Source organism: Mobula hypostoma, chromosome 30 (genome assembly GCF_963921235.1).
Source record: "Mobula hypostoma chromosome 30, sMobHyp1.1, whole genome shotgun sequence".
Classification (NCBI taxonomy): Eukaryota; Metazoa; Chordata; class Chondrichthyes; order Myliobatiformes; family Myliobatidae; genus Mobula; species Mobula hypostoma.
In genome coordinates, this window is record NC_086126.1 from 21,582,324 (window position 1) to 21,726,502 (window position 144,179).

Sequence of the window (144,179 nt, forward strand, 5' to 3'; positions counted from 1 at the left end):
ACAATCGTCGCCAAACTTCTGCTGCCAACATAGCATGCCCACCACTCACAAACTCCAACCCATACGTCCTTGGACTGTGGGCAGATACAGGATCATCAGGAGGAAATCCACACGGTCACGGGGAGAACATGCAAACTCCTTACAGACAGCGGCGGTATTCGAACCCCGATCAATGATTGCTGTTGAGCGATATGCTAAACATTATGCTACTGCGTCACCTGTATGGGTTGGGAAGGGGTGCCTAGCTTGTGTGGGGGCACATGAGCTGTCACTTTTGCTCTTCTCAGTGGCAGGACTCATGGGAGGTACTGACGAAGCCTTGTGGGGTAAATCCTGTGGGCGAGATCATGGGCAGTGCACTGGTGTTGGAGGGAAAGAGAGCCTGGGCACGTGCATGGGCTGCTGGTCAAAGGAGACCACTCTGTCATAGAGTCAGAGAGAGATATGGCATGGAATCAGGCCCTACGGCCCATCACATCCGTGCTCACCATCGACACAAGGCTTGGTGTAGGAAAATACAAGCCACAGTGCATCAAGTCATCAGGGTGGCCCATGTGTGGATTTAACACCATTCTCTCCAGGGGAACACTTCTCAACACTGATGTTGATTCTCCTGGAGGCCACCTCTGGTTCAGGAGCCTGATGGTTGAGGGGTAATAACTGTTCCTGAACTTGGTGGTGTGGGACCTGAGGCTCCTGTACCTCCTTCCCGATGGAATCAGTTCAGAGTTGAGGTTATCCTCACTGGTTCAGGAGCCTGATGGTTGAGGGGTAATAACTATTCCTGAACCTGGTGGTGTGGGACCTGAGGCTCCTGTACCTTCTACCTGATGGCAGCAGTGAGAAGAGAGCATGTCCTGGCTGGTGGGGGTCCCTGATGATGGACGCTGCTGTCCTGTGATAATGTTTCATGTAGATGTCCTCAGTGACGGAGAGGGTTTTACCCGTGATGGACTGGGCCGTATCCACTGCCTTTTGTAGGATTTTTGGTTCAAGGGCATTGGTGTTTCCATACCAGGCAGTGATGCAGTCAGTCAATAAACTCTTCGCCACACATCCATAGAAGTTTATCAAACTCAGGCAGCATACTTCACTCTCGATGCCATGTTAACCTGTTTCAGCTAAACACCTTGGATAAAGGCACACTAACCCATCCACTTCAGCTGGTTACAAGCATACAGTAGAGATGTCTAAGGACTTGCAGGATTTTCCATACATTTTGTGTCCTGGGGTTGTCCTGAAGCACATCTCCAACTGACCAATTCTATTTTAACCCTGTCCTTTTTTAATCGTGGGAAAAGAAGCATCCAGTTTGTAGAAGATTAGAGAGATTAGTTTTATTTCTCATGATGAAGTATCTCATCCCAAAACATCGACTGTTTATTCCCCTCTATAGATGCTGCCTGACGCGCAATTTGTATGTGTTGCTCTGGATTTCCAGCCTCTGCAGAATCTTTCGTGTTTACTTGTCACACATCCATTGAAACAGGCAGTGAAATGTGACGCTTGTGACAAATCAAACCAGCCAGGATTGTGCTGAGCACGGTTCTCAAGTGTTGCCACACCTCCGGCACCAACACAGCATACCAACTCACTAACTCTAACTCATACGTCTTTGGGACGAGGGAGGAAACCCACACAGTCACAGCAAAAATGTTCAGACTCCTTACAGACAGTGACACGATCTAATCCCGATGGGTGATTCCTGTAAAGCATTGTGCTAACCACTATGCTTCTGTGTCACCTGTGTCGGTTGGGAAAGGGTGCCTAGCTTGTGTGGGGGCCCATGAGCTGTCTCCTGGTGGCAGGAGTTCCAGGAGTGAAAGGGTTAGCGTATGAGGAACGTCTGGCAGCTCTTGGGCTGTATTCCCTGGAGTTCAGGAGAATGAGGGGGGATGTCATAAAAACATTCTGAATGTTAAAAGGCCTGAACAGATTAGATATGGCAAAGTTATTTCCCATAGTAGGGGATTCTAGGACAAGAGGGCACGACTTCAGGATTGAAGGACGTCCATTTAGAGCAGAGATGCGGAGAATTTACTTTAGTCAGAGGGTGGTAAATCTGTGGAATTTGTTGCCACGAGCAGCTGTGGAGGCCAAGTCATTGGGTGTATTTAAGGCAGAGGTAGATAGGTTCTTGATTAGCCAGGGCATCAAAGGGTATGAGGAGAAGGCAGGGGAGTGGGGATGACTGGAAGAATTGGATCAGCCCATGACTGAATGGCGGAGCAGACTTGATGGGCCAAATGGCCTACTTCCTACTTCTTATGGTCTTATGGGTTTGGGAGGTAGTGCCAAAGCCTTGACTTACTAACCTTAACCTCAGAATGTGGGAGGAAAACTGGAGCACCTGGAGGAAACTCACATGGTCACGGGGAGAACATACAAATTCCTTACAGACAATGGTAGGAATTGAATCCAATCTGTAAAGTGACTATTCAATCTGCCAAGTTATCAAAGTCAATGAATTACAAACACCGACAAGGTGGTGGAGAGTTTCCGGAGAACACTTGGGAATCAGTGCCAGGATTGGGAGATGTGTCTCATGGACCAGTTAGGAAACAGCCTTACCATCAGGGTTACGGCCTGCCTTACATACCTTAGAGTCCACATCTGCGACACCTCCATCATCTGATACAGGTGCATACCAAATTTAGGGCAAGGTTCTTAGGAGTCCTCAAGATGTCATGACAAAGTGTATGAACATCCCGCCTGTCGATTACTTTACCCCAGCTGATGAACACTGGGAAGAACTATATGGTTATAACACTGAGAGCAGTAGGAGCTACTTGGGGCCATGTCCACCGCCAAGGCTGGGTAAGTAGTGACGTATAGAACCCGTAAGACATACAGTATTGTGCAAAACTATGAGAAACCAGGCAAGGTCATTTGATTCCAAACAATTGGTTTATTGATCATTTCAGAATGTATCTCTGCTGGTTCCCGCTCCCGCCCCTCTCCCTTCCCCTTTTCCCAACCATGATTCCCCTCTCCCTGCCCCCTTCCCACTCTCAGTCCACAATAGGGACCCATATCAGAATCAGGTTTATCATCACTCACACATGTCGTGGAATTTGTTTTGTTTTTTGTGGCAGCTGCCTTGTTCCCTCTAAGGTGGGCATGCGGGCACACACATCTTTAGCTACTAACGCACAAATGAATTTAAACTGTGAAGTCAGAACGGGTTCCAGCACTGGAAAGTCTTTGCTTTCTTAGGAGGTTAAGGACAAACCAGGGTAGGGAAATAAATGAGAGGAATCTGAGAATGCAGGTCCACAATTCATTGAAAGTGGTGTCACAGGCAGATAAGAGCTTTTGGCACCTTGGGCTTCATAAATCAAAGTATTGAGTACAGGAGATGGGGTGTTAAATTGAGGTTGCATAAGACATTGGTGAGTATTGTCACCTACCTACAGGAAAGGTATCAATAAGATTGAAAGTGGTTAGAAGGATATTGCTGGGATTTGAGGACCTGTGTTACAGGAAAAGGATGAATAGGTACTGAGAAGCCTTGTGCTAACCACTACACTACCTTGCTGCACCAATCTTCTACGATATTTATGCACAATTTATTCCAGTTCCATCCTTTAACTTCTAACTTTATTCTTATATAATTGTTTATTCTTTATAAATGTTGAATGCTTTTCCTTTCTTTTGCACGTCACACCAAGACACCTGAATCAGGTTTATTATCACTGGCATGTGATGTGAAATTTGTTAACTTAGCGGCAGCAGTTCAATGCAGTACATAATCTAGCAGAGAGCAAAAAATTAATAATAAATAAAATAAAACATAATAATAATACAAGCAAGTAAATCACTTACATATATTGAATAGATTAAAAAAATGTGCAAAAACAGGAATACTGTATATTAAAAAAGAGTGAGGTAGTGTCCAAGGTACAATATCCATTTAGGAATCGGATGGCAGAGGGGAAGAAGCTGTTCCTGAATCGCTGAGTGTGTGTCTTCAGGCTTCTGTACTGATAGTAACAGTGTGAAAAGGACATGCTCTGGGTGATGGAAGTCCTTAATAATGGATGCTGTCTTTCTGAGACACTGCTCCTTGAAGATGTCCTGGGTACTTTGTAGGCTAGTACCCAAGATGGAGCTGACTAGATTTACAACCTTCTGCAGCTTCTTTTGGTCCTGTGCTGTAGCCCCTCCATACCAGACAGTGATGCAGCCTGTCAGAATGCTCTCCACGGTACAACTATAGAAGTTTTTGAGTGTATTTGTTGACATGCCAAATCTCTTCAAACTCCTAATAAAGTGTAGCCGCTGTCTTGCCTTCTTTATGACTACATTGATATGTTGGGACCAGGTTAGATCCTCAGAGATCTTGACACCCAGGAACTTGAAACTGGAGATTTCTGATCCCTCTGTGAGGATTGGTATGTGTTCCTTCGTCTCACCCTTCCTGAAGTCCACAATCAGCTCTTTCGTCTTACTGCTGCTGAGTGCCAGGTTGTTGCTGCAGCACCATTCCACTAGGTGGCATATCTCACTCCTGTATGCCCTCTCATCACCACCTGAGATTCTATCAGCAATGGTTGTATCGTCAGCAAATTTGTAGATGGTATTTGAGCTATGCCTAGCCACACAGTCATGTGTATGCAGAGAGTAGAGCAGTAGGCTAAGCACACACCCCTGAGGTGCACCAGTGTTGATCGTCAATGAGGAGGATATGTTATCACCAATCTACACAGATTGTGGTCTTCCGGTAAGGAAGTCGAGGATCCAATTGCAGAGGGAGGTACAGAGACTCAGGTTCTGCGGCTTCTCAATCAGGATTGTGGGAATGATGGTATTAAATGCTGAGCTGTAGTCAATGAACAGTATCCTGACGTAGGTGCTTGTGTTGTCCAGGTGGTCTAAAGTCGTGTGGAGAGCCACTGAGATTGCGTCTGCCATTGACCTATTGTGGCGATAGGCAGATTGCAATGGGTCCAGGTCCTTGCTGAGGCAGGAGTTCAGGCTAGTCATGACCAACCTCTCAAAGCATTTCATCACTGTCGGTGTGAGAGCTACTGTGCGATAGAGCTACCACACCAAATTCCTAGTACATATACATCCTGTGGGTAGTGGGTAGTGGCTCCATATGTCACTACTACAGGGTGTGACGACCCTGCCTTACACGAGTCCCCGGCTCGGCTGGCTTCGGCTGACAGTACCCGGTATGGGCCCCTATCCAGGGTTACGGATCCCACTGCCTCGTGGGTATCTTCGGGAGAAGAGAAGGCTAAGGAGTAAATCCTACACAAATCCAGAGTGGAGCCCCTAAGGGCGTTGGATGACGTATCACGTCACCTCCCAGCAGCTCCTGCAGCCAAGCTGATGCCAAATGTACTGCTTTGCATTCCTATGGATCACATCCGTGAGGCCGAGAGGGGGATCTTGATGTCTGGGCAGCCCAGGATTTCCATATTCATATCCCAGGTCTGCGCCCCGGAAAACTGGGTGCATCCATTGTCTACTTAGACAGACAAAGCCATTAATTAAGTAATTAATACCTCCTGTACTCAAAAAAGTGGCTGCTGTGGTGGATGTTCATGGTCTTCTGCTGCTGTAGCCCGTCCACTTCAAGGTTCGATGTGTTGTGTGTTCTTCGGCACACCACTGTTGTAACGTGTGGTTATTTGAGTTACTGTCAGTTTGAACCAGTCTGTCCATTCTCCTCTGACCTCTCTCATTAACAAGGCATTTTCACCCACAGAACAGCCGCTCACTGGATTTTTTTTGTGTTTATAAACTCTTTTTTCTCTGTAAACTCGAGAGACTGCCGTGCATGAAAATCCCAGAATATCAGCAGTTTCTGAAATACTGAAACCACCCTGTCTGGCACCAACAATTATTGCACGGTCAGTCACTTAGATCACATTTCTTCCCCATTCTGATGTTTGGTCTGAACAACAACTGAACCTCATGACCACACCTACATGCTTTTATGCATTGAGTTGGCTGAGTTAATATTTTTATGAACAAACAGGTGTGATCAGGTGGATACTATAGCGAGAGTGCAGAGGAGATTTACAAGGTTGTTGCCTGGATTGGGGAGGATGCCTTATGAGAATAGGTTGAGTGAACTCGGCCTTTTCTCCTTGGAGCGACGGAGGATGAAAGATGAATGATGAGAGGCATTGATCATGTGGATAGCCAGAGGCTAACACAAGAGGGCACGGTTTTAAGGTGCTTGGAAGCAGATACCGAGGGGATGTCAGGGTAAGTTTTTCCACACAAAGTGGTGAGTGCGTGGAAGGCACTGCCGGCGACAGAGGTGAACGCGGATACAATAGGGTCTTTTAAGAGCCTTAGATAGGTTCACGTAGCATAGAAAAATATATATAGATGGGCTATACGTTAGGGAAATCCTAGGCAGTTTCTAGAGTGGGTTACACGGTCGGCACAACATTGTAGGCTGAAGGACCTGTGACGTGCTGTAGATTTCTATGTTCTATGTTAATCACACTCATACGAGGTACACCTAATAAAGTGGCTGTTGAGTGTAGATGGTGAACAAAGTTGTTCCTTGTTGGTTTTGTGCATATGACAATGAACGTGACTTTGACTCTGCAGCTCTGTGTCAAGTGCTTCCAGTGTGCTTTGGCAGTTGAGGAGGGAGGGCTGAGATACGAGTGTCCTCCAAACAGGTTTATTTATTATACAACAAACGACACAGAAGGCAACACCAACTTTATATCAGCCACATGCTTCACCGAAAGGACATTTTAACAAGATGGGAAACTCTCTCAATGTGAAATGAACAGTGAAACCACAGGTTCGATCAGGGCTAGGGCACTGACAGGACCTCTAGACCTAAGTACCCCTGGGTCAAAGAAAGGAGGGGGTCAACCATTCTCCTGCCACTGAAGGAGGTGGATCAGAATAGATTCCGGACCAGTACCATGGTTGCAAAGGGAAGATGGTGCAGGTAGAGAGCTGGGTTTAACTATACTCATCTGTTTGACAGTCACGGTAAAATTATTCCTCAAATACACTCACAAAAAACATAACAAAGACGGACAGAAATCACTTCTGCCCACAGTGACGTTCCAATTAAATAACCACGAATCATACTTACAATATTTCCAAATGCATTTTGAAAGAAACCTGGCCAAGGTAACAGTCCTGAAACAATGCAAACAGTCAGTGTTGAAGCAGACATCTGAAGCCGTCTATCCTCACAGCTTGGAGGCGGCAGCTGCTATTGTGGTCGCTTTGTGCCAAAAATCATGTGGAATGGGAGGAAGGCGCTGCAAATAGAAAAGCAGCAAACAGAACTGTCAACGTTCGTTGGTTCATTATGTTCGTGGGCGATCACGGTCTTTCCATGATCGTTCTTGGCGAATTTTTCTACAGAAGTGGTTTGCCATTGTCATCTTCTGGGCAGTGTCTTTACAAGACGGGTGACTCCAGCCATTATCAATACTCTTCAGAGATTGTCTGCCTGGTGTCAGTGGTCACATAACCAGGACTTGTGATCTGCACCGGCTGATCACACGACCATCCACCACCTGCTCCCACGGCTTCACGTCACCCTGATCGGGGGCTAAGCAGGTGCTACACCTTGCCCAAGGGTGACCTGCAGGCCAGCGGAGGGAAGGAGCACCTCACACCTCCTTTGGTAGAGATGTGTCTTCACCCTGCCAGACCAAACAGTTGCCCCTCTGTGTGTGTGGGAGGGGTAGAATCTGGGGAGTGTTCATGGGAAATACACAGAAAATGCCGGAGGAACTCAGAAGTTCAGGCAGCATCTATGGAAATGAATAAACAGTCGACGCTTCGAGGAACCTTGCAGGTGAGAAGAGGTAAGAGGCCAGACTGGGGAATGGAAGGAGGAGGGACAATTTACTGGAAGGAGAAATCGATATTCATGCCATCAGGTTGGAGGCTACCTGGACAGAATAAGAGGTGATGTCCGTCCACCCTGAGAGAGGCCTCATCATGGCAAAACAAGGGGCCACGGACCGACATGTCGGAATGAGAACGGAGAGAGGAATTAAAATGGTTGGCCACCGGGAAATTCAGCTTTTGCTGGATGGTGCTTGACAAAGCGGTCCCCCAATTTACAAATAAGGTCATAAAACATAGGAGCAGAACTAGGGCATTCAGCCCATCGAATCTGCTCTTCCATTTCATCATGGCTGATTCATTTCCCTCTCACTCCTATTCTCCCCGTAACCATCACACCCTGACTTATCACAAACATGATTGACATGGTTGTCAACCTCCACCATGGGAATGAGGGGAGAATAAAGTGGGATGAGTGCAAATGAGCAGTTGATGGTCAGCATAGATTTGATGGACCGAAGGGGACTGCTGTCTGATTCTACAACACAATAGGAAGCTCTGCAGCCACCCCACTTTCCTCATCCACCCTTCCTCTTCTGTGCGTGGCACCGCTGGTAGATCTCTGGTGCTGTCTGTGTGGAGTTTGCATGTCCTCCCTGTGACAGCGGGGCTGAGGGGTTAATCACCCACTATAAATTGCCCTCCCCAGTATGCAGGTGAGGTGGGTATAGAGGTTGGGGAGAAAGCCAATGGGGAAGAAGGGAAAAACACAAGAAAATGTGTAGATGCTGGAAATCAAAGCATCACACCCAAAATGCTGGAGGAACTCAGGGTAAACAATGGACGCTTTGGCCCGAGACTCTTCAAGGTCACTGCCCGGAACGTTGACTGTACTCTTTTCCATAGATGCTGCCTGGCCTGCTGAGTTGCTCCATCATTTTGTGTGTGTTGCTGAGGAAGAAGGAAATCGGATTATTGTGACACAAAATAGCTGGTTGATAGTCAATGTCAACTCGATGGGCTGCAGAGTCATAGTCATAGAGGACTACAGCACCCAAAACAGGCCATTCGAACCATCTAGTCTGTGCCCCACCTTTAACCTGCCTAGTCCCATCAACCTGCACCCGGACCATACCCTTCCTGTCCAAACTTCTCTTCAGTGTTGAAATCGATTCCACTGCCAGTTTGATCCACATTCTCACCAGTGAAGAAGATCCACTGCAGGTCCCCCTGAAATATTTCCTTTCACCCTTAACCCTTTAACCCATGACCTCTAGTTGTAGTCTCAGTAAGCCTGAGTGGAGAAAGCCTGGTTGCATTTACCCAGCCTATTCCCTCATTCTCCTACGCTCCAGGGAGTGAAGTCCAACCTATTCAATATTTCCCTGCAACTCAGGTCCTTAAGTCTGGGTAATATTGTCCCAAATTTCCTCTGTGTGAACTGAGAATGAATGAATGAATGAATAAACAAACAAACAAACAAGCGAGCAAGCAAGCAAAAAATATTGAGAAAATGAGATGAAGAGTCCTCGAAAGTGAGTCCCTAGGTTATGGGAGCAGTTCAGTGATGGGGCAAGTGAAGTTGAGTGAAGTTATCCTCTCTGATTCAGGAGCCTGATGGTTGAGGGGTAATAACTGTTCCTGAACCTGGTGGCGTGGGACCTGAGGTTCCTGTACCTCCTTCCTGATGGTTGAGGGGTAATAACTGTTCCTGAACCTGGTGGTGTGGGACCTGAGGCTCCTGTACCTCCTTCCTGATGGCAGCAGTGAGAAGAGAGCATGTCCTGGGTGGTGGGGGTCCCTGATGATAGATGCTGCTTTCTTGCAACAGTGTTTCATGCAGATGTGCTCAATAGTGGCGAGGGCTTTACCTGATTCTGATCTGGGTCTCTGTTGTGGACTGAGAGTGGGAAGGGGACAGGGAGAGGGGAATCATGGTTGGGAAAAGGGGAAGGGAAGCACCAGCCAGACACTGCGGGAGAGGTGTGGGACAGGTGGCAGAGAAGGAGTTCCGGGGTGGGTACAGACACACCCAGCCCTGAGATACCAGGCAAGGTGATTTGATTCCAAACAATTGGTTTATTGATCATTACAGAATGTCTCTCTGGTGCTTCCTGCTCCCTCCCCTCTCCCTTCCCCTTTTCCCAACCATGATTCCCCTCTCCCTGCCCCCTTCCCACTCTCAGTCCACAATAGAGACCCATATCAGAATCAGGTTTATCATCACTCACATCTGTCATAACATTTGAGATTTTTTTGTGGCAGCAGTACAGTGCAATACATAAAATTACTACAGTACTGTGCAAAAGTCTTAGGTGTACACACACACACACACACACACACACACACACACACATATATATATATATATATAAGCTCTAGCCTAATAGACTACATGATGGATGTGTGTGTATATATATAAAATGGGTGCCTCAGAATCTTGCACAGCACTGTAGCTCCCAATAAACAATTGAAGAGTTTAAAACATCAGGAATAACTAAACAGCAATGGCATTAGTTCGTCACCTGCTTAAAAACTTGAGGATTCCTCCCGCGATGGTCTTCAGTGAGCTGGGCTTTGGCTGTTGCTGGCAATTGGTTGGCTCCTTGCAGTCTTTGTCATTGGAAAGGACCACGGCATCAGGAGACTTGTCTGGGGAGAAAGGGAAAAGTCCTAGACTGAGGCCAATAACTGGTTTGCTAAAAGACAAGCCGCCCCACACAGATATGTTGGTGCATAATGCATGGCCCCACAGTAGCGTAGCAGTTAGCGGGACACTACTACAGCTTGGTGAAGTGGGGGGGGGGTCCCACTCCCTCCCTACAGCTTGGTAAAGGGTGTGGGGATTCGGTTGCAGTTCAGAGCTCAATTCTAATATCCTTTGTAAGAGGTCTCTGGACGTCCACCCTGTGGAATGCATAGGTTTTCTCCAGGTGCTCTGGTTTTCTCCCACAGTCCAAAGATGTCAGGAAGGAAGGAAATTGCCTTTTTAAACTCCTGGGGAGCATAGGCCGGCAACTTTTTTTGGTTGATTTTTTTACGAGGTCGAGTTGCTAGCTCGTCGCTCAACCCAGCACGGATGGAAAGCGTGCCTGGGGAGCCGGCTGGGTTCGAACTCGGGAGCCTTCACTCCGAAGTCCGGCGCTGAAGCCACTACGTCACCAGCCGGCAGCCAAAGATGTACTGGGTCCCTCATTTAGCCATGATGGAATGGCAGAGCAGGCATGATTGGCCGAATGGCCCAATTGTGCTCCTGTCTCTTCTGCTTTTATGGTCAGAAGGTTAATCGGTCATTGTACATTGTCCTGTCGTTCGGGCTAGGGTTAAATTGGGGATTGCTGACGGTGCAGTTGAAGGGCCAAAAGGGTCAATTCTGTGCTCTATCTCTAAATAAAATCATCTAATCGAGATATACTGCCTCACACCACAACAGCCCAGGTTCCTGTCCTGGGTCCTGGCCTCTCAATGTTCTGCCTCCAGCTGCCTGGGGGTGGGGTGCAAAGGGCTGATAAATTTCCTCTGAGAGCCAGCATAGTTGTGATGCCAGCTGGTCTCCATATGAATTGGTGCGGAATGTGAAGCAAGAATTCTCTGGATTCAGCAGGTGCCTCGTGGGAGTCCACCCAGTGCCTTAGAATCACTGACACACAGTACTATGCAGAAGTCTTAGGCATATACATATAGCCGGGTGGAGTGGAGAGCGAGTTTGTAAATCTGGCGGGAGCAAAGGATGTTGGGGATGGTGAGGGACAGGTGGCAGAGAAGGAGTGTCAGGGGAGGGTGCAAACACACCCAGTCCTGAGACACCAGGCAAGGCCAGTTGATCCCAAACAATTGGTTTATTGATCATTACAGAATGTCTCTCTGGTGCTTCCCGCTCCCTCCCCTCTCCCTTCCCCTTTTCCCAACCATGATTCCCCTCTCCCTGCCCCCTTCCCACTCTCAGTCCACAATAGAGACCCATATCAGAATCAGGTTTATCATCACTCACGTATGTCATGAAATTTGTTTTCTGTGACAGCAGTACAGTGCAATACATAAAATTACTACAGTCCTGTGCAAAAGTCTCAGGCACCTCTGATACATAAATGTGTCTGAGACTTTTGCATGGTACTGCATGTTGTGAAATTTGTTGATTAGTGACAGCAGTACAGTGCAAGGCATAAAGATCACTATAAGTTGTAATTAATAACCAAAAGACAAACTAATAGATGATAGATAGGTAGGGCAAAAGAGGAATAGTGAAGACCCCTCAACACTACCGAAGACTGAGTGCGCGGCAGATAGTTTGCAGATATTTCCACCAGGTCTGGTAGCGTGTGTGGCCGTTCCGAATGAATATCGATATGTGTAATTAGGGGTGCCGTGCACAATCCAGATTTGATGGGGACAGCCATGAGAAGCACGGAGGAACATCTGGAGTAACTTCTGAAATGTCCGCTTCGCTGCCGCTGCTACTGTGCGATCGAGAATCTCCGGAGACGAAGGCCCCAAATCCTCGCCTTTGCCTATTGCCTGTTGCCGGGGCCGGGGTCGAAGCGCTCGGCAGAAATGGTGCTCGGTGTCGGAGAGCTGGTCAGAGGCTCAGAGTTTTTGGCACAGACTCAGAGTCGGACTGCGGTCGGATGCTTCCGGGATGCTGCATCGGCAAGTTGGTGGCGCTGGAGGTTCACCGTCTGCGTGAGATGATGGGACTTTCCACAGACTCTGAGACTTTTACTGTGTCCATGGTCTGTTCCTATCAAATTACCGTATTGCTTTGCACTGTTGTAACTATATGTTATAATTATGTGGTTTTTGTTAGTTTTTAAGTCGGTTTGTCATGTGTTTTCATTATATCATTCTGGAAAAACATCTTTATCATTTCTTAATGCATGCGTTACTAAATGACAATAAAAGGGGACTGCGTGTCCTCATAATCATAGAGTCCCCAGCTGCCTTGAGAGCCTCCGAGGGAGCTGAATGTGCCATGGAAGGTCTGGTGGGACAATTGCCTGTCCAGCCGTCATTGGCTGCTCCCTGGTCATGGATGCAACAAGTTCATGGCCAATTTGACCCCAGTCAGAAATTCTGCCCTTTTTTTTTAACCTTCTGTACCCGACTGCCTCCCAGATGTCCCAGTCATACCAACACTGGCACTGTGGTGATCTTATTCTCCTTCAGGCGAAGATGAGAACTTGGTCAACGTCAGAGATGAAATGCTTCTTCATGCCCTGGTCACCATCAAGCCCTGAGCTCACTGGTTGCCGTTGAGGCAAAGGACAGTGAAAAATGGCAAAAGGGAATTGCTGTAAGCTGGTTCACGGATCAGTTCTAGACACACAGGGACAGCTTCCTTTTGCAAAGTGGGCCAACCATCCATCTTCTTCATGAATCAGTTCTAGACACACAGGGACAGGTTCCTTTTGCAAAGTGGGCCAACCATCCATCTTCTTCATGAATCAGTTCTAGACACACAGGGACAGCTTCCTTCTGCAAAGCGGGCCAACCATCCAACTTCTTTACGAATCCGTTCTAGACACACAGGGACAGCTTCCTTTTGCAAAGTTGGCCAACCATCCATCTTCTTCACGAATCCGTTCTAGACACACAGGGACAGTTTCCTTTTGCAAAGTGGGCCAACCATCCATCTTCTTCATGAATCAGTTCTAGACACACAGGGACGGGTTCCTTTTGCAAAGTGGGCCAACCATCCAACTTCTTCTCTCAATTGACTCTCATCTGTTGTGTTGTCTGTTAGGGCAGCAGAGTTGATGATGCATTTTCTATGCTCTCTGGCAATGGTGTGCTGACATACTTCTAACAGGATACTTATGCCATTACACCACTGGTGTTTAGGGCAGCAATGAAGATCCTCCATCTCTGCCCTTGGCCATCCAGATGAAGAAGGATTCTTCATTGCTGTTTCCGTAACAGTTTTGTTTGACCAGTCAAGGTTGTTAGACATGACCTGAAGCCCCAAACCTGGAGGACCAGTCTGGCCTCCACCCTTTGACCTGTTTGGCATGTGTGACCCTACCAAGATCCAAAGCAACGGGCCCTGACTCCAGCCAGCACAGCTCTCCGGGGCATTGAGACACGCAAGCCTCCAAACCACAACAAGGTTGTGGTCCTCTTGGAGATCATTCCCTGCCTCTTGCTTTGGCCAGAGGGACTGAGCTACTTAGCCAGGACAAAACCGAAGGCATCCATATTAGCGACATACACAAAATGCTGGAGGATCTCAGCAGGCCAGGCAGCATCTATGGAAAAAAGTACAGTCAACGTTTTGGGCCCAGACCCCTCAGCAGAATTGCATGGCCTGCTGAGTTCCTCCAGCATTTTGTGTGTGTTGCTTGGATTTCCAGCATCTGCAGATTTTCTCATCTTTGGCAGGTCCATCCCCATGTACGCTTAAAAAATAGGACCACTCATCAATCTCAGTGGCCTCTCATTCCTAACTGTACCTCTGTCCCAGTCCACATGGCACACAATCAAAATACTGGAGCAACTCAGCAGGTCGGGCAGCATCCATGCAGATGAAAAAACAGTCGACATTTCAAGCTGAGACCTTTCATCAGGACTAATGAGGAAGGGAAAGATGCCAGAATAAAAAGGTGGGGGGAAGGGAAGGAGAACAGGTGATAGGTGAAGTCAGGTGTGTGGGGAAGGTAAAGGGCTGGAGATGAAGGAATCTGATAGGAGAGGACAGTGGACCACACAACAAAAGGAAGGAAGAGGGGACCCAGGGGAGGTAATAGCCAGACAGAATATAAGGTGTTGTTCCTCCACCCTGAGGGTGGCCTCATTGTGGTACAAGAGGATGCCATAGATCAAAATGTAGGAATGAGAACAGAAATCAGAATTAAAATGCAGTATCTGCTTAGCCCCCGATCAGGGTCACGTGAAGCCGTGGGATCAGGTGGTGGATGGTCGTATGAGCAGCCGGTGCAGATCACAAGTCCTGGTTATGTGACCACTGACACAGTATTGATAATGGCTGGGGTCACCCGTCTTGTAAAGACACTGCCCAGAAGTAGGCAATGGCAAACCACTCCTGTAGAAAACTTTGCCCAGAACAATCACGGCCGTGGACCATTTTCACCCACTTTATACGACGTGGCACATTGTGATGATGGTGTACCCAGATGTAGAGAAGCCTGTCTTGCACACTGTTCACACAGATCAGATCATTACACAGTGCACTGAGTTAGTACAAAGGAAAACCGTAACACAATGCAGAATAAAGTGTAATAGCTACAGAGAGGGTGCACGCCCCTCCCACGGTGCTCTACCCTCACCATTCCCAACGTCCTTTGCTCCCCAGATTTACAAACTCACTCTCCGCTCCACGTTGACAAATACAGGACAGTGCAAGAGCTTTGGGCACAACAGCTATATACATATATGTCCCTATGACTTTTGTACCGTACTGTAGATTGAGAGGTTAAGGGTCTATTTTATCATACTGAGGTCCGTATCATACTGAGATCATAACAGTGGGAAAGGAGGTATTGCACTGTACAATTTAACACCGAGTGGTTTGGTCGCAAGGATACTTTAATACCTTTTGTGTATAATAAACTAGTAGCAGCCAACAGTTTGCAACAGAGATACTTCAAAAGAGACAGATAACTCTTTACCCTCTGCACTGTGGTGCCTTTTTAGACAGTGTTTGAAACTTTCTCGGAAGGGATTCAATCTTCTAGAAGTTAATTTTTGTAAGAATGCTTAAGGGACCTGTGAGGCTATCTAGTAATATAAGTGTTAACAAAATAGGTAGGAAAATTAGTGGGAAGACAGGGGATTGGGAAGCTTTTAAAACCCTACAGAGAGCAACTAAAAGAATCATTAGGAGGGAAAAAGTGAAATGTGAAAGCAAGCTAGCAAACAATATCAAAATGGAGTGTAAAAGCTTTTATAAAATTGTAAAAAATAGAGAGATGAGAGTGCATATAGAACCGCTAGAAAATGAGGCCAGAGAAATAATAATGGGGGACAAGGAGAAGGCTGATGAACTAAATGAGTATTTTGCATCAGTCTTCACTGTGTAAGACACTAGCAGTGTACCAGATGTTGAAGGGGGCGAGGGAAGAGAAGTGAGTGCAGTTACTATTACAAGGGAGAAGGTGCTCAAAAAGCTGAAAGACCTAAGTCACCCAGGCCAGATGAACTGCACCCTAGGGCTTTGAAAGAGGTAGCCGAAGAGATTGTGGAGGCATTAGTAATGATCTTTCAAAAAAATCATTGGACTCTGGAAGAGGACTGGAAAATTGCAAATATCACTCCACTCTTTAAGAAGGAAGGAAGGCAGCAGAAAGGAAATTATGGACCAGTTAGCCTGACCTCAGTGGTTGGGAAGATGTTGGAATCAATTGTTTAGGACGAGGTTATGGAATACTTGGTGACACCAGACAAGATAGTACAAAGTTTCCTTTAGGGAAAACCTTGCCCGATGAACTTTTTGGAATTCTTTGAGGAGAGTACATGTAGGATAGATAAAGGAGATGCATTGGCTGTGGATTGACACGTGGAATTATGATGTTGTAGCAATTAGTGAAACTTGGCTACAGGAGGGGCAGGACTGGCAGCTTAATATTCCAGGGTTCCGATGTTTCAGATGTGATCGAGGCAGAGGAATGAAAGGTGGGGGAGTAGCATTGTTTGTTAGGGAAAATATTACAGCAGTGCTCAGGCAGGACAGATTAGAGGGCTTGTCTGCTGAGTCCTTATGGGTGGAGCTGAGAAACAGGAAAGGTATGGCCACATTAGTGGGATTGTATTACAGACCACCCAATAGTCAACGAGACTTGGAAGAGCAAATCTGCAGAGAGATAGCAGGCAACTGCAGGAAACATAAAGTTGTGGTGGTAGGGGATTTTAATTTTCCATACATTGATTGGGACTCCCATACTGTTAGGGGTCTAGATGGTTTAGAGTTTGTAAAATGTGTTCAGGAAAGTTTTCTAAATCAGTATATAGAGGGACCAACTAGAGGGGATGCAAAATTGGATCTCCTGTTAGGAAACGAATTAGGGCAAGTGACAGAAGTCTGTGTAGGGGAGCACTTTGGTTCCAGTGATCATAACACCATTAGTTTCAATTTGATCATGGACAAGGATAGATCTGGTCCTAGGGCTGAGGTTCTGAAGAAGGCCAAATTTGAAGAAATGAGAAAGGATCTAAAAAGCGTGGATTGGGACAGGTTGTTCCCTGGCAAAGATGTGATTGGTAGGTGGGAAGCCTTCAAAGGGGAAATTTTGAGAGTGCAGAGTTTGTATGTTCCTGTCAGGATTAAAGGCAAATTGAATAGGAATAAGGAACCTTGGTTCTGAAGGGATATTGCAACTCTGATAAAGAAGAAGAGGGAGTTGTATGAAATGTATAGGAAACAGGGGGTAAATCAGGTGCTTGAGGAGTATAAGAAGTGCAAGAAAATACTTAAGAAAGAAATCAGGAGGGCTAAAAGAAGACATGAGGTTGCCTTGGCAGTCAAAGTGAAGGAGAATCCAAAGAGCTTTTACAAGTATATTAAGAGCAAAAGGATTGTAAGGGATAAAATTGGTCCTCTTGAAGATCAGAGTGGTCGGCTTTGTGCGGAACCAAAGGAAATGGGGGAGATCTTAAATAGGTTTTTTGCGTCTGTATTTATTAAGGAAGCTGGCATGAGATCTATGGAATTGAGGGAATCAAGTAGTGAGACCATGGAAACTGTACAGATTGAAAAGGAGGAGGTGCTTGCTGTCTTGAGGAAAATTAAAGTGGATAAATCCCTGGGACCCGACAGAGTGTTCCCTCGGACCTTGAAGGAGACTAGTGTTGAACTTGCGGGGGCCCTGGCAGAAATATTTAAAATGTCACTGTCTACGGGTGAAGTGCCGGAGGATTGGAGAGTGGCTCATGTTGTTCCGTTGTTTAAAAAAGGATCGAAAAGTAATCCGGGAAATTATAGGCCGGTGAGTTTAACGTCAGTAGTAGGTAAGTTATTGGAGGGAGTACTAAGAGACAGAATCTACAAGCATTTGGATAGATGGGGGCTTATTAGGGAGAGTCAACATGGCTTTGTGCATGGTAGGTCATGTTTGATCAATCTGTTGGAGTTTTTTGAGGAGGTTACCAGGAAAGTGGACGAAGGGAAGGCAGTGGATATTGTCTACATGGACTTCAGTAAGGCCTTTGACAAGGTCCCGCATGGGAGGTTAGTTAGGAAAATTCAGTCGCTAGGTATACATGGAGAGGTGGTAAACTGGATTAGACATTGGCTCGATGGAAGAAGCCAGAGAGTGGTGGTAGAGAATTGCTTCTCTGAGTGGAGGCCTGTGACTAGTGGTGTGCCACAGGGATCAGTGCTGGGTCCATTGTTATTTGTCATCTATATCAATGATCTGGATGATAATGTGGTAAATTGGATCAGCAAGTTTGCTGATGATACAAAGATTGGAGGTGTAGTAGACAGTGAGAAAGGTTTTCAGAGCCTGCAGAGGGACTTGGACCTGCTGGAAAAATGGGCTGAAAAATGGCAGATGGAGTTTAATACTGACAAGTGTGAGGTATTGCACGTTGGAAGGACAAACCAACGTAGAACATACAGGGTTAATGGTAAGGCACTGAGGAGTGCAGTGGAACAGAGGGATCTGGGAATACAGACACAAAATTCCCTAAAAGTGTCGTCTCAGGTAGATAGGGTCGTAAAGAGAGCTTTTGGTACATTGGCCTTTATTAATCAAAGTATTGAGTATAAGAGCTGGAATGTTATGATGAGGTTGTATAAGGCATTGGTGAGGCCTGCTGCGTTCACCAGCAACTTTTGTGTTGCTTGAATTTCCAGCATCTGCAGAATTCCTGTTGTCTGGAGTATTGTGTTCAGTTTTGGTCACCAAATTACAGGAAGGATATAAATAAGGTTGAAAGAGTACAGAGAAGGTTTACAAGGATGTTGCCGGGACTTGAGAAACTCAGTTACGGAGAAAGGGTGAATAGGTTAGGACTTTATTCCCTGGAGCGTAGAAGAATGAGGGGAGATTTGATAGAGGTATATAAAATTATGATGGGTATAGATAGAGTGAATGCAAGCAGGCTTTTTCCACTGAGGCAAGGGGAGAAAAAAACCAGAGGACATGGGTTAAGGGTGAGGGGGGAAAAGTTTAAAGGGAACATTAGGGGGGGCTTCTTCACACAGAGAGTGGTGGGAGTATGGAATGAGCTGCCAGATGAGGTGGTAAATGCAGGTTCTTTTTTAACATTTAAGAATAAATTGGACAGATACATGGATGGGAGGTGTATGGAGGGATATGGTCCGTGTGCAGGTCAATGGGACCAGGCAGAAAATGGTTTGGCACAGCCAAGAAGGGCCAAAGGGCCTGTTTCTACGGTTCTATGATATATTTGGACTCTCAGAAGGCCTTTGACATGGTGCCACACATGAAGCAGCTTACCAAGTTAAAAGCCCATGGTATTACAGGAAAGTTACTAACATGGTTAGAGTATTGGTGATTGGTAGGAGGCAGCGAGTGGGAATAAAAGGATCCTTTTCTAGTTGGCTGCCAGTGACTAGTAGCGTTCCGCAGGTTGGGATCACTTCTTTTCATGCTGTTTATCAATGATTTAGATGATGGAATAGATGGCTTTGTTGCCAAGTTTGCAGATTATATGAAGATTGGTGGAGGGACAGGTAGTATTGAGGAAACAGATAGGTACTTTGGTAGTAGAAATAAATGTGCAGACTAATGGGGAGAAAATCAAAAATGTGAGATGCAGAGGGATTGGGAGTCCTTGTGCAGAACAGCCTAAAGGTTAACTTGAGGGTTGAGTCTGTGGTGAGGAAGGCAAATGCAGTGTTAGCATTCATTTCAAGAGGTCTAGAATACAAGAGCAGGGATGTGATGCTGAGGCTTTGTAAGCCACTGGTGAGGCCTCACCTTGAATATTGTGAACAGTTTTGGGCTCCTCATCTAAGAAAAGATGTGCTGGCATTGGAGAAGGTCCAGAGGAGGTTCACAAGGATGATTCCGGGGATGAAAGGCTTATCATATGAGGAATGTTTGATGGCTCTGGGTCTGTACTCACTGGAATTTAGAAAGATGGGCTGGGGGGATCTCATTGAAACCTTTTGAATGTTGAAAGGACTAGATAGAGTAGATGTGGAAAGGATGTTTCCCATGGTGGGAGAGTCTAGGACAAGAGAGTACAGCCTCAGGATAGAGGGGTGTCCATTTAAAACAGAGATGTGGGAAATTTCTTTAACCAGAGGGTGGTGATTTGTGGAATTTGTTACCACAGGCAGCTGTGGAGGCCAGGTCGTCGGGTGCACTTAAGGCAGAGATTGATAGGTTCTTGATTGGATACGGCATCAAAGGTTATGGGGAGAAGGCCGGGGACTGGGGCTGAAGAGGGGAAAAAATAGATCAGCTATGATTAAATGGAGAAGCGGACTGATGGGCCAAATGGCCTAATTCTGCTCCTATGTCTTATGGTCTTATCTCAATAAATAAACAGGTAAATAAATAGATAGCTGGCTAAATGACTGGAACAATTTTGAGCACCGAACTCTGGCCTGGTGAGAATATACCAACCGGACACAGTAGAGCTGGTCTGCCTGCCACATGGGGTGTTGACTTGGGCCGGTCTCTTCACTTGTTTCTGGATATAAAATAAAATGTTTTCTTGTTAGAACATTATCTCAGTTTAAAGTTAAAAATACATTTATTATCAAAGTATGGATTGTATATGTCACCATTTTGCTGCAGGCATCTAAAGTAGAACAAAGAAATACAGTAGAATAATTACACTGAGAAATAACCAACATGCAAAGTCAAACTGTGGAAATAAATAATACTGAGAACTGAGTAAATAAATAATACTGAGAACATGGGTTATAGGGTACAGTACTTGAAAGTGATCCAGAGGATCACTTTGAATCAGTTCAAAGCTGAGGTGAGTGAAGATGTCCACTTTGGTTGAGGTGTAATAGCTGTTCCTGAACCGACTGGTGTGAGACCTAACTCTTCTGTAAGCTAACAATACCTGCTGCTGTTGACTGGCTCCCTTGGTTGCATTTAATCCCTGCCCCCCTCCCAATCACTCAATTCCCAAATGATTTAATGTGCTTACACACGTCGGGTGTTTCCACAGAACAGCTGAGCTGGCCTGCCTGCCACGTGCATTGTCGACTTGGCCAGGTCCAAGAAGCAGGATGAAAATGGAGGCGCTCAACAGGTCCGACAACGTCTGCGGCCGGAGAAATGATCAGGACAGGAACAGGTTAAAGGTCGAAAGGAAGGACTGGGAATAAAGATGGAAAGATGGAATAAAGGCTGGAAAGAATGAAGACAGTTCGTGATGCAGTTGGCACTGAAGGTAAGAAGACATTACATAAAAAATTTGGGAACTGAAGCAGGAACAGGCCATAAGAGCGTTCAGCATGATTTAGCATCATCAACATAATCTCTGATCTACAGTACTGGGCACAAGTCATAAGCACACATATATAGAGAGGGTGCCTGAGACTTTCACACAGTACTGTATTTGTCAACGTGGAGCGGAGAGCGAGTTTGTAAATCTGGCCGGGAGCAAAGGATGTTGGGAATGGTGAGGGTGGGGCACCTTGGGAGGGGTGAGGGACAGGCGACAGAGAAGGAGTGTCAGGGGTGGGTGCAGACACACCCAGCCCTGAGACACCAGGCAGGGTCATTTACTCTCTGCATTTTCTGTGTTTGATATTTTTCATTAGCTTGCTCCCCGCTCCCTCCCCTCTCCCTTCCCCTTTTCCCAACCATGATTCCCCATTCTCAGTCCACAAAAGAGACCCATATCAGAATCAGGTTTATCATCACTCACAAATTAATTGAATTGACTTTATTTCTTACATCTTTCACATATATGAGCAGTAAAAATCTATACGTTATGTCTCCGTCTAAATGTACAATGAATAGTAATTTGTAATAAATAGTATGTACAAGAGGACAGTCAATATAACATAGAAATACAATTGTATCAGCGTGTATTAATCAGTCTGATGGCCCAGTGGAAGAAGCTGTCCTGGAGCCTGTTGGTCCTGGCTTTTATGCTGCGGTACCGTTTCCCAGATGGTAACAGCTGGAACAGTTTGTGGTTGGGGTGACTCGAGCCCCCAATGATCCTTCGGGCTCTTTTCTCACACCTGTCTTTGTAAACGTCCTGAATAGTGGGAAGTTCACAACTACAGATGCGCTGGGCTGTCCACACCACTCTCTGCAGAGTCCTGCGATTAAGGGAGGTACAATTCCCATACCAGACCGTGATACAGCCAGTCAGCATGCTCACAATTGTGCCCCTGTAGAAAGTTGTTAGGATTTGGGGGCCCATACCAAATGTCTTCAACCGTCTGGCCCTTGTGGCTACGGGGGTCAGGGGGTATGAAGGGAAGGCTGGGGCGGGGTTCTGAGTTGGATGATCAGCCATGATCATAATAAATGGCGGTGCAGGCTCGAAGGGCCGAATGGCCTACTCCTGCACCTATTTTCTATGTTTCTATGTCTGAGGTGAAAGAGGCGCTGTTGTGAAGAACTTAAAGCTCTTCACCCTCTCAACCCCAGATCCATTTATGTCTATGGGGGTTAGCCTGTCTCCATTTCTCCTGTAATCCACAACCAGCTCCTTTGTTTTTGCAACATTGTTTTCTTGACACCACTGTGTCAGGGTGATGACTTCTTCTTTGTAGGCTGCCTCGTTATTAGTTGAGATAAGGTCAATCAATGTAGTATCGTCTGCAAATTTAATTAGCAGATTGGAGCTGTGCTTGGCGACATGGGTGTACAGAGAGTAAAGGAGGGGGCTTCGTATACAGCCCTAAGGGGCACCTGTGTTGAGGGTCAGAGGGTCAGAGATCAGGGAGCCCATTCTTACCACCGATTGGCGATCTGACAGGAAGTCCAGGATCCAGCTGCATATACGTCATGAAATTTGTTTTTGCGGCAGCAGTACAGTGCAATACATAAAATTACTACAGTACACGTGTGTGTGTGTGTGTGTGTGTCTAAGACTTTTGCACAGTGCTGTATGTCTCAGCATCTTATCCGAACTCCTCGATTCCTTTAGTGCCCCAAATCTACCAGTTCTCTGTTTTGAATGACTATCGGTCAGCTTTCAGAAGCAGTCAGGATTGGAAATGCCAGATTTGTTAATTATCAAACCACACCCTCTTGTCCTTGGTTCATCAGTCAGAAGTTGGGGGAGTAACACCTCATATTCTGGCTGGAAAGCCTCCAACCTGATGGCAGCAACATCGATTTCTCTTAACTTCCAATAACTTCCCCCACCCCTTTCACCCTTTCACCCTTGCCATTCCCCATTCCAGTTACCCCCCAGCCCTTCCCTTCTCCTCTCCGGCCTTCATGACCTGTCCATCATCTCCCTCTGGTTCTCCACCTTTTACACTGTATCCTTGGTCCACTACTATCACATTCGTTCTTCCTCAGATGTCTACCTCTTCCACAATCACCTCCCAGCTGCTCACTTCATTCCCCCACTTACCCACCTTACCCCTCACCTGGTCTCACCTATCACCTGGCCAGGTTGTATTCCACACAACTCCCCCATTCTGGTTCCTGCCCCCTTCCTTTCCAGTCCTGATGAAACATCAATTGTCTATTCCTCTCCATGGATGCTGCCTGACCTGCTGAGTTCCTCCAGAATTTTGTGAGTATTGCTCCAGGTTTATGTTGAAGCAACCTTCTTGCACATGGCCCGCCACACATTTCAAGAACTCAGAAAGTTTCGATGACATCTGATAAGGTCCCAGTCTGCTCACTCTCTCTTGCTGCAGCAAACCTGGATGGTTCTTTGTAAGGCTTCCCCTTTGGCAAGTACTTCCTTTCTTAATTAAGGAGACCAGAACACTATACCTTGTGGGCAACCAACACCTTGCAGGAGTTACTCAGCAGGACGAGCAGCAGTTGGGGTCGGGGGTGGGGGGAGGAATTGTCGACGTTTTGGGTGGAGATGAAACATTCCTCTCTCCCAACAGATGCTGCCCGACCCACTCAGTTCCTCCAGCAGATTGCTTGTTGTTCCAGACTCCAGCGTCTGCAGTCTCCTGTGTCCACTGCAATACTCCAGGTGTGGTTTCACCAAGGCCCTGTACAGTGAAAAAGGATTTCCTAGCCGCTGTACTCAAACCTCCCCATGGGTAACTTCCATTGGCTCTCCTAATCACCAGCCTGTTGGCCTTCCAAAGGTTCAAAATACATTTATTATCAAAGCATGTATACAGAATATAACTCTGAGATTCGTCCTGTCTCAGGCAGCCACAAGACAGTGGAACCCGTTCAAAGAAAAAAGAACAAATTGCGCAAATGGTAAACAAAAAAGCAAATACCGCACAGGACATGAAACATCGAACCACAGAGCCCTGGAAGCAATCGGGAAGTGTTCAGTTTAGCGCTGTGATTTCAGGCCACAAAGCCAGTCCACTCCGAAACGCCGCAATCAAATCACGCAAACTAGCAAAAAATAAGATTAACCAAAAATCAGAAACACATGAGCCAGAGTCCACAGCCACAGCCAGGAGCTGTACCAATCAAACCCTGCAGCATGGGATCCAAGACTCCTGCACCTTCCTCCGGCAGCAGTCAGTGAGAGGGAGACTGGTCAATGCAGGCAGGAGGCACACCCTTGCCGATTTCAACCTGACTTCTCTTGGTATTGCATTATTTGAATAGGGGCTATCTGATTCATTGACTTTTATCTACATACTTGAATGGAATGCTTTTTATATGGTATAAAAAGAACTGAACACGTTGCCCTGCCATTGTTAATCTTTAATCTTTATCCGTTCGTCTTTTCACATCACATGCCAGTGATAATAAACCTGATTCTGATTCCGCAAACAACAGGAATTCTGCAGATGCTGGAAATTCAAGCAACACACATAAAGTTGCTGGTGAACGCAGCATCTCTAGGAAGAGGTACAGTCGACGTTTCAGGCCGAGACCCTTTGTCAGGACTAACTGAAGGAAGAGTTAGTAAGAGATTTGAAAGTGGGAGGGGGAGGGGGAGATCCAAAATGATAGGAGAAGACAGGAGGGGGAGGGATGGAGCCAAGAGCTGGACAGGTGATTGGCAAAAGGGATATGAGAGGATCATGGGACAGGAGGTCCGGGAAGAAAGACAAGGGGGGGTGGTGACCCAGAGGATGGGCAAGAGGTATATTCAGAGGGACAGAGGGAGAAAAAGGAGAGTGAGAGAAAGAATGTGTGCATAAAAATGAGTAACAGATGGGGTACGAGGGGGAGGTGGGGCCTTAGCAGAAGTTAGAGAAGTCAATGTTCATGCCATCAGGTTGGAGGCTACCCAGACGGAATATAAGGTGTTGTTCCTCCAACCTGAGTGTGGCTTCATCTTTACAGTAGAGGAGGCTGTGGATAGACATATCACAATGGGAATGAGATGTGGAATTAAAATGTGTGGCCACTGGGAGATCCTGCTTTCTCTGGCGAACAGAGCGTAGGTGTTCAGTGAAACGGTCTCCCAGCCTGCGTCGGGTCTCGCCAATATATAGAAGACCACATCGGGAGCACCGGACGCAGTATATCACCCCAATCGACTCACAGGTGAAGTGTCGCCTCACCTGGAAGGACTGTCTGGGGCCCTGAATGGTGGTAAGGGAGGAAGTGTAAGGGCATGTGTAGCACTTAATCCGCTTACAAGGATAAGTGCCAGGAGGGAGATCAGTGGGGAGGGATGGGGGGGACGAATGGACAAGGGAGTCGTGTAGGGAGCGATCCCTGTGGAAAGCCGGGGGGGCGGCGAGGGAAAGATGTGCTTAGTGGTGCAGACTGGGAGACTGCTTTGCTGAACAAGTGCTACACATGCCCTTACACTTCCTCCCTTACCACTATTCAGGGCCCCAGACAGTCCTTCCAAGTGAGGCGACACTTCGCCTGTGAGTCGGCTGGGGTGATATATCGCGTCCGGTGCTCCCGATGTGGCCTTCTATATATTGGCGAGACCCGACGCAGACTGGGAGACCGCTTTGCTGAACACCTACGCTCTGTCCGCCAGAGAAAGCAGGATCTCCCAGTGGCCACACATTTTAATTCCACATCCCATTCCCATTCTGATATGTCTATCCACGGCCTCCTCTACTGTAAAGATGAAGCCACACTCAGGTTGGAGGAACAACACCTTATATTCTGTCTGGGTAGCCTCCAACCTGATGGGATGAACATTGACTACTCTAACTTCCGCTACTGCCCCACCTCCTCCTCGTACCCCATCCGTTATTTATTTTTATATACGCATTCTTTCTCTCACTCTCCTTTTTCTCCCTCTGTCCTTCTGACTATACCCCTTGCCCATCCTCTGGGTTCCCCCCCGCTTGTCTTTCTCCCCGGACCACTCATATCCCCTTTGCCAATCACCTGTCCAGCTCTTGGCTCCATCCCTCCCCCTCCTGTCTTCTCCTATCATTTCGGATCTCCCCCTCCCCCTCCCACTTTCAAATCTCTTACTAACTCTTCCTTCAGTTAGTCCTGAAGAAGGGTCTCGGCCTGAAACGTCGACTGTACCTCATCCCAGAGATGCTGCCTGGCCTGCTGCGTTCACCAGCAACTTTGATGTGTGTTGCCTGATTCTGATTCCGTTTGAAATGAAAGAGAAGATTGCTAGCTTGGGTTGGCTGCTTGGTTGTTGGATTGTTTGCTGAACCTGGAGGTTAGGTCGCAAACACTTTGTCACCGGGAGAGCTGACCTCATCAGTGCACAGTTGAGTGTTGTTTCTGCCAAGTGCTCACGTTTATATTGGTCGAAGTCGGTCTGATTGGTTCAGGGCTGAGGGGTGAGCTGTGGACACCCGAGGAACCAATGGTCACAATGACCTATAACCAGGGATGTGGGCCAGTGGATATTACTCATCTCTCCGATTGGCTGGGACCAAGCGGAGACTAGCGGCCGGTACGACAGCCAACCAATCAGAACAATGAATCAGACTAATATAAACTTGGCAGAAATAATACTCAATTGCGCACTGATGATGTCATCACCTTCGCTGGTGACGGAAGGTTTGTGAGCTAAACTCTGGGCTGGGCAAACAACCGACAAACAAGCCTTTCCTGTTGTTTGTATTAACTACTAGACTTTTGCATCTCTACGTACGTTTCCAATTCTCTTTGCTCTATTATCGGTTGTAAAGCAAAAAATTTTGTGCCTCTTTCCTGAGTTCCAAAAGAACCTTGGATTAAAAACATCAGAATCCAGCCTCGAGCCTTGTCCGCATGGAGTTCCCACGTTCTCTCTATGATTCCCCCAAGTGCTCCCCTCTCCTCCCACATCCCCATGATGTGCAGGGTTGGTGGGTTAATTGGTCACTGTAAACGGCTCCCCTTAGTGTGCGGGTGGTGATGTGAGGGAGAATTCCCCTCCATAGACGCTGTCTGACCTGTTGAGTTCCTCCAGCATCTTGCGTGTGTTGCCCCACTTGTGGTTTGTTTATTGGGCAACACTAGCAAGTCAGTATGATGGGCTGAATGAAGGGAATGGACCTTAACCCTGGGAAGTGTGGTGTGAGCACAGCCAGGACGGGACATGCAGGATGAATGTTGGGCTTGAACGAGCACAGGGGAATAGTGGGATCTCGGTGTACAGTTTCCAGGTACACCTGAAGGTGGCAGTACAGGCTAAAAAAAATGTAATGAAGAATGCACATCAGATACTCCAGAGCCTAGACGCAAGGACTGAAGGCGCTAGAAATCACACAAAAGGTACCTACCAGAGGACTTCAGCGGGTTGGGCAGCAATTATGGAGGGGACTGGATAGTCAAGACCCTTCATCAGGAATGGGTACCTAATTTCATTGGCTGGGAAACAGAATATGAATCTTCATCACTATTCTGTGCCATGTCGTATGAAGTGGACGAACATGGTCCATGACCATGATTGTTCTTGGCAAATTCTTCCACAGAGGTGGTTTGCCATTGCTGTCTTCTGGGCAATGTCTTCACCAGACGGGTGACCCCAGCCATGATCAATACTCTTCAGGGATTGTCTGCCTGGTATCAGTGGTCACATAACCAGGACTGGCTGCTCATACGACCATCCACCACCTGCTCCCACGGTTTCACGTGACCCTGATCGGGGGCTAAGCAGGTGCTACACCTGCCCAAGGGTGACCTGCAGGCTAGCGGAGGGAAGGAGCACCTTACACCTCCTTTGGTAGAGACGTGTCTTCACCTCGACACATCAAAGAATATGAGTAACACACACAAAATGTTGGAGGAACTCAACAGGTCAGGCAGTATCCATGCAGAGGAATAAACAGTCAATGGGCTGAGCCCGTTCATCAAGGTCTTGGTCCGAAACTTTGACAGCTTATTCCCCTCCTTAGATACTGCCTAACCTGATGAGCTCCTCCAGTATTTTGTGTGCGTTGCTCTGGATTGCCAGCATCTACAAAATCTCTTGTTAACAGAATATTAGAGCTGGAGGTATGTGGTATCAATTTTTACAACACTGGCTGGATGACTGCGTACGTCTGCCTGAGAGACTGGAAAAGCTGGACTTGTTTTCCTTGGAGTGGTAGAGGTTTAGTGGTGTAAAATATAATGAGACAGTAGCAAACTTCCCCCCACAGTGGAGGCATCTACAAGCAGGTTTAAGGTAAGGGGTAAGAGGATTTGAGGAGTGGATGGGTACCGTAGTAGTTTACAGTGCCAGTGCCAGGTTCAATTCCCATTACTGCCTGTAAGGAGTTTGTACATTCTTCCCGTGACTGTGTCTGATTCCTCTGGCGCTCCAGCTTCCTCCCACGTCTCAGAGACTTACCAGTCAGAAGGTTAACCGGTCACACAGGTGTAACTGGGCAGCGCTGGCTTGTTGGGCCGGAAAGGCCTGTTACCGTGCTAAACAGAACGATGCAAAAGTCTCAGACGCATTCATATAGCCAGAGTGCCTGAGACCTTTACACAGAACAGTATTTGTCAACATGGAGTGGACAGCCAGTTTGTAAATCTGGCAGGAGCACAGGATGTTGGGGATGGAGAGGGTGGGGCGCTGTGGGAGGGGTGAGGGACAGGTGGCAGGGAAGGAGTGTCAGGGGTGGGTACAGACACACCCAGCTCTGAGACACCCGGCAAGGCTATTTGATTCCAAACAATTGGTTTATTCTGACCCATATCAGAATCAGGTTTATCATCACTCACATATGTCACGAAATTTGTTTTTTTGCAGCAGCAGTACAGTGCAAAATATATAATTACTGCAGTACTGTGCAAAAGTCTTAGGCATCCTAGCAATATATACTTCAGACTTCTGCACCTCTGAAAACCCCCCTATACTTTCCTCCAATCACCTTATAATTACAGCTGTTTCCACACTGGGAAAAAGTTTCTGGCTGCCCACTCAATCAATACCTCTTGCCATCTTGTACACCTCTATCAAATTGCCTCTCATCGTGCTTTGCTGCGGGGATGAGTGAAAATACATGCTCACCTGTCTCTTCTTCCTGCCTGCCTTGCTTGAGTCGTTCATGTACTCTTTATCATTGATGTCAGTGGCACTCCTCGCCCTTTCAGAATAAACAAGAATCAGAGATTTATTGATCCCTTCCCCTTCCCCTTCCCCTTCCTTCTGCTTGGGGTGTGTATGCAAGCATGCAGCAACCCCCTGCTGATGGGGAAAGTAACTGCGTCAGGACTCGAGGCTACAGGGACCCTACTGCACGGTCACCAACAAAACAACATTAGACTAGAATGTCACACTGCAGGAACAATGGGATGTGGCAGCACTGTAGTAGGGCACCGACTGGATGGGCCGAAAGGCCTGTATACGTACTGTGACCAGACAAGACTCAGAGAGATGTTAACCCGAGACATACGGTACTGTGTAAAAGTCATAAGCACATATATATAGCTAGGGTTCTTAAGACTTTTGCACAGTACTGTCATAATTTTATGCATTGCATTGTACTGCAGTCGCAACAAAAAACAAATTTCTTGACATATGTGAGTGATGATAAACCTGATTCTGATATGGGTCATAGCCTGTGCCCCCAAGCTGTGTGGAGTACTTCACCAAGTCTTCAGCCTGAGCCTGAGTCTCCAGAGGGTTCCTGTGCTGTGGAAGACGTCCTGCCTCGTCCCTGTGCCGAAGATGCCGCGCCCCAGCGGCTTCAATGACTACAGACCGGTGACATTGACCTCCCACATCATGAAGACCCTGGAGAGACTTGTTCTGGAGCTGCTCCGGCCTATGGTCAGGCCACACTTAGATCCCCTCCAGTTTGCCTACCAGCCCCGACTAGGAGTTGAGGATGCCATCGTCTACCTGCTGAACCGTGTCTATGCCCACCTGGACAAGCCAGCGAGCACTGTGAAACTCATGTTTTTTGACTTCTCCAGTGCGTTCAACACCATCCGCCCTGCTCTGCTGGGGCAGAAGCTGACAGCGATGCAGGTGGATGCTTCCCTGGTATCATGGATTCTTGATTACCTGACTGGCAGACCACAGTACATGTGCTTGCAACACTGTGTGTCCGACAGAGTGATCAGCAGCACTGGGGCTCCACAGGGGACTGTCTTGTCTCCCTTTCTCTTCACCATTTACACCTCGGACTTCAACTACTGCACAGAGTCTTGTCATCTTCAGAAGTTTTCGGATGACTCTGCCATAGCTGGATGCATCAGCAAGGGAGATGAGGCTGAATACAGGACTACGGTAGGAAACTTTGTCACATGGTGTGAGCAGAATTATCTGCAGCTTAATGTGAAAAAGACGAAGGAGCTGGTGGTAGACCTGAGGAGAGCTAAACAGGTGACCCCTGTTTCCATCCAGGGGGTCAATGTGGACATGGTGGAGGATTACCAATAGTTTGTACCTGGGGATACGAATTGACAATAAACTGGACTGGTCAAAGAACACTGAGGCTGTCTACGAGAAGGGTCAGAGTTGTCTCTATTTCCTGAGGAGACTGAGGTCCTTTAGCATCTGTCGGACGATGCTGAGGATGTTCTACGAGTCTGTGGTGGCCAGTGCTATCATGTTTGCTGTTGTGTGCTGGGGCAGCAGGCTGAGGGTAGCAGACACCAACAGAATCAACAAACTCATTCGTAAGGCCAGTGATGTTGTGGGGATGGAACCGGACTCCCTGACGGTGGTGTCTGAAAAGAGGATGCTGTCCAAGTTGCATGCCATCTTGGACAATGTCTCCCATCTACTACATAATGTATTGGTTGGGCACAGGAGTACATTCAGCCAGAGGCTCATTCCACCGAGATGCAACACTGAGCGTCATAGAAAGTCATTCCTGCCTGTGGCTATCAAACTTTACAACTCCTCCCTTGGAGGGTCAGACACTCTGAGCCATTAGGCTGGTCCTGAACTTATTTCCATCTGGCATAATAATAATTTACATATTATTATTTAATTATTTATGGTTTTATATTGCTATATTTATACTCTGTTCTTGGTTGGTGCAACTGTAATGAAACCCAATTTCCCTCGGGATCAATAAAGTATGTCTATCTATCTATCTCTATTGTGGACTGAGAGTGGGAAGGGGGCAGGGAGAGGGGATTCATGGTTGGGAAAAGGGGAAGGGAGAGGGGAGGGAGCGGGAAGCACCAGAGAGACATTCTGTAATGATCAATAAACCAGACATCCTCAACGTCTCAATCAGAGAGAAGCAATGGTGTCGATCATGGGCTCTCACTCTGGACACCTCAGCCGAAGAGAAGCAATGGAGTCGATCATGGGCTTGTGGCCTGTCTCCAGGTTTCCAGGCGTTGGAACCGTACACTTCTCTCCAAACCTCACCGAATTCCCTCAGAGACAGCAAGGCACCAGATCGCTTAATTGGTGTGGGTGGCCCCAAACTCACCATCAAAATGTAGATCACAGTAAAAGAAGTAGTTTTGTGTACTGTCAGCAGGACATCGCTGTTGGTCTTGTTGTTTGCTGGTGCCATCTTGCAGTACCTCTGCTACATCTTACATCTTGTCTCTGCTATATGTACTAATAGACTGCCCACCCGCATTGCACACTCCCCAATTTTGATGGTTGCTGAGAGCAACCATTCGAGGTAGTGAAAAACCACAAACTTCCTTCCTAATCGATGTTTGGGACTCTGCCCAAAGAACATCTGATGTGGTGTTCAGAGCTTAGCTGTGCCTGGCCAGATTAAACGCATTCTATAAATTTGCCAATAGAACAACTGTCGTTGGCAGAATTACGTGAGAGACAGATCAGGCTGGTTGAGTGGTGTCACAACAACAACCCTGTACTCAACATCAGTAAAAATGAGGAATTGATTGTGGACTTCAGGAAGGGGAAGTCGAGGGAACGCACACCAGTCCTCTTCGAGGTGTCAGCAGTGGAAAGGCTGGGCAGTTTCAAGTTCCTGGTGTTAACATCTCTGAGAATATATCCTGGGCCCAACATATCCATGCAGTCAGGAAGAGGGCACATTGTGGCAACACTTCATCAGGAGCTTGAGGAGATTTGGTATGTCAACAAAGACTCTTGCAAATTTCTACAGCTGTACCGTGGAGAGCATTCTGCAACGGAGGCTCCAAAGCACAGGACCGACAAAAGCTGCCGAGAGTTGTAGACAGGGCCAGCTCCATCATGGGCAGAACCCCCTTCACCATCGACAACATCTTCAAGAACGACCCTCACTGTCTGGTACATGCCCTCTTCTTGTTACTACCATTGGGGAGGAGGTACAGGAGCCAGAAGACACACACTCAGTGCTTTTGAATAGCTTCTTCCCCTCCACCATCAGATTTGACTTTTGTACAGTCCTGTATTTGTCAACGTGGGGCGGAGAGTGAGTTTGTAAATCTTACGGGAGCAAAGGACATTGGGGATGGTGAGAGTGGGGCACAGTGGGAGGGGTGTGGGACAGGTGGCAGAGAAGGAGTGTCAGGGTGGGTGCAGACACACCCAGCCCTAAGACACCAGGCAAGGTCATTTGATTCCAAACAATTGGCTCATTGATCATTACAGAAGGTCATTACAGAATTTTTCACCCAGAGAGTGGTGGATATGTGGAATGCTCTGCCCCAGAAGGCTGTGGAGGCCAAGTCTCTGGATGCTTTCAAGAAAGAGATGGATAGAGCTCTTAAAGATAGTGGAATCAAAGGTTATGGGGATAAGGCAGGAACTGGATACTGATTGTGGATGATCAGCCATGATCACAGTGAATGGCGGTGCTGGCTCGAAGGGCTGAATGGCCTACTCCTGCACCTATTGTCTGTTGTAATTGATCATTACATATGTCATGAAACTTGTTTTTTATGTGGCAGTGGTACAGTGCAATACATAAAATTACTACAGTACTGTGCAAGAGTTTTAGTCGCCCTGGCGATGTACAATATATAGACTGTTGCACGGTTCTGTACCTCACCAGTTTGCTCTCTCTTTGCACTATTTACTTTTTCTATAGTTCTTACTGTAACTGTTATTTGCGTTGCACTGTCCTGCTGCCAAAGAGCAACAGATTTCACTTCAGTGAAGATAAACACAGCTCTGATTCTGATTCTAAAATGGCCATCTCTCAACATCTGGACAAAGTCGCCATCTTTTATCCCTGCCAGTGGCTGCTTATCTCCACTGAGGTGATAGGAAGCCTGTCGCAGCCCTTCAGTGAAATCAAGACAGAACTAAAACCATACTCCCATCTTGCTGCTGCCTTCAGGAGGCAGGCACAGGAGCTCGAGGTCCCACACCTCCAGGTTCAGAACCATCAGGCTCCTGAACCAGCGTGGGTGACTTGACTCAATTCAACACTGAACCAATTCCACAACCTACAGACTCACTTTCACTCACAGCTCATGAGCTCAGTATTATTTATTTATTGATTATTTAGGGTGCTGTTTTTTCATATGTGCACAGATTATCTTCCTTTGCACACTGGTTGTTTGTCACTCTTCGTTTGTGTGTGCCTTTTCATTGATTCCACTCAGTCTACTCTGACTGCCGATAAGACAGACAGGTCACTGTAGTGTAGTAGTTAGCACCACGCTTTACAGCAGGCAACCCAGTTTCAATTCCTGTCAGGAGTTTGTCCACTCTCCCCGTTCCCTGGGTGATCTAGTTCCCTCCCACAGTCCAAAGATGTATCGGTTGGTAGGTTAACTGGTCATTGTAAATTCTCCCACGATTAGGCTAAGGGTAAATCAGGGGATTGCTCATAGCCACAGCTCAAAGGGCCAGAAGGACTGTCCCACACTGCATCTCAATAAATAAATAAATAAATAAATCTCAAGGTGGTATATGTTAACATACACGCACTTTGATAATAAATTTACCTCAAACTTTGAACTTTATGATTTGAAATGTTCACTGCCTCACGTTATTCTCTCTAAGCTGGGGGGGCGGTGCTTTGGGGTTCTAACATTTAACTGTCATTCATTCTTCTGGGCACTCCTCTGTTTTCGTGGATGTTTGCAAAGAAAAAGAATTTCAGGATGTATATTGTATAATTTCTCTGACGTTAAATGTACCTGTTGAACAAGGAGGTGAAGTGCCTTCAGACATTTTACTAAAAGAGTTACACAAATGCAAGTTCTTGATGTTTTACCAGTTGTAACGAAAGTTCTTTCACAATGGGATTAGAAATGGGGACAGAGTTCTGGAAGGGATTGCACGTCCTGTTTGCAGATCGTATGCAAAGTGGGTTCATGCACCAGAGATTGGACTTGAATGGTCAGGATGGGCTGAAGGGCCTGTTTCTCGGCGCTGATTTCAGGGTCACTGACCTTTTCCTACTCTGCTGCAACTGTGACCTCTCTACTTCCTTCTTCTTCGCTCCGTTCGCCACTGTGGCCACTGCCTCTCGGGTCAGATTCTCGGCAAGGCTCTGCAAAATGAAAGCAAGAGGTTGAAACACGGAGCCACCTCTGCACTTTGAGCTATTTAAACAAGATGTACCCACAGCAGAAGTTGTTGGGGGGGGGGTGCTTTGCAAAGCACAGAAAGATATTCCAAGAGCCAGGAGTTAATGAGAAAAAAACCAGGCCATTATCCTGCAGAGTCAGTCATAGAACACCACAAAACTCAAACAGGTCTTTCGTTTGTGCGAACTATTATTCTGCCTACTCCCATGAACCTGATCCTGGATCATAAACCTCCACACCCCTCCCATCCATTACCTGTCCAAAATGCTGCAATCGCAGCCACACCCACCGCTTCCCCTGGCAGCTCGCTCCATACAGGAGTGAAGAAGATCCCCCTCAGGTTCCCGTTATACATTTCACTTTTCACCCGTAACCTATGACCTCTAGTCCCACTCTCACCCAACCTGAGTGGAAAAAGCCTGCTACCCTCCCTATACCCCTCATAATTTTGCATACCTCTATCAACTCTCCCCTCATTCTCCTACGCTCCCAGGAATAAAGTCCAAACCTATTCGACCTTTCCCTACAACTAGATCCTCAAGTTCTGGCAACATCCTTGTAATTTTCCTCTGTACTCTTTCAATCTTTCCTATAGGTAGGTGATCGGAACTGCACACAGTACTCCAAATTAGGCCTCACTAACATCTTATACAACTTCAACATAACATCCCAACTTCTGTACTCGAACCTGTATTCACGAAGGCCAACGTGCCAAAAGCTCTCTTTTCAACCCTATCTACCCGTGATGCCATTTTCAAGGAATTATGGATCTGTACTCTCAGATCCCCCTGTTCTATGTTCTTACTGTTAAGTTTCAAAATCGCAAGGCATTCAGAGCAAATTTATTATCAAATTACATATATGTCACCATATACAATCCTGTAACCGGTGACGTGAGTCCTGAGGATGGTTGCCTGGTGGAAACCAAGATGAGAAAGCATTGGAGAGGGTCCAGAGGAGGTTCAGGAGAATAATCCCTTAGTCAAGATGGCACTAAACGGCGACTCCTTTGCGTGCATCTTTGGAAACAGCTCCATTTCCATCTTTAATACCTCTATTTTTCCCTTCTGAAGATCCTGACCTGGAGTTACACGCTGACCAGTTCTTTGCGGGAATGGGACCCACTCTCGGGGTGTCACGCCTGGCCGTTAACCGTCATGCTAAGGGCGGGCCTAAGAGTTCAGCTCGCCTTTGGAGGCCTAGGATCTCGGGGCTCTGGAGACGGGTGGATCGAAGGTCGGTGTCCTGGACCGGTGTGTTGTGGGAGCTGGAACATCGTTGGCTGTGTAGCCAGAGACCTGAGATCTTTGGGCATAGAGCTCAGAAAAAGCGATGCAACGGACTTCTAACATCGTAAACCAGCGAGTTGTTTGTTATGTCTCCCCTCTCGCTGTGAAACGGAGACACCTCGTTCTCCCTTATTAGGGAGAGAGAGAGAGAGCCTGTGGTAAGTCGAATACCAGGTGAATGTGTAGTCTTTGGAGTACTGCAAGTCTGTGTCTTTGCTGTTGTTTTTGCTGCACGCTTGGTGGCGGGTGCTGATGCATTTCTTTGCTGGTGGGGGGGGCATTGTTGCTCGCTGCCACTTACGTGCGGGAGACAGAGGAGCTGGGGGGGGCAAGGACTTTGGGGTTCAAACACTTAACTGTCATTTATTCTTTGGGGTACTCCTCTGTTTTCGTGGATGGTTGTGAAGAAAAAACATTTCAGGATGTATATTGCATACATTTCTTGACATTAAATGTACATTTGAAACCTTTGAAATGAAAGGGTTAACATATGAGGAGCATTTGATGGCGCTGTGTCTGTATCTGCTGAAGTTTAGAAGAATGGGGGAGGATCTCATTGAAATCTATCGAATATTGAAAGGGCTAGATAGAGTGGACCTGGCAGCGCAGACTCGATGGGGCAAATGGCCCAGGTCTGCTCCCATGCCTTATGGTCTTTTGCAGGCAGACCAGCAGTGGCTGGTGTTTGGTTTGTTAGATCTGATTTCGTATCATGGCGGTTAAGCTGAAAACTGTCAGGTACAACCTGAATTCTGCGAGGTGCCAGTAAAACAAAATCAAGTTATAAATGAAAGTATTTCATTTTTCTTATCTATTCTGCAACTCAGTTAGTTCCACTATTTCTTGCCCGCAACTCTGCCCCATGATTGGAATTCCCACCCTTTTAGGAAAGACTCTGGGGGGAAGCCCGCATGCCTCGGATAGAAGAGAAACTGCTTCTCTGTTTTGAAGGGGAACTGAAAAAATAAATTCATCTTGTATCTATCAGGCCTCCCCTTCACATTTTAGAAACAACTTCATGTCACAATGTATTGGAGGTGCTATTACTTCTCTCGCCGGCACGAGCGAACTTCACTGCTTTTTTGTGGAACTTGTGAGAAAATATCAGTACTTACACAATCAGTCAGAGGACTCTCATCCTTAGCTGAAAGAGAGAAAATACCAATCAGTCAATGGTCCATCCACACTTCCTAAAAAGGAAAATGTTTCTCAGTTAACGTTTGAAATGTTGATTTGGACGACTTTGGAGTGCAGTAGAAGAGGCATCTGGGAATACAACTCCATAATTCCTTGAAAGTGGTGTCGCAGGTAGATAGTGTTGCAATGAGAGCTTTTGACACATTGACCTTCATAAATCTAAGTATTGAGTACAGGAACACACACAAAAATGCTGGGGGAGCTCAGCAGGCCAGGCAGCATCTACAGAAAAGAGTAAGCTGTCAGCATTTCAGACTGAGACCCTTTAGCAGGACTGGAGAAGAAAGATGAGAAGTCAGAGGGGAGGAAGGAGTACAAGGTAGGAGGTGATGGGTGAAACCAGGAAAGGGAGAGGGCGATGGGCAGGTAAGGAAACAAGGTCAGAAAGGGAAATGTAAATGGTGGAATGGTGAAGGGCTGGTGGGGCGATTACCAGAAGTTAGAGAAGTCAATGTTCATGCCATCAGGTTGGAGGCTACCCAGACGGAATACAAAGTGTTGCAACTCCAACCTGAGTGTGCCCTCATCACGGCTGTAGAGAAGGCCAAGGACTGACAGATTGGAATGGGAATGAGATGTGGAATTAAAATGGGTGGCCACAGGGACCTCCTGCTTTTTCTGGTGGACAGAGTGTTGGTGTTCAGAGAAGCGGTCCAATCTACGTCAGGTCTCACCGATATACAGGAGGCCACACCGGGAGCACTGGGTACAGTAGATGACCCCTACAGACTCACAAGTGAAGTGTTGCCTCACCTGGAAGGACTGTTTGGGGTCCTGAATGGTGAGGGAGGAGGTGGCACTTGTTCTGCTTACAACGGTAAGTGCCAGGAGGGAGATTATGGGGGAGGGACGAATGGACAAGGGAGTTGTGTAGAACATCGGTTTCTCAAATTTCTGGTAATAGCTCCCCTCTCCTTCACTATTGCCCATTTTCCTCTCTCACCTGCCCATCACCTCCCTCTGGTGCTCCTCCCCTTTCCCTTCTTCCCCATGGCCTTCTGTCCTCTCCTATCAGATTCCCCCTCCTCCAGCCCTGTATCTCTTTTACCAATCGACCCCAGTTCTTTATTTCATCTCTCCCCTCCCCCACTCCCGGTTTCACCTACCTTTTACTTCTTCCTTCCTTCCTCCCCACCTGCCTTCTTACTCGGATTTGTCATCCTTTTCTCCAGTCCTGATAAAGGGTCTGGGCCGAACAGCCGACAGTTTACTCCTTTCAACAGATGCTGTCTGGCCTGCTGAGTTCCTCCGGCATTTTGTGTGTGTTGCTTGGATTTCCAGCGTCTGCAGGTTTTCTCTTGAATGGTATTGAGTACAGGAGACGGGAGGTTATGTTGAAGTTTTTTAAGACATTGGTGAGGCCTAATTTGGTGTACCATGTGCAGTTTTGGTCACCTACCTACAGGAAAGATGTAAATAAGATTGAAAGAGTACAGAGAAAATTGACAAGGTTGTTGCCGGGACTTGGGGACCTGAGGTTGAATAGGTTCAGTCTTTATTCCTTCAAAGGGGAGATTTGATAGAGATATACAAAATTATGAGGTGTATGTACAGAGATAAGGAGGAACTGCTTTTCCTAGAGGGTGGTGAATCTGTGGAATTCTCTGCCCAATGAAGCAGCGGAGGCTACCTCAGTAAATATATTTAAGACAAGATTGGGTAGATTTTTACATAGTCGGGCAATTAAGGGTTACGGGGAAAAGGCAAGTAGGTGGAGATGAGTCAGTGGTCAGATCAGCCGTGATTTTATTGAATGGTGGAGCAGGCTTGACAGGCAAGATGGCCGACTCCTGCTCCTATTTTCTTAGGTACTTATAGATGGGTAAGTGCAATCAGGCTTTTTCCATGGAGGTTGGGTGGGACTGGAATTAGAGGTCATGGGTTAAGGGTGAAAGGTGAAATGTTTAAGTGAGGGGAAACTTCTTCACTCAGAGGGTCATGAGAGTGTGGAATGAGCTGCCTGCAGAAGTGGTGGATGCAGGTTCAATTTCAATATTTAAGAGAAGTTTGTATAGGTATGATTGCTGGGACTAGGCAGATTGGCACAGTCTAGATGGGCCAAAGGGCCTATTTCTGCACTCTGTGACGATTTGACTCTAAAAGTGTACAGTACATACACTGTTGTCTAGCAGCGTGAATTATAAAGTTGTTTGTGTAATATTAATTTGACTGCAGCTTCACCAGGCCATACACACACTGTACACTTCACTTTGAACTTAGTTTGGAGAAGACTGTGCTGGATGAATTAGAAGATTTACAATGCTCTGCATAAAATGAAACTCTCCTTATCGGAATTGACCACAATTCCTCTGCCTCTATTTGTGGGACAGCTCTCCTCAGCATCTCAGCTCTACCTTGTACATTTACCAGCATCTGTCAATTACATAAGATCATGGCAAAAGAGCAGAATTAGGCCATTCAGTCCATCGAGTCTGCTCCACCATTCCATTATTTTTGCGCGCAATAGCCTCTAGAGCAGGGGTTCCCAACATTTTTTATGCCAGGGACCCCTACCATTAATCAAGGGGTTCGTGAAGCCCAGACTGGGAACCGCTGCTCTAGAGTTTACAGAGAACGTTGCAAGAAACAGAAAAAAAAGTCCAGTGAGTGGCAGTTCTGTGGATGAAAACACCTTTTTAATGAGAGAAGTCAGAGGAGAATAGCCAGACTGGTTCAAGCTGTCAGGAAGGCAACAGTAACTCAAATAACCGGACATTACAACAGTGGTGTGCAGAAGAGGGTCTCTGAACACACAACACATCGAACCTTGAAGTGGATGGGCTACAGCAGCAGAAAACTACAAACATATACTTATTGACCACTTTATTAGGCACCTCCTGTAATTAATAAAGTCGCCCCGGTTGTATAATATTGTATTTCAAACTAAAGTGAACAAATACACAATTATCAACATAATATATCTGTCATGTATTTGCCCGACCACTCGCTTTTTTTTTAAATTGTCAGGAACAATTATTACCCCTCAACCATCAGGCTTTCAAACGAAGGGAGATAAATCCACTTCATTCAGCTTCACTTGTCCCATCACTGAAATATTCCCACAACCTGTACACTTACTTTCAAGGATTATTCATCTCATGTTCTCAATATTTATTGCTTATTTATTTCACCATCAGTTCAATATCACTGGCATGTATACTTTTTATATATTTAAAAAGTTAAGTTAAATACGTTGTGCAAAAAGAGAGGAAAAATTAGTGAGGTAGTGTTCATGGGTTCAATGTCCATTCAGAAATCAGATGTCAGAGGGGAAGAAGCTGTTCCTGAATCGTTGAGTGTGTGTCTTCAGGCTTCTGTACCTCCTCCCTGATGGTAGCAATGAGAAGAGGGCATGTCCTGGGTGATGGGGGTCCTTAATGATGGATGCTGACTTTCTGAGGCATCGCTCCTTGAAGACGTCCTGGATGCTGGGGAGGCCGGTGCCCATGATGGAGCTGACTGAGTTTACAACTCTCTGCAGCTTATTTCGATCCTGTGCAATGCTACGTAGCCTCCTCCCTCATGAGAGGGGACAAGCTGTTCCTGAGCAGACTTTGCCATTGACATTAAACTGTGTAGTGGTGTGACGGGGTGCAAAAAGTCTTTAAGACAAAGTTGAAAGTAAATTTATTATCAAACTGCATATATGTCACCATCTACAACCCTGAGATTCATTTTCTTGAAGGCATACTCAATAAATCCATAATAGAAAAATAACCATAATAGAATTAATGAAAGATCGCACCAACTTTGTGTCCAACCACTGTGAAGAAGCCTACAAACTGTGCAATTACAAAAATAAATAAATAATAATAATAAATAATTAAGCAATAAATATCAAGAACATGAGATGTCTTTTAAAGTGAGTCCATAGGTGTAGGAACATGTCAGTGATGGGGCAAATGAAGTTGAGTGAAGTTATTCCCTTTGGTTCAGGAGCCTGATGGTTGAGGGGTAATAACTGCTCCTAAACCTGGTGGTGTGAGTCCTGAGGCTCCCGTAACTTCCTCCTGATGGCAGCAGAGAGAAAAGAGCATGTCCTGGGTGGTGCAGGTCCCTGATGTTGGATGCTGCTTTCCTGTAACAACGCTCCATGTAGATGTGCTCAGTGGGGAGGGCTTTTCCCATGATGGACGAGTCTGAATCCACTACTTTTTGTAGGATTTTCCACTCAAGGACATTGGTGTTTCCATGCCAGGCCGTGATGCAGCCAGTTAATATACTCTCCACTACACACCTATAGATGTTTCTCAAAGTCTCTTCCACATCTTTACAGTTATCTTCTAAGTGATGCATTTTAAGGTCATTACGGCCAAGGATATGCTTTTCTTAAAGTGGTACATGTGGCGTATGTCTATCGATCCAAGACTGGTAAGAGGTACAGGAGCCTTGGGTCTCACACCACCAGGGTCAGGAAGAGCTATTAACCTACAACCATCAGGCTCCTGAACTAGAATGGATAACTTCACTCCTCTCAACTCTGAACAGATTCCACAACCTCACTTTCATGGACTCTATAACTCATGTTCTCAGTATTGAAAAAGGACTTAGTGCTTTCCCGGCGTCTATGATGAATAAACTCTTCTCGGGCTTCCAGCCGAGTACAGGTATAGATAGTAACTGACATTTCAATGACAAACCCTGCCATCCTCTTCAGGGATGATGTCTGGCCATATACGATGATGTCCGGTGGTATTTATACCCCCGTCGTCCGTCCCTCCTGATTGGTCAGTCCTCATCCAATCAGGTTCACGCTGTTCCACCTTGTTTACAATCAAATTCTAGTTCTTAGAGCGAGACCTTCATCTTTGTTAAAATTCTTTTCCCTTACTAGACTATTTATTGGTCTTTGTTTGTAGTTTTTCACTGCTTCTATTCTATTTCTTTGTTCTACAGTGAATGCCTGCAAGAAAATGAGTGCCAGGTAGCTGGAATTCAGAGGGGTGAGGGGAGGATCTCATTGAAACCTTTCAAATGTTGAAAGGCCCAGACACAGAGTAGATGTGGTAAGAATGTTTCTCATCGTGGGAGAGTCTAGGACAAGGGCACAGCTTCAGGATAGAAGGGTGTTCTTTTAAAACAGAGATACGGAGAAATTTCTTTAGCCAAAGGGTGGTGAATTTGCGGAGGCCAGGTCGTCTGGTGTATTTAAGGCAGAGATTGATAGATTCTTGATTGGATATGGCATCAAAGGTTATGGGGAGAAGGCCAGGAACTGGGGTTGAAGAGGAGATAGAAAAAAGGATCAGCCATGATTGAATGGCGGAGCAGACTCGATGGGCCAGAGGGCCTAATTCTGCTCCTATGTCTTATAGTCTTATATAGTGACATACACTCAGTGGCCAGTCAGCCAATCATGTGGCAGCAACTCAATGCATAAAAGCATGCAGACATGGTCAAAACATTCATTTTAAAGATTCAAAGTACATTTATTATCAAAGTACGTATGCAGTATACAACCCTGAGATTGGTCTTCCCACAGACAGCCATAAATCAAAGAAACACCATGGGACTCGTTCAGAGAAAGCATCAAACACCCAACATGCAAAAAAACCAACAAATCACACAAAAGGCCAAAAACACCGAATAGAAAACATCACAGTACCATTGAAACAGTTGTTGTTCAGAGCAAACATCAGAATCGGGAAGAAATGTGACGAAAGTGACTCCGACCCTGGAATGATTGGTGGGGCCATGTTTGAGTATCTCAGAAACTGCTGATCTCCTGGAATTGTCATGCAGAGTTTACAGAGAATGGTGTGAAAAACAAAATAAAAACATCCAGTGAGCGGCAGTTCTGTGGGTGAAAATGCCTTGTTAATGTGAGAGGTCAGAGGAGAATGGCTAGACTGGTTCAAGCTGACAGTAACTCAAATAACCACAGGTTACAACAGTGGTGTGGAGATGAAATTCTCTGAACACAGGATGGGCTACAGCAGCAGAAGGCCATGAACATACACCCAGTGGCCACTTTATTGAGTATAGGAGGTATGTCCAGAAGAGCATCTCTGAATGCACATTTTGAACCCTTAAGTGGATGAGCTACAGCAGCAGAAGACCACAAAGAGATTCCTTTCCTGTACCTAGTAAATTGGCCACTAAGTGTATATGTATTTCTTTAATAAACTTACTTTGAATGATTAGGAGTGGGCAACAATTGATTTTCGTTGGGGTAGCCTCCAACCTGAAGGCAAGAATATCGATTTCTCCTTCCAGTAAAAAAAGTCCCTCTTCTTCTACTCCCCACTCTGGGCTCTTACCTCTTCTCACCTGCCTATCATGTCCACCTTGATCTCCTCATCCTTCTCTTTCTCCTATAGTCCACTCTTCTCTCCGATCAGATTTCTTCCTCTCCAGCCCTCTATCTTTTCTCCACACCTGTCTTCACCTATCACCTTCTAGCTGTCTTCCTTCCCTGTTGTGTCTTTAATATTTCAGAAATATTTGAGTAATCTTGTAAATATGTTGTTGATTAGTTCAAAGTAAAATTTATTATCAGAGTACATATATGATACCACACACAAACCTGTGATTCTTTCTCCTGCAGGCAAATCTAGAGAACAGTCAACAGGATCAAAGGACAACATAAATAACGAGCATGTCCTTAAGTGAGTGTAGTTATCCCCTTTTATGATGGCTGAGGGGTGGTAACTCTTCTTGAACCTGTTGGTGCGAGTACTGAGACACCTGTACCTTCTACCTGGTGGCAGGAGTGAGAAAACAGCATTGCCTGGGTGGTGAGGATTTTTGATGGCAATGCTTCATATAGATGTGCTCAATGGCTGGGAGAGTTTTACCCATGATTAAACATTACTGATTAAACATTCGTTGTTCCTTTAAATAATTAATTACGAGTTATATGTAAAAATAAATGAATTGCATGCGTCATCACACTACCACGTGTCTCTGCATACATTGCTTAAAAGTAAACATGAAGTTGGACCTGTCGTGTCATCCTTTGAGTTGGTTCAATGTTTGGGAGCTACAAAACATAACATTCCCTCCCCCTTCCTTTCCAACCCTGAAGAAGGGACTCAGCCCGAAATGCTGACTGTTTACTCGTTTCCATAGATGCTGCCTGACCTGCTGAGTTCCTCCAGCATTTTGTGTGTTGGCAAGGATTTCCAGCATCTACAGACTTTCCCGTGTTTATGAAATGCTTCCCTTGCCAGCCATGTCCTGAACAAAACTAAAGTGGGAGAAAGTACAAAACGACTTACTAACATGACGTGGGAAAAGTGCTGGGTCTCGTCTGAACTATTTTCATCTTGAAACATACATGTGGTTTATTTGGTAACTTGCCCTGGCCTGGGTTGTGCAACACTCTGACTGCCGTGCTGCAACACAAATTAAAAATAACACCTCACAGGGCAACTGAGCTGAACCGCTTGAATCAGAGAGTACAGTTTCATTTCCCAGTATGAGCTGAATGGGTCTCACCCGGGCAGCGATGGAGACAATTGCTGCCTCTCAACCACCAGGCTCTCCAACCAGAGCGGGCAACTTCACTTGGCCCATCATTGAAAAGTTCCCACATTCTCAGGACTTCAAGGACTCTTCATCTCATATTCTTAACATTTATTGCTTATTTATGTATTATTATTATTTCATTCTGTTTGTATTTGCACAGTGTGTTGTCTTGTCCATGTTTGCTGAATGGCCCAAGTTGGTGCGGTCTTTCATTGATTCTGTTCTGGCGATTATTCTAGAGATTTATTGAGGATGCCTGCAAGGAAATGAATCTCAGGGTTGTATATGGTGACACATATGTACTTTGATAATAAATTTACTTTCAACTTTATTGCAGCCAACCACGATGTTAGACACATGTTGTGCTGTGCTCGGCACACTTTGCCACACTCCTGCCTGCTTGATGGCAATAGCTGTGAGCGATGTACCAGGCCTAGAGGCTACAAACTATTCAGTGCAGATCATGGTTCAATGGGAGACCTGGTCTTGAGCTGGTGGGTGTTTTTAATCCATTCCATAAAAGTCGTGCCTCAGTGCCACATATCATGATCGTGGCTGTTTTATCAATGGGAATACAGGACTTTGTCCCCACAAGACCACCCCCACCAACGTGTCATAAGAAGTCCCATCCTTGAGGGAAAGAAATCGAGTCCATATAGATCTGCACAGATCCAAGATATGCACCTCTATAATATCCTGGTTAGACCACACTTAGAATATTGTGCTCAGTTCTGGTCGCCTCATTATAGGAAGGATGCGAAAGCTTCAGAGGGTGCAGGGGAGATTTACCAGGAGGCTGCCCAGAGAAAGGGTGTAAGGAAAGAGTTAACTGTGATTCCTCCTTCGCTGATGCTGAAATAAAATGGAAGTCTGTAACACAAAGCAGTGTTAACTCGGTGTGGGATTGTTTTGAGAAAGTACAAGACAAGCAGTCTACAACAAGGGTTTGACAAAGTTAGAGGAGTACAAGTCTACAGACATACCAGTGGAAAATGGTGAAAAATATGTTTCTCGTGGGAAGGTGAGTTCATTGTGCAGGTGCAGGTACCCAAATGCATGGAGATAAGAGCTTTTGGAGGGCGTGAAAGGGGCACCTTCCTGGTTCAAGGGGGAGACAGGTTTGTCCTAGACTTGGTCATGGCTAGTGACTCGTGCTAAGATACGGAAACTGTACGTTGAGAGAGACAGAGTATGTTGAGTCAGAGTTAGACTTAGAGAGAGAGAGGAAACAGGCTGCGTGTAAGGTTGTTGGTCTGTGGCCCCCTCCAACACTGAAATCGGTTTGTTTAGTGGATGATCAGTATTATTTTGATTTCTGTAGACATTTGTTTTTCTTTATGTATTGAAATTGTAATAGTTTTAATAAAGTGTTTTGTTTTAACACATGTGCAGTGTCTCCTTTGTGAAACCAGGAAAGAACACAGACAAATTTTAAAACAATTTTCATTACAGAGGGCATGTCTTTTGAAGATGGCTTGAGTGAGCTTGGGCTTCTCTCTTTGGAATGAAGAGGGATGAAAAGTGACTTGATAGAGGTGTGTTTTATATACCCCAAAGTCGAGTTTGTCTTCTACACAAGTGCACGTATGCACAGGTGCTTTGAAAAACTTACTTGTGGCAGCATCACTGTCATATAATGTCAGAGAAGCAGCATTCATAATTATAAATAAACTAACAGAATATTTTGATCTGGGGGGAGTTGATGGTCCTGCCGCCATTCTTTCCTTTCTCGGGTTCATGGCTATCTAGTGAAGAAGAATTTCCGAGTTGTATACTTTGATAATGAATGAACCTTTGAATGTTTGCTTGTCGGGAGTGCTCGAAGGACTGGAAGGGTCTATTCAATGCTGTATCAGTAAATAAATAAACACACAGTCTCATTGGAGAACGGCACTGAAAGAGAAGATCAGCGGAGCAAAGGGCCAAGATCCTCTTTAGAGAACAATACTTATACGGAGAGGTGGGCAAGCTTGGAGCCGCTGGAGGCTGAGGCAACCTGATAGGAGAATGTAAACATGAGAGATTCTGCAGATGCTGGAAATCCACAGCAACACACACAAAATGCGGGAGAAACTCAGCAGGTCTGGCAGCGTCTACAGAGGGGAATAAAGAGTCGACGTTTTGGCACAAGAGCATTCATCAGGACTGGAAAGGAAGGGGGAAGACAACAGAGTAAAGACCTTATAAAATAAGGAGTATATAAAATTACCAGAGGCATAGGTAGTCAGTCTTTTGATCAGGATGGACATGTCAAATACTAAAGGACACTGTTTTAAGGTGAGAGGGGGAAAGTTTAAAGGAGATTTTGGGGGTAAGTTTGTTTTTGAATACCGAGAGTTGTTGATACCAGGGGAGGTGGTGGATGCAGACACAATAGTGCCATTGAAAAGGGATTTAGGCAGGCGCACAAACCAGTAGAGAATAGAGCAGGGGTTCCCAACCCGCAGTCCACAGACCCCTTGCCTAAAGGTATTGGTTCACAGCGTAAAAAAAGTTTGGGAACCCCTGGAATAGAGATCTGGATCAGATGTAGACAGGTGGAATGAGGTCAGCACATACACGGAGGGCTGAAGGGCCTGTTCCTGTGCTGTACTGTTCTGTGTTCTATGAATTTTCTAATCCTAAGAACCACATTTAGTGAAACAAGGAATAAATTTGCTTAAGAGATGAGCTTAGTGGGAGTACAGGAACAGAGTACGGTGGATTCTAGTCACCTGGGCATTGGTTCCCTTTTCCGGCACCTTTCTCTATATACAACACTGAGCAAAAATCCTAGACACAAATACTGTATTTGTCAATGTGGAGCAGAGAGTGAGTTTGTAAATCTGGCAGGAGCAAAGATTCTCTTGGGAATGGTGAGGGTGGGGTACTACTGGAGGGGTGTGGGACAGGTGGCAGAGAAGGAGTGTCAGGGGTGTGGGTGGCACAAATGCACACACACACTCCCTGATACACCAGGCAGGGCCATTGGATTCCAAACAATTGGTTTATTGATCATTACAGAATGTCTCTCTGGTGCTTCCCGCTCCCTCCCCTCTCCCTTCCCCTTTTCCCAACCATGATTCCCCTCTCCCTGCCCCCTTCCCACTCTCAGTCCACAATAGAGACCCAGATCAGAATCAGGTTTATCATCACTCACACATGTCATGAAATTTGTTTTTTTTTCTGGCAGCAGTACAGTGCGATACATAAAATTACTACAGAACTGTGCAAAACTCATAGCTATATATATGTGCCGAAGACTTTTGCTCAGTACTGTGTGTCCTTGATGGTGGTAAGCTGATATTGTACAATGTGACCTGTCACGCTCTCCACTGCGTGTCTGTAGAATGATCTGCAAAATCCAGCTCTCCTGATTGCGTGGAACATGTTCTGGGACCATGAGAGATTGTGTGAGATGTGCACTCCCAGAAGTTTGAAATTGCTCTGAGTTTGCACCGCTGTGCCAAAGATATAAAGAGGGGTGTGAGGGGAGTGAGTGGAGTGAGTCCTCCTGCAGGCAATAACCATCTCCTTTACAACACACACGAAATGCAGGTCAGCCACCATCTATCGAAATCAATAAACAGTCGATGCTTTGGGCCGAGACCCTTCTTCAGGACTAGAAGGGAAGGGGGAAGATGCCAGAATAAAAAGGTGGAGGGGGGAGGGGAAGGAGGATAGCTAGAAGAATCTTTGTCTTATTGACATTGAGGAAAAGGCTACTTACCTGACACCAGGCCTCTCTGTAGGCCGTCCCAGATTGAAGGTGAGGGTAGTTCCTCGAACTTGCATTGGGTCGCATAACAGGCCACAGCAGAGACATCAGAGGCCATAAGATCGGAGCAGAATAAGGCCATTGGTCCCATCGAGTCTGCTCCGCCATTTCATCATGGCTGATTTATTATCCCTCTCAAGCCTATTCTTCCCGTAACCTTTGGTACCCTATCAACCTCCGATTTAAATGTACCCAATGACTTCACCTCCACAGCGATCTGCACCTCTTATCATCTTGTACACCTGTATCAAGTCACCTCTCATCCTACTTCACTCCAAAGAGAAAAGCCCAAGCTCACTCAACCCATCCTTGTAAGGCACGCTCTCTAATCCAGGCAGCATCCTGGTGAATCTCCTCTGCACGCTCTCTAATCCAGGCAGCATCCTGGTAAATCTCCTCTGCACCCTCTCTAATCCAGGCAGCATCCTGGTAAATCTCCTCTGCACCCTCTCTAATCCAGGCAGCATCCTGGTAAATCTCCTCTGCACCCTCTCTAATCCAGGCAGCATCCTGGTAAATCTCCTCTGCACCCTCTCTAATCCAGGCAGCATCCTGGTAAATCTCCTCTGCACCCTCTCTAATCCAGGCAGCATCCTGGTGAATCTCCTCTGCACCCTCTCTAATCCAGGCAGCATCCTGGTGAATCTCCTCTGCACCCTCTCTAATCCAGGCAGCATCCTGGTAAATCTCCTCTGCACCCTCTCTAATCCAGGCAGCATCCTGGTAAATCTCCTCTGCACCCTCTCTAATCCAGGCAGCATCCTGGTAAATCTCCTCTGCACCCTCTCGTAATCCAGGCAGCATCCTGGTGAATCTCCTCTGCACGCTCTCTAATCCAGGCAGCATCCTGGTGAATCTCCTCTGCACCCTCTCTAATCCAGGCAGCATCCTGGTGAATCTCCTCTGCACCCTCTCTAATCCAGGCAGCATCCTGGTCAATCTCCTCTGCACCCTCTCTAATCCAGGCAGCATCCTGGTGAATCTCCTCTGCACCCTCTCTAATCCAGACAGCATCCTGGTAAATCTCCTCTGCACCCTCTCTAATCCAGGCAGCATCCTGGTCAATCTCCTCCGCACGCTCTCTAATCCAGACAGCATCCTGGTGAATCTCCTCTGCACCCTCTCTAATCCAGGCAGCATCCTGGTCAATCTCCTCTGCACCCTCTCTAATCCAGGCAGCATCCTGGTAAATCTCCTCTGCACCCTCTCTAATCCAGACAGCATCCTGGTGAATCTCCTCTGCACCCTCTCTGATCCAGGCAGCATCCTGGTGAATCTCCTCTGCACCCTCTCTAATCCAGGCAGCATCCTGGTGAATCTCCTCTGCACCCTCTCTAATCCAGGCAGCATCCTGGTCAATCTCCTCTGCACCCTCTCTAATCCAGGCAGCATCCTGGTGAATCTCCTCTGCACCCTCTCTAATCCAGACAGCATCCTGGTAAATCTCCTCTGCACCCTCTCTAATCCAGGCAGCATCCTGGTCAATCTCCTCCGCACGCTCTCTAATCCAGACAGCATCCTGGTGAATCTCCTCTGCACCCTCTCTAATCCAGGCAGCATCCTGGTCAATCTCCTCTGCACCCTCTCTAATCCAGGCAGCATCCTGGTAAATCTCCTCTGCACCCTCTCTAATCCAGACAGCATCCTGGTGAATCTCCTCTGCACCCTCTCTGATCCAGGCAGCATCCTGGTGAATCTCCTCTGCACCCTCTCTAATCCAGGCAGCATCCTGGTGAATCTCCTCTGCACCCTCTCTAATCCAGACAGCATCCTGGTAAATCTCCTCTGCACCCTCTCTAATCCAGACAGCATCCTGGTAAATCTCCTCTGCACCCTCTCTAATCCAGGCAGCATCCTGGTAAATCTCCTCTGCACCCTCTCTAATCCAGGCAGCATCCTGGTAAATCTCCTCTGCACCCTCTCTAATCCAGGCAGCATCCTGGTAAATCTCCTCTGCACCCTCTCTAATCCAGGCAGCATCCTGGTAAATCTCCTCTGCACCCTCTCTAATCCAGGCAGCATCCTGGTAAATCTCCTCTGCACCCTCTCTAATCCAGGCAACATCCTGGTAAATCTCCTCTGCACCCTCTCTAATCCAGGCAGCGTCCCGGTAGATCTCCTCTGCACCCTCTCTAATCCAGGCAGCATCCTGGTCAATCTCCTCTGCACCCTCTCTAATCCAGGCAGCATCCTGGTAAATCTCCTCTGCACCCTCTCTAATCCAGGCAACATCCTGGTAAATCTCCTCTGCACCCTCTCTAATCCAGGCAGCGTCCTGGTGAATCTCCTCTGCACCCTCTCTAATCCAGGCAGCATCCTGGTAAATCTCCTCTGCACCCTCTCTAATCCAGGCAGCACCCTGGTGAATCTCCTCTGCACCCTCTCTAATCCAGGCAGCATCCTGGTAAATCTCCTCTGCACGCTCTCTAATCCAGGCAGCATCCTGGTAAATCTCCTCTGCACGCTCTCTAATCCAGGCAGCATCCTGGTAAATCTCCTCTGCACCCTCTCTAATCCAGGCAGCATCCTGGTGAATCTCCTCTGCACCCTCTCTAATCCAGGCAGCATCCTGGTCAATCTCCTCTGCACCCTCTCTAATCCAGGCAGCACCCTGGTGAATCTCCTCTGCACCCTCTCTAATCCAGGCAGCATCCTGGTAAATCTCCTCTGCACGCTCTCTAATCCAGGCAGCATCCTGGTAAATCTCCTCTGCACGCTCTCTAATCCAGGCAGCATCCTGGTAAATCTCCTCTGCACGCTCTCTAATCCAGGCAGCATCCTGGTGAATCTCCTCTGCACCCTCTCTAATCCAGGCAGCATCCTGGTGAATCTCCTCTGCACCCTCTCTAATCCAGGCAGCATCCTGGTCAATCTCCTCTGCACCCTCTCTAATCCAGGCAGCACCCTGGTGAATCTCCTCTGCACCCTCTCTAATCCAGGCAGCATCCTGGTGAATCTCCTCTGCACCCTCTCTAATCCAGGCAGCATCCTGGTCAATCTCCTCGGCACCCTCTCTAATCCAGGCAGCATCCTGGTCAATCTCCTCTGCACCCTCTCTAATCCAGGCAGCATCCTGGTCAATCTCCTCTGCACCCTCTCTAATCCAGGCAACATCCTGGTAAATCTCCTCTGCACCCTCTCTAATCCAGGCAGCGTCCTGGTGAATCTCCTCTGCACCCTCTCTAATCCAGGCAGCATCCTGGTAAATCTCCTCTGCACCCTCTCTAATCCAGGCAGCACCCTGGTGAATCTCCTCTGCACCCTCTCTAATCCAGGCAGCATCCTGGTAAATCTCCTCTGCACGCTCTCTAATCCAGGCAGCATCCTGGTAAATCTCCTCTGCACGCTCTCTAATCCAGGCAGCATCCTGGTAAATCTCCTCTGCACCCTCTCTGATCCAGGCAGCATCCTGGTGAATCTCCTCTACACCCTCTCTAATCCAGGCAGCATCCTGGTAAATCTCCTCTGCACGCTCTCTAATCCAGGCAGCATCCTGGTAAATCTCCTCTGCACGCTCTCTAATCCAGGCAGCATCCTGGTAAATCTCCTCTGCACCCTCTCTAATCCAGGCAGCATCCTGGTGAATCTCCTCTGCACCCTCTCTAATCCAGGCAGCATCCTGGTCAATCTCCTCTGCACCCTCTCTAATCCAGGCAGCACCCTGGTGAATCTCCTCTGCACCCTCTCTAATCCAGGCAGCATCCTGGTAAATCTCCTCTGCACGCTCTCTAATCCAGGCAGCATCCTGGTAAATCTCCTCTGCACGCTCTCTAATCCAGGCAGCATCCTGGTAAATCTCCTCTGCACGCTCTCTAATCCAGGCAGCATCCTGGTGAATCTCCTCTGCACCCTCTCTAATCCAGGCAGCATCCTGGTGAATCTCCTCTGCACCCTCTCTAATCCAGGCAGCATCCTGGTCAATCTCCTCTGCACCCTCTCTAATCCAGGCAGCACCCTGGTGAATCTCCTCTGCACCCTCTCTAATCCAGGCAGCATCCTGGTGAATCTCCTCTGCACCCTCTCTAATCCAGGCAGCATCCTGGTCAATCTCCTCGGCACCCTCTCTAATCCAGGCAGCATCCTGGTCAATCTCCTCTGCACCCTCTCTAATCCAGGCAGCATCCTGGTCAATCTCCTCTGCACCCTCTCTAATCCAGGCAGCATCCTGGTGAATCTCCTCTGCACCCTCTCTAATCCAGGCAGCATCCTGGTCAATCTCCTCTGCACCCTCTCTAATCCAGGCAGCATCCTGGTAAATCTCCTCTGCACCCTCTCTAATCCAGGCAGCATCCTGGTGAATCTCCTCTGCACCCTCTCTAATCCAGGCAGCATCCTGGTCAATCTCCTCTGCACCCTCTCTAATCCAGGCAGCATCCTGGTGAATCTCTTCTACACCCTCTCTAATCCAGGCAGCATCCTGGTGAATCTCCTCTGCACCCTCTCTAATCCAGGCAACATCCTGGTAAATCTCCTCTACACCCTCTCTAATCCAGGCAGCATCCTGGTAAATCTCCTCTGCACCCTCTCTAAAACTTCCACAGACTTCCTATAATGAGACGATCAGAACTGAATATAATATTATTATGGGATGGCATGCAAATCTGTGAAACATTTCAGATAAAACATTCTCACATGGGTGAAATAGCAGGAAATATAACAGAGGACAAGATCTTGCCCCAGAGTCATGTAAGGATATGATCATCTTTCCCTGACTCATCTTCAAGATGTTCCTGAACCGTCCCCCTTCCATGGCAGTAAACATTCTCTGGAATTAAGCCCAATGAAGAATATGAAAGTGCTTGGCTGTGTGTTGCTCCCTAAACAGTCTTTCAACAGGTGAACCCTCACAAGGCAACAAGACCCGATGGATTACCCAGTAACTGGTGAACCTCTGAAAACATGTGCCGACCAACTTGTAGATGTATTCAAAAACATTTTCAATCTCTCACTGCCAGTTCCCATCTGCTTCAAAAGGGCAACAGTTATACCAGTGCCCAAGAACAGCAGTGTGAGCTGTCTTAACGACCATCATCCAGTGATGAAATACTTCGAGAGGTTGGTCACGGCTAGAATCAACACCTGTCTCAGGAAGGACCTGGACCCACTGTAATTTGCCTATTGCTGCAAATGGTCTGCAGCAGACACAATCTCAATGACTCTCCACACAGCCTTGGATCACCTGGACAATGCAAATACCTACATATGTCAGGATGCTGTTTATTGACTACATCTCAGCATTTCACACCAACATTCCTGCAGTCCTGATCAAAAAGCAACAAAACCTGGGCCCTTTGCAACTGGATCCTCAACTTCCTAAACAGAAGTTGTGTAGATTGGAAATAGTATCTCCACCTTGCTGACGATCAACATTGGCGCACCTCAGGGGTGTATGTTTAGCCCACTGCTCTACTCTCTCTATACCCATGACTGGGTGGCTAGGCATAGCTCAAATACCATCTCTAAATTTGCTGATGATTAAACCCATTGTTAGTAGAATCTCAGATGGTGAACAAGAGGACGTACAGGAGTGAGATATGCCAGCTAGTGGAGTGGTGCCGCAGCAATAACCTGGCACTCAACGTCAGGCGAAACAGCTGATTGTGGACTTCAGGAAGGGTAAGCCAAAGGAACACATACCAATCCTCACAGAGAGATCAGAAGTGGAGAGAGTGAGTAACTTCAAGTTTCTGAGTGTCAATATATCCAAGGACCTAACCTGGTCCCAACATATTGTTGCAGCTATAAAGAAGGCAAGACAGTAGCTATACTTCATTAGGAGTTGAGGAGATTTGGTTTATCAACTAAAACACTTGAAAACTTCTACAAATGTACCATGGAGAGCATTCTGACTGGCTGCACCACAGTCTGGTATTGTGGAGGAGGGGGGGTCTATTGCACAAGATCGAGATAAGTTGCAAAAACTTGTAAAGTTAGTCAGCTCTATCATGGGTACTAGCCTCTATAGTATCCAAGACATCTTCAAGGACTGATGCTCCAGGAAGGCTGCATCCCTTAGTAAGGACCCCCATCACCTCAGGTGTGCCCTCTTCTCATTGTTACTATCAGGGAGGAGGTATAGGAGCCTGCAGACACACACTCAACGATTCAGGGACAGCTTCATTTCCTCTGACATTTGTTTTCTAAATGGACAGTGAACCCATGAACACCTCCGCACTAGTTTTTATTTCTGGTTTTTTGCACATCTTATTTTAACTTAATTATTTAATACACATATTTACTCAATGTAACTCAGGTTTTTCTCTATATTTATTTATCATGTATTTCATTGTACTGCTGCCATTCTCACGTACGGATGCGAGACGTGGACACTCACCAAGACTATGCGAAATTCTCTAGATGGTTGCTATACACGAATGCTCCGGATGGCTCTTGACTTGAGTTGGCAACAGCACATGATGAACGTTGAGCTCTATAACAACCTACCGATGCTCTCCACTAAAATCGAGGTGAGAAGACTGCAACTAGCGGGGCACTGTCTACATCACCCCGAGCTACCTGCCAGCCTAGTCATCATATGGGAGCCCAAGCATGGGAGGATGAACCCTGGGCGCCCTCCCAAGACTATGGTCAACACGCTCCTAGAAGACAGCGGCGCGGCTAATGCAGATGAACTGAACACTCTGATGAGGGAGAGGGAGAAGTGGAGAGTCCGTCATCGTGCCCGACGCCGGCCCCCTAGGCTTGAGTCGACATAGTAGTAGTAGTAGCTGCCGTAAAGTTAACAACTTTCATGACAGAGGCATTAAATCTGATTCTGATTCTGGAAAGAATACACACTTTCAGGTTACTGCCGAAAGAACCATGTGGTGCTACAGAGTGCCAACTGGTAAACCTTTTGTAGTTCATGGTTCTAGTGTTAGTTCAGCCCAACCAAGCTACTCCACTTGTCCTGTATCTTTCCTATGTAAAATACTGTGCAAAAGTCTTGGGCACATATACTGTGTACAGCTGGGGTGCCTGAAGCTTTTGCAAGGTACTATATTTGTCAATGTGGAGCAGAGAGCGGATTTGTAAATCTGGCGGGAGCAAAGGGTGTTGGGAATGGTGAGGGTGGGGTGCCGTGGGAGGGGTGAGGGACAGTGGGGCAGAGAAGGAGTGCCAGAGGTGGGAGGTGGTGTGGGTACAGACACACTTGCCCTGAGATACCAGGCAAGGTCATTTGATTCCAAACAATTGGTTTATTGATCACTATAGAATATCTCTCTGGTGCTCCACCGTACAGTGCAATACATAACATTACTACAGTACTGTGCAAAGATCTTATGCACCCTAGCTATGTATATGCGCCTAAGACTTTTGCCCAGTACTACCCCCTTCAAAATGCCCTGCCCCTTCACTGTGGTCAAAATAATGTGCACCCATGACACCTCACAGCTTCCTCTGGTGTGTAGTGGAGAGTCTACTGATTGGCTGTGTCACAGCTTGCTATGGAAACACAAACACCCTTGAATGGAAAATCCTACAAAGAGCAGTGTATATGGCCCAGTCCATCACGGGTAAATCCCTCCCCACCATTGAGCACATCTACATGGAGCACTGTAACAGGAAAGCAGCATCCATCATCAGGGACTCCAGCAGCCAGGACATGCTCTCTTCTCACTGTTGGCTTCAGGAAGAAGGTACAGGAGCCTCAGGTCCCACACCACCAGGTTCAGGAACAGTTATTACCCCTCAACCATCAGGCTCCTGAACCAGTGAGGATAACCTCAACTCTGAACTGATTCCATCAGGAAGGAGGTACAGGAGCCTCAGGTCCCACACCACCAGGTTCAGGAACAGTTATTATCCCTCAACCATCAGGCTCCTGAACCAGTGAGGATAACCTCAACTCTGAACTGATTCCATCAGGAAGGAGGTACAGGAGCCTCAGGTCCCACACCACCAGGTTCAGCAACAGTTATTACCCTCAACCATCAGGCTCCTGAACCAGTGAGGATAATCTCAACTCTGAACTGATTCCATTAGGAAGGAGGTACAGGAGCCTCAGGACTCTCACCACCAGGCTCAGAACAGCTATTACCCCTCGTCCATCAGGCTCCCGAACCAGAGAGGATAATTTCACTCTCCCCATCACTGAAATTTTCCCACCACCAATGGCCTCACTTTCATGGACTCCTTGTCTCATGTTCTCGATATTTATTGCTGATATATTTATTATTATTTCTCCTATGTTATTTTGTATTTGCACAGTGTGTTGTCTTTTGCACACTGGTTGTCTGCTCTGTTGGTGCAGTCTTTCATTGTTTCTATTATGGTTCTTGGATTTACTGAGTACACAGGCAAGAAAGTGAATGTCAGGGTTGTATATAGTTGATAATAATTTTGTACTGATAGAGAGTCATCTCTCAAATGTCTGCAACATCCTTGGAGGTCCTCTAACAAGATGAACCTTTGATGTTTGAAGGACGACTTGGCTTTGGAGCAGAGAATCATTGCTTTAGATCTGCTGTTCTCATGCCGGAGTCGGAAAGTTTAGCATGCAAGTTGGCGGTAATGGAAATAGAAGAACTAGTCTAGTGTCTAAACCACAGCAGTGTCTGAGGCATTACTTGCAGCTATTAATAATCTTGTGAACATTAAGATGTGGATAGTGTCAATGGAAGGAAGGGGAATCGATTTCGCCTATTCTCATCGAGTTGTTGCAACGCTAGCCTGCAGTTCTTCCCAGATCTAGAAATCATAACTTCAGCTGATACTATATCTTCAGGTTCTGTACACGCAGCGGGAATGTTATTAGGTACACCTGTACACCAGCTTGTTAATGCAAACATCTGATCAGCCAATTACATGGCAGCAACCAAAATGCAGTGAAGCATGCAGGCACGGTCAAGAGGTTCAGTCGTTGCTCAGACCAAACATCAGAATGCGGAAGAAATGTGATCTGGGTGACTTTTACTCTGGAATGATTGTTGGTGCCAGACCGGAGTTTGAGTATCTCAGAAACTGCTGATCATCTGGGATTTTCACACACAACGGTCTCTGGAGTTTACAGAGAAGGGTGTGAAAAACAAAAAACCATCCAGTGAGCAGCAGCTCTGTGGGTGAGATTCACTCGTTCTTTTATTTGCATGTTGGGTGTTTGATGTTTTCTTTGAACAAGTTCTCTGGTGTTTCTTGTTTCGTGGCTGTCTGTGGGAAGACTAATCTCAGGGATGTATACTGCATACATACTTTGATAATAAATGTATTTTGAATCTTTCAGAACACACATTGTTAATGAGAGAGGTCAGAGGAGAATGGCCAGACTGGTTCAAGCTGACAGGAAGACGACAGTAACTCAAATAACCACACGTTACAACAGCAGAGTGCAGGAGAGCATCTCTGAATGCACAACACATCAAACCTTGAAGTGGATGGGCTACGGCAGCAGAAAACCAGGAACGTACACTCAGCGGCCATTTTATTAGGTATATGGGGTGCCTCATAAAGTGGTCAGAGTGTAGGTAAAATTGCAATGGGGTGGAGCTTAGGAGACAAAGGCGCCTAATGGCAACTCCTCTGCTTGCATCTTTGGAAACATTTCTATTTCTATCTTCAATATCTCTACTTTTCCCTTTCAGGGTTCTTTTGAAGACCCTGACCTGGAGTTACGTGCTGACTTCGGCTCTCTGCGGGAATGGGACCCGCTTTCAGAGTCTCACAACTGGCCATTATTCAATATGCCAAGGAAGCGGCCTAGAAGATTAGCTCACTTTTGGAGTTTCGGGATTTCGTGGCCCTGGAGGCAGGTGGACTCGAGGTCAGTGTCTCCGCAGGGAATCAGTGTGTCGTGGGAGATGAAAGATCGAAAGCAGGTTGCTGGCTGTGTGTCCAGAGACCCGAGTTCTTTGGGCACAGAGCTCAGAAAAAGCGACACAACAGACTTTTAATATCATAAATCAGCGAGCTGTTTGTTATGTCCTCCCTCTTGCTGTGAAATGGAGACACCTCTTTTTCCCTTATGTCGAATTACCGGGTGAACGAGTGGTCTTTGGGATACTGCAAGTCTGTGTCTTTGCTGCACGTTTGACTGCTTGGTGGGGGGGGGGGGCGCCGAAGCTTTTTTTTGCTGGTGGGGGGAGGGGGGGGTTGTGGCTTTGCTGCTGCTTATACATGGGAGCGGGGAGCTGGGGGCAGATTTGGGGTTCTAACATTTAACTGTCACTCATTCTTTGGGGCATTCCTCTGTTTTCGTGGATCGTTGCAAAGAAAAAGCATTTCAGGATGCATATTGTATACATTTCTCTGACATTAAATGTACCTTTGAACCCTTTGGTTGAATCACCCCACCCTATACTTGCTCCAGCTGTAGATTAGCAGTGGACAACCTCTGGCCCAAGATAAACAAATACCCTTTGTTCCAGGTAAAGAATAAGTCTTGGCACTCAACAGAAAGAGGAGAACATGAAGTAAATGTGAAGTCTCTGAAAATCAAAAACAAAAATATCTCATATGGTAACGTTTTACCTTTGGGTCTTGTTTATAAGAAGGAAAAAGGGTATCTACCTGCATATGAATGCTGTTGACTGGCTCTCAGTTCAATATACAAGGTGCATACATATGGATAAGAGATGAGGACCCTGCTTCCTTGTTTAAACCGCAGTTCTGACAACCTTTCCCACTTGTTTTTATCTTGTGGTTCAAGCAGTCAAGGAGAATACAGTCCCTCTCATTCCATGGGTCAACAGTGGATATTATTCACAGGAAGTATGGATTGATAGCCACTTGGTCCACCAAGATACCCCAAGCTTGTCCCATTTGCCCACATTTGGCCCCTAATCTTTTCTGACCCTATACTGTCCATCATTATCATCATCATTATGTGCCATTTCGAATGATCTGGGCGACAATGATTGTTCTTGGCAAATGTTTCTACAGAAGTGGTTTTCCATTGCATTCTACTGCACAATGTCTTCACAAGACAGGTGACCCCGGCCATTATCAACACTCTTCAGGGACTGTCTGCCTGCCATCAATGGTCACATAACCAGGACTTGTGATCTGCACCGGCTGCTTATAAGACCACCTGCTACACCTTGCCCAAGGGTGACCTGCAGGCTAGAGGAGGGAAGGAGCACCTTACACTTCCTTTGGTAGAGACCCTGCCACCTATGTACCCGTCTAAGTCTCTTTTAGTATTGTAATAGTACTTGCCTCAATTATTTCCATTGGCAGCTCATTCCACTTACATAGATTTTCTATTTATGATCCTTTCCAAATGCCTTTTAAATATTATAAATGTAAAGTACGTGTGGCGCGTGGCCAAGTGGTTAAGGCGTCAGTCTAGTGATCTGAAGGTCGCTAGTTCGAGTCTCAGCTGAGGCAGCATGTTGTGTCCTTGAGTAAGGCACTTAACCACATATTGCTCTGCGACGACACTGGTGCCAAGCTGTATTGGCCCTAATGTCTTTCCCTTGGACAACATCAGTGTCGTGGAGAGGGGAGACTTGCAACATGGGCAACTGCCAGTCTTCCATACAACCTTGCCCAGGCCTGCGCCCTGAAAGCCTTCCAAGGTGCAAATTCATGGTCTCACGAGACTAATGGATGCCTACTACTACTGTGCAAAAGTCTTACACACTTTATATTTATGTTTGAAGTGTTTACTTTTGTTTTCTGCATTCGTGTGTCAAGAGAAAAGAGCAAATTTTAGACTTCCAAACATTCATTTTCCAAAATATTAAATGTTACAGAGTCTTTTTTTGTATTTTGTTAAAGGAAGTAATTTATTTGGTAATATTTGAGTTTTCAAATAAAAACTTGATGACTTTGTAGGTAGATAGCCCAGTGCCTGATTAAAGAAAGATAATGATCAGTGGCATAATGAGTTGAATGAACTAAACTAATTCACTGAAACAGAAACAGGTGTAGAAGTAATCAGTCTGGGTGAAGGACAACCAAACTAAACGGTGAGGATATGGCGGATGTGACAGTTTAACCTACAAATCAACGATTCTTACACGATGGCAAGAGTGAGCACAGCAACAAGACACAAGGTAGTCATCCTGCATCAGCAAGGTCTCTCCCAGGCAGAAATTTTGCAGGAGACACGGGTTTCAAGATGAGCAGTCCAAGCTCCTCCGAAGAAGCATGCAGAAACAGGCAAGTCTGAGAACCAGAAACGCGAAGGTCAGCCACGGAAACTGAATGCAGCAGTCGAGAGATACATCAAACTGACATTCCTTCTATAGCAGACGTCCAGCACTGCTATCAGCTCACTCACAGAAACCACTGGGACCCAAGTACACCCCTCTACAGTGGTGCTGCCAAAAATCCATTCCTCTGAAGCGGAAGCAAAGCCAAGAGACTCACCCATGCACAAAAACTCAAGGATTGGGGTGCTGAACAAAGGTAGAAGTGCTTTGGACTGACAAGTCAAGGATTTGTGTGTAGAAGAGCTGGATAGATGAGGGTCTGCAGCCAAAAGTGAAGCACAGTGGAGGTTCGCTGCAGATTTGAGGCACGTCTGCCAATAAAGTTGGTGATCTGGTCAGAATTAAAGGAAACAAGCAGATTCTCATCCATCACGCAATACCACCAGGCAGGTGTCTGATTGGTCCCAACTTCATTCTGCAGCAGGACAATCACCCCAAGCACACGGCCAAGTTCATAAAGAACTACCTTCGGTGAAGGAGTTCTGCAGCAAATGGTTTGGCCTCCACAGATCCCGAATCTCAACATCATGGAGGCTGTCTGGGTTTACCTGCAGAGACAGAAGCAAGGGAGACAGCCAAAGTTGCAGAAGAACTGTGGCAAGTTCTCCGAGGTGTTTTGAACAACCAGCCGATTTTCTTATAAAACTGCACGACAGTGTACCTGAGAGAATTGATGCATAGGCGAAGGGGTGGTTACACCAAATATTGACTTGATTTCGTTTTTTTACGGCTCTTTATAATAATATTTAGATATTTAGAAATTTTAAATTGTTTTTGAAAGCATCTTTGCTTTACAGATTTTTTTTTACATGTGCTTAACGCTTTTGCACAGTACTATACCTGCATCAACCACTTCCCCTGGCAGCCCAAGCCATATACGGATTGTCTTCTGTGTAAAAAGTAACTCTTCAATGGTCGTAGCGACAAAACCCTCAAGTTCCTATGAAAAACCTCCCCTCTCACCTTCAACCTGTGCCCTCTGGTTCTTGATTCCCTGATGCTGGGGAAAAGACTGAGTGCCTCCACCCTATCTGTGCCTCAAATAATCAAAATAAAACTTAAATTTGCAGAACAGCTTTCCAACTCATGATATTCTGAAATGCTTCTCAACCATTCAGAGCACCTGAAACAACAGGGTGGCTTGCAAACCTGTGTCAATGGGCATTAGGGTCCAGCATGGACCAAATGGGCCGAAGGGCCTGTTTCTCTGCTGCAGTTTCATTTGACTCTATTTAAGAGGCAATCATGGTGCTGTGGGGCAGGCATCTCATATAGGCCAGGTATGAACAACATTTTCCCCCGTCCTAGTGCCTTCTCACCCCTTCTCTTCTCCCGCTCCCAAGCCCTGCTGATCATCTTCCTCTAGTTCCCCTCCCCCTTCCCCTTCTTTTTATTCCACACTCCACTCTCCTCTCCTACCAGATTCCTCCTCCTCCTCCAGCCCTTTACTTCTCCCACCTACCTCCCCCCAGTTTCTTACAGCATGCCCACTTACCCTTCTTTCCTCCTCACCTGCCGGCTTGTGCACCTTCCCTGCCCCCCCACCTCTGGTTCTGGCTTCTGCACCCCTTCCTTTCCAGCCCCCATAAAGGCCTTGGCCCGACATGTCCACCATTTATTCCTCTCCATAAATGCACCTTGACCTGTGGAGCTATCCAGCTTCTTGTGTGTGTCTGTGTTGCTTTGGAACTTCCTGTGACAACAGATACAATTGACTTCATCCGTTCAGATAAAGGGACTCCACCCAAAGTGTTGACTGCCCACTTCCCTCCACAGGTGTTGCCGGATATCCTGCAATTCCTAATGTGCAGCTCCACTCTGTAAAATCCAACATTACTGCAGCTGAACTGGAAAGCACAACTTTGCTAATTTGCTAGCGTATTATACGTTTACCATCACTTTCTGTAAAACATCAGCTGTGGCTCGAACAATATTCCTTAAGTGGATAGCAGTGTTCTCAGAGAATTCACCCCAGTCCTTCCAGAACAGGCTAAAAAGGATACACGGGAAGATGGTGAAATGCACTGTGGTAAATGGTTGCAGATTGTCTAGATTTCCAAGCACTGCACGAATAGATTCCTGCAACAAAGCAACATTAGAATAAGTTCAAAGTAAATTTATTATCAAAGCATATACAAAGTGTTAATATTATTTTATGCACTGTATTTGATAAAGTACTGCACAAAAAGACTTCGGCACATATGTAGACGATTGCACAGTGTCAATTTGCTTGTCAATATGGAGCAGAGAGCGAGTGTCACTTTCAGTGTCAGTTGTCAACGTGCAGCAGAGAGTGAGTTTATAAATCTGGTGGGAACAAAGGATGTGGGGAATGGCGAGAGGATAGCGCCGCGAGAGGGATGTATGACAGGTGGCAGAGGAGGAGTGCCAGGGAAGGGGGTGACGCAGGTGCAGACACAGCCAGCCCTGAGACACCAGGCAAGGTCATTTAATTCCAAACAATTGGTTTATTGCTCATTACAGAATGTCTCTCTGGTGCTTCCCGCTCCCTCCCCTCTCCCTTCCCCTTTTCCCAACCATGATTCCTCTCTCCCTGCCCCCTTCCCGCTCTCAGTCCACAATAGAGACCCATATCAGAATCAGGTTTATCATCACTCAAGTATGCCATGAAATTAGTTTTTTTTGTGCCTAAGACTTTTGCAGAGTACTGTAAACACAGGGGCAATGAAAAACTTGCAGCAGCATCATAGGAACATACCATCACACAATCAGCAATGACAAGAAAAACATAAACATCAGGCATGAGGTAATGTTGCACCTCTGTGAGCCCCTGGTCTGACCACACTGGGAGTATTGTGTTCAGTTCTGGTTGCCACATCATGGGAAGGATGTAGAAGCTTCAGTGAGGGAGCAGGTTTACAAGCAGGCTCTCCACTCCACATTGACAAATACAGTACTGTGCAAATGTCTCAGGCATCCTAGCTATATATATCTACCTAAAACTGTACAGTACTGTATATTTAGAAGAATATCTAGTAGCTTTGTGTATTGTATGCTAAATGTCACCTTTGGTCAGTGGAGCTATCTTACTGACAGGCTCAGACAGCGTGGATGTGGAGAGGATGTTTCCTATAATGGGGGAGTCTAGGACCAGAGGACACAGATAGAGTGGATGTGGAGAGGATGTTTCCTATAGTGGGGGAGTCTAGGACCAGAGGACACAGATAGAGTGGGTGTGGAGAGGATGTTTCCTATACTGGGGGAGTCTAGGACCAGAGGACACAGGGAGAGTGGATGTGGAGAGGATGTTTCCTGTACTGGGGGAGTCTAGGACCAGAGGACACAGATAGAGTGGATGTGGAGAGGATGTTTCCTATAGTGGGGGAGTCTAGGACCAGAGGACACAGATAGAGTGGATGTGGAGAGGATGTTTCCTATAGTGGGGGAGTCTTGTACCAGAGGACACAGATAGAGTGGATGTGGAGAGGATGTTTCCTGTACTGGGGAGTCTAGGACCAGAGGACACAGATAGAGTGGATGTGAAGAGGATGTTTCCTGTACTGGGGGAGTCTAGGACCAGAGGACACAGATAGAGTGGATGTGGAGAGGATGTTTCCTGTACTGGGGGAGTCTAGGACCAGAGGACACAGATAGAGTGGATGTGGAGAGGATGTTTCTTATAGCGTGGGAGTCTAGGACCAGAGGACACAGATAGAGTGGATGTGGAGAGGATATTTCCTATAGTGGGGGAGTCTAGAACCAGAGAACACAGATAGAGTGGATGTGGAGAGGATGTTTCCTGTACTGGGGGAGTCTAGGACCAGAGGACACAGATAGAGTGGATGTGGAGAGGATGTTTCCTATAGTGAGGGAGTCTAGGACCAGAGGACACAGATAGAGTGGATGTGGAGAGGATGTTTCCTATAGTGGGGGAGTCTAGGACCAGAGGACACAGATAGAGTGGATGTGGGGAGGATGTTTCCTGTAGTGGGGGAGTCTAGGACCAGAGGACACAGATAGAGTGGATGTGGAGAGGATGTTTCCTGTACTGGGGGAGTCTAGGATCAGAGGACACAGATAGAGTGGATGTGGAGAGAATGTTTCCTATAGTGGAGCAGTCTGGGACAAAGCCTCAGAATAGAAGAACATCCCTTTAGAACAGAGAGGAGGAGGAATTTCTTTAGCCAGAGGGTGGTGAATCTGTGGAATTCATTTGCACAGATGGCTGTGGAGGCCAAGACTTTGGGTATATTTTAAGTGGAGGTTGATAGGTTCTTGAATAGTCAGGGCATCAAAAGTTCCCAGGAGAAGGTAGGAGAATGGGGTTGAAAGGGATAATAAATCAGTGTGATGAAATAGTGGAGCTGATCTGATGAGTTATATGTCCTGTTGTACCCTCTTATGGTACAGTGCAATACTCAAGCACCATAGTAGCACGATGCTGTTCAGTTCAGTAAGCCAGAGCTCGGAGTTCAATTCCAGCTTCATCTGCAGGTAGTCGGTACATCCTCCCCGTGGACTGCGTGGGTTTCCTCTGGGCACTCCGGTTTCCTTTAGAGTTTAGAATTTATTTAAATCTTACATCCATCCCACATGCGAGGGAGTAAAACTCTTTGCATTCTAACTCCGTTGCAATGTACAGACATGTGAATTTAAAAGTCTAATTGCTTTTAGAAAGAAGCTGTCCCAGGAGGACTTCCGGGTCATCAAGGGAATGGCGGCGTAAGGAAAAGGTCTCTCGACAAAAAAGAAGGTAAACTGCCCCAAAATCGAATTTAGACAAATACTTAATATTGCATAACTATATTAATAAAAGGGGCAAGGATGATGTCTAAGAACAAGAATAAAAAGTCCGCTCTGAAGGCTGATAAACATAAAGAGATGCAGCAAGGCGAAGGGCCTAGCTCTCCCATGGCAAGCCAGGACGGAGATAATGAGGGGGAATCGGTGACTTTGTCTTTGATTCTCGGAGAGATTCGCGAGTTCCGAGAAGATAACAGCAAACAGCTGGAAGATATTAAAGGAGAAATAGTAAAAACTAACTCGCGGATAGATGAAGCCGAAGCGAGGATTGTTGGAATTGAAGAGAAGCTACAAAATGCAGAGGAGGTGATAGCAGAAATGCTGAAGCTACAAGACCAACTCCAGTGGAAACTAATAGATCAAGAAGGCCGCTCGAGAAGGGAAAATGTGAGGATTTACGGAGTTCCCGAAGGAACCGAAGGTAAACCCGGATTGATGATTCCCTTCGTGGAGAAGCTGCTTAGAGAGAACCTTGATATACCGGCCGCAAAAGACCTACAGATAGAAAGGGCTCACCGTGCGTTGGCACCACAGCCTCCGGCAGGCGCCCAGCCCAGATCGATTCTGATCAGATTTCTCAGTTACAGAACGAAGGAAGAGGTGCTTAAAAGAGCATGGCAAAAGAAAGGTTTCATGTGGAACAACTGTAAAATCAGTTTAGACCACGACTACGCACCGGGGATTCTTGCCGGACGGACGGAATATACAGAAACACGGAGAGTCCTGAAGGAAAACAACATCAGATTCCAGACCCTGTATCCAGCTCGGCTGAGAGTCTTTTACGACGAAGGGACAAAAACTTACGCTACAGTGGAGGAGGCAACGTCGGACCTGGCGGACTGGGGACTACCTATTAAAGTTATCACCCAACCGGAGTCGCTACTGGAGAGGATTCGGCAGAAGTCGTGGCAGTTAGTGGGGCGAGGACGCTCCACATGAAGCAGAGTGTCAAACTACAAGGAAAAGCTGCAAATATTCAGACGCGAATGTACAGAGAATACAGATTAATTAAGAGAAATGACTGAAAAGAGTAAATCGGACTTAAAAGTAAAATGAAAACTGGTAACTGAAAATAATCTAGGCGGAATAACTTGAATGATAGCAATATGGTCGAGACATAAATAGGAGAAAATTCTCTATGATTATTCAAACTGCTGAGGGCCCTCTAACACAGGGTGAAGATAGAGGTTATCCCTCTGAACTGAGGCGGGTCGGTGCTCAGGCCTCACTGTGGGAAGTCAGGGAAAATTTTCAAATGTTATACGTTCAGAAATGTCTAGGGTGTGGTTATATGTCTTGGTTTACTGTTGAGAAGGGATTGCTTACTGTTTGGTTAGAAAAGGAGAGTGCTTTTTTTCTACTAGAGAAAAATGCAAACTGAATTGGTAAAAATAATTTCCTATAATGTTAATGGGGTTTTGAATCCAATTAAAAGAAATAAGATTATGTCTAAATTGAAAAAAGAGAGGGCACAAATAGCTTTCCTCCAGGAAACACATATGAGCCAATCTGAACATGGAAAATTAAAAAGAATGGGCTTTAAAAAAAAAAGAAAGAAAGAAGCTGTCCCGTAGACTATTGGTCCTGGCTTTAATGCTGCTGACGGAAGCAGCTGAAACGGTTTATGGTTGGGGTGATTGGTGTCCCCGATGATCTTCCAGGCCTTCTTTCTGCACCTGCTGCTGTAAATGTCCTCAATGGAGGGAAGTTCACGTCCACAGAGGCGCTGAGCTGTCTGTACCACTCTCTGCAGTGCCCAGCAATCGAGGTTGGTGCAGTTCTCGTACCAGGCGGTGATACAGCCAGTCAGGATGCTCTCAGTGTAGATGGTCTTGAGTATTTGGGGGCCCATGCCAAACTTCCTCAGTCGCCTGAGGTGGAAGAGATGCTGTTGTGCTTTTTTTGCCACACAGCCGGTGTGTACAGTCCAGGTGAGATAACTGGTGATGTGTATACCGAGGAACCTGAAACTACTCACCCTCTCAACTGCAAACCCACTGATGTTGATCGGGCCGAGCCTGTCTCTGTTCCTCCTGTAGTCCACAATCAGCTCTTTTGTTCTTTTGACATTGAGGAACAGGTTTTTATCCTGGTCCAGAGACATCCCCGCTGGTAGGTTGGTTGGTCATGTTACGAACCCACAGGTTTCGTTTACTGTGGACTGTCGCTTTAAACGCCTGAGTGAGGCGGGACTATGACGTTAGTCACAGGCTGAAGGAGTTTGCTTCAGATTTTTACACAGACAGAGAGAGAGAGACCTTCAGTCATAGTAGAGAGACAGAGGAGACCAGTTGCCAGAACTTAGGCTGGTCACTGTGATGTTTGGAACTCTTTCAAGCCCGAAAGATTGGGTTAAACATCGGCACACGGTGCACAATGAGTGTGTGACTGTCACTTCGTATAATCCATAGGAGTGGATTTTGGGATATCTTGTGGGACCACTTGTGCAGCCCTTTCCTGGGTATGTTGTGTGGTAACCACTGGAAGACGATATTCCTGTGACAGGTCACTTTCGGTGACAATTCGTATGTGGATTTGGAACATCAGGACGGACCAGATCTATGGCGACTGTTATCTCGTTTTACCAGCGTGGAACTTGTGGAATACTTTGTACTTACCTTCTCTCTCTATTACAACGTGGATTACAAATATGTCTCTCATTTATTTCGTGGATTACTGAACTTTCCTACTTTACCATCTCAAGACTCTAAGCCTTGTGTCCCCCAGGCTTAATAGTTTAGGAGTTATATTTACACACACATACACATAACACTGTTAACTTTTGTTCATTTTGGTTGAGTTACTATAAGTAGATACTAATAAAGATAGTTGTTTTAACATTAAAACCTGACTCAGTGTGAAATCTCTTGCTGCTGGTTTGTTTCTAAAACGTTAACAGTTCGTAACAGTCATTTTAAATTGTCCTGTAACTAGGCTAGGGTTAAAATAGGGGTTGCTGTGTGGCACAGCTCAAAGGGCCGCAAGGGCCTATTCTGCACTGTATCTCAATAAATAGATAAAATATACTATAAATTACAATAAGAAAAATAAATTAAAAAATCTCGTGCCTGCTTTGTGTTTGCCTGCACCAGAAACTCTTCTGTACGAAACAAACATATTGTAATCAATGCCATCTACGAACCGCTAAGAGCCAAAGAAATGTCAGCCAATAGAATTCAAAGGTCAACTGAAGGACTGGCCAATCAGGACCGATGCAAGCGAGCCATGTAAACTCCCAGAGAGAAACACCAACATCTGCGCACTGAGGGTGTCACCTCGACTGGTGATGAAACGTTTGCAAGCCAGTTGCCAAGCTCGGCGAATGCCTGAACATCAAATGCCTTGATGAGCTACCAATTCTCGCCACCACCCTAAATATATTAAAAATGTGTGCTTCCTTTTGACATCCTTTACTTCTATCTTTGAGAGCAGACTGAGGTTCCTGTTAGGATCTCCTTAATTTAAGAATCCCCCTTGGCTGCAATGGGATCCCAATCCACACCACAAAGTCTGGTATGACCAACTAAACCACAGCTTTCTTCCTCTCTTTTCCACTGTAGCTACACCCCCAAACTCTTTCTTTATTCCCAGTGCCAATCTGGAAGCTAAATTTTATAGAGACTCTCAGGCTCTTTCGCAGAGCCTCGGCAGCCACCTCCCCTGTGACGCCCTCCGCTCGCTGGGGTTGACCACTGGATGTTGCACCCTAGCTGTCGACAAGATAAGTAGTCCAGGGCAGTACAATATGGAGAACCAGCTGTTGCCCATGCAGCAGGCTCCCCCTCTGATGATCAGCAGATACCGATACACTTTCGCATCAGTGGCGTAGCAGGTACTGCCAGTCAGTGTTGAACTCAATGTAGGACAGCCTTAAGGGCTCCACCTCCAGAGTTTTCTCTTGGGGTTTACTCCCGAAGCCTTTCCCACGCGTGGGTATAGCCGCAAGGCAGCAGAGGTTTGAGATCAAGAGATTTCCTTCTCCTTGATGAACTGCCAACCACAGCTGATGAGCCCTATCTGCCTGAAACCCATACCACACCAGCAACTCTGTAGATGCCTCTGTCAACTCAGAACGTTAGAGCATTACTTCCTGTAGCTGCATCAGCTGTGGGAGGCAGGCTTATCGCTAAGCCAGAAGCCTGAGTCATGTACTTGGGCAATAATGTCTAGACTCACACTTCCAGTTAGGACTGAGATACCAATCTCGAGATGAGCTACGCCCCTCATCAGCTCTTATGGTTGGACGTTCAAAATGTTTCACGCTAGTAGACTGAAGAAACCTACAACCATCAGGCTCTTGAACCAAAGGGGATAACATCACTCACCTCAACACTGAAATGATTCCACAACCTACGGACTCACTTTCAAGACCTACACAACACATGCTCTCAGTATTAGTTAGTATCTGTTTTAATATTTGCACGATTCTCTTCTTTTGCACATCGGATGTTTGCTTATGCGTGGCTTTTCATAAATTCTATAGTACTGCGTTATTTTCTTGTGAATGCCCACAAGAAATGAATTTCGAGGTAGTATATGGTGATAGTACAGTGATAATAAATTCATTTATTTATTTCGAGATACAGCATGGAACAGCCCTTCCAGCCCAATGAGCCACGCCACCCACAACCCACCGATTTCACCCGAGTCTAATCACGGGACAATTTGCAATGACCAATTAATCCACTAACTAGTACGTCTTTGGCCTGTGGGATGAAACCTCACACGCTCACAGGAATCATTTCTCACAGGCAGTGTTGGAATCGATCTCCAAACTCCAAATGCAATAGCGTCGTGCTAACCGTCAGGTGACCATGACACCCCGTTTACTTTGAAACTTTGATGGCCTCAGTGTTTTTTTGTTTTTTTTTACCAATTATGGGATAGAAAACCTGGATGAGTGGTGCCACACGATCAACCTTTCACTCAGTGTCAACAGTACCATGGGACAAATCAGTGACTGGAAAAGGGGGAGGGGGGGGCCGCCGGTGACCACGTGGTAACTTTCACTGATGGATCAGCTGTGAAGCGAGTTAGTAACTTCACACTCCTGGGCTACTGACTATACTGAATTACCCAAGGACATCCAAAGCAGTTCAGTGATCCGATGATCACATACTATCGAATACTAAAAGGCTTAGATAGAGTGGACAAGGAGAGGATGTTTCCTGTAGTGGGGGAGTCCAGGACCAGGGACACAGATACAGTGGATGTGGAGAGGATGTTTCCTGTAGTGGGGGAGTCTAGGACCAGAGGACGCAGATAGAGTGGATGTGGAGAGGACGTTTCCTATAGTGGGGGAGTCTAGGACCAGAGGACGCAGATAGAGTGGATGTGGAGAGGATGTTTCCTATAGTGGGGGAAAGCTACGACCAGAGGACACAGATAGAGTGGATGTGGAGAGGATGTTTCCTATAGTGGGGGAGTCTAGGACCAGAGGACACAGATAGAGTGGATGTGGAGAGGATGTTTCCTATAGTGGGGGAAATCTACGACCAGAGGACACAGATAGAGTGGATGTGGAGGGGATGTTTCCTATAGTGGGGGAGTCTAGGACCAGAGGACACAGATAGAGTGGATGTGGAGAGGATGTTTCCTATAGTGGGGGAAATTTACGAGCAGAGGACACAGATAGAGTGGATGTGGGGAGGATGTTCCCTGTGGTGGGGGAGTCCAGGATCAGAGGACACAGATAGAGTGAATGTGGAGAGGGTGTTCCCTATAGTGGAGAGTCAAGGACCTTAAGGCACCGTTTCAGAATAGAGGGATACCCATTTAGAACAGAGATGAGGTGGAATTTTTACTTAGCCAACGGGGGGAGATCTGTGGAATTCCTTGTCACAGATGGCAGTGGGTGCCAAGTCACTGGGTACATTTAAAGCGGAGGTTATTAGGTTTTTGATTTGTCAGGGTGTCAGAGATTATGAGGAGAAAAGGGTTGAGAGAGATAATGAATTAGACCAGGATCGAATGGTAAAGCAGACTTGATGTGCTGAATGGCCTAATTCAGTTACTGTGTCCTGTGGAAGGTGGATAGACTTTCCAGTTTTGAGATTGGATTTCTCGGCCACTATCAACTATGTCAATACTTCCACCTTCCCATGTGGTAGGGGTCTGGCATTCACCTTGTTAATTATCAAAGAAATACCATCTATCAAATTTAAATATTTGTTTGCCAAAAGATTTTGAACATACCTCTAACTCTTGTCCAACTTGCTCTCTGTTGATTCCCAAGTCTTCTCTGTAAAAATGGAAAAGTTTTGAATTAGTGATACCAGGTAACCCCACATCTAATGCAGAAGTCAAAAAATGTATTTATATAATTAATGTACATTCCTGTGCAAAAGTCTTAGGCACATATGTATCGCTAGGATATCTAAGACTTTGGCTCAGTACTGTATTTGTCAACGTGGGGCGGAGAGCGAGTCTGTAAATCTGGCAGGAGCAAAGGATGCTGGGAATGGTGAGGGTGGGGCGCCGTGGGAGGGGTGAGGCGCAGGTGACAGAGAAGGAGTGTAGGAGTGGGTGCAGACACACCCAGCCCTGAGACACCAGGCAAGGTCATTTGACTCCAAACAATTGGTTTATTGATCATTACAGAATGTCTCTCTGGTGCTTCCCGCTCCCTCCCCTCTCCCTTCCCCTTTTCCCAGCCACGATTCCCCTGTCCCTGCTCCCTTTTCCCAACCATGATTCCCCTCTCCCTGCCCCCTTCCCACTCTCAGTCCACAATAGAGACCCAGATCAGAATCAGGTTCATCATCACTCACGCACGTCATGAAATTTGCTTCTTTTTTTGCAACAGCAGTACAGTGCCATACATAAAATTACTACAGTCCTGTGCAAAAGTCTTCGGCACCCTGGTTATATATATGTGCTGAAGACTTTTGCACAGGACTGTACACCATGAAATTAAAAAAGAAAACATCGTTAAATAGCATAAAAATCGAAGCGGCCATGTACAAGATTGGGATGACTCATTCATTCAACAAAAGTTGCAAATTATACCGGTTTACATTTGCATATTGTATAAACAGTGCAAGAGAACATGAGGATAGTGGTCAAACGATCTAACCTCTGCCTTAGCTGAGCAACATTTAATGCAATGAATTTAACTCCCACGCTCTCTATACAAACCACTTTGTCTTAACGGCTTTAATTTACGTTTGGAACACACCCGTTGAAAAATTAAACTTGAGTTCAGTCTCATTCCCAGATTATAGCCCTTATCCAGATAACAGAATAGTACAATAATACAAACGTCAGCCATGCAGCAACTAATACTGTCTCAGACACATGTTTAAATTTCTCACCCCTGGTGGGTGGTGTGTATGTGTATTTTCCCTCAATCTCGGGTCCTCTACCAGAAGCCTGGGAACTTGCGGGTTCAGTACAGTATCCTTGCCGTTCCGACTAGTGCGATCTTCGGAACGAAGATCTCAGATGTTGTTTTGGGATTCGTTGGAGCCACTCTCCCAGTCCAGGTGTCACAGCTCCAAGTGCTCCAATCTCCACTGGGATTACACTGGCTTTAACCTTCCACATCCTTTCTATCTGCTCTTTCAAGCCCTGGTACTTCTCCAGCTTCTCATATTCTTTCTTCCTGACGTTACTGTCATTTGGGATTGCCACACCTATTACCATTGCTTTCTCCTGTTGCTTGTCCACTGTTACTATGTCTGGTTGGCTGGCCAGTACCTGCTTATCAGTCTGTATCTGGAAGTCCCACAGGATCTTAGCTCTGTCATTCTCCACGACCTTCTCGGGTGTTTCCCATTTGGACTTGGGAGTGTCCAATCCATAAGACCATAAGACAAAGGAGCAGAAGTAGGCTATTCGGCCCATCGAGTCTGCTCCGCCATTTTATCATGAGCTGATCCATTTTATCCTATTTAGTCCCACTGCCCCGCCTTCTCACCGTAACCTTTGATGCCCTGGCTACTCAGATACCTATCAATCTCTGCCTTAAATACGCCCAATGACTTGGCCTCCACTGCTGCCCGTGGCAACAAATTCCATAGATTCACCACCCTCTGACTAAAAAAATTTCTTCGCATTTCTGCTCTGAAAGGGCGCCCTTCAATCTTTAAGTCATGCCCTCTCGTACTAGACTCCCCCATCATGGGAAACAACTTGCCACATCCACTCTGTCCATGCCTTTTAACATTTGAAATGTTTCTATGAGGTCTCCCCTCATTCTTCTAAACTCCAAGGAATACAGTCCAAGAGCGGACAAATGTTCCTCATATGTTAACCCTCTCATTCCCGGAATCATTCTCGTGAATCTTCTCTGTACCCTCTCCAACATCAGCACATCCTTTCTTAAATAAGGAGACCAAAACTGCCCACAGTACTCCAAGTCAGGTCTCACCAGCGCCTTATAGAGCCTCAACATCACATCCCTGCTCCTATACTCTATTCCTCTAGAAATGAATGCCAACATTGCATTCGCCTTCTTCACTACTGACTCAACCTGGAGGTTAACTTTAAGGGAATCCTGTACGAGGACTCCCAAATCCCGTTGCATCTCAGAACTTTGAATTCTTTCCCCATTTAAATAATAGTCTGCCCGTTTATTTTTTCTGCCAAAGTGCATAACCATACACTTTCCAACATTGTACTTCATTTGCCACTTCTCTGCCCATTCTTCCAATCTATCCAAGTCTCTCTGCAGACTCTCCGTTTCCTCGGCACTACCGGCCCCTCCAGCTATCTTCGTATCGTCAGCAAACTTAGCCACAAAGCCATCTATTCCATAATCCAGATCGTTGATGTACAATGTAAAAAGAAGCGGCCCCAACACTAATCCCTGTGGAAGACCACTGGTAACCGGCAACTGGCAACCAACCAGAATAGGATCCCTTTATTCCCACTCTCTGTTTCCTGCCAATCAGCCAACGCTCTATCCACGTATGTAACTTTCCTGTAATTCCATGGGCTCTTATCTTGTTAAGTAGCCTCATGTGTGGCACCTTGTCAAAGGCCTTCTGAAAATCCAAATATACAACATCCACTGCATCTCCCTTGTCTAGCCTACTGGTAATTTCCTCAAAAAATTGTAATAGGTTTGTCAGGCAGGATTTTCCTTTAAGGAATCCATGCTGAGTTCTGCCTATCTTGTCATATGCCTCCAGGTACTCTGTAACCTCATCCTTGACAATCGACTCCAACAACTTCCCAACCACCGACGTCAAGCTAACAGGTCTATAATTTCCTTTTTGCTTCCTTGCCCCCTTCTTAAATAGCAGAGTGACATTTGCAATCTTCCAGTCTTCCGGAACCATGCCAGAATCTATCGACTTTTGAAAGATTATCGCTAATGCCTCCGCAATCTCCACAGCTACTTCCTTCAGAACACGAGGGTGCATTCCATCTGGTCCAGGAGATTTATCGACCTTTAGCCTATTCAGCTTCCTGAGTACTTTCTCTGTCGTAATTGTGACTGCGCACACTTCTCTTCCCTGCCACCCTTGGGTGTCCGGTATCCTGCTGTCTTCCTCAGTGAAGACTGATGCAAAATACTTGTTCAGTTCCTCTGCCATCTCCTCATCTCCCATTACAATTTCTCCAGTATCATTTTCTATCGGTCCTATATCTACTCTCACCTGTCTTTTACTCTTTATATACTTGAAAAAGCTTTTAGTATCCTCTTTGATATTATTTGCTAGTTTCCTTTCATAGTTAATCTTTTCTCTCTTAATGACCTTCTGGGTTTCCTTTTGTAAGGTTTTAAAAACTTCCCAATCCTCTGTCTTCCCACTAATTTTTGCTTCCTTGTATGCCCTCTCCTTTGCTTTAACTTTGGCTTTGACTTCTCTTGTCAACCACAGTTGCATCCTTTTTCCACTCGAAAATTTCTTCTTTTTTGGAATATACCTGTCTTGCACATTCCTTATTTTTTGCATAAACTCCAGCCACTGCTGCTCTGCCGTCTTTCCCGCCAGTGTCTCTTTCCAGTCAACTTTGGCCAGTTCCTCTCTCATGCCACTGTAATTTCCTTTACTCCACTGAAACACCGACACATCAGATTTCGGCTTCTCTTTTTCTAATTTCACAGTGAACTCAATCATGTTATGATCACTGTCTCCTAAGGGTTCCTTCACCTCAATCTCTCCAATCACCTCCGGTTCATTACACAATACCCAATCCAGTACAGCCGATCCCCTAGTGGGCTCAACAACAAACTGTTCTAAAAAGCCATCTTGTAGACATTCTACAAATTCTCTCTCTTGAGATCCAGTGCCGACCTGATTTTTCCAATCTACTCGCATGTTAAAATCCCTCACAATTATCATAACACTGCCCTTCTGACGAGCCTTTTCTATTTCCGTTGTAATTTGTAGTCCACATTCCTGCAGCTGATTGGAGGCCTATAAATAACTGCCATCAGGGTCCTTTTACCCCTGCTATTCCTTAGCTCAACCCATAAAGATTCTGCACCTTCCGATCCTATATCACCTCTTTCTAATGATTTAATATCATTTCTTACCAATAAAGCCACGCCTCCCCCTCTGTCTACCTTCCTATCCTTCCGATACACCGTGTATCCTCGGACATTCAGCTCCCAGAGACATGCATCCTTTAGCCAGGTCTCAGTGATGGCCACAATATCATACCTGCCAATCTGTAGCTGTACAACAAGATCATCCACCTTATTCCTTATGCTGCGTGCATTTAAGTACTCCATACATTTAAATCCATACTCAGCGCAGATGTCCCTGTACACAATTCCTGCAGCTTGGTTGTGCTGTTCAGTGTATGCTATCCCTGCCTGCATCTTGCACCCTGCTATTAAGTCCTGACGAAGGGTCTCGGCCTGAAACGTCGACTGCGCCTCTTCCTATAGATGCTGCTTGGCCTGCTGCGTTCACCAGCAACTTTGATGTATGTTACCCTGCTATTATGTGCTGGATGGTTTCAGTGGGTTCTTTAACAGCCTGGGTCTTGTCTGGTGTGATTGACCCCTGCTTCTAATGCTCCTGTGCTCAGCTCCTGTCCTTGTGCAGCCATGAGCAGTACCTCTGTGCTGTCCCTTAGCCCTGCCATTTCCAGCCATTGGGAGGCCTTTCTTATGTCAGCCACCTCTGATATCTGGCGATGGTACATCTCGTGCAGGGGCTTGTCCTGCCATGGCCTCTGGTCCTCTGGCTCTGCTTCACTCACTTCCATTTCCATGTCCCCTGCCTGCTGTCTGAGGTGTTCTCCCAGCAGGCCGTCCTCATGGGCCATCTTCCTGACCTACTCATGGATGTTTCACATTTCTTCCAGGACTGTGGCCTTGGCACTTCCAAGTCCCCATCCTCCTTTATTCCATTGGGTGTGCAGTCGCTCGACGTTGGACTTTGGATGGAATCTCCATGTATCCTTAGTCGATTCTGGGACTTGATGTCAACGGCTTCCAGTTCCAGTTCGGTCCTTGCCCAGCACACTATTACGGCTGGGTATCTGATGACTGGTAGATTGAATGCGTTGATGGTTCTGATCCTGTTCTTCCCATTCAGCTGTCTCACTCTTTGGAGATACTTGGATGTTGCAGCCTTCCTTGTGTCCTCTTTCCATGCACCTGCAGGATCCCCAAGTATGTGTAGCCATCCTGTTCATCTGGTATGTGGTCTTCAGGTATCTCGACTCTTCAGTCTTGATGAGTTTGCCTCTTTTCCAGTCCAAGTGACATCCGGATGTCACTGGACATCAGGTGATCAGTCAGTCAATGTCTCTTTCATTCCTGGCATATAGCTTGATGTCATCCATGATGGCTGATGGTCACTCCACTCTTGAATCTGTACCCATATCCACTCTTTGAGATGATCTGGCTCAGGGATCGGGTTCAAACCTATGCAGAAAGGCTGTGGGAATGGTGTATCACCCTGGTATACTCCACATCTGACGGTCACTTGTGCTTCGAGTTAACTTCTAGCATGGACCATTGAGTCCTTGATGAAGGTCTTTCGTGTCTTGTTGACAGAGGCAGGAATTCCAGGACCCATGTGTGGGGCACTGAGTCGAATGCTGTCTGGTAGCCATTCCAGGCTGTATTTAGGTTGGTTTGCCTGGTCTGGAGTCTCACAAGACTGTTTTGTTGGTGCTTGAAGCCTCTGGTTCCAATACCAATCCCCCTCTGAGCAGGGCTCAGGAATTTACACATATTCCTTCAGCTTGGTGGCTAAGATGCCTGACAGGAGCTTCCATGTTGTTGCCAGGCGGGTAATATGCCGGTAGTTTGAAGGTGTTACTCCTTTTGAGGATCCTTGAGTTAATCAGTCAGGGCGGGAGCCCACTTCAAGCAGCGGGTTCATTTGAGCTGCCAGTCGTGTATGTAATGCTGTTAGCTTCTTCAGCCAATGGGTGTGGATCATGTCAGGCCCAGTTCTTCATACTTGCTACCCGTTGCTGGACATGGTGCTGTGATGGTGACTGGTTCTTCCCCTGGGAGATTGCAGAGGCCTGCTTGTCAGTCTTTCAGCCACTGGGCACTGGAGTTATCTGATGCTTCTTTCTCCCATATACTCTTCCCGTACTCCTCAGTTGCTGTTTTGGTTGGTTCAGGTACTAGTGTGTTGTTGCTCTGGAACTGTGCAATACTTTTCCTGGTTCGCTGGAGAAGAGGGCATTTATTCGCTTGGCCTTTGCGTCCTTAGTGTACCTCTGTGGTCTGGTAGCCAGAGCTGTTAACTGGTGCTTGGCAGTTTCCAGGACTTCAGCTATAGACATACCTCTTCTGTACTTTCTTAGCAGCTGATATGAGACTTTGATCTTCACACCTTTCCGAAGCTCAGTTAGTCTGCTGACCTCTACCCTTGTGATTTTCATCTTGGTTTCCTATCATTGTCTCTGGGGGAGGGGAGTTTATAACAGTACTCTCCACTGTATTTCATTTTGTAGCCCAGCATTTCTAGGACTGCTGCTGCCAATGCATGTATCAGGTTATAGGTCTCCGTTACATCGGAGATCGCAATTGTGAGTGGTGTTTCATTGGCTGCTTCTAACATGCGGTCTGATGGAATTTTATCACTAAGTCTGGGCACCCTAGTTCATTGATTTGACAGTCAAAACAAAAAGGAGATAGATAGATAGATAGATAGATAGATATTTATTTATTTATGGCTCGAGTGCCTAAGACCTTTGCACAGTACTGTATTTATCAATGTGGAGCGGAGAGCAAGTTTGTAAATCCGGTGGGAGCAAAGGATGTTGGGAATGGCGAGGGTGGGGTGCTGCAGGAGGGGTGTGGGACAGGGGGCAGAGAAACGATGCCGGGGCGGGGATTAAAACTCCCTTTTTCAGAGCTGGGAGAGAGAGCAAACAAATTAGGTTTAAATTAGACAGAGGGTGGGGAAGGGATGTATGGTACAAGGGAATATCTCCGATGGGGTGTGGACCAGATTGCCGTGAAGAGTAACACACAAAGAATGCTAGAGGGACTCAGCAGGTCAAGCAACATCCAAGGAGAGGAATGAACAGTCAAGGGTCTCGGTGCAAAGCATTGCCTGTTAATTCCTCTTCATCTGAAATGTCTCGGTCTGAAACGTCGACTGTTAATTCCTCTTCATCTGAAATGACTCGGTCTGAAACGTCGACTGTTAATTCCTCTCCATCTGAAGGGTCTCCACTGGGCAGAAAGCACAGAAGTCTGAAATCCCACAGCACAAGTACAGCTACTTCCCTTCAACCATTTGGTTCTTGAACCCACCAACACAGCCCTAATCACTACATTTTAGCAACTCTTTGCATTAAAATGGACTCTCTTTGTTTTAATTGTGTTCTTTCTTGTAAAAATTGTGTGTAGTTTCTGCTTCTCTTCTGAATACTGCTCTGTACCTGTGACGTGGCTGCAGGTAAGATTTGCATTGCACCTGTGTATAGATGTGTGTAGGACCATAAACTCGATGAGTATAAATGGCATGAAAGCTGGCTTTTTACCACAGAAGTAGTGTGCATTACAAACATGACATAATTTCCATAAACTTCAATTAACATAAGTTATACTTTGTTTATTTAGCGATACGTTGGCCCTTCGAGCTGCCCCGCCCCAGCAACCGCACAACACCGATTAAGACTAACCAAATCACAGGACAGTTTACAATAACTAGTTAACCTACCCGGTACGCTTTTGGACTGTGTGAGAAAGCCCCCACGTCCCACGGGGATGACGTACAGAGACTCCTTACGGAACAGCACCGGAATCGAACTCCGGACTCTGGAACGCCCTGAGCTGTGCTAACCGCTACACCACCGTGGCACTCATGGTAAGTCACACATAACTTTCACGACAGAATATACAAAAATAAACATGATATTAGTGCAAGTTGAGTAGTCCGAATTAGAATTTGTGTTTTTCTGGTCCGTTGAAGAAGCTGTTGTTGAACCTTGAGATGTGAGTCTTCAGGCTCCAGTACATCCTGTCTAATGGCTCTATCGAGAAGACAGGTGTCCCAAATGGTGAGGGTCCTTCATGACAAACATAGCCTTCCTCAGATATTACCCCCTCCAGAGGCTGGAACTGGTTGAGTCCCACCTGTCTCTGTGGTCTGTGTTTGTGTACACTGAAATTCCCATGCAGCCAGTCAGAATGCTCATCTGTGGAGGTTTCTCAGTCTTCAATAACATGCCCAATCTCCTTGTGCTTCTGAGTTGAGATACTGGTGTGCCTTCGTCATGTGCTGGGCCCAGGATAGATTCTCACACGTGTTGGCACCCAGGACCTTGAGCTGCTCACTCTCTGCACTGAAAGTCCGACCAGGACTGCTGTGTTTGTCTGACTTCCCCTTCTCAATCAGTTCCTTGGTTTTGCCGACGTTCAGTGCAAGCTTGTTGCTATGACACCACTCTCCCTGCTGAGCTGTCTCACTCCTCACCACCATCCATGGTTCTACCAACCACACTGGTATCATCGGCGAATTTGTACATGGCATTGGAGCCACGCTGTTGTAAGGATAGAGCAGGGGGCTAAACACGCAGCCCCAAGGAGGAGAGGAGGTTTCCATTCCGTACTGATTGTGTTCTCTCAGTGAGGGAGTGGAGGATCCAATTGCAGAGGGAGATACGGAGGCCCAGATTTTGGAGCTTGATAATAAGATTTGAGGGGATGATGGTGTTGAATGTTGTGCTGTAGTCAATGTTTGTTGTCCAGCAAGACAGCCACTGCTGTAGACCTATGGTAATAGGTGAATTGAAGCTGGTCCAAGTCCTTGCTGGGACGGGAGTAGATCTGAGCGGTAACCAACCGCTCAGAGCACTTCATCACAATGACGTAAGCACTACCAGATGGTAGCTCTTGATGCAAGTCACTAGTAGAAAAGATGCCATCCTGAAGCAGGCCTTAGGAGAGAGAGGTTAAAGATGTGTCTGAACACTCCAGACAGTTGGCCAGTGCAGGTTTTTAAACACTCGAGACCAAGGACACCATCACACCTTGACACCCTCCTGAAGAATGTCCAAGACTGAGATGACGGGGTTGTCGGGTACCGAGGGGGCTCATGCAAGTGTATTGTTATTCACCCGATCAAGGGGACTAGGTTCATCAGAGAGGGATGCTTCATCGCCACTTGTGATATTCACTCCCACCTTGCAGGATGCGATGGTGTGCAAACCAGAAGGTAGGTGAGATTCCTAAAGATGGGCTTGGCAACAGCAGAGCGGTGGAGTCGCGGGCGGAAAGGTTAGAGTGGTGACAGGTAACTCAAGGCTTAGGGTCCACTCTCCAGATTCAACAAAATTGCTCTGCAAAGCTGCCCCTAATCTGTGCGTGGTTTCAGGAGACCACAGTGCTCCATCATCTTGGGTCCCTGATATCGGTAAGGGATGAGATAAGAGCATGGGAGAATACCTGGAGAAGAGGGAGTTGGGGAGTTGGTGAAGAGGGAAGAGCATTGTGATCACTATGAACCGAAGTTATTGACTTCTCTGCCAAGAGAAATAGGAGCTTACTTTTCACCTTGTCTAGGCTTCCCATAACTTCATACATCTCAGTCTCTATCACATCTGTCCAAAAGAAAACAACTGTGCAAAAATCTTGGGCACATACAGTGCCTATAAAAAGTATTCAACCGCCACCCCACACCCCAGAAGTTTTCTTGTTTTAATGTTTTACGGTATTGAACTTAATTGGATTTAATTTGACTTTTTTTTAACACGATCAACAGAAAAAGACTCATTTGTGTCAAAGTGAAAACAGATCTGTGCAAAGTGATCTAATTTAACTACAAATATATAATATAAAATAATTGATTGCTTAAGTATTCACCTCCTTTAATATGACACACCAAATCATCACTGGTGCAGCCAATTGGTCTTAGAGGTCACATAATCAGTTGAATGGAGATCACTGTGTGCAGTCAAGGAGTTTCAACTGACTGTAGTAATAATACACCTGTATTTGGAAGGTCCGACTGCTGGTGAGTCAGTATCCTGGCAAAAACTACACCACAAAGACAAAGGAACACTCTAATCAAATCCGCGAAAAGGTTATTGAAAGCACAAGTCCGAGATGGATACAAGAAAATTTCCAAGTCACTGAATACTCCTTGGAGTACAGTTAAGTCAATCATCAAGAAAGAGAAAGAATATGGCACAGTTGTAAATCTGCCAAGAGCAGGCTGTCCTCAAAAACTGAAGGGGGCTAGTGAAGGAGGCCATCAGAATCAGGTATGTGATGTGAAATTTGTTAACTTAGCAGCAGCTGTTCAATGCAATACATAATAGCAAAGAGAAAAAAAATAATAAATAAAATAAAACAATAATAATAAACAAACACGTAAACCAATTACGTACATTGAATAGATTAAAAAAGCATGCAAAAACATAAATACTGTATATTAAAGAAAAGTGAGGCAGTGTCCAAAGCTTCAATGCCCATTTGGGAAATGGGTGGCAGAGGTGAAGAAGCTGTTCCTGAATCACTGAGTGTGTGCCTTCAGGTTTCTGTACCTCCTACCTGATGGTAACAGTGAGAAAAGGACATGCCCTGGGTGCTGGAGGTCCTTAATAATGGACGCTGCTTTTCTGAAACACTGCTCCTTGAAGATGTCCTGGGTACTTTGAGACCTATGACAATTCTAGAGGAGTTACAAGCTTCAGAGGCTGAGATGGGAGAGACTGCACATACAACTGTTGCCTGGGTGCTTCACCAGTCGCAGCTTTATGGGAGAGTAGCAAAGAGAAGGCCACTCTTGAAAAATACTCACATGAAATCTCGGCTGGAGTTTGCCAGAAATCAGCTGGAAGAAGGTTCTTTGGCTGATAAAACCAAAATTGAGCTTTTTGGCCATCAGACTAAATGCTATGTTTGCCGTAAGCCAAACACCGCACATCATCAAAAACATACCATCCCTTTGTGAAGCATGGTGGTGGCTGCATCATGCTGAGGGGATGCTTCACTGCAGCAGGCCCTGGAAGGCTTGTGAAGGTAGAGGGTAAAATGAATGCAGCAAAATACAGGGAAATCCTGGAGGAAAATCTGATGCAGTCTGCACGAGAAATGCGACTTGGGAGAAGATTTGTTTTTCAACAAGCCAAAGCCACACAGGGATGGCTTATAAAACAACAAAATTAATGCCCTGGAGTGGCCAAGTCAGAGTCCCGACCTCAATCCAATTGAAAATTTGTGGCTAGACTTGAAAAGAGCTGTTCACTCACGATCCCCATGCAATCTGGCTGAGTAGTTTTGTAAAGAAGAATGGGGGAAAACTGCAGTGTCCAGAAGTGCAAAGCTGACAGAGACCTCTCCACACAGACTCAGGCTATAATTGTTGCTAAAGATGCATCTACTAAATACTGACTTGAAGGGGATGAGTAATTATGCAATTATTATGTGTTTAATAATTGTGATAACTTTGTAGAAATTCATTTTCACTTTGACACAAAAGAGTCTTTTCTGTTGATCAGTGTCAAAAAAGCCAAATTAAATCCACTGTGAGTCAATGTTGTAAAACATTAAAACATAAGAACTTTCAAGGGGGTGAATACTTTTTATAGGCATTGTATATATGGCTAGGTCGTCTAAGACTTTTACGCAGTACTATAGTAATTTTATGTATTGCGCTGTATTGCTGCCACAAAAAAAAACAGATTTCATGACATATGTGAGTGATGATAAACCTGATTCTGATATGTGGACTGAGAGTGGGAAGGGGGCAGGGAGAGGGGAATCATGGTTGGGAAAAGGGGAAGGGAGAGGGGAGGGAGCGGGAAGCACCAGAGAGACATTCTGGAATGATCAATAAACTAATTGTTTGGAATCAAATGACCTTGCCTGGTGTCTCAGAGCTGGATGTGTCTGAACTCTCTCCACCCACTCACCCCTGACACATTTTCTCCGCCACCTGTCCCACACCCCTCCCACAGCGCCCCACCCTCACCATCCCCAACATCCTTCACTCCTGCCAGATTTATAAACTCACTCTCCGCTCCATGTTGATAAATATAGTACTGTGTACCCTAGCTCCACAGCCTCAGAATAAAGGGCTGGCTGTTCAGAACTGAGATGAGAAGAAATTTATTTACTTGAAGATGAATATTTGGAGGCTGTGGAGACTCGGGTATTGTGTTCATTCTGAACATGAAATAATTCAAGAGAGTGTACAGAATGGTAGCATAACAATATTAGAGCGCCAACGACACAGGTTCAATACCCGCCATCATCCCACTGTCTGTAAGGACTTTGCACACTCTCCCCGTGACTGTGTGGGTTTCCAAAGACCTACAGTTAGTAGGTTAATCGGTCTCATGGGTGTAATTGGGCTCACAGGGCCAGAAAGTCCTGTTACCGTGCTGTCTCTCTGAATCAGGGGTTCACAGACCCCTTACTTAATGGTATTGGTGCATGGCATAAAAAAGGTTACTCTAAATAAAATTGTGCAGGGAGTTCTGGAAGAGGGTGTCATAGTTGAAGATCTGTCTGGAGAAGGGTCAATGAGCCAGATGGCTAATTTCATCTCCTCCCCTTCCAAATCTTGGTGACCAATATCTCTGGCTCTTGAGAGCCTGTTGGTACACACAGAGTGCTGCGGTAGGGCAAATTGAACCTTTATAGTTCTCACAGGACATGACATCATTGATGCTGTGAGGTTTGCCCTTGTGAGAGTCCTGACCCAGGCAGTACAGCGTGTGGGTAAGGAGCTGGTCACTCGAAGAGCCCTGACCCCGGCAGAACAGATTATGGATCAGGAGATGGTCACTTGGAGAGTCCTGACCCAGGCAGTACAGCGTGTGGGTAGGGAGCGGGTCACTTGGAGAGTCGTGACCCAGGCAGTACAGTTTGTGGATCAGGAGCTGGTCACTTGGAGAGCCCTGACTCAGGCAGTACAGTTTATGGATCAGGAGCTGGTCACTTGGAGAGTCCTGACCCAGGTAGTACAGATTATGGATCAGGAGCTGGTCACTTGGAGAGTCCTGACCCAGGCAGTACAGCATGTGGGTAAGGAGCTGGTCACTTGGAGAGTCCTGACCCAGGCAGTACAGTTTGTGGATCAGGAGCTGGTCACTTGGAGAGTCCTGACCCAGGCAGTACAGCTTGTGGGTAAGGAGCTGGTAACTTGGAGAGCCCTGACCCAGGCAGTACAGATTATGGATCAGGAGCTGGTCACTTGGAGAGTCCTGACCCAGGCAGTACAGCTTGTGGGTAAGGAGCTGGTCACTTGGAGAGCCCTGACCCAGGCAGTACAGATTATGAAATCAGGAGCTGGTCACTTGGAGAGTCCTGACACAGGCAGTACAGTTTGTGGATAAGGAGCTGGTCACTCGGAGAGTCCTAACCCAGGCAGTACAGCTTGTGGATCAGGAGCTGGTCACTTGGAGAGTCCTGACCTGGGTAATATAGATTATGGAACAGGAGCTGGTCACTTGGAGAGTCCTGACACAGGCAGTACAGTTTGTGGATCAGGAGCTGGTCACTCGGAGAGTCCTGACCCAGGCAGTACAGCGTGTGTGTAAGGAGCTGGTCACTTGGAAAGTCCTGACCCAGGTAATAAAGATTATGGATCAGGAGCTGGTCACTTGGAGAGTCCTGATCCAGGCAGTACAGCTTGTGGGTAAGGAGCAGGTCACTTGGAGAGTCCTGACGCAGGCAGAACAGCGTGTGGGTAGGGAGCTAGTCACTTGGAAAGTCTTGACCCAGGCAGTACAGTTTGTGGGTAAGGAGCTGGTCACTTGGAGAGTCCTGACTCAGGCAGTACAGTTTGTGGGTAAGGAGCTGGTCACTTGGAGAGTCCTGAACCAGGCAGTACAGTTTGTGGGTAAAGAGCTGGTCACTTGGAGAGTCCTGACCCAGGCAGTACAGCGTGTGTGTATGGAGCTGGTCACTTGGAAAGTCCTGACCCAGGTAATAAAGATTATGGATCAGGAGCTGGTCACTTGGAGAGTCCTGATCCAGGCAGTACAGCTTGTGGGTAAGGAGCAGGTCACTTGGAGTGTCCTGACGCAGGCAGAACAGCGTGTGGGTAGGGAGCTAGTCACTTGGAAAGTCTTGACCCAGGCAGTACAGTTTGTGGGTAAGGAGCTGGTCACTTGGAGAGTCCTGACTCAGGCAGTACAGTTTGTGGGTAAGGAGCTGGTCACTTGGAGAGTCCTGAACCAGGCAGTACAGTTTGTGGGTAAAGAGCTGGTCACTTGGAGAGTCCTGACCCAGGCAGTACAGCGTGTGGGAAAGGAGCTGGTCACTTGGAGAGACCTGACCCAGGCAGAACAGTTTATGGATCAGGAGCTGGTCACTTGGAGAGTCCTGACCCAGGCAGTACAGTTTGTGGGTAAGGAGCTGGTCACTTGGAGAGTCCTGACCCAGGTAATATAGATTATGGATCAGGAGCTGGTCACTTGGAGAGTCCTGACCCAGGCAGTACAGCATGTGTGTAAGGAGCTGGTCACTTGGAGAGTCCTGACCCAGGCAGTACAGTTTATGGATCAGGAGCTGGTCACTTGGAGAGTCCTGACCCAGGCAGTACAGCGTGTGTGTAAGGAGCTGGTCACTTGGAGAGTCCTGACCCAGGCAGTACAGCGTGTGGGTAAGGAGCTGGTCACTTGGAGAGTCCTGACCCAGGCAGTACAGTTTATGGATCAGGAGCTGGTCACTTGGAGAGCCCTGACTCAGGCAGTACAGTTTATGGATCAGGAGCTGGTCACTTGGAGAGCCCTGACTCAGGCAGTACAGTTTATGGATCAGGAGCTGGTCACTTGGAGAGCCCGGACCCAGGCAGTACAGTTTATGGATCAGGAGCTGGTCACTTGGAGAGTCCTGACCCAGGCAGTACAGTTTGTGGATAAGGAACTGGTCACTTGGAGAGTCCTGACCCAGGTAATAAAGATTATGGATCAGGAGCTGGTCACTTGGAGAGTCCTGACCCAGGCAGTACAGCGTGTGGGTAAGGAGCTGGTCACTCGGAGAGCACTGACCCAGGCAGTACAGATTATGGATCAGGAACTGGTCATGTGGAGAGTCCTGACCCAGGCAGTACAGCGTGTGGGTAAGGAGCTGGTCACTCGGAGAGCACTGACCCAGGCAGTACAGTTTATGGATCAGGAGCTGGTCACTCGGAGAGTCCTGACCCAGGCAGTACAGCTTGTGGGTAAGGATCTGGTCACTTGGAGAGTCCTGACCCAGGCAGTACAGTTTATGGATCAGGAGCTGGTCACTTGGAGAGTTCTGACCCAGGCAGTACAGCGTGTGTGTAAGGAGCTGGTCACTTGGAAAGTCCTGACCCAGGCAGTACAGTTTGTGGATCAGGAGCTGATCACTTGGAGAATCCTGACCCAGGTAATAAAGATTATGGATCAGGAGCTGGTCACTTGGAGAGTCCTGACCCAGGCAGTACAGCTTGTGGGTAAGGAGCTGGTCACTTGGAGAGTCCTGACCCAGGCAGTACAGTTTGTGGGTAAGGAGCTGGTCACTTGGAGAGTCCTGACCCAGGTAGTACAGTTTATGGATCAGGAGCTGGTCACTTGGAGAGTCCTGACCCAGGCAGTACAGTTTGTGGATCAGGAGCTGGTCACTTGGAGAGTCCTGACCCAGGTAATATAGATTATGGATCAGGAGCTGGTCACTTGGAGAGTCCTGACCCAGGCAGTACAGCTTGTTGGTAAGGAGCTGGTCACTTGGAGAGTCGTGACCCAGGCAGTACAGTTTGTGGATCAGGAGCTGGTCACTTGGAGAGCCCTGACTCAGGCAGTACAGTTTATGGATCAGGAGCTGGTCACTTGGAGAGTCCTGACCCAGGTAGTACAGATTATGGATCAGGAGCTGGTCACTTGGAGAGTCCTGACCCAGGCAGTACAGCATGTGGGTAAGGAGCTGGTCACTTGGAGAGTCCTGACCCAGGCAGTACAGCGTGTGGGTAAGGAGCTGGTCAATTGGAGAGTCCTGACCCGGGCAGTACAGTTTGTGGATCAGGAGCTGGTCACTTGGAGAGTCCTGACCCAGGCAGTACAGTTTATGGATCAGGAGCTGGTCACTTGGAGAGTCCTGACCCAGGCAGTACAGTTTGTGGGTAAGGAGCTGGTCACTTGGAGAGTCCTGACCCAGGTAATATAGATTATGGATCAGGAGCTGGTCACTTGGAGAGTCCTGACCCAGGCAGTACAGCTTGTGGGTAAAGAGCTGGTCACTTGGAGAGTCCTGACCCAGGCAGTACAGCGTGTGGGTAGGGAGCTGGTCACTTAGAGAGTCCTGACCCAGGCAGTACAGCGTGTGGGTAGGGAGCTGGTCACTTGGAGAGTCCTGACCCAGGCAGTACAGCGTGTGGGTATGGAGCTGGTCACTTGGAGAGTCCTGACCCAGGCAGTACAGTTTGTGGATCAGGAGCTGGTCAATTGGAGAGCCCTGACTCAGGCAGTACAGTTTATGGATCAGGAGCTGGTCACTTGGAGAGTCCGGACCCAGGTAGTACAGATTATGGATCAGGAGCTGGTCACTTGGAGAGTCCTGACCCAGGCAGTACAGCGTGTGGGTAAGGAGCTGGTCACTTGGAGAGTCCTGACCCAGGTAGTACAGATTATGGATCAGGAGCTGGTCACTTGGAGAGTCCTGACCCAGGCAGTACAGCGTGTGGGTAAGGAGCTGGTCAATTGGAGAGTCCTGACCCGGGCAGTACAGTTTGTGGATCAGGAGCTGGTCACTTGGAGAGTCCTGACCCAGGCAGTACAGTTTATGGATCAGGAGCCGGTCACTTGGAGAGTCCTGACCCAGGCAGTACAGCGTGTGGGTAGGGAGCTGGTCACTTAGAGAGTCCTGACCCAGGCAGTACAGTTTGTGGGTAAGGAACTGGTCACTTGGAGAGTCCAGACCCAGGCAGTACAGCGTGTGGGTAGGGAGCTGGTCACTTAGAGAGTCCTGACCCAGGCAGTACAGTTTGTGGATCAGGAGCTGGTCACTTGGAGAGCCCTGACTCAGGGAGTACAGTTTATGGATCAGGAGCTGGTCACTTGGAGAGTCCTGACCCAGGTAGTACAGATTATGGATCAGGAGCTGGTCACTTGGAGAGTCCTGACCCAGGCAGTACAGCGTGTGGGTAAGGAGCTGGTCACTTGGAGAGTCCTGACCCAGGCAGTACAGCGTGTGGGTAAGGAGCTGGTCAATTGGAGAGTCCTGACCCGGGCAGTACAGTTTGTGGATCAGGAGCTGGTCACTTGGAGAGTCCTGACCCAGGCAGTACAGTTTATGGATCAGGAGCTGGTCACTTGGAGAGTCCTGACCCAGCCAGTACAGCTTGTGGGTAAAGAGCTGGTCACTTGGAGAGTCCTGACCCAGGCAGTACAGCGTGTGGGTAGGGAGCTGGTCACTTAGAGAGTCCTGACCCAGGCAGTACAGTTTGTGGGTAAGGAACTGGTCACTTGGAGAGTCCAGACCCAGGCAGTACAGCGTGTGGGTAGGGAGCTGGTCACTTAGAGAGACCTGACTCAGGCAGTACAGCGTGTGGGTAGGGAGCTGGTCACTTGGAGAGTCCTGACCCAGGCAGTACAGTTTATGGATCAGGAGCTGGTCACTTGGAGAGTCCTGACCCAGGCAGTACAGTTTATGGATCAGGAGCTGGTCACTTGAAGAGTCCTGACCCAGGCAGTACAGCGTGTGTGTAAGGAGCTGGTCACTTGGAGAGTCCTGACCCAGGCAGTACAGTTTGTGGATCAGGAGCTGGTCACTTGGAGAGTCCTGACCCAAGCAGTTCAGCTTGTGGGTAAGGAGCTGGTCACTTGGAGAGCCCTGACCCAGGCAGTACAGTTTATGGATCAGGACCTGGTCACTTGGAGAGTCCTGACCCAGGTAATATAGATTATGGATCAGGAGCTGGTCACTTGGAGAGTCCTGACCCAGGCAGTACAGCGTGTGGGTAGGGAGCTGGTCACTTGGAGAGTCCTGACCCAGGCAGTACAGTTTGTGGGTAAGGAGCTGGTCACTTGGAGAGTCGTGACCCAGGCAGTACAGTTTGTGGATCAGGAGCTGGTCACTTGGAGTGTCCTGACCCAGGCAGTACAGTTTATGGATCAGGAGCTGGTCACTTGGAGAGTCCTGACCCAGGCAGTACAGTTTGTGGGTAAGGAGCTGGTCACTTGGAGAGTCCTGACCCAGGCAGTACAGCGTGTGGGTCGGGAGCTGGTCATTTGGAGAGTCCTGACTCAGGCAGTACAGTTTATGGATCAGGAGCTGGTCACTTGGAGAGCCCTGACCCAGGCAGTACAGTTTGTGGATCAGGAGCTGGTCACTTGGAGAGTCCTGACCCAGGCAGTACAGTTTATGGATCAGGAGCTGGTCACTTGGAGAGTCCTGACCCAGGCAGTACAGTTTATGGATCAGGAGCTGGTCACTTGAAGTGTCCTGACCCAGGCAGTACAGCGTGTGTGTAAGGAGCTGGTCACTTGGAGAGTCCTGACCCAGGCAGTACAGTTTGTGGATCAGGAGCTGGTCACTTGGAGAGTCCTGACCCAAGCAGTTCAGCTTGTGGGTAAGGAGCTGGTCACTTGGAGAGCCCTGACCCAGGCAGTACAGTTTATGGATCAGGACCTGGTCACTTGGAGAGTCCTGACCCAGGTAATATAGATTATGGATCAGGAGCTGGTCACTTGGAGAGTCCTGACCCAGGCAGTACAGCGTGTGGGTAGGGAGCTGGTCACTTGGAGAGTCCTGACCCAGGCAGTACAGTTTGTGGGTAAGGAGCTGGTCACTTGGAGAGTTCTGTCCCAGGCAGTACAGTTTGTGGGTAAGGAGCTGGTCACTTGAAGAGTCCTGACCCACGCAGTACAGTTTATGGATCAGGAGCTGGTCACTTGGAGAGTCCTGACCCAGGCAGTACAGTTTGTGGGTAAGGAGCTGGTCACTTGGAGAGTCCTGACCCAGGTAATATAGATTATGGATCAGGAGCTGGTCACTTGGAGAGTCCTGACCCAGGCAGTACAGCTTGTGGGTAAGGAGCTGGTCACTTGGAGAGTCCTGACCCAGGCAGTACAGTTTGTGGATCAGGAGCTGGTCACTTGGAGAGCCCTGACCCAGGCAGTACAGTTTGTGGATCAGGAGCTGGTCACTTGGAGAGCCCTGACCCAGGCAGTACAGCTTGTGGGTAAGGAGCTGGTCAATTGGAGAGTCCTGACCCGGGCAGTACAGTTTGTGGATCAGGAGCTGGTCACTTGGAGAGTCCTGACCCAGGCAGTACAGTTTATGGATCAGGAGCTGGTCACTTGGAGAGTCCTGACCCAGGCAGTACAGTTTGTGGGTAAGGAGCTGGTCACTTGGAGAGTCCTGACCCAGGTAATATAGATTATGGATCAGGAGCTGGTCACTTGGAGAGTCCTGACCCAGGCAGTACAGCTTGTGGGTAAAGAGCTGGTCACTTGGAGAGTCCTGACCCAGGCAGTACAGCGTGTGGGTAGGGAGCTGGTCACTTAGAGAGTCCTGACCCAGGCAGTACAGCGTGTGGGTAGGGAGCTGGTCACTTGGAGAGTCCTGACCCAGGCAGTACAGCGTGTGGGTAGGGAGCTGGTCACTTGGAGAGTCCTGACCCAGGTAGTACAGATTATGGATCAGGAGCTGGTCACTTGGAGAGTCCTGACCCAGGCAGTACAGCGTGTGGGTAAGGAGCTGGTCAATTGGAGAGTCCTGACCCGGGCAGTACAGTTTGTGGATCAGGAGCTGGTCACTTGGAGAGTCCTGACCCAGGTAATATAGATTATGGATCAGGAGCTGGTCACTTGGAGAGTCCTGACCCAGGCAGTACAGCTTGTTGGTAAGGAGCTGGTCACTTGGAGAGTCCTGACCCAGGCAGTACAGCGTGTGGGTAGGGAGCTGGTCACTTGGAGAGTCGTGACCCAGGCAGTACAGTTTGTGGATCAGGAGCTGGTCACTTGGAGAGCCCTGACTCAGGCAGTACAGTTTATGGATCAGGAGCTGGTCACTTGGAGAGTCCTGACCCAGGCAGTACAGCATGTGGGTAAGGAGCTGGTCACTTGGAGAGTCCTGACCCAGGCAGTACAGCGTGTGGGTAAGGAGCTGGTCAATTGGAGAGTCCTGACCCGGGCAGTACAGTTTGTGGATCAGGAGCTGGTCACTTGGAGAGTCCTGACCCAGGCAGTACAGTTTATGGATCAGGAGCTGGTCACTTGGAGAGTCCTGACCCAGGCAGTACAGTTTGTGGGTAAGGAGCTGGTCACTTGGAGAGTCCTGACCCAGGTAATATAGATTATGGATCAGGAGCTGGTCACTTGGAGAGTCCTGACCCAGGCAGTACAGCTTGTGGGTAAAGAGCTGGTCACTTGGAGAGTCCTGACCCAGGCAGTACAGCGTGTGGGTAGGGAGCTGGTCACTTGGAGAGTCCTGACCCAGGCAGTACAGCGTGTGGGTAGGGAGCTGGTCACTTGGAGAGTCCTGACCCAGGCAGTACAGTTTGTGGATCAGGAGCTGGTCACTTGGAGAGCCCTGACTCAGGCAGTACAGTTTATGGATCAGGAGCTGGTCACTTGGAGAGTCCTGACCCAGGCAGTACAGTTTGTGGATCAGGAGCTGGTCACTTGGAGAGCCCTGACTCAGGCAGTACAGTTTATGGATCAGGAGCTGGTCACTTGGAGAGTCCTGACCCAGGTAGTACAGATTATGGATCAGGAGCTGGTCACTTGGAGAGTCCTGACCCAGGCAGTACAGCGTGTGGGTAAGGAGCTGGTCACTTGGAGAGTCCTGACCCAGGCAGTACAGCGTGTGGGTAAGGAGCTGGTCAATTGGAGAGTCCTGACCCGGGCAGTACAGTTTGTGGATCAGGAGCTGGTCACTTGGAGAGTCCTGACCCAGGCAGTACAGTTTATGGATCAGGAGCTGGTCACTTGGAGAGTCCTGACCCAGGCAGTACAGCTTGTGGGTAAAGAGCTGGTCACTTGGAGAGTCCTGACCCAGGCAGTACAGCGTGTGGGTAGGGAGCTGGTCACTTAGAGAGTCCTGACCCAGGCAGTACAGTTTGTGGGTAAGGAACTGGTCACTTGGAGAGTCCAGACCCAGGCAGTACAGCGTGTGGGTAGGGAGCTGGTCACTTAGAGAGTCCTGACCCAGGCAGTACAGTTTGTGGATCAGGAGCTGGTCACTTGGAGAGCCCTGACTCAGGGAGTACAGTTTATGGATCAGGAGCTGGTCACTTGGAGAGTCCTGACCCAGGTAGCACAGATTATGGATCAGGAGCTGGTCACTTGGAGAGTCCTGACCCAGGCAGTACAGCGTGTGGGTAAGGAGCTGGTCACTTGGAGAGTCCTGACCCAGGCAGTACAGCGTGTGGGTAAGGAGCTGGTCAATTGGAGAGTCCTGACCCGGGCAGTACAGTTTGTGGATCAGGAGCTGGTCACTTGGAGAGTCCTGACCCAGGCAGTACAGTTTATGGATCAGGAGCTGGTCACTTGGAGAGTCCTGACCCAGCCAGTACAGCTTGTGGGTAAAGAGCTGGTCACTTGGAGAGTCCTGACCCAGGCAGTACAGCGTGTGGGTAGGGAGCTGGTCACTTAGAGAGTCCTGACCCAGGCAGTACAGTTTGTGGGTAAGGAACTGGTCACTTGGAGAGTCCAGACCCAGGCAGTACAGCGTGTGGGTAGGGAGCTGGTCACTTAGAGAGTCCTGACTCAGGCAGTACAGCGTGTGGGTAGGGAGCTGGTCACTTGGAGAGTCCTGACCCAGGCAGTACAGTTTATGGATCAGGAGCTGGTCACTTGGAGAGTCCTGACCCAGGCAGTACAGTTTATGGATCAGGAGCTGGTCACTTGAAGAGTCCTGACCCAGGCAGTACAGCGTGTGTGTAAGGAGCTGGTCACTTGGAGAGTCCTGACCCAGGCAGTACAGTTTGTGGATCAGGAGCTGGTCACTTGGAGAGTCCTGACCCAAGCAGTTCAGCTTGTGGGTAAGGAGCTGGTCACTTGGAGAGCCCTGACCCAGGCAGTACAGTTTATGGATCAGGACCTGGTCACTTGGAGAGTCCTGACCCAGGTAATATAGATTATGGATCAGGAGCTGGTCACTTGGAGAGTCCTGACCCAGGCAGTACAGCGTGTGGGTAGGGAGCTGGTCACTTGGAGAGTCCTGACCCAGGCAGTACAGTTTGTGGGTAAGGAGCTGGTCACTTGGAGAGTCGTGACCCAGGCAGTACAGTTTGTGGATCAGGAGCTGGTCACTTGGAGTGTCCTGACCCAGGCAGTACAGTTTATGGATCAGGAGCTGGTCACTTGGAGAGTCCTGACCCAGGCAGTACAGTTTGTGGGTAAGGAGCTGGTCACTTGGAGAGTCCTGACCCAGGCAGTACAGCGTGTGGGTCGGGAGCTGGTCATTTGGAGAGTCCTGACTCAGGCAGTACAGTTTATGGATCAGCAGCTGGTCACTTGGAGAGCCCTGACCCAGGCAGTACAGTTTGTGGATCAGGAGCTGGTCACTTGGAGAGTCCTGACCCAGGCAGTACAGTTTATGGATCAGGAGCTGGTCACTTGGAGAGTCCTGACCCAGGCAGTACAGTTTATGGATCAGGAGCTGGTCACTTGAAGTGTCCTGACCCAGGCAGTACAGCGTGTGTGTAAGGAGCTGGTCACTTGGAGAGTCCTGACCCAGGCAGTACAGTTTGTGGATCAGGAGCTGGTCACTTGGAGAGTCCTGACCCAAGCAGTTCAGCTTGTGGGTAAGGAGCTGGTCACTTGGAGAGCCCTGACCCAGGCAGTACAGTTTATGGATCAGGACCTGGTCACTTGGAGAGTCCTGACCCAGGTAATATAGATTATGGATCAGGAGCTGGTCACTTGGAGAGTCCTGACCCAGGCAGTACAGCCTGTGGGTAGGGAGCTGGTCACTTGGAGAGTCCTGACCCAGGCAGTACAGTTTGTGGGTAAGGAGCTGGTCACTTGGAGAGTTCTGTCCCAGGCAGTACAGTTTGTGGGTAAGGAGCTGGTCACTTGAAGAGTCCTGACCCACGCAGTACAGTTTATGGATCAGGAGCTGGTCACTGGGAGAGTCCTGACCCAGGCAGTACAGTTTGTGGGTAAGGAGCTGGTCACTTGGAGAGTCCTGACACAGGTAATATAGATTATGGATCAGGAGCTGGTCACTTGGAGAGTCCTGACCCAGGCAGTACAGCTTGTGGGTAAGGAGCTGGTCACTTGGAGAGTCCTGACCCAGGCAGTACAGTTTGTGGATCAGGAGCTGGTCACTTGGAGAGCCCTGACCCAGGCAGTACAGTTTGTGGATCAGGAGCTGGTCACTTGGAGAGCCCTGACCCAGGCAGTACAGCTTGTGGGTAAGGAGCTGGTCAATTGGAGAGTCCTGACCCGGGCAGTACAGTTTGTGGATCAGGAGCTGGTCACTTGGAGAGTCCTGACCCAGGCAGTACAGTTTATGGATCAGGAGCTGGTCACTTGGAGAGTCCTGACCCAGGCAGTACAGTTTGTGGGTAAGGAGCTGGTCACTTGGAGAGCCCTGACCCAGGCAGTACAGTTTGTGGATCAGGAGCTGGTCACTTGGAGAGTCCTGACCCAGGCAGTACAGTTTATGGATCAGGAGCTGGTCACTTGGAGAGTCCTGACCCAGGCAGTACAGTTTATGGATCAGGAGCTGGTCACTTGAAGTGTCCTGACCCAGGCAGTACAGCGTGTGTGTAAGGAGCTGGTCACTTGGAGAGTCCTGACCCAGGCAGTACAGTTTGTGGATCAGGAGCTGGTCACTTGGAGAGTCCTGACCCAAGCAGTTCAGCTTGTGGGTAAGGAGCTGGTCACTTGGAGAGCCCTGACCCAGGCAGTACAGTTTATGGATCAGGACCTGGTCACTTGGAGAGTCCTGACCCAGGTAATATAGATTATGGATCAGGAGCTGGTCACTTGGAGAGTCCTGACCCAGGCAGTACAGCCTGTGGGTAGGGAGCTGGTCACTTGGAGAGTCCTGACCCAGGCAGTACAGTTTGTGGGTAAGGAGCTGGTCACTTGGAGAGTTCTGTCCCAGGCAGTACAGTTTGTGGGTAAGGAGCTGGTCACTTGAAGAGTCCTGACCCACGCAGTACAGTTTATGGATCAGGAGCTGGTCACTGGGAGAGTCCTGACCCAGGCAGTACAGTTTGTGGGTAAGGAGCTGGTCACTTGGAGAGTCCTGACCCAGGTAATATAGATTATGGATCAGGAGCTGGTCACTTGGAGAGTCCTGACCCAGGCAGTACAGCTTGTGGGTAAGGAGCTGGTCACTTGGAGAGTCCTGACCCAGGCAGTACAGTTTGTGGATCAGGAGCTGGTCACTTGGAGAGCCCTGACCCAGGCAGTACAGTTTGTGGATCAGGAGCTGGTCACTTGGAGAGCCCTGACCCAGGCAGTACAGCTTGTGGGTAAGGAGCTGGTCAATTGGAGAGTCCTGACCCGGGCAGTACAGTTTGTGGATCAGGAGCTGGTCACTTGGAGAGTCCTGACCCAGGCAGTACAGTTTATGGATCAGGAGCTGGTCACTTGGAGACTCCTGACCCAGGCAGTACAGTTTGTGGGTAAGGAGCTGGTCACTTGGAGAGTCCTGACCCAGGTAATATAGATTATGGATCAGGAGCTGGTCACTTGGAGAGTCCTGACCCAGGCAGTACAGCTTGTGGGTAAAGAGCTGGTCACTTGGAGAGTCCTGACCCAGGCAGTACAGCGTGTGGGTAGGGAGCTGGTCACTTAGAGAGTCCTGACCCAGGCAGTACAGCGTGTGGGTAGGGAGCTGGTCACTTGGAGAGTCCTGACCCAGGCAGTACAGCGTGTGGGTAGGGAGCTGGTCACTTGGAGAGTCCTGACCCAGGCAGTACAGTTTGTGGATCAGGAGCTGGTCACTTGGAGAGCCCTGACTCAGGCAGTACAGTTTATGGATCAGGAGCTGGTCACTTGGAGAGTCCTGACCCAGGTAGTACAGATTATGGATCAGGAGCTGGTCACTTGGAGAGTCCTGACCCAGGCAGTACAGCGTGTGGGTAAGGAGCTGGTCAATTGGAGAGTCCTGACCCGGGCAGTACAGTTTGTGGATCAGGAGCTGGTCACTTGGAGAGTCCTGACCCAGGTAATATAGATTATGGATCAGGAGCTGGTCACTTGGAGAGTCCTGACCCAGGCAGTACAGCTTGTTGGTAAGGAGCTGGTCACTTGGAGAGTCCTGACCCAGGCAGTACAGCGTGTGGGTAGGGAGCTGGTCACTTGGAGAGTCGTGACCCAGGCAGTACAGTTTGTGGATCAGGAGCTGGTCACTTGGAGAGACCTGACTCAGGCAGTACAGTTTATGGATCAGGAGCTGGTCACTTGGAGAGTCCTGACCCAGGTAGTACAGATTATGGATCAGGAGCTGGTCACTTGGAGAGTCCTGACCCAGGCAGTACAGCATGTGGGTAAGGAGCTGGTCACTTGGAGAGTCCTGACCCAGGCAGTACAGCGTGTGGGTAAGGAGCTGGTCAATTGGAGAGTCCTGACCCGGGCAGTACAGTTTGTGGATCAGGAGCTGGTCACTTGGAGAGTCCTGACCCAGGCAGTACAGTTTGTGGGTAAGGAGCTGGTCACTTGGAGAGTCCTGACCCAGGTAATATAGATTATGGATCAGGAGCTGGTCACTTGGAGAGTCCTGACCCAGGCAGTACAGCTTGTGGGTAAAGAGCTGGTCACTTGGAGAGTCCTGACCCAGGCAGTACAGCGTGTGGGTAGGGAGCTGGTCACTTAGAGAGTCCTGACCCAGGCAGTACAGCGTGTGGGTAGGGAGCTGGTCACTTGGAGAGTCCTGACCCAGGCAGTACAGCGTGTGGGTAGGGAGCTGGTCACTTGGAGAGTCCTGACCCAGGCAGTACAGTTTGTGGATCAGGAGCTGGTCACTTGGAGAGCCCTGACTCAGGCAGTACAGTTTATGGATCAGGAGCTGGTGACTTGGAGAGTCCTGACCCAGGTAGTACAGATTATGGATCAGGAGCTGGTCACTTGGAGAGTCCTGACCCAGGCAGTACAGCGTGTGGGTAAGGAGCTGGTCACTTGGAGAGTCCTGACCCAGGCAGTACAGCGTGTGGGTAAGGAGCTGGTCAATTGGAGAGTCCTGACCCGGGCAGTACAGTTTGTGGATCAGGAGCTGGTCACTTGGAGAGTCCTGACCCAGGCAGTACAGTTTATGGATCAGGAGCTGGTCACTTGGAGAGTCCTGACCCAGGCAGTACAGCTTGTGGGTAAAGAGCTGGTCACTTGGAGAGTCCTGACCCAGGCAGTACAGCGTGTGGGTAGGGAGCTGGTCACTTAGAGAGTCCTGACCCAGGCAGTACAGTTTGTGGGTAAGGAACTGGTCACTTGGAGAGTCCAGACCCAGGCAGTACAGCGTGTGGGTAGGGAGCTGGTCACTTAGAGAGTCCTGACCCAGGCAGTACAGTTTATGGATCAGGAGCTGGTCACTTGGAGAGCCCTGACTCAGGGAGTACAGTTTATGGATCAGGAGCTGGTCACTTGGAGAGTCCTGACCCAGGTAGTACAGATTATGGATCAGGAGCTGGTCACTTGGAGAGTCCTGACCCAGGCAGTACAGCTTGTGGGTAAAGAGCTGGTCACTTGGAGAGTCCTGACCCAGGCAGTACAGCGTGTGGGTAGGGAGCTGGTCACTTGGAGAGTCCTGACCCAGGCAGTACAGCGTGTGGGTAGGGAGCTGGTCACTTGGAGAGTCCTGACCCAGGCAGTACAGTTTGTGGATCAGGAGCTGGTCACTTGGAGAGCCCTGACTCAGGCAGTACAGTTTATGGATCAGGAGCTGGTCACTTGGAGAGTCCTGACCCAGGCAGTACAGTTTGTGGATCAGGAGCTGGTCACTTGGAGAGCCCTGACTCAGGCAGTACAGTTTATGGATCAGGAGCTGGTCACTTGGAGAGTCCTGACCCAGGTAGTACAGATTATGGATCAGGAGCTGGTCACTTGGAGAGTCCTGACCCAGGCAGTACAGCGTGTGGGTAAGGAGCTGGTCACTTGGAGAGTCCTGACCCAGGCAGTACAGCGTGTGGGTAAGGAGCTGGTCAATTGGAGAGTCCTGACCCGGGCAGTACAGTTTGTGGATCAGGAGCTGGTCACTTGGAGAGTCCTGACCCAGGCAGTACAGTTTATGGATCAGGAGCTGGTCACTTGGAGAGTCCTGACCCAGGCAGTACAGCTTGTGGGTAAAGAGCTGGTCACTTGGAGAGTCCTGACCCAGGCAGTACAGCGTGTGGGTAGGGAGCTGGTCACTTAGAGAGTCCTGACCCAGGCAGTACAGTTTGTGGGTAAGGAACTGGTCACTTGGAGAGTCCAGACCCAGGCAGTACAGCGTGTGGGTATGGAGCTGGTCACTTAGAGAGTCCTGACCCAGGCAGTACAGTTTGTGGATCAGGAGCTGGTCACTTGGAGAGCCCTGACTCAGGGAGTACAGTTTATGGATCAGGAGCTGGTCACTTGGAGAGTCCTGACCCAGGTAGCACAGATTATGGATCAGGAGCTGGTCACTTGGAGAGTCCTGACCCAGGCAGTACAGCGTGTGGGTAAGGAGCTGGTCACTTGGAGAGTCCTGACCCAGGCAGTACAGCGTGTGGGTAAGGAGCTGGTCAATTGGAGAGTCCTGACCCGGGCAGTACAGTTTGTGGATCAGGAGCTGGTCACTTGGAGAGTCCTGACCCAGGCAGTACAGTTTATGGATCTGGAGCTGGTCACTTGGAGAGTCCTGACCCAGCCAGTACAGCTTGTGGGTAAAGAGCTGGTCACTTGGAGAGTCCTGACCCAGGCAGTACAGCGTGTGGGTAGGGAGCTGGTCACTTAGAGAGTCCTGACCCAGGCAGTACAGTTTGTGGGTAAGGAACTGGTCACTTGGAGAGTCCAGACCCAGGCAGTACAGCGTGTGGGTAGGGAGCTGGTCACTTAGAGAGTCCTGACTCAGGCAGTACAGCGTGTGGGTAGGGAGCTGGTCACTTGGAGAGTCCTGACCCAGGCAGTACAGTTTATGGATCAGGAGCTGGTCACTTGGAGAGTCCTGACCCAGGCAGTACAGTTTATGGATCAGGAGCTGGTCACTTGAAGAGTCCTGACCCAGGCAGTACAGCGTGTGTGTAAGGAGCTGGTCACTTGGAGAGTCCTGACCCAGGCAGTACAGTTTGTGGATCAGGAGCTGGTCACTTGGAGAGTCCTGACCCAAGCAGTTCAGCTTGTGGGTAAGGAGCTGGTCACTTGGAGAGCCCTGACCCAGGCAGTACAGTTTATGGATCAGGACCTGGTCACTTGGAGAGTCCTGACCCAGGTAATATAGATTATGGATCAGGAGCTGGTCACTTGGAGAGTCCTGACCCAGGCAGTACAGCGTGTGGGTAGGGAGCTGGTCACTTGGAGAGTCCTGACCCAGGCAGTACAGTTTGTGGGTAAGGAGCTGGTCACTTGGAGAGTCGTGACCCAGGCAGTACAGTTTGTGGATCAGGAGCTGGTCACTTGGAGTGTCCTGACCCAGGCAGTACAGTTTATGGATCAGGAGCTGGTCACTTGGAGAGTCCTGACCCAGGCAGTACAGTTTGTGGGTAAGGAGCTGGTCACTTGGAGAGTCCTGACCCAGGCAGTACAGCGTGTGGGTCGGGAGCTGGTCATTTGGAGAGTCCTGACTCAGGCAGTACAGTTTATGGATCAGCAGCTGGTCACTTGGAGAGCCCTGACCCAGGCAGTACAGTTTGTGGATCAGGAGCTGGTCACTTGGAGAGTCCTGACCCAGGCAGTACAGTTTATGGATCAGGAGCTGGTCACTTGGAGAGTCCTGACCCAGGCAGTACAGTTTATGGATCAGGAGCTGGTCACTTGAAGTGTCCTGACCCAGGCAGTACAGCGTGTGTGTAAGGAGCTGGTCACTTGGAGAGTCCTGACCCAGGCAGTACAGTTTGTGGATCAGGAGCTGGTCACTTGGAGAGTCCTGACCCAAGCAGTTCAGCTTGTGGGTAAGGAGCTGGTCACTTGGAGAGCCCTGACCCAGGCAGTACAGTTTATGGATCAGGACCTGGTCACTTGGAGAGTCCTGACCCAGGTAATATAGATTATGGATCAGGAGCTGGTCACTTGGAGAGTCCTGACCCAGGCAGTACAGCCTGTGGGTAGGGAGCTGGTCACTTGGAGAGTCCTGACCCAGGCAGTACAGTTTGTGGGTAAGGAGCTGGTCACTTGGAGAGTTCTGTCCCAGGCAGTACAGTTTGTGGGTAAGGAGCTGGTCACTTGAAGAGTCCTGACCCACGCAGTACAGTTTATGGATCAGGAGCTGGTCACTGGGAGAGTCCTGACCCAGGCAGTACAGTTTGTGGGTAAGGAGCTGGTCACTTGGAGAGTCCTGACACAGGTAATATAGATTATGGATCAGGAGCTGGTCACTTGGAGAGTCCTGACCCAGGCAGTACAGCTTGTGGGTAAGGAGCTGGTCACTTGGAGAGTCCTGACCCAGGCAGTACAGTTTGTGGATCAGGAGCTGGTCACTTGGAGAGCCCTGACCCAGGCAGTACAGTTTGTGGATCAGGAGCTGGTCACTTGGAGAGCCCTGACCCAGGCAGTACAGCTTGTGGGTAAGGAGCTGGTCAATTGGAGAGTCCTGACCCGGGCAGTACAGTTTGTGGATCAGGAGCTGGTCACTTGGAGAGTCCTGACCCAGGCAGTACAGTTTATGGATCAGGAGCTGGTCACTTGGAGAGTCCTGACCCAGGCAGTACAGTTTGTGGGTAAGGAGCTGGTCACTTGGAGAGTCCTGACCCAGGCAGTACAGCGTGTGGGTCGGGAGCTGGTCATTTGGAGAGTCCTGACTCAGGCAGTACAGTTTATGGATCAGCAGCTGGTCACTTGGAGAGCCCTGACCCAGGCAGTACAGTTTGTGGATCAGGAGCTGGTCACTTGGAGAGTCCTGACCCAGGCAGTACAGTTTATGGATCAGGAGCTGGTCACTTGGAGAGTCCTGACCCAGGCAGTACAGTTTATGGATCAGGAGCTGGTCACTTGAAGTGTCCTGACCCAGGCAGTACAGCGTGTGTGTAAGGAGCTGGTCACTTGGAGAGTCCTGACCCAGGCAGTACAGTTTGTGGATCAGGAGCTGGTCACTTGGAGAGTCCTGACCCAAGCAGTTCAGCTTGTGGGTAAGGAGCTGGTCACTTGGAGAGCCCTGACCCAGGCAGTACAGTTTATGGATCAGGACCTGGTCACTTGGAGAGTCCTGACCCAGGTAATATAGATTATGGATCAGGAGCTGGTCACTTGGAGAGTCCTGACCCAGGCAGTACAGCGTGTGGGTAGGGAGCTGGTCACTTGGAGAGTCCTGACCCAGGCAGTACAGTTTGTGGGTAAGGAGCTGGTCACTTGGAGAGTTCTGTCCCAGGCAGTACAGTTTGTGGGTAAGGAGCTGGTCACTTGAAGAGTCCTGACCCACGCAGTACAGTTTATGGATCAGGAGCTGGTCACTGGGAGAGTCCTGACCCAGGCAGTACAGTTTGTGGGTAAGGAGCTGGTCACTTGGAGAGTCCTGACCCAGGTAATATAGATTATGGATCAGGAGCTGGTCACTTGGAGAGTCCTGACCCAGGCAGTACAGCTTGTGGGTAAGGAGCTGGTCACTTGGAGAGTCCTGACCCAGGCAGTACAGTTTGTGGATCAGGAGCTGGTCACTTGGAGAGCCCTGACCCAGGCAGTACAGTTTGTGGATCAGGAGCTGGTCACTTGGAGAGCCCTGACCCAGGCAGTACAGCTTGTGGGTAAGGAGCTGGTCAATTGGAGAGTCCTGACCCGGGCAGTACAGTTTGTGGATCAGGAGCTGGTCACTTGGAGAGTCCTGACCCAGGCAGTACAGTTTATGGATCAGGAGCTGGTCACTTGGAGACTCCTGACCCAGGCAGTACAGTTTGTGGGTAAGGAGCTGGTCACTTGGAGAGTCCTGACCCAGGTAATATAGATTATGGATCAGGAGCTGGTCACTTGGAGAGTCCTGACCCAGGCAGTACAGCTTGTGGGTAAAGAGCTGGTCACTTGGAGAGTCCTGACCCAGGCAGTACAGCGTGTGGGTAGGGAGCTGGTCACTTAGAGAGTCCTGACCCAGGCAGTACAGCGTGTGGGTAGGGAGCTGGTCACTTGGAGAGTCCTGACCCAGGCAGTACAGCGTGTGGGTAGGGAGCTGGTCACTTGGAGAGTCCTGACCCAGGCAGTACAGTTTGTGGATCAGGAGCTGGTCACTTGGAGAGCCCTGACTCAGGCAGTACAGTTTATGGATCAGGAGCTGGTCACTTGGAGAGTCCTGACCCAGGTAGTACAGATTATGGATCAGGAGCTGGTCACTTGGAGAGTCCTGACCCAGGCAGTACAGCGTGTGGGTAAGGAGCTGGTCAATTGGAGAGTCCTGACCCGGGCAGTACAGTTTGTGGATCAGGAGCTGGTCACTTGGAGAGTCCTGACCCAGGTAATATAGATTATGGATCAGGAGCTGGTCACTTGGAGAGTCCTGACCCAGGCAGTACAGCTTGTTGGTAAGGAGCTGGTCACTTGGAGAGTCCTGACCCAGGCAGTACAGCGTGTGGGTAGGGAGCTGGTCACTTGGAGAGTCGTGACCCAGGCAGTACAGTTTGTGGATCAGGAGCTGGTCACTTGGAGAGCCCTGACTCAGGCAGTACAGTTTATGGATCAGGAGCTGGTCACTTGGAGAGTCCTGACCCAGGTAGTACAGATTATGGATCAGGAGCTGGTCACTTGGAGAGTCCTGACCCAGGCAGTACAGCATGTGGGTAAGGAGCTGGTCACTTGGAGAGTCCTGACCCAGGCAGTACAGCGTGTGGGTAAGGAGCTGGTCAATTGGAGAGTCCTGACCCGGGCAGTACAGTTTGTGGATCAGGAGCTGGTCACTTGGAGAGTCCTGACCCAGGCAGTACAGTTTATGGATCAGGAGCTGGTCACTTGGAGAGTCCTGACCCAGGCAGTACAGTTTGTGGGTAAGGAGCTGGTCACTTGGAGAGTCCTGACCCAGGTAATATAGATTATGGATCAGGAGCTGGTCACTTGGAGAGTCCTGACCCAGGCAGTACAGCTTGTGGGTAAAGAGCTGGTCACTTGGAGAGTCCTGACCCAGGCAGTACAGTGTGTGGGTAGGGAGCTGGTCACTTAGAGAGTCCTGACCCAGGCAGTACAGCGTGTGGGTAGGGAGCTGGTCACTTGGAGAGTCCTGACCCAGGCAGTACAGCGTGTGGGTAGGGAGCTGGTCACTTGGAGAGTCCTGACCCAGGCAGTACAGTTTGTGGATCAGGAGCTGGTCACTTGGAGAGCCCTGACTCAGGCAGTACAGTTTATGGATCAGGAGCTGGTGACTTGGAGAGTCCTGACCCAGGTAGTACAGATTATGGATCAGGAGCTGGTCACTTGGAGAGTCCTGACCCAGGCAGTACAGCGTGTGGGTAAGGAGCTGGTCACTTGGAGAGTCCTGACCCAGGCAGTACAGCGTGTGGGTAAGGAGCTGGTCAATTGGAGAGTCCTGACCCGGGCAGTACAGTTTGTGGATCAGGAGCTGGTCACTTGGAGAGTCCTGACCCAGGCAGTACAGTTTATGGATCAGGAGCTGGTCACTTGGAGAGTCCTGACCCAGGCAGTACAGCTTGTGGGTAAAGAGCTGGTCACTTGGAGAGTCCTGACCCAGGCAGTACAGCGTGTGGGTAGGGAGCTGGTCACTTAGAGAGTCCTGACCCAGGCAGTACAGTTTGTGGGTAAGGAACTGGTCACTTGGAGAGTCCAGACCCAGGCAGTACAGCGTGTGGGTAGGGAGCTGGTCACTTAGAGAGTCCTGACCCAGGCAGTACAGTTTATGGATCAGGAGCTGGTCACTTGGAGAGCCCTGACTCAGGGAGTACAGTTTATGGATCAGGAGCTGGTCACTTGGAGAGTCCTGACCCAGGTAGTACAGATTATGGATCAGGAGCTGGTCACTTGGAGAGTCCTGACCCAGGCAGTACAGCGTGTGGGTAAGGAGCTGGTCACTTGGAGAGTCCTGACCCAGGCAGTACAGCGTGTGGGTAAGGAGCTGGTCAATTGGAGAGTCCTGACCCGGGCAGTACAGTTTGTGGATCAGGAGCTGGTCACTTGGAGAGTCCTGACCCAGGCAGTACAGTTTATGGATCAGGAGCTGGTCACTTGGAGAGTCCTGACCCAGCCAGTACAGCTTGTGGGTAAAGAGCTGGTCACTTGGAGAGTCCTGACCCAGGCAGTACAGCGTGTGGGTAGGGAGCTGGTCACTTAGAGAGTCCTGACCCAGGCAGTACAGTTTGTGGGTAAGGAACTGGTCACTTGGAGAGTCCTGACCCAGGCAGTACAGCGTGTGGGTAGGGAGCTGGTCACTTAGAGAGTCCTGACTCAGGCAGTACAGCGTGTGGGTAGGGAGCTGGTCACTTGGAGAGTCCTGACCCAGGCAGTACAGTTTATGGATCAGGAGCTGGTCACTTGGAGAGTCCTGACCCAGGCAGTACAGTTTATGGATCAGGAGCTGGTCACTTGAAGAGTCCTGACCCAGGCAGTACAGCGTGTGTGTAAGGAGCTGGTCACTTGGAGAGTCCTGACCCAGGCAGTACAGTTTGTGGATCAGGAGCTGGTCACTTGGAGAGTCCTGACCCAAGCAGTTCAGCTTGTGGGTAAGGAGCTGGTCACTTGGAGAGCCCTGACCCAGGCAGTACAGTTTATGGATCAGGACCTGGTCACTTGGAGAGTCCTGACCCAGGTAATATAGATTATGGATCAGGAGCTGGTCACTTGGAGAGTCCTGACCCAGGCAGTACAGCGTGTGGGTAGGGAGCTGGTCACTTGGAGAGTCCTGACCCAGGCAGTACAGTTTGTGGGTAAGGAGCTGGTCACTTGGAGAGTCGTGACCCAGGCAGTACAGTTTGTGGATCAGGAGCTGGTCACTTGGAGTGTCCTGACCCAGGCAGTACAGTTTATGGATCAGGAGCTGGTCACTTGGAGAGTCCTGACCCAGGCAGTACAGTTTGTGGGTAAGGAGCTGGTCACTTGGAGAGTCCTGACCCAGGCAGTACAGCGTGTGGGTCGGGAGCTGGTCATTTGGAGAGTCCTGACTCAGGCAGTACAGTTTATGGATCAGGAGCTGGTCACTTGGAGAGCCCTGACCCAGGCAGTACAGTTTGTGGATCAGGAGCTGGTCACTTGGAGAGTCCTGACCCAGGCAGTACAGTTTATGGATCAGGAGCTGGTCACTTGGAGAGTCCTGACCCAGGCAGTACAGTTTATGGATCAGGAGCTGGTCACTTGAAGTGTCCTGACCCAGGCAGTACAGCGTGTGTGTAAGGAGCTGGTCACTTGGAGAGTCCTGACCCAGGCAGTACAGTTTGTGGATCAGGAGCTGGTCACTTGGAGAGTCCTGACCCAAGCAGTTCAGCTTGTGGGTAAGGAGCTGGTCACTTGGAGAGCCCTGACCCAGGCAGTACAGTTTATGGATCAGGACCTGGTCACTTGGAGAGTCCTGACCCAGGTAATATAGATTATGGATCAGGAGCTGGTCACTTGGAGAGTCCTGACCCAGGCAGTACAGCGTGTGGGTAGGGAGCTGGTCACTTGGAGAGTCCTGACCCAGGCAGTACAGTTTGTGGGTAAGGAGCTGGTCACTTGGAGAGTTCTGTCCCAGGCAGTACAGTTTGTGGGTAAGGAGCTGGTCACTTGAAGAGTCCTGACCCACGCAGTACAGTTTATGGATCAGGAGCTGGTCACTTGGAGAGTCCTGACCCAGGCAGTACAGTTTGTGGGTAAGGAGCTGGTCACTTGGAGAGTCCTGACCCAGGTAATATAGATTATGGATCAGGAGCTGGTCACTTGGAGAGTCCTGACCCAGGCAGTACAGCTTGTGGGTAAGGAGCTGGTCACTTGGAGAGTCCTGACCCAGGCAGTACAGTTTGTGGATCAGGAGCTGGTCACTTGGAGAGCCCTGACCCAGGCAGTACAGTTTGTGGATCAGGAGCTGGTCACTTGGAGAGCCCTGACCCAGGCAGTACAGCTTGTGGGTAAGGAGCTGGTCAATTGGAGAGTCCTGACCCGGGCAGTACAGTTTGTGGATCAGGAGCTGGTCACTTGGAGAGTCCTGACCCAGGCAGTACAGATTATGGATCAGGAGCTGGTCACTTGGAGAGTCCTGACCCAGGCAGTACAGTTTGTGGGTAAGGAGCTGGTCACTTGGAGAGTCCTGACCCAGGTAATATAGATTATGGATCAGGAGCTGGTCACTTGGAGAGTCCTGACCCAGGCAGTACAGCTTGTGGGTAAAGAGCTGGTCACTTGGAGAGTCCTGACCCAGGCAGTACAGCGTGTGGGTAGGGAGCTGGTCACTTAGAGAGTCCTGACCCAGGCAGTACAGCGTGTGGGTAGGGAGCTGGTCACTTGGAGAGTCCTGACCCAGGCAGTACAGCGTGTGGGTAGGGAGCTGGTCACTTGGAGAGTCCTGACCCAGGCAGTACAGTTTGTGGATCAGGAGCTGGTCACTTGGAGAGCCCTGACTCAGGCAGTACAGTTTATGGATCAGGAGCTGGTCACTTGGAGAGTCCTGACCCAGGTAGTACAGATTATGGATCAGGAGCTGGTCACTTGGAGAGTCCTGACCCAGGCAGTACAGCGTGTGGGTAAGGAGCTGGTCAATTGGAGAGTCCTGACCCGGGCAGTACAGTTTGTGGATCAGGAGCTGGTCACTTGGAGAGTCCTGACCCAGGCAGTACAGTTTATGGATCAGGAGCTGGTCACTTGGAGAGTCCTGACCCAGGCAGTACAGCTTGTGGGTAAAGAGCTGGTCACTTGGAGAGTCCTGACCCAGGCAGTACAGCGTGTGGGTAGGGAGCTGGTCACTTAGAGAGTCCTGACCCAGGCAGTACAGTTTGTGGGTAAGGAACTGGTCACTTGGAGAGTCCAGACCCAGGCAGTACAGCGTGTGGGTAGGGAGCTGGTCACTTAGAGAGTCCTGACCCAGGCAGTACAGCGTGTGGGTAGGGAGCTGGTCACTTGGAGAGTCCTGACCCAGGCAGTACAGTTTGTGGATCAGGAGCTGGTCACTTGGAGAGTCCTGACCCAAGCAGTTCAGCTTGTGGGTAAGGAGCTGGTCACTTGGAGAGCCCTGACCCAGGCAGTACAGTTTATGGATCAGGAGCTGGTCACTTGGAGAGTCCTGACCCAGGCAGTACAGCGTGTGGGTAGGGAGCTGGTCACTTGGAGAGTCCTGACCCAGGCAGTACAGTTTGTGGGTAAGGAGCTGGTCACTTGGAGAGTCGTGACCCAGGCAGTACAGTTTGTGGATCAGGAGCTGGTCACTTGGAGTGTCCTGACCCAGGCAGTACAGTTTATGGATCAGGAGCTGGTCACTTGGAGAGTCCTGACCCAGGCAGTACAGTTTGTGGGTAAGGAGCTGGTCACTTGGAGAGTCCTGACCCAGGCAGTACAGCGTGTGGGTCGGGAGCTGGTCATTTGGAGAGTCCTGACTCAGGCAGTACAGTTTATGGATCAGGAGCTGGTCACTTGGAGAGCCCTGACCCAGGCAGTACAGTTTGTGGATCAGGAGCTGGTCACTTGGAGAGTCCTGACCCAGGCAGTACAGTTTATGGATCAGGAGCTGGTCACTTGGAGAGTCCTGACCCAGGCAGTACAGTTTATGGATCAGGAGCTGGTCACTTGAAGTGTCCTGACCCAGGCAGTACAGCGTGTGTGTAAGGAGCTGGTCACTTGGAGAGTCCTGACCCAGGCAGTACAGTTTGTGGATCAGGAGCTGGTCACTTGGAGAGTCCTGACCCAAGCAGTTCAGCTTGTGGGTAAGGAGCTGGTCACTTGGAGAGCCCTGACCCAGGCAGTACAGTTTATGGATCAGGACCTGGTCACTTGGAGAGTCCTGACCCAGGTAATATAGATTATGGATCAGGAGCTGGTCACTTGGAGAGTCCTGACCCAGGCAGTACAGCGTGTGGGTAAGGAGCTGGTCACTTGGAGAGTCCTGACCCAGGCAGTACAGTTTGTGGGTAAGGAGCTGGTCACTTGGAGAGTTCTGTCCCAGGCAGTACAGTTTGTGGGTAAGGAGCTGGTCACTTGAAGAGTCCTGACCCAGGCAGTACAGTTTATGGATCAGGAGCTGGTCACTTGGAGAGTCCTGACCCAGGCAGTACAGTTTATGGATCAGGAGCTGGTCACTCGGAGAGCCCTGACCCAGGCAGTACAGTTTATGGATCAGGAGCTGGTCACTTGGAGAGTCGTGACCCAGGCAGTACAGTTTGTGGATCAGGAGCTGGTCACTTGGAGAGTCCTGACCCAGGCAGTACAGTTTGTGGGTAAGGAGCTGGTCACTTGGAGAGTCCTGACCCAGGTAATATAGATTATGGATCAGGAGCTGGTCACTTGGAGAGTCCTGACCCAGGCAGTACAGCTTGTGGGTAAGGAGCTGGTCACTTGGAGAGTCCTGACCCAGGCAGTACAGTTTGTGGATCAGGAGCTGGTCACTTGGAGAGCCCTGACCCAGGCAGTACAGTTTGTGGATCAGGAGCTGGTCACTTGGAGAGCCCTGACCCAGGCAGTACAGCTTGTGGGTAAGGAGCTGGTCACTTGGAGAGTCCTGACCCAGGTAATACAGCCTGTGGGTAAGGAGCTGGTCACTTGGAACTGACAGTAAGGGAAAGATTTTCACAAAATTGTTGTGAATTTCTCTGTGGAAGCTCAATTAGTGTGGATGTTAAAGATTCACATCGATAGATTTTGGTCCTGAAGGACTCAGAATCAGAATCCAGTTTATTATCACACACATATGTCACAAAACCTGCTGTTTTGAGACAAACGTACAATGGAATACATAGAAACGTTACAAAAATAAATAGATAAATAGTGCAGAAAAAGAGCAAAATAGTGAGGTGGTGCTCATGGATCATTCTGGAATCTGGTGGCAGAGGGGAAGAAGCTGTTCCCCAAACATTGAGTGTGTGTCTTCAGGCTCCTGTACCTTCATGATGGTGTCACCTTCAGGAGGCACCACCTTTTGAAGACGTCCTCGATGGTGGGGAGGACTGTGCCCATAATGGAGCTAGCTGTGTACAGCTTTTTCTTTCAGTCCTGTGCATTGGAGCCTCCACAGCAAGCAGTCGGAATCCACAGTACGTCTGTAAAAAGTCTTTCATGTCACAGCAAATCTCTTCAAATGCTACATGAAGTATAGCCACTGTCAAGCCTTCTTCTAAGGTAGGATTGAATAGGATCCAGACTTGCTGGGCCACATGGACTTGTCCTCTTATTCCTCTAGCTGCTTTTCCAGAGCCACCCCCCTCCCCGTATGGCATCCTGGAACAGACTTGGATGGACATTTGCCCTTCGCAGCCCCACAACTCTGTCCCTGCTCCACTACCAGGTTCTGTAACTTTCTACCACCTGCACAGACCGCCATTACCTTTCTAGAACAACCACCCATCCACAAGAAAATACACGCAGTGGCCATTTTATTCGCTACCTCCTGTATCTAATAAAGCAGCCACTGAGTGTACGCTCATGGTCTTCTACTGCTGTAGCCCATCCACTTCAAGGTTCGATGTGTTGTGTGTTCTGCACTCCACTGTTGTACCCTGTGATTACTTGTTACTGTTGCCTTTCTGTCAGCTTGAAACAGTTTGAACATTCTCCTCTCACCTCTCTCATTAACAACACATATTCACTCACCAAATGTTTTCTGCACTTTTTCAAACCGTTCTCTATAACTCTAGATTCTGCTGTGTGTGAAAATCCCACCCCGTCTGGCACCAACAATCATTCCACGGCCAAAGTCACTTGGATCACATTTCTTCCCCATTCTGATGTTTGGTCTGAACAACAACTGAACCTCTTGACCATGTCTGCATGCTCTTATGCACTGGGTTGCTGCCACATGATTGGCTGATTGGATATTTACATTAACGAGCAGGTGTACCTAGTTAAGTTTCCGTTGCATGTATAATAAAAATATAAAATGAAGCTAAAACTAGAGAGAGAAATGGTGTTCACTTTTCCATTCCATCTGACAGTGCTTTTTTCATTATTAACCGTGCATGATGACAACACCACAGCCAGATAGAGTTGGGTAATTCCTGTCATTCGAGCATGAAAACCGCACTGAGACTGATTTTGTGCATTGAATTTATACATTTTCTTTCTTGACAGATTACCCAATTAAGGTTGCCATGGTTCATCCATTGATAAAAGGAACCATTGACTTGAAGCATTCGTCTATTTCCATCCTCAGAGTTGCTGTCTAACCTGCTGAGTGCTTCCAGTATTTTCAGAGTTTCTGCATTTTGCTTTCGGATTGCTGTCACTTCCATTTTTCTCAGCTCTTTCAATAACTCGGTTATTGTTGAGCCAGCCTGCTGAACTCATTGCTGCCTCAGGATCAGAGTCAAAATTGTTCTAATGACTTATGGTTCTTTTTTTTTTTTATCTCTGTAGAGGTACAGCATGGAACAGACCCTTCTGGCCCCTCGAGCCACGCCGCCCAGCAACCCACCAAATTAATTCCAGCGTAATCGGGTGGGGGCAATTTACAATGACCAATTAATCCACTAACCAGTACGTCTTTGGACCATGGGAGGAAACTGGGGCGCCCGGAGAAAACCCACACATTCCACGGGGAGGATGTGCAGACTGTGCGGCTAGGCACAGCTCAAATGCCATCTATAAATTTGCTGATGATACAACCATTGTTGGCAGAATTTCAGAGGGTGACCAGAGGGTGTACAGGAGCCAGATGGTGACCAGAGGGTGTACAGGTTGTGACCAGATGGTGACCAGAGGGTGTACAGGTGGTGACCAGATGGTGACCAGAGGGTGTACAGGTTGTGACCAGATGGTGACCAGAGGGTGTACAGGTGGTGACCAGATGGTGACCAGAGGGTGTACAGGTTGTGACCAGATGGTGACCAGAGGGTGTACAGGTGGTGACCAGATGGTGACCAGAGGGTGTACAGGAGCCAGATGGTGACCAGAGGGTGTACAGGAGCCAGATACATCAGCTAGTGGAGTGGTGAGGCAGCAACAACCTTGCACTCAACATCAGCAAGACCAAAGAACTGATTGTAGGGTAAGATGAGGGAACACACACCAGTCCTCATAGAGGGATCAGTAGTGGAGAAAGTGAGAAATTTCAAGTTCCTGGGTGTTAGTATCTCTGAGGACCTAACCCAGACCCAACATATTGATGCAGCTATAAAGAAGGCAAGTTAGTGGTTATACTTCATTAGGAGTTTGAGGAGATTTGGTATGTCACCTAAACACTTGCAAACTTCTACAGTAGTACAGTGGAGAGCATTCTAACAGGCTACATCACTGTCTGGTATGGGGGCACTACTGCACAGGATCAAAGTAAGATGCAGAGAGTTCTAAACTTAGTCAGCTCCATCAAAACGGCAGCGTCCATCATTAAGGACCCCCACCACCCAAGACATGCCCTCTTCCCATTGTTACCTTCGGGGAGGAGGCACACGCTGAACAATTCAGGAACAGCTCCTTCCCCTCTGCCGTCAGATTTCAGAGTGGATATTCGGGGAGGAGGCACACACTGAACAATTCAGGAACAGCTCCTTCCCCTCTGCCGTCAGATTTCAGAGTGGATATTGAACCCACCACACCACCTCACTACTTTTTTGCAGTACTTACTTAACTATTGTGTGTGTCTGTGTCTACATATTATTTACTGCAATTCACAGCTTTTTTCTCTCTCTATTATAGTACTGCTGCTGTAAAGTTAACAAATATCACGTCCTCCGTTAGTCTTGCGAGACCATGGATCTGCACCTGGAAAGTCTTCACTCTCCAGGGCGCAGGCCTGGGCAAGGTTGTATGGAAGACCAGTAGTTGCCCATGCTGCAAGTCTCCCCTCTCCACGACACCGATGTTGTCCAAGGGAAGGGCACTAGGACCCATACAGCTTGGCACCGGTGTCGTTGCAGAGCAATGTGTGGTTAAGTGCCTTGCTCAAGGACACTTGTCATATGCCGGTGATATTAAACCTGATTCTGATCCTGATTCCTTACAGACGACACCGGAATTGAACTCCAAACTCCAACGCCCCAAGTCGTAACAGTGTCGCGCTAACTACTAAGCATAAGGTGAAATTTATTGTTTTGTGATAGCAGTACATAAGAAGTACAATTAATATAAAGTACAAAAATACATACTGCAGTAAAGAGGTAATGTTCATGGGCCACACAATAAACTGATGGTGTAGGCAGAGAAACATTCCCGATTGTTGAGTGAGTACTGTCAGCCCAACGGCAGTAACGAGAAGAGGCACAATGACCATTTTGTATTACCAAAGGCTCTTTTTTGTTCTGATTTGTGTTTTTCCTTACATAATTTATGCTGTTAATTAATGTTTCTTGTGAATGTTGTGTATCCAATGCTACGTTCAAAGTGAATTTATTATCAAAGTACAGGTGCACAATTCCTTATCCCAAATTCTTGGGGCCAGTTGCATTTCGGAATTCAGAAGTTTTTGGATTTAAGAAAATCGATGATTATATTGATAATTAACCTGTCTCAGTGCGGGTGGACTTTACGACCCGGGAGAGCTCCGGACCGACGCACATCCTCCCGTATACTTTAAATCATCTCTAGATTACTTATAATACCTAATACAATGTAAATGCTACGTAAATAGTTGTTATACTGTATTATTTAGGGAATACTGACAAGAAAAAAGTCTATGCATGCTCAAACAACGTGTGCTGGAGAGAGAACTTCTGGGTTTTCCCAATCCACGCTCTTTTTGACATTTTCACAGTGAAATTAAACACAAAGTCAACAGTGAACACAAAACATATAGTTAAGTGGGATAAATAAAGACTACAAATACTATTACAGTTTTATTAAACATTCAATAAAATATAAAAATATACAGCTTCAAACGAACCGAATCAAACACATGGTAAATAACTTAAATACTCTAGGACATATACAGGTTCAAACTAAGCTAGTTAAGTTGCATTACTTCTGGCAAACAAAGCTAAATACTCTACAGGTACCTGATGGGCCAGGAACAGGATTCTCAAGTTGTGAAGCAGCACTACGACAGACAACATTTTTAAAGACTTCTTCAAGTGTCATCTGTCTCATTAACATAGATTTATGCCTAAACAATCTCTCTTTAACTGAGTAAACTGCCATAATCTCTCACTCACTGATAAATGCACGTTGTTCAAGGCCAGCAATTAACTGATCACACATTTTCACCATATTGTCTATGGGGCTTTTTCACCTGTGTTCACTATGTCATCATCATCACTACTATCTTCATGATTATCTGTACTTAAACACCATTTCAGCAATTTCTCCATCACTCAAGGAATACACAACAGGTGCATCATTGTCAATGTTCAGCGTTTCTTCGATGTCAGCTTCCTCTAACTTATTTACACTTTTGTTCGTTAACATTTTAGTGTAAGTTACGAGGTTTGATATCATCACCTTCTCACTAGTGACACGAAATCCTTCAAAGTTTTGATCTGTAGGTTTGTTTACATCAAACATTGTTGTAGGCCAAAGTCTGTGCCAAGCATTTGTTAATGTTAATCTATCAACATCATTCCCAGCATTAGCAACTGCGTAAATGGCATCCTTAACATTGAACTCTTTCAGGAAGTCTTGGATTTCTACTCCTCTGTTGACTGCAGAAAGCATACAATTCAAAAAATAGTCTTTATACTTGCTCTTCATGGAGCGTAAAATTCCTTGATCACAAGGCTGATGCCACATAGATGTCACCCTGGGGGCGGGGGGGGGGCAAGTAAACTGCGAAAACATCACCTTTCACAAGAAGTTCGGCAGGGGGATGTGCGGAGTAGTTGTCAGGAGCAATAAAACTTTACAGTTTTCTTCCAGTCCAGCTTGCCTGCAATGAGCTCGTGCCGCTGGTACAAAGTGGTTATTGAACCAGTCAGGAAACATTTCTCGGGTTACCCATGCTTTCTTGTTTGCATAATAATGCACAGGTAAATTGCGTACAGCTTTCAGACATCTCGGATGTTGGCTTTTTCCAATCACTGCCAACTTCACCTTGTGTGTGCCTGCTGCATTGGCACACCCAAGAATAGCTAACCTGTCCTTAGCATCTTTAAAACCTGTTGGTGCTCCCTCATCAGCCATTGTTCGTGTTTTTCTAGGAAGGTAGTGCCAGTACAAAGCTGTTTCATCAGCACTGTAAATTTCTTCCGGTCTTCATCAGAGATTATCTTGGCAAATTCGTCAACGTAATTTTCAGCTGCTTCATGATCAGCAGAAGCTTCTTCCACCACAGATTTTCAGATATCTTACACGATGACACTTCTTAAATTTCTGCAGCCAATCCTCTGAATATTGACACTCACCGTCGATGTTCAGTTCTTCATGGTATATTCTAGTTTGTTTCATGATCAACATGCAGCGTACATCACTTCTTCTTTGTCTAATCCACTCAATCAACACACAGACAAGATCTTCATTTTTTGCTCTATGCATTGTTCTCCTATTTTTCATTAGTTTATGGTCATCACTGTCACTATAAAACTTCAGTAACTTGTCTTTCTGTTTCTTTAAATCATCTACAGTGGTAGTTCTGACACCATATTCTTCAGTAAGATGCCGCACAGATACACCACGCTCAGCTTCTGCAATAACTCCATTTTCTGCGTTATTGATAGTGATAGATGCTTCCTTCTCTTGTTCTAACTGTTACCCATAGGGGTATCTGCAGCTCTTTTTGACATTTTCACAGTGAAATTGAGCACAAAGTCAACAGTGAGCACAAAATATCAGCGAACAGCAAATTAAGATTTTTTCGCCAACAGCTGAGTGACATCAGCTGTCGGCGAAAAAAACTTCAGTTTTCGGAGCTTTTTGGATTTCAGAATTTTGGATAAGGGATTGTGGACCTGTGCATACAAGTCACCCTGAGATTCAATTTCCTGAGGGCACCCTCAGCAAATCTATAGAGTAATAACTATAACAGGATCAATGAAAGATCAACCAGATTGCAGAAGGCAACACACCGTGCAAATGCAAATATAAGTAAATAGCAATAAATGAAGGTCCCTAGGTTGTGGAAACATCTCAATGATTGGGCAAGTGAAGTTGAGTGTAATTATCCCCTTTATTCAAGAGCCTGATGGTCATGTGTAGTAACCATTCTTGAACCTGGTCATGTGAGTCCTGAGGCACCTGTACCTCCTCCCTGATGACAGCAGCGAGAAAAGAGCCTGGCCTCGGTGGTGGGGGTCCCTGATAATGGATGCAGCTTTCCTGTGATAGTGTTTCGTGTAGATGTGCTCAATGGTTGGGAGGACTTTACCTGTGATGGACTGGGCCAAATCCACTACTTTTTGTCAGAGTTTCCATTCCAGGCCAGTCAATACACTCTCCCACTACACAACTATAAAGTTAGTCATAGTCTCAGATGTCACGCCATTTCTCTGCAAACTCCGAAGGAAGTAGAGGCACTGCCGTGCTCTCTTTGCAACTGCACTTATGTGCCGGGTCCAGACAGGTCCTCTGGAATTTAAAGTTGCTAACCCTCTCCACCTCTGATCTTCCGAGGAGGTGATGGACCTCTGGTTTCCCTCTTGCAAAGTCTACAATCAGTTCCTTGGTCTTGCCGACATTGAGTAAGAGGGTGTTGTTACGACACCGCTCAGCCAGGTTTTCAGTCTCCCTCCTATTTGCTAATTCATCACCACCTCTGACTCAGCCCACGATGTTTGTGTCATCAGCAAACTTGAGTCCGAAGTGTACAGCGAGTAGAGCTGGGGGCTAAGCACACAGCCTGTGCTGATGGAGATCGTGGAGGAGATGCTTTTGCCAATCGTAACTGACTGGGGTCTGCAAAGGAGGAAGTCCAGGATCCAATTGCACAAGGAAGTATTGAGGTCTTGGAGCATATTGATTAGTTTTAAAGGGATGATGGTATTGAATACTGAATCCTGAAGTATGTATCTTTGATGTCCTGATGTTCCAGGATTGAGTCAAGAGCCAATGAGGTGGCATCTGCTGCGGACCTGTTGCCCAGGTGGGCAAATTGGAGCGGATCCTAGTTGTTTCTCAGGCAGGAGCTGATACGTGCCCATGGTGCTGCTGCAAGTAAGTTTTTCATTGCACTTGTGCATATGACAATAAACTCAACTTCAACTGCAAAACAACACACACAAGATGCTGGAGGAACTTAGCAGGTCAGTCAGCATCAACGGAAATAAATAAACAGTTGACTTTTTGAGCTGAGACCCTTCTTGAGAACTGGAAAGGAAGGGGGAAGGCAAACGGTGGGGGTGAGGGGAAGGCGGGTAGCTAGAAGGTGATGGGTAAAGCCAGGTGGGTGGGAAAGGTGAAGGGCTGGAGAGAAAGGAATCTGATAGGACAGAAGAGTGGACCGTAGGAGAAAGGGAAGGAAGAGGGGACCCACAGAGGTGATAGGCAGGTGAGAAGAAGTAAGAGACCAATGTGCGGAATAGAAGAAGAGGGGAAGCTGAGGGAAGTGGGGTTTTTTTGCCAGAAGGAAAAATCGATATTCATTAAATCGGGTTGGAGGCGACCTAATTGCTTTGGATTTCTAGCAAATGCAGACTTCCTCATTGACTTCAGGGTTGGAATGCACCCTGAAAGCCAAAAAATGAACAACCATTTGATGGTTTGGGCCAGTGTTTTTCAGTGAGCTTACCTGATGTGGTGACTGTAACGCATTTTGAGTTTGTAAACGGTCCTCCCCGCATGGATCAACCGTGTCTCTGGCAGAGGGTACATGAAGGCTTTCAAACCCATTATGCCGTTACTACAAAGAGACAGGAAAGAGACATTAACATTACCCAAATCTACCTAGGGCTCATTATGCCCAATCTTATCTCAAAGTCCACGGTGCCCACCTCCACCTGAGGCCATCACGAAACTGTGCATTGGTCAAGGGCCCAATCCGCTCAGAGGTACAAGGCATCAACCTGAACTCCAGAGTTAAGTGTGAAGAAACCAGCCCAGGCAGAACCTAGCCCTTACACCCTGTCAGATGTGCCCAGCCTACCCCATCCCATGGCCCAGCCTTACCTCAGGGGATTTACACTCCATCCCAGTGCCCAAGGGAGACATACACTATCCGAGAGCCCAGCCTTAACCCAGGGGGTATCTTACCCCTTCCCAGTGCCCAACCTTACCTCAGAGGGCCTTATACTCCACCTCAGTACCTAGCCAGTCTGTAGCACTCCTTATATCTCATCCCAGTGCCAAGCCTCACTCCATGGGGCTTTTTACCACATCTCAATACCCAACCTTATTCCAGAGGACCTATACCCATTACAAAGCCCAGCCTTATCCCAGGGGCCTTAAACCACACCCAGAGCCCAGCCTTACCCTATTCCCCCCCCCGGGGGCTATTTCTCCCTCAGTTTTAATGTGTCCACATCAGACCAGGCCCCCCGGGCATGGGCAGGACCTGGTCCTCAGGGTGTCCGGACTCACAGCTACCAAACCCACACCAGGGCCCACTTACTCGGCGCTAGCGCCTGGACCCGGCCGAATGAGGGTGGGCGGGGAGGAAAGACAAGACATTTACTTCAAACCCGCGGAACCTCAGCGCAGCGCCGCCATTTAAAATTTCCCGCCGACTGCGCTGAGGGAGCGCGGCCGACCACAAGCCCCGCCCCCCAACCGCCCCAATATCCCCGCTCCTCGGCCGCCCGTCCCGGCTGACCATTAGCCCCGCCCACTGCTGTCAGTCATGTATCAGCCCTGAACCAGGCCGCGCACAGGCTCCGCCCCCCTGCCGTCAATCAGGAAGGCTCAGCCCCGCCCCACAGGCCCCGCCCACTGAAGTCTCCACGCCCCTTTCCTGACCTTTAACCTCCCCCTTTCCCCAAGCATGCCCACCTCTCCAGGAGGGAATCCCAAACCTCATGTAGGACAATCAGACATAGGAGCAAATTAGGCCATTTGGCCCATCGAGTTTTCTCTACTATTCCATCATGACTGATCCATTTCCTTCTCAATTCCAAATGAACAACATCCACTATTATTTCTTCAAAGAATTCCAACAGACTGGTCAGGCAAGACTCCCCCTTGAGGAAACCATGCTGACTACAGCCTATCTTACCATGTACTGCGCCTCTGGTAGTCACTGGGAGTGGCCTCTCCAGGGCACAAGCCAGGGCAGAGTTGATATGGAGATCCATTTGTTGCCCATGCAGTGGGACCCCGCTCTCTGTGCTGATGACAGGCCCAAAGGAACGACGGAAGTCAGTACAGTTTGGTGCCAGCAACATCGCAGGAGTTGCCGTGTCGGTGCTGGGTACAGCAGTCAGCCACCTTCGGGACTCCGACTCCGGAATTTTCCTCGGGGTTTACTCCCAAAGCCTTTCCCGTGAGCGGGTATAGCCGCAAGGCAGCGGAGGTTTGAAATCGGAGTTTCCCTCACCTAGATGAGCTGCCATCTGTGGTTAACGAGCCCCATCTGCCCGGAGCAGCTGGTTTTAAGGCACCAGTGGCCCGCCTTTGCCCCTTCTCCTGTCAGTGAGAACAGCGGGCATAAGAACTATGCCACATGTGAAGGCCAGGAGTTGGACTTGGTTGTCAGAGGCTGTTTGAGATGCACACCATGAAGAGCATTTACTTAACAGTGGGAGCTCGTCTGTAAACTGAAATCTCATCCTTCATAATGAATTCCAACATTTTCCCAACTACTGAATCAGGTTAATTGACCTATAATTTCCTTTCTTCTGCCTCCCTCCCTTTTTAAAGAGTGGAGACACATTTGTAATTTTCCAGTCCTCCAGAACCATTCCAGAATTCTTGAAAGATCATTACCAATCCCTCCACAATCTCTTTGGCCACCTTGTTCAGAACATTGGGCTGTAGTCCATCAGGACCAAGTGACTTATCTACCTTCAGACCAGTCAGCCTCCCAAGCACCTTCTCCTTAGTAATAGCAACTTCACTCACCTCTACCCCCAACACATTTGAATTTCCAGCATACCGCTAGTGGCTTCCACAGTGAAGACTGATGCAACATACTCATTCAGTTCATTTGCCAATTCCTTGTCTCCCATTACTACCTCTCCAGTGTCGTTTTCCAGCGGTCTGATATCTACCTCACCATCCTTTACTCTATGTACAGTCTATCTTTCAGGATCCTCTTTGAGGCTCGCTTACTTTTGTATTCCACCTTTTCCCTCTTTTTGACTTTTTAGTTGCCTTCTGTTGGTTTTTAAAAGTTTCCCCATCTTCCCACTTATTTTTGCTGTAATTATATGCCTTCTCTCTGGCTTTTACATTGACTTTTATTACCCTTCTGAGTGACAGTTGTGTCATCTTGTCCTTAGAATACGTCTTCTATCGGATGTATCTATCCTGCAACTTCTGAATTGCCCCCATAAACTCCAGTCATCGTTGTTCTGCTGTCATCCCTGCTGGTGTCCCCATCCAATCAGCTTTGGCCAGCGTCTCGATCACGCCTCTCTAATTCATTTTACTCCACTGTAATACTGATACATCTGACTTTAGCTTCTCCTTCTCAACTTGCAGTGTAAATTCTTTCATATTACAAACACTGCCCCCCAAGGGTTCCATTACCTTAAGCTCCCTGATCAAACCTGGGTCCTTACACAACACCCAATCCAGAATAGTTGATTTCCCTGTAAGCTGCTCTAAAAAGCCATTCTACAAATTCCCCCGCCTGAGATCCAGCACCAACCTAATTTTCCCAATCTATCTGTATATTGAAATCCCCCATGACTAATGCAACATTGCTCTTTTTACATATCTTTTCTATCTCCCATTGTAATTTGTTGCCCACATCCTGGAAGTCTGTATAGAACTCCCATCAGGGTCTTTTTTACCCTTGCAGTTCCTTAGATCTACCCACAACAATTCTGCCTCTTCTGATGCCATATGTTGGCACGTGGCCAAGTGGTTAAGGTGTTCGTCCAGTGATCTGAAGGTCGCTAGTTCGAGCCTTGGCTGAGGCAGCGTGTTGTGTCCTTGAGCAAGGCACTTAACCACACATTGCTCTGCGACGACACCGGTGCCAAGCTGTATGGGTCCTAGTGCCCTTCCCTTGGACAACATCGGTGTTGTGGAGAGGGGAGACTTGCAACATGGGCAACTGCTGGTCTTCCATACAACCTTGCCCAGGCCTGCACCCTGGAAACCTTCTAAGGCGCAAATCCATGGTCTCGTGAGACTAACAGATGCCTATAAGATGCTATATTACCTCTTTCTAAGGATTTGATTTGATTTTTTACCCACACTCATGCCTCCCCCTTTGCCTAGCTGCCTGTGTTTTCGATACAAGATGTATCCTTAGATTTAAGCTCCAACTATGATCTTCCTTCAGCCACAACTCAGTGATGCCCACAACATCATACCTGCCAATCTCTAACTGCACTACAAGGTCATCTACCTTATTCCGTACACTACACACATTCAAATACAACGTCTTCAGTCCTGTATTCATCGTCATTGTTGTCTTCTTCGTTATGCGTCATGCCCTATGAGGTGGGTGATCTTCTTGGTCAATTTTTCTACAGAAGTGGATTGCCACTGCCTTCTTCTGGGGAAATCGTCCTCACAGGACCGGTGACCCCAGCCACTATCAGAGATTGTCTGCCTGGCGTCAGTGGTCACATACCCAGGACTTGTGATCTGCACCGGCTGCTCGTACGACCGTCCACCACCTGCTCCCACGGCTTCAGGTCACCCTGATCGGGGGCTGAGCAGGTGTTGCACCTTGCCCCAGGGTGACCTGCAGGAAGAAGCGCCTTTGATAGAGGCGTACCTCCAACCCCGCCACCTGAACTACCGCAGGAGACCAACACCCACGACCACTCTCAGAAAGTTGAAGGGACTCAGCGACTCGCTCTCTGTAAAGCGGGTCTCCCGGCGCCGCCTGTTCACCTTTGTTAAGCTTACTTTGATTGGCTCGAGGATTCTGTGTTAAGACACTCGAACCTTTACCGAAGTCTCCCATTCACAAAATTAACAGTAAATATTTTCCTTTAACCTCATTTGCAACTTATTCACAACAATATGTATTAAGACGGGCGTCCCCACTTGTAGAGCTGACGTCTGGGAACATTCCGCACTCGTTCGACGTGTTCGTTAGCGTCGTTGTCTTTGGCGTGACTCTGTACAGACAACCAGACACTTCCTTAGGGATCTTAGTAGATCAGGCCAAGGTATATTTTATTTAAATCAACATTTCACTCATTCCCTCTGCTTCTCGTCTCCAGTCGTGCTATGGGGAACAGCGGGGCACCGGAGGACACTGGCCTCTCCGAGTACCCCAGAGGCGCTGCTTGGGTTCGTTATCACCGCGTCTGCTAACGGCACCTAGCTCATCATCGGACTCTGGCGGAGGGGCAACACCTTGTATTCCGGATGAAGGCCCTTCCAGACCCGCAAGCCGCGCCGCCCCGCAACTCCCGATTTTAACCCACGGGACAATTTGCCACCACCATTCATCCATCCCGGTTCATCTTTGGACTGTGGGAAGAAGCCGGAGTGCCCGGGGGGAAACCCACGTATTCCACGGGGAGGTCCCGAAGCCCGGCGCCCGGCGAGCTGTCATATCGTCGCGCTAAGCGAGGCGCCCAGTTCGAGAGGTTCTGCAGGTGCTGAAAACCCAGAGTAACACGCACAAGGTGATGGAGGAGTTCGGGAGTCACGATGAAGGCCGGTTATTCGTCCCCACCGGCGCTGCCCGACCTGCTGCTTTCCTCCACCATTCTGTGTGCGTTAGGCAAGGGGATGGTCGGATCACTCAGCGGGTCAGGCAGAGCCTATGCAATGCCAAACGGAAATGATGGCATTTCCACAGAACCTACCGAGGCAGCGATTTGTCAAAGGGAACTAGTTTAAAAGGTTCACAAGGTATTCCAGCCTGTCTTTAATCTAGGGAAACACTCAGCCGCCAGTTCACTAGGTCCCTCCTGTCCCTAATAAAGCGGCCACTGAGTGTATGTTCATGACTTCCACTTCTGTGGCCCGTCCACTTCAAGCTCCGACGCGTTTTGCGTTCAAAGCTGTCCGTCTGCACACCACTGTTGTAACGTGTGGTTATTTGAGTTACTGTCAGCTTGAACCAGTCTGGCCATTCTCCTCTGACCTCTCTCATTAACACAGAACTGCTGCTCACTGGCTGTGTTTTTTTTGGTTTTTCACACCATTCTCTGTAAACTGTGCCTGAAAATCCCAGGAGATCAGCGGTTTCTGAGATACTCAAGCCACCCCATCTGGCACCAACAATCATTCCTACAGTCAAAGTCACTCAGATCACATTTCTTCCCCATTCTGATGTTTGGTCTAAACAACTGAACCTCTTGACTGTGCCTGCATGCTTTAATGCATTGAGTTGCTGCCTTGTGATTGTCTGATGAAATATCTGCATTAACGAGCAGGTGTACGGGTGGACCCTAATAAAGTGGCCACTGAGTGGATTTACAGGGGGTCAAGGCACTGTATAAATCGTGAGCATTTTGGGCCTCTTATCTAAGAGAAAAAGGGCTGGGATTGGAGAGGGTACGGAGGAAGTTCATGACAATGATCCTGCAAATCATACGATGGCTCTGGACCTGCACTGGTTGGAGTTTAGAAGAGTGAGTGGGGATCTCATTGAAACCAATCAAATATTGGAAGGGCCAGGTGGAGTGGACGTGGGGAGGATGTTTCCAACGGGGGGAGGGGGGTTTCCAGGAGCAAAAGGCGCAGTCTCAGAACGGAAGAACATCCTTTCTGAACAGAGATGAGGAGGAATTTCTTGAACCAGAGGATGGTGAATCTGTGGAATTCATTGCCACACATGGAGGTGTTGGCCAAACCATTGGGGAGAGTTAAAGTGGAAGCTGATAAGTTCTTGATTAGTTAGGGCATCAAATGTTATGGGGAGAAGGCAGGGGAATGGGCTTGAGAGGGAAAATAAATCAGCCATGATAGAATAGTGGGGCAGACTCGATGGGCTGAATGGCCTGATTCTGCTCCTGTGTCCTACAATCTTATGGTCTTACACAATATGATAGAATCACCGGAGGAAGGGCTATTGGCAGCAGAAAGAGCCCTCTTTTGTTCTCATGTAAGTTAAGTAAGAGAGCTCCGTGTTTCCTGGTGAAAGAATCATAGGCCTCCTGTTCCCCACAGGCCTGATGAACACTCTCAGCCTAAAATGTCGATTGTTTGACTCCCTCCATGGATGGTACCTGACCTGCTGATGTCCTCCAGCATTTCCTCCATCGGGAAGGAGGTACAGGAGCCTCAGGTCCCACACCACCAGGTTCAGGAACAGTTATTACCCTCAACCATCAGGCTCCTGAACCAGTGAGGATAACCTCAACTCTGAACTGATTCCATCAGGAAGGAGGTGCAGGAGCCTCAGGTCCCTCACCACCAGGTTCAGGAACAGTTATTACCCCTCAACCATCAGGCTCCTGAACCAGTGAGGATAACCTCAACTCTGAACTGATTCCATCGGGAAGGAGGTACAGGAGCCTCAGGACCCACACCACCAGGTTCAGGAACAGTTATTACCCTCAACCATCAGGCTCCTGAACCAGTGTGGATAACCTCAACTCTGAACTGACTGCACAACCTACAGACTGACTCTCAAGGACTCTACCACTCATGTTCTCAGTATTAGTTACTTAATATTTATTTATTTACTATTTACATGAATCTCAGGGTGCCATACAATCCTGTGGAGATGACCTCAATACTGAACTGATTCCACAACCTACAGACTGACTCTCAAGGACTCTACCACTCATGTTCTCAGTATTAGTTATTTACTTTCTTATTTTTGCACAGTTTGTCTTTTGCACATTGATTTTTTGTCAGTGTTTGTTTATGTATAGTTTTTCATAAATTACATTTTACTTTATTTTTCTGAGAAGGTCTGCGAGAAGACAATCTCAGGGTAGAATATGGTGACATATACAGAACTGTGCAAAAGACTCAGGCACACATATACAGCTTGGGAGGCTAAGACCTTCACACAATCCTGTATTTGTCAACATGAGGGCGGACAGTGAGTCTGTAAATCTGGTGGGAGCAAAGGATGTTGGGGATGGTGAGGGTGGGGCACCGTGGGAGGGGTGTGGGACAGGGGGCAGAGAAGGAGTGTCAGGGGTGGATACAGACACACCCAGCCCTGAGACACCAGGCAAGGTCATTTGATTCCAAACAATTGGTTTATTGATCATTACAGAATGTCTCTCTGGTGCTTCCCGCTCCCTCCCCTCTCCCTTCCCCTTTTCCCAACCATGATTCCCCTCTCCCTGCCCCCTTCCCACTCTCAGTTCATAATAGAGACCCATATCAGAATCAGGTTTATCATCACTCACATCTGTCATGAAATTGTTTTTTTTGTGGCAGCAGTACAGTGCAATACAAAAAATTACAACAGTACCCCAGCTATATATATGTGTCTAAGACTTTTGCACAGAACTGTATGTATTTTGATAATAAATTTAGTTTGAAACTTTGAAACATTAAGTGTGTGTGTGTCTATGCCCATGTGTTTCTGTATGCAAGTGTGTGTGTCTGTGTCCATGTGTTTGTGTTTCTGTATGTGTGTGTATCTGTGTCTGTGTTTCTGTAAGTATGTGTGTGTGTGTGTGTTTGTGTTTCTGTTTGTAAGAGTGTGTGTGCGTGTGTTTGTGTTTCTGTATGTAAGTGTGTGTGTGTGTGTGTGTGTGTTGCTCTGGATTTCCAGCATTTGCACGATCTCTAGTGTTTCTGCCTGTGTATCTGTTATCTCTACAAACAAGCATTTGAGTTCCAGATCCTACCTACATCTGTGATAAGGTTTTCCTCCCATTATGCTTCTAGTTTGATGAATCTTTTGCATCCATCCCAACCCCTCTAGTACCTGAACCATGAGAATGACTTCCCTCTATCCCCTGTCTAAACCGGTTCCCATCTGGTCCACCTCTGTCAGACTTGTGCCCAATCTTCCCTCTTTCAGCCCAGCCTCGCCTGTCCGGCCCTGGTGCTGAACTGCCTTAACCTCTGAATCGTTCTGGTCAGCCTCTCCGGGATCTTCATGCCACAGAGTCACAGCGCTGAAACAGGCCCTTCAGCCCATCTAGTCCATGCCAAACTGTTAACCTGCCTAGTTCCATCGACCTTAGCCCTCCATACTCATCATTATGCGCCATGTCATTTGACATCATCATTATGTGCCAAGTCATATGACATAGGCAATCATGGTTTTTGACTGTTCTTGACAATTTTTTCTACAGAAGGCAGTGTCTTTACAAGATGGGTGACCCCAGCCATTATCAATACTCTTCAGAGATTGCCTGCCTGGTGTCAGTGGTCACATAACCAGGACTTGTGATCTGCACCGGCTGCTCATACGACCATCCACCACCTGACCCCACGGCTTCACGTCACCCTGATCAGGGGTAGGGGAGGTAAGCAGGAGCTCCACCTTGCCCAAGGGTGACCTGCAGGCCATCGGAGGGAAGGAGCGTCTTTACTGAGGCGTATCTCCACCCCGCCACCTGACCCGTCTCTGAAATGTTGAAGTCAGTCCCCCACCTGCCACTTGGGCATGCAGCTCGACCCTAACTGTCACCACCCTCTGAGTGAAGATGTTCCTCTTTCACCCTTAACCCATGACCTCTAGTTGTAGCCTCACCCAGCCTGCTTGGACACCACTCATAATTTTGTATAGCTCGTTCAAATCTGCCCTTCTTTTATTTAGAGATTAAGGGAGCTAGGGCTTTACTCTTTGGAGAGAAGGAGGATGAGAGGAGACATGATAGAGGTGTACAAGATATTAAGAGGAATAGATAGAGTGGACAGTCAGCGCCTCTTCCCCGGTGCACCACTGCTCAATACAAGGGGACATGGCTTTAAGGTAAGGGGTGGGAAGTTCAAGGGGGATATTAGGGAAGGTTTTTTACTCAGAGAGTGGTTGGTGTGTGGAATGCACTGCCTGAGTCAGTGGTGGAGGCAGATACACTAGTGAACTTTAAGAGACTACTAGACAGGTATATGGAGGAATTTTTTTTTTGTAATTTATTTTTTATTGAATTTCATCATCAAACAAACATTTCCGTAAGATGTATTTCAGATACTGTACACATATATCATATTATATGGAGGAATTTAAGGTGGGGGGTTATATGGGAGGCAGGGTTTAAGGGTCAGCACAACATTGTGGGCTGAAGGGCCTGTACTGTGCTCTACTATTCTATGTTCTATGTTAAAGCCTAGTGGACACAATACTCCAGCTGACCTGAAGGATGTTTTGTACTGTGTTGCTATTCTGTGCAGAAAAAACCCCAGGCAGTTGGACACACTTTGCCGCCACAGGTCTGTAAACAACCGGTCTGAGGGAGTGGAATTTATGCAGTAGAAAGGCGATGTCACATCTGCCATTTCCTAAGCGCCCAAAATTCTCATCGAGGTAACTTACTGGAAAGCTCGTCAAAACAGGATGCGAGGAGGCGTTTGCTGGTGGGCAGGCAGTTCAGCTTCAGCTGCAGCTCTTGATCTTGAGAGGAAGCTGTAATCGCTGACGTCCTTGAGGTACAGTACCAGTCTGATACTCTGGGCTGCTTTGCACCTTCATCTAGTCAGCATGGGAATTTTTCCCCGCTCAACCGCTGCGCTTCGACTTTTCGTAAATGAGGTGCATTTGGGCTTCTGGACTTTTTTGTTTCCGATGAATTATTTTTTTTTCCCCTTAAGAGCACTTGAGACGGACTTTTCTCAGGGCTCTGTGGCCCCTTGGCATGACCTGGCCGGGGCTGGCTGACCACTGCAGTCTTCGACCAGCACTTACACTTGTCTCTGCAGGCAGGAGAGGGTGCCAGCCACGGGTGAAGCCCCTCACCACAGACGCCCTTCCCCAACTCAACCTGAGTAGCTTAACTCTCCCATCCCCGACAGCTTCATCTCCATATCTCCCCATTCGCCAGTACATCAACGCTCACATTAACCCTGCTATACCTCAAACACCTTCCTCAATACATTATCCCTGCAACAGCACAAGGCATTAACCCTCTCAGTCCCAATGCATTGACCCTGTGATGCCCCAGTACATTAACTTCTTCATCTTCAATGCATTAACTCTGTAACACTCCATAACTATGTAATACACCTATCCATTAACTCTGCAATACCTCAGAGCATTAGACCTTCATCCCAAAGCATTAACCCTGTAATACCCCGTCACTGTGCAGAGCCGCTATGCAATAACTTTGTAATACCCCAGTATGTTAACCCCCTCATTCCCAATACACTAACCCTGCGATACCTCAATATATTAACTCTCATCCTCATACATTAACCCTCACATCCCCAACACACAAACCCTCTCATCCCCAATACATTAACCTTGTAACACCCCAATACATTAATGCTCTCATCCCCAATACATTAACCCTCTCATCCCCAATACATTAACCTTGTAACACCCCAATACATTAATGCTCTCATCCCCAATACATTAACCCTCTCATCCCTAATACAATTAACCCTGTATCACCTGATACATTAACCCTTTCATTGCCAATATAGTAACCCTGTGATTCCCAATACATTCCCTCTCATTCCCATTAGATTAACCCTGTAATACCCAATCCATCAACCCTGCAATACCCATTAATCCCCTCATCCGCAATACACTAATCTTGTAACACCCCAATCTTCCTCTCCCAGTGTAGAGTGCCCTCCTGCTTTGATCATGTACCTAAAAAGATCAAGGTAACATGTCTGAACAACTGGTGTCTGTCGCACTCACCTCAATAATAAGGAAATGCTTTGAGAGGCTGGTCAAGGACTACATCTGCAGCTTGCTACCACTCAAACTGACCCCCTACAGTTCGCCTACTGACACAATCGATCGACAGATGATGCAATAGTCACTGCTCTACATACTGTCCTTACACACCTGGAGAAAAAGGATGCTGGTCTGAGAATGCTGTTCTTGGACTACAGTTCAGCATTCCAGGCTTGACAAGAAGCTCAGAGTCCTCGGCCTTCCCCCCTGTCTTGTGCAGCTGGATCCTGGACTTCCTGTCGGATTGCCGGCAGGTGGTAAGAGTGGGCTCCCTCACCTCTACCCCCCTGACTCTCAATACAGGAGCCCCTCAGGGCTGTGCACTAAGCCCCCTTCTTTACTACCCGTATATTTATGACTGCCACCACCCACAGCTCCAATCTGCTAATTAAATTTTCTGATGATACTACATTGATTGGCCTTATCTCAAATAATAACGAGGTGGCCTACAGGGAAGAAGTCATCTCTCTGACACGATGGTGTCAAGAAAACAACCTCTCCCTCAATGTTGCAAAAATAAAGGAGCTGGTTGTGTATTACAGGAGGAATGGAGACTGGCTAACCCCTATTGACATAATGGATCTGGGGTTGAGAGGGTGAACAGCTATAAGTTCCTCGGCATAAACATCACCGAGGATCTCCAATGGTCTGTACACACCAGCTGTGTGGTGAAAAATGCACAACAGCGCCTCTTTCTCCACAGACGGTTGAACAAGTTTGGTATGGGCCCCCAAATCCTATGAACTTTCTACAGGGGCACAATTGAGAGCATCCTGACTGGCTGCATCACTGCCTGGTACGGGAACTGAACCTCTCTTAATCACAGGACTCCGCAGAGAGTGGTGCGGACAGCCCAGCACATCTGTAGTTGTGAACTTCCCATGATTCAGGACATTTACAAAGACAGGTGTGTAAAAAGGGCCCAAAGGATCATTGGGGACCCAAGTCACTCCAACCACAAACTGTTCCAGCTGTTACCATCCGGGAAACAGTCCCGCAGCATAAAAGCCAGGACCAACAGGCTCCGGGACAGCTTCTTCCACCAGGCCATCAGACTAATTAATTCATGTTGACACAACTGTATTTTGATGTTGTATTGACTGTTCTGTTGTATATCTTACTGTATTATTACAAAAACTATTCTATTTGCTATACTATTTATTACAAATTACTATAATTTGCACATTGCATATTCAGATGGAGACGTAACGTAAAGGTTTTCACTCCTCATGTATGTGAAGGATGTAAGAAATAAAGTCAATTCAATTCAATGCATTTACTCTGCAATATCCCAATACATTAACCCTGTAACACCCAATTCATTGACCTTGTAACACCCTAATACATTAATCCTCCCATCCCCCATACATTACCTCTGTAATACCCCAATGCATTTACTCTGCAATACCCTAATACGTGGCCAAGTGGTTAAGACGTTCGTCTAGTGATCTGAAGGTTGCTAGTTCGAGCCTTGGCATGTTGTGTCCTTGAGTAAGGTACTTAGCCGCACATTGCTCTGCGACGCCACCGGTGCCAAGCTGTATGGGTCCTAATGCCCTTCCCTTGGACAACATCGGTGGCATGGAGAGGGGAGACTTGCAGCATGGGCAACTTCCGGTCTTCCATACAACCTTGCCCAGGCCTGCGCCCTGGAGAGTGAAGACTTTCCAGGTGCAGATCCATGGTCTAGCAAGACTAACGGATGCCTTTAATGTTGACATGCCAAATCTCTTCAAACTCCTAATGAAGTATAGCCGCTGTCTTGCCTTCTTTAAGAGAAGTTTGGATGGGTACATGGATGGGAGGAGTATGGAGGGACATGGTCTGGGTTCAGATCAATGGGAGTGGGGGGAATAATAGTTCAATACAGACGATTTGGGCAGAAGGGCTTTATGGGAGGGTTTTCACTGGTTTTGGAGGGCATGCTATCCTCTCTAATTCAAGTGTTCTGAAGGTATAAACTCCGGTGACTAAAAGGGTTCAGTGAGTTGAGAACAACATTCCCTCTAATTTGTTTTGCTGCAGCACGGACCAACCATTGCTCTGAGCAGGAAAAGTGCGCGGTACTTTAAATGTGTTGTTTTTTGTAATATGCACATCAAACGAACACAAACCACAACTCACAACACAAGTAAACAATGTCACACTGACAAACCAACTGCAGGCACAATGACAAAAATAAAATGTTTTGACTAGACGGCGTTGGCATTCAGCTGGCCGGCGGTTTATTAATAATGAACTATCGACTTCCATTCTGTGTTTATTGTTACAATTTGTGACAGTGTTGTAACTTGCAAAACTGAAAATGTAAATATGTTGAAGCTCTAAAATGTTCCAAAGGTCATTGTACTTTTATCATTCAGCAAATTTACAGATTATATTCATTAACACAAAATTAATTACAGGTGTATTTCACAATTGTATTAACATAGATTTCAAAATGATATTAATGCTATATAAAAGAAAATTCCACCTGCACAGCAACAAAGGCTATGTGCGCGGGAGCATTTCAGTTACCGTGCGGCTGTGCACCTGCTCAGCTTAGAACAGTGGGTGAGACCAACTACATAGCTTTAATTTTAAAGAATTAAATATGCAGTTAGTGTGTGGCAGCTGATGCTGGAACCCAAGTGTCCACCTCTGCAGTAAGAGTCCATTGCTCAAGGGAGTCAGTGAGCCGGAGTCCAAGATTCCAATACTATGGAAGCATTGCTGGGATACATTGTCCCAGGAGCCAGCCATACCCTTCAGATGAACTGCTGCCAGGAGAATGATAGGAGGGTTTGATTAGGGATGGGGAATCCAGGCAGGAGAATTTTGATTCATGGGGTCTCGCAGCACAGAAGCAGACTCCTCAGACTAACTTGTCCGTGCTGACCAAGATTCAGTATCTATCGAGTCCCATTTGCCTGCGCTTGGTCCATAACCTTCTCCTGTCCGAGTGCCTTTTCAATGTTGTCAATACTTGCCTCAGCTGCTTCCTCTCATGCCTCATTCCAAATATCGACCACCTTCTCTCCGCAGTCTGAAGGCACACACCCAACGATTCAGGAACAGCTTCTTCCCCTTCCTGATGAAGGGTCTCAGCCCGAAATGCTAACTGCACCAATTTCCATAGATGCTGCCTGGCCTGCTGAGTTCCTCCAGTGTTTTTTGGCACTGCTGCCACAAAGCAACATATTTCATGTCAGTGAAAATGAACCTGATTCTGATTCTAATTACCTACAGTCATGAACCTCTGGGACAGGGAAGTTCAAGGATCACACCTCCACACCTCAACTTGAAGTGACTGTCCCCTAATCCTCTGATGACATCCTCTCGTCTGAGACTCTCCCACGGGTGGCAACATCTCCACATTGTCCCCCTCAGGGTCTGAGATGCTTTGCTAACATTACCCCTCACTTCTATAAACTTCAAAGAATAGCAGTCGAACCCACCCTGCACGGCGTAACAACAAAGCTCATGGCATGTGTCAGTGACCATAAACCACATTCTGGTTCTCAGTCTCCTACACGCCAGAGAATGAAGTCCAACCTTCTCAACCTCCTTCTATAATCCTGGCTAAGTCCTCCAAAATCTTCTCTGCAGTCTTTCCAACCTAATGGCATCTTTCCTATAGCGGGGTAATCAATATTTCAAATGCAGCCGCATAAGTGAAGCCTTAGACATTATACTTAGACAACAAGACAAAGGAGCAGAATTAGTCCATTCGGCCCATCGAGTCTGCTCTGCCAATCCATCATGGCCGATTTATTATCCCTCTCAACCCCATTCTCCTGCCTTCTCCCCATAACCCTTAGTAATACACGTTATAGCTTTATAAAACTCTGGTTAGGCCACATCTGGTTTGGTCGTCTCACTATAGGGAGGAAGTTGAGGCTTTGGAGAGGTGTAGAAGAGGTTTACCAGGGTGTTGCCTGGTTTCGAGGGTGTGCACCGTCACGGGAGGCTGGATAAACTTGGGTTGTTTTCTCTGGAGTGTTGGAGGCTAAGGGGAGATCTGATAGAGGTTTACAAGATTACGAGAGGTGTAGACAGAGAGTATCTGTTTCTCAGGGTTGAAATGACTAATGTCATGCAATGAAGGTGAGGGAGGGTAATTTGAAAGGCGATGTGAGGGGTGGATGCCTGGGATGCACTGCCCGGTATGGTACACTCGAGGCTTTTAAGAGATGTTTGGATAGGCTCATAAGGAAAATGGAGGGACATGGACATGGTGTAGGAGGGAGAGATTAGCTTTTGGGTGTTTTTGATCGGCTTTTGAGCTGGGTAGACATAACACTGCAGGCCAAAGGGCTCGTTCCTGTGCTGTACTGTTCTATGATCCAAGAACCAATCAACCTCCATTTTAAATATACCCATGGACATAATGACAATGTCAGAGGGGCGTCGGTACGCAAAGGCAGTGTGCAGTCTAACAGTGAGTGATTGTCTGTTGGACATTGTTAACGTGGAATGCTGAAAGTCCGACTCGCTGATTTATTGGCAGGGGAGCTATGTGGCCTCGGTCGTAGCAAGGACTGGGCCCCAAGCTGCCGTGTCACCTGTTGACAGCTGCCCAGGGAAGAGGTATTGGGGGTTGATTGGTGCGCTCTACAGGAGACAGTCCGGGCTGGAGTCAGTACTGCCCCTCCCACCTCCCCCCCCCCCCAGTGTTCGCTCAGCAGAAGACAAGATGAATTGTGTTCAACTGCAGACTGCTGCAAGATTCATGGACCCAGGGACTTGGACTATATTACTTTTGTGCGATTGCATTTACTGATATCTTAGATATGTTTGCTGTCTCATATGTGGTGTGTGTGACTGTTGGTTCTGTGTTGTGCACCTTGGCCCCAGAGTAACACTGTTTCATTTGTCTGTATTCACGTATGGTTGAAGGACAACTCAACTTGAACCTGGACTTACCCCCCACAGCCGTCTGTGGTGGCGAATTTCACGAATTCATCACCCTACTTGTCCACCAGGTAGCTTGCAACTGTGTGGACAGGAGCACAGCGAATGGCAAAGTGGCCAAAGCCCCACAGTGTGGAGGCCTTTAAGTTGGGAGAGAGACAGGGAATGTAGTGGGCTGGGTGGGATACTGATCCTATTAGCTCTGAGCCTGGACATCTTCTCAATGGAGTGGGGGAAGGGGAAGATCCAGAGGCCAAACAGCCACTTTATTGGTTACAGAAGTGGACCCAGTGTGGCCTTCTGCTGCTGTAGCCCACCCGCTTCAGGGTTCAACGTGTTGTGTGTTCAGAGACGCTCTTCTGCACACCACTGTTGTAACGTGTGGTTATTTGAGTTACTGTCACCTTGAACCAGTCTGGCCATTCTCCTCTGACCTCTCTCATTAACAAGGCATTTTCACCCACAGAACTGCCACTCACTGGATTTTTTTTTGCACTATTTTCTGTAAACTCTAGAGACTGTTGTGTGTGAAAATCCCAAATCAGCAGTTTCTGAGATACTCAAACCACCCCGTCTGGCACCAACAGTCAGTTAGATATTTCCTCCCCCATTCTGATGTCTGGGCTGAGCAACTGAACCTCTTGACGGTCTGCATGCTTTTATGCATTGAGTTGCTGCCACGTGATTGGCTGATTAGAGATTTGCAGATGTACAGATGTACCCAGTGGATTTCTTCACCCCGCCACCCACCACAGGCACAGAATTAACACAGACTAAATTTTTAAATTTTAATATAAACAATAAATCCATAACAAAAATGTATTTTACATTTGATACATTAACCTTATAAATGCAGGTCTACAGTACAGTGCAAAGGTCTGAGGCCCCCTCAATTTTTAAAAAAATAAATATGGTTTAGCCTCCACAGAGCCCTGATCTCACATCATCTCTGGAATCACCTGGAGACAGAAGTAAGCGAGACAGCCAAAGTCTGCAGAAGAACCGTGGTAAGTCCCAGATGCTTGGAACAACGGACCAGCTGACTTTCTTATAAACTGCACGACGGCGTACGTCAGAGAACTGATGCAGTTTGAAAAGGCAAAGGGTGGTCACACAAATATTTTGATTTAGGTTTTTATTTACTGTTTACTTTATGGTAATTTGATATTTAAAAACTTAATTTCATTACCTTGGGTGACAGGGTGGGGATACATGCCTACCAAAGGAGGTGTAAGGTGCTCCTTCCCTCCGCTAGCCTGCGGGTCACCCTTGGGCAAGGTATAGTACCTGCTTAGCCCCCGATCTGGGTGACGTGAAGCCATGGGATGAGGTAGTGGATGGTCGTATGAGCAGCCGGTGCAGATCACAAGTCCTGGTTATGTGACCACTGACGCCAGGCAGACAATCTCTGACGAGTATTGATAATGGCTGGGAACTTGTAAAGACACTGCCCAGAAGGAGACAATGGCAAACCACTAGTGTAGAAAAATTTGCCAAGAACAATCACGGTCACGGAAAGACCACGATCGCCCATGTCACATTAAGATGATTTTTGAATGCATCTTTGCTTTACAGAATTTATTTTTGAAAGTGCCCAAGACTTTTGCACAGTACTTTATGATAGACAGAGATTGGGGCAGAGGATAGGGGAGAGCCTACTGCTCTTTAGTGTATAACGTCTTTGTGAAAATTAGTTCTGTTAATGCTGCAAGATCCATCGGTTCCTCCTCTGGATCAATTCCTGCCTTTTCCTCTCTACCACCTGCTACATCTCAGCGGCAAGAACAAAACTTCAGAAATCAACACACTCACTCTCTCACATGCCTTTCAGCACTAAGGAATCGCACAGTTTACAGGGCACCATCCAACCACTCAGGTGCCTGCTGGTCCTTCTCAAAAAAAAATGCTCTTTTCCAACAGCTCTGCAAATTCGTCACTGAGTTTTCATCCAAATCTCAACAGATGTTATAACAATCCAAGAACACATTAACACTATACAGGCCCTTCAGCCCACACTGTTACGCCTACTGCAAGATCATTCGATCCCTCCCTCCTACATAGGCCTCCTATTTTTTTTTTTAATCATCCATGGCCGGCTGCATCGCAGCCTGGGATGGGAACACCAATGCTCTTGAGTGGAAGGTACTGCAAAAAGTAGCGGATACGGCCCAGTCCATTGTTGGGTAAAGTCCTCCCCACCATTGAGCACATCTAGATAAGAGTGCTGTCACAGGAAAGCAGCATCCATCATCAGGGACCCCCAACACCAGATTCAGGAACAGTTATTACCCTCAACCATGAGGCTCCTGAACCAGAGGGGATAAACTCAACTCTGGACTGATTCCATCGGGAAGGAGGTACAGGAGCCTCAGGACCCACACCACCAGGTTCAGGAACAGTTATTACCCTCAACCATCAGGTTCCTGAACCAGTGAGGATAACTTCACTTGCTCCTTCACTAAACTATTCCCACAACCTATGGACTCACCTTCAAGGCCTCTTTCTTTCAAGTTCTCAATCTTTATTGCTTATTTATTTATTATTTTTTTCTTTTGTATTTGCAGTGTTATGATTTGCACTCTGGTTGTTTGTCTTTCATCAATTCCATTGTGTTTCTTGGATTTGCTGAGCATGTCTGCAAGAAAATGAATCTCAGGGTTGTACGTGGTGACATACACGTACTTTGAACTTATCCAAGAGCCTAAACGTCCCTGATGTATCTGTCTCTACACCACCCCTGGCAGGACGTCCCACACACCCACCACTTACCCCCGATCACCTTAAATGTCCCTAATGTATCTGTCTCTACACCACCCCTGGCAGGACGTCCCACACACCCACCACTTACCCCCCATCACCTTTAATGTCCCTAATGTATCTGTCTCTACACCACCCCTGGCAGGACGTCCCACACACCCACCACTTACCCCCGATCACCTTAAATGTCCCTAATGTATCTGTCTCTACACCACCCCTGGCAGGACGTCCCACACACCCACCACTTACCTCCCATCACCTTAAATGTCCCTAATGTATCTGTCTCTACACCACCCCGGCAGGACATCCCACGCACCCACCACTTACCCCCGATCACCTTAAATGTCCCGAATGTATCTGTCTCTACACCACCCCTGGCAGGACGTTCCACACACCCACCACTTACCTCCGATCACTTTAAATGTCCCTAATGTATCTGTCTCTACACCACCCCTGGCAGGACGTCCCACACACCCACCACTTACCTCCCATCACCTTAAATGTCCCTAATGTACCTGTCTCTACACCACCCCTGGCAGGACGTTCACACCCACCACTTACCTCCGATCACTTTAAATGTCCCTAATGTATCTGTCTCGACACCACCCCTGGCAGGACGTCCCACACACCCACCACTTACCCCCGATCACCTTAAATGTCCCGAATGTATCTGTCTCTACACCACCCCTGGCAGGACGTCCCACACACCCACCTCTTACCTCCCATCACCTTAAATGTCCCTAATGTATCTGTCCCTACACCACCCCTGGCAGGACGTTCCACACACCCACCACTTACCCCCGATCACCTTAAATGTCCCTAATGTATCTGTCTCTACACCACCCCTGGCAGGACGTTCCACACACCCACCACTCTGTGTAATCAACTTGCCTCTAACATCCTTACAGACGGCACCAGAACTGGATCTGAACTCCGATGTCCCTGTCGCACTAACCAGCCCTTAGTGCTCCCTTAGTGCACGGCCACTATTTATGTAGGGCGTATTGCCAGATGGAGTCACCCAGCCATCAATGATACAGGCACCAGAAAGCGGCTGTCTGGAAAAAGAAGATGCAGGGTATATTGAACATGGGCAAGGTTCAACTCCCTCGGGGTGGGCGAGGACTGGACAGCCAATGGTACAGGTAAATATCAAGTGATGGTATTGGTCACTTTTTGCTCACTATCAGTGACAAATTCTGCATGCTATAGTGTGCGCGCATGCACACACACACACACACACACACACACAACCGCGTACACACACACGCACAACCGCGTACACACACTTTCCCTCTGTTTCACAGGCACATATTCCACACTGTCGTCTCCTCCTGCCACAGAATACCACCGAAGAGCCTTAGAGATGTCACAGACAAGCATCGGGGCTGGGTTGACAGCACTTGAGGTCTCCGAGCAGCCTCCATCCCTCGCTGTGGGTCATCGACCGCAAAATGCCTCCAAGCATTCTGAGACCCGACTCCCGTCATCCTGCAGCCTTGGGCATCTCAGCTTCAGCGTTCTTAAACTTAAAGTAAGAACGCAAACGAGAGGCCCGAGGAAGGTGCATGGCCCAGGTCGAATGGCAGTGGGCCCACGGTCGGAATACTCCCCGTCGGGAGTTCGCGGTGGTCCCCCTCGGTGTCTGGCGGCCTAGAATTTCAGCAGCTCCGTGTCCCGCCAGTTGTTGGGGAGGAAGTCCGTGAAGTCCACCTGCGACTTGCCGGCCAGGGCGGAGCCGGTGGCGGGCAGCACGGCGCAGTGCGGCTCGTGCTGCTGAACCACCTGCGTCCACTGCTTCAGTTCGTCTCGCAAGGTCTGGATTTCTTTCCTCAGCAAGGCGTTCTCCCTTTCCAGTTGCTCATACTCCTGCAAAGGAAGAGACAGACCGTCAGCACCACGACATACACATCACCCAGCGCCTCTAGGTACCGTACAGGCAATCAGTCCGTCTATTACAGTGCACTGATGCCGCAAAACAACACCTATCTCAATACTCAGAAGGCACTTTGTCAGTTAACCTGATCATCAATGCAAATGTCTCATCAGCCAATCACGTGGCAGCAACTCAATGCATAAGAGCACGCAGACATGGTCAAGAGGTTCAGTTGTTGTTCAGACCAAACATCAGAATGGGGAAGAAATGTGATCTAAGTGACTTTGACCGTGGAATGATTGTTGGTGCCAGATGGGGTGGTTTGAGTATCTCAGAAACTGTTAATCTCCTGGGATTTCCACTCAGAACAGTCTCTAGAGGGCCGGCTGCTGGCGCAATGACATCAGCGCCAGACTCTGGAACGGAGGTTCCCGGGTTCGAATCCAGTCAGGTCCGCTCCCGAGTACGCTTTTCATCCGTGCCAGGTTGAGTGTCGAGATCGCAACTCGACCTCGTAAAATAAAGGGAAAAATACTGCAAAAATGTCTGTGCGTGGCGCGCCACACAGTCTCTCTCTCGCTCTGCGCCTTGTAAAAGCTTGAAAAATTCATCATCGCGCACATGCACGGACGCACACACAGAAAAAGTCTGTAGAGTTTACAGAGAATGGTTAGAGACAGAGAGAGAGACAGAATTCTTACTGGCTGCATCACTGTCTGGAATGGAGGGGCTACTGCACAGGACTGGAAAAAGCTGCAGGAGTTGTAAACTCAATCATCCCCAACATGGGCACCAGCCCCCCTCTCCTCCACCAGCATCCAGGACACCTTCAAGGAGCATTGCCTCAAAAAGGCAGCTTCCATCATGAAGGACCCCCGTCACCCAGGACCTGCCCTCTTCTCATTGCTACCATCAGGGAGGAGGTACAGGAGACTGATGGCACACACACAACATTTCAGGAATAGTTTGTTCCCCCTTGGCCATCAGATTTCTGCACGGACAATATATCCAAGAATCCTACCTCACAATTTTTGCTATTTTTGTACAACTTAATTAAATGTATTATAATAATTTACTATATTTAATGTTTTGAACTGTACTGCAGTCAGAAAGCAACAAATTTCATGACACGTCATTAACAATGGATCTGAGGCGCACAGAAGGAGACGGGGAGCTTAATTCTGCTGCTAGCAGGGCCCCCAACTGCTCAAACGCATCACTGCAGTGGCCTGATTGATAAAACACCTGCCAGTGAGCCAGCATGAACCCGATGGTGCGAATGGCCTCCCCAGCAGGGTAAAGCTGAGGCAGACGCAAGGCCCCCGTCACCCGCTGCCAACAGACTCTCCTGTGAGGGGTGACACACACACAAAACGCTCAGCGGGTCAGGCAGCATCCGTGGAGGGGAGATAGAGAGTTGACGTCTCGGTCCTCTCCCACTCCGCTCACACCAGCGGCCCACTTGCTGTGGAGCGCCTGGAGGAACTCCAGCTGCCGAGCTCCCCCAGCCGATCCTGGGCCAGAGTCCGCAGCTTCCCGCGTCGACCACGGGCTCTTACCTGGTGTAAAATGTCCGCCCGTTGCGTCTGCTTCTGCCGGCTTTTCTGTGCAGCAATTCTGTTCTTCTCTCTTCGCCTCAGCTTCTTGTCGTAGCCCTCATAATCCTGGAGACAGCGGACAGGTGGTTAGGGCCAGGGCTAAGGGTCCTTCTGCCCCTCCACTTCCCACAAGCAAATTAAAAACGCTTTTCGATCTTTCAGGGGCATGGAAGTCTGGTGTGGTCGAATTCTACTGCTATGTGGGGTCAAAAGGCCTAATTCTGCTCCCCTGCACTGGCCCACATCTCAGAAAGGACGAGCTGTCGCCAGGAGAGTTCACAGGAGATCCGTGAGCATGATTTCAGGAATGAAGGGGGTTAGCATATAACATTTGGCAGCTTCGGGCCTACGCTCACTGGAATTTGGAAGGATGCGGAGGAATCTCATTGAAACCTATCGATTATTGAAAGGACTAGATGGGGTGGATGTGGAGAGGATGTTTGCTATGGTGGGGGCATCCAGAACTAGAGGGCACAGCCTCAAAATTGAGGGGCGACCTTTTAGAACAGAGGTAAGGAGGAAATTTTTTTAAAGCCAGATAGTAGTAAATCTGTGGAATGCTCTGCCACAGACTGCGGTGGAGGCCAAGTCCGTGGATATGTTTAAGGCGGAATTTGGTCGTTCCCTGATCAAAGGACATGGTGAGAAGGCAGGTGTATGGGGTTGAGTGGGATCCGGGATGAGCTGTAATGGATTGGCAGAACAGACTCGATGGGCTGAATGGCCTAATTGTGCTCCTGTGTCTAATGGACCCTTCTAGAACACCACCACTCAACACTCTCGGTCCACAATAGAGACCCATATCACAATCTGGTTTATCGTCACTCACGTGTCAAATTTGTTTTGTTTTTGTGACAGCAGTACAGTGTAATACCAGAAATCATTCCAGCACTGCGCAACATCTCAACTATCCTGATGAAGCACATTCAGAATTGACAGCTAGAGGTTCATGTGAAAATGACAGACACCAGGAGGCGTAACGTGAGGGTGATTGGAGGAGAGGGGGAGGGATGTCAGAGGGTGGTGGATGATAATGTACCCTCTCAGGTGAGGGGCTGATCCTGACCGAGCTTCATTGCAGCAGCTCAGGAGGCCACGGAGGGACAGGTCAGAGTGGGAGCGAGACGGAGAGCCACAGTGGCAGGCAGCAGGGAGCTCACAGCTCGCTCTGCAGACAGAACACAGCGGAGCCTTGAGGCTCTGCTCACACCACTCTCGGGAGCCGTGAGCAGCTTTGATCCAAGATGGGATGCACGAGCATCGGGGAGATTTTAGAGTAAGCTTACCAGAGTGATCCCAAGAATGAATGGGTTAATGAATGAGGAGCGTATAGTGGGGGAGTCTAGGACCAGAGGGCACAGATAGAGTGGATGTGGAGAGGATGTTTCCTATAGTGGGGGAGTCTAGGACCAGAGGGCACAGATAGAGTGGATGTGGAGAGGATGTTTCCTATAGTGGGGGAGTCTAGGATCAGAGGACACAGATAGAGTGGACGTGGAGAGGCTGTTTCCTATTGTGGGGGAGTCCAGGAGCAGAGGGCACAGATAGAGTGGATGTGGAGAGGATGTTTCCTATAGTGGGAGAGTCTAGGACCAGAGGACACAGATAGAGTGGATGTGGAGAGGATGTTTCCTGTACTGGGGGAGTCTAGGACCAGAGGACACAGATAGAGTGGATGTGGAGAGGATGTTTCTTATAGTGGGGGAGTCTAGGCCCAGAAGGCACAGCCAAAGAATAGAGGGACGTCCATTTAAAATGGAGATGAGGAGGAAATTACTTAGCCAGAGGGTAGGGACTCTGTGGAACTCGTTGCTATAGACGACTGTGTAGGCTAACTCGCTGGGTATATCCTGCTCCCACAGCTTCACGTCACCCTGATCGGGGGCTAAGCAGGTGCTACACCTTGCCCGAGGGTGACCTGCAGGATAGTGGAGGGAAGGAGGGCCTTACACCTCCTTTGGTAGAGACGTATCTCCACCCCCCACAGCTGCCCTTTAACGCACCATCAAACTGACCTCTACCACCTATCCCAACAGCATCTCATCTCAGTTCCCTCAGGATGTTTTTGTCCCCGGGGTGGGAGAGAACAGAGTGGTAATGGGAGAGCTGGATAAACCCTGAGGGTAAAATCTGGAGGTGAAATCCCTACGGCAGGCAGTCCCAGTTGAGTTGAACACTGACTGGCAACTCCTGCGACGCTGCTGGTGTCTCTGCTGTTCCTTTGGGTTCATCAGCTGCTTGGAGAGAGGGAGCTTGCTCCCTGAGCTACAGCCTGCTCCCCATACAGTATGGTACTGCCGGGGCTGTGTACTGGCCTGTCTGAAGTGAGGACAGCTAGGACATAGTCGACCTTGATCAGTGGACGGGATCACAATCCCAGGTCTCAGATATTACCCACTCCACACCCCTTCTCCATTTCAAACCATTTATTTCTCTCCCCTGCTTGGCAGTATTGATTTAAGAATAATTAGCAGACAGAGAAATAAAGTTGGATCTTTTGCACAGAGGGCCAAAGCTTTCATGTGGATTTCTCACTGTAATCCAACCGTCATCATGACAACCTTCTGCTGACAGACATAGCAATAGAACCAGGCCATTCAGCCCATCGAGTCTGCTCCATTGTGGTTGATTTATTATCCGTCTCAACCCCATTCTCCTCATAACCCGCATACGCCCCCAGCAGCGCGGCGCTCCCTCCGCTCCGCAACAACCGCCAGTCAGCGCGGCGCTCCCTCCGCCCCGCAACGCTCCAGTCAGCGCGGCGCTCCCTCCGCCCCGCAACGCTCCAGTCAGCGCGGCGCTTCCTCCGCCCCGCAGCAACGCTCCAGTCAGCGCGGCGCTCCCTCCGCCCCGCAGCAACGCTCCAGTCAGCGCGGCGCTCCCTCCGCCCCGCAGCAACGCTCCAGTCAGCGCGGCGCTCCCTCCGCCCCGCAGCAACGCTCCAGTCAGCGCGGCGCTCCCTCCGCCCCGCAGCAACGCTCCAGTCAGCGCGGCGCTCCCTCCGCCCCGCAGCAACGCTCCAGTCAGCGCGGCGCTCCCTCCGCCCCGCAGCAACGCTCCAGTCAGCGCGGCGCTCCCTCCGCCCCGCAGCAACGCTCCAGTCAGCGCGGCGCTCCCTCCGCCCCGCAGCAACGCTCCAGTCAGCGCGGCGCTCCCTCCGCCCCGCAACGCTCCAGTCAGCGCGGCGCTCCCTCCGCCCCGCAGCAACGCTCCAGTCAGCGCTGCCCTAACTCTCCAGCCCCCGAGCCGAGTCTGCTCGAAAATCCGGACTGGATCTACGGATCGGCTCGCTGCACCAGGATCTTCAACGACACCGGACGCTATTCCACCTGGTCCAGCGGCCCCCCGCTTCTCTCTCTCTCCCTCCCCGCGGGAAAACTAACAGCCACGGGGGTCGTTTTACCTTCTCGGAATTCTGGCTGGAATCGTCCGTTTCAATTTCAGGGGAGAAGTCCCCAACCGTGGCAGCCATAGTACAGGGCAGAGGGAAGTTGCTGAACTTCATAAAAGTAGCGAGGAGGTGCAGGGCGAGGAGAAGCGGGCGCTGGTCTCACACACGCACTCTCACTCCCTGAACCCTCGCAGCAAAGAAGCACGCCGCTTCCCGAGCCGCCCTTTATTACCGACACCACTTTCATTTTCATTGTAAGCCCTTCCCCCCTCCCCCCGGGCCGGCAATTGAGAGGAAAATATTGGACGAGTTGCAGGAAATCACATGGTCAGGAAAGTCCCGATGACCCGCCCCCAGCCCGAGCTCCCACGTGTAGCATTTACAAAAACTTGTTCAGTAATAAAAGTCTTGTGTAATCCAGTAAAGTCCTGTAAGTTTTATAAACGTTTCACATTTCAAGAAATCTCTTTTTAAAATTATTGTTGTTTTAACACTTTGAATTCCGGACTGGTTCCTGCAGGTTGTTCTGGCTGGTGTTGGTAATGGGAACAAGCTCCCACTAACTATTAAATGGTGTGCATCTCAAATAGCCTCTGACAACCCAGTCCAGCTCCTGACCTTCACATGTGGCTTAGCTACTAAGCCCTGCGGAACCGTTTCTACCGACAGGAGAAGGGGCACAGGCGGGTTCCAGTCCGGCGAGGAAGAGCCCGAGAAGGGCAGAAGCTAGTCCTGCTTCCCCTCCTCCCACCTTTTTGTTCTGGCGTCTTCCCCTGACCCTTCCAGTCCTGAAGAAGGGTCTCGTCCCGAAACGTTCATTTCCACAGATGCTGCCTGACCTGCTGAGTTCTTCCAGCATTTTGTCTGTGTTGCAGAAGGAAGTTCAATTTTGCAAAGGAAGTTCTGACAGAGAGATGGGAGAAGTACTGTAATACAATACTGAGCAAAAGTCTCGGGCACACACACACACACACATATATATATGGTTGGAAAAAGGGGAAGGAAGAGCGGAGGGAGCGGGAAGCACCAGAGAGACATTCTGTAATGATCAATAAACCAATTGTTTGGAATTAAATGACGAAGGGTTCTGGCTTGAAACGTTGACTGATCGTTTCCACGGATGATGCCCGACCTGCTAAATTCCTCCAGTGTGTTGTGAGTGTTGCTTTGACCACAGCATCTGC

General features: G+C 48.2%; 2 protein-coding genes and 1 long non-coding RNA gene across 3 annotated transcripts; 1 reads left to right on the forward strand and 2 right to left on the reverse strand.

Annotated features, from left to right (window-relative positions):
- Positions 1–6,098: 6,098 nt before the first annotated feature.
- Positions 6,099–118,330, reverse strand: LOC134339612 (membrane-anchored junction protein). Its single transcript, XM_063036280.1, has 11 exons — positions 118,194–118,330; positions 117,375–117,485; positions 71,465–71,510; positions 62,509–62,584; positions 58,857–58,982; positions 37,042–37,070; positions 34,500–34,600; positions 29,233–29,308; positions 20,343–20,409; positions 10,317–10,443; positions 6,099–7,253 (listed from the first exon to the last, which is right to left on the reverse strand). The coding sequence occupies exons 1-11, from the start codon at positions 118,250–118,252 to the stop codon at positions 7,205–7,207; spliced, it is 867 nt and encodes a 288-aa protein (XP_062892350.1). The 5' UTR covers positions 118,253–118,330; the 3' UTR covers positions 6,099–7,204.
- Positions 57,374–58,240, forward strand: LOC134339613 (uncharacterized). Its single transcript, XR_010016430.1, has 3 exons — positions 57,374–57,412; positions 57,574–57,778; positions 57,932–58,240. It is a non-coding gene; the product is annotated as an uncharacterized LOC134339613 (long non-coding RNA).
- Positions 118,331–136,394: 18,064 nt separating the features above from the next.
- batf2 (basic leucine zipper ATF-like transcription factor 2) lies at positions 136,395–143,259 on the reverse strand. Its single transcript, XM_063036155.1, has 3 exons — positions 143,008–143,259; positions 139,566–139,670; positions 136,395–137,999 (listed from the first exon to the last, which is right to left on the reverse strand). The coding sequence occupies exons 1-3, from the start codon at positions 143,107–143,109 to the stop codon at positions 137,784–137,786; spliced, it is 423 nt and encodes a 140-aa protein (XP_062892225.1). The 5' UTR covers positions 143,110–143,259; the 3' UTR covers positions 136,395–137,783.
- Positions 143,260–144,179: the final 920 nt, after the last annotated feature.

Coding starts and splice junctions, on each gene's coding strand:
- LOC134339612 (XM_063036280.1), bottom strand. CDS start 118,252: ATGTCTTGTCTTTCCTCCCCGCCCACCCTCATTCGGCCGGGTCCAGGC. Junction 117,486..118,193: donor GGTCCAGGCGCTAGCGCCGA/GTAAGTGGGCCC, acceptor GTCTCTTTGTAG/TAACGGCATAATGGGTTTGA. Junction 58,983..62,508: donor GCATTTCACCATCTTCCCGT/GTATCCTTTTTA, acceptor TTGAACCACAAG/ATAAAAACAAGTGGGAAAGG.
- batf2 (XM_063036155.1), bottom strand. CDS start 143,109: ATGAAGTTCAGCAACTTCCCTCTGCCCTGTACTATGGCTGCCACGGTT. Junction 139,671..143,007: donor CCAGCCAGAATTCCGAGAAG/GTAAAACGACCC, acceptor CGCTGTCTCCAG/GATTATGAGGGCTACGACAA. Junction 138,000..139,565: donor GGGCGGACATTTTACACCAG/GTAAGAGCCCGT, acceptor CTTCCTTTGCAG/GAGTATGAGCAACTGGAAAG.